This window comes from Bos indicus, chromosome 20 (genome assembly GCF_029378745.1).
Source record: "Bos indicus isolate NIAB-ARS_2022 breed Sahiwal x Tharparkar chromosome 20, NIAB-ARS_B.indTharparkar_mat_pri_1.0, whole genome shotgun sequence".
Taxonomy (NCBI): domain Eukaryota; kingdom Metazoa; phylum Chordata; class Mammalia; order Artiodactyla; family Bovidae; genus Bos; species Bos indicus.
In genome coordinates, this window is record NC_091779.1 from 40,844,027 (window position 1) to 40,988,205 (window position 144,179).

At 42.8% G+C, this 144,179-nt stretch overlaps 1 protein-coding gene and 1 long non-coding RNA gene across 3 annotated transcripts; one reads left to right on the plus strand and one right to left on the minus strand.

Annotated features, from left to right (window-relative positions):
* Window positions 1–1,241: 1,241 nt before the first annotated feature.
* Window positions 1,242–82,210, minus strand: NPR3 (natriuretic peptide receptor 3). 2 transcript variants are annotated; one of them, XM_070774790.1, is made up of 8 exons: window positions 80,900–82,210; window positions 72,519–72,641; window positions 56,570–56,736; window positions 20,146–20,281; window positions 12,287–12,381; window positions 10,401–10,536; window positions 8,116–8,200; window positions 1,242–7,110 (listed from the first exon to the last, which is right to left on the minus strand). In XM_070774790.1, exons 1-8 carry the CDS (start codon window positions 81,654–81,656, stop codon window positions 6,999–7,001), a joined length of 1,611 nt encoding a protein of 536 aa, XP_070630891.1. In that variant the 5' UTR covers window positions 81,657–82,210; the 3' UTR covers window positions 1,242–6,998. The 2 variants fall into 2 exon arrangements, with proteins under 2 accessions (XP_070630891.1, XP_070630889.1); XM_070774788.1 differs by having other exon boundaries at window positions 8,116–8,203; window positions 80,900–82,209.
* Window positions 82,211–82,232: 22 nt separating this feature from the next.
* LOC109574708 (uncharacterized) lies at window positions 82,233–83,482 on the plus strand. The gene is made up of 2 exons (XR_011562451.1): window positions 82,233–83,079; window positions 83,261–83,482. It is a non-coding gene; the product is annotated as an uncharacterized lncRNA (long non-coding RNA).
* Window positions 83,483–144,179: the final 60,697 nt, after the last annotated feature.

Below are 144,179 nucleotides of genomic sequence, written 5' to 3' on the forward strand. Positions count from 1 at the left end.
ATCATAGGAATAGTGTCCTCATTGGAAGAAACACCAAAGAGCCTCCCTCCTCCCCATTCTCTTCCTCCCTCCCTCCCTTTCTCTCTCTCTCCACACACACACACACACACACACACACACACACACACACACACGAGAGGCCATGTAAGGACACAAGAAGAAGGAAGCCATCTATAAAGCAGGAGGACAGCCCTTAGCAGGAACCAAACGGGCCAGAACAATGAGACATACGTTTCTGTCGTGTAAGCCCCAGTGCATAGTATTCTGTTACAGCAGCCTGAATGGACTGAGACAACCTGTGTTTCCTGGAGGTTTCCTGGCCTCACCCTTCATTCCCGCAACACCCACCCACATCCCAGCCTCCCATTCCCACACCCCCACCTGCTGCAGAATCTTCTCAAACTCTGGTACCCAGTGTGAGTGACATTGATGGCACTGCCAGGGGACCTCACTGGCAGTGGCGGCAGCAGCAGAAGCAGGACCTGGGGCATATTGATCCAGCCCTAGAATCACTGTGTATTTCTTGGGCTTAATGTAAATCATGACTAACCTCCCAGAGAGTGAAGCAACTTTTTACAAACCAGAGGTGCCTGCAGATGCTTGAGGCTGTTGACTTGTCCAGGACACTAGAGCCTGAGAAGCATTTTAGAGGGACAGAACTGACTTAGGACCTCATCAAAGTGGGCAAGGGACATAATAATACGAGTCAACGGGGCCAACACGTAGCTATGCATTGTTCTCAAGCTGCAGAGACTTAAAATATCATTCACAAAGATTTCTTCCCTTACCTGACAATTCAGGGTTTACTCCTCATTCTAATAATACATCCTCTTATTTCTGCAAATTTCCCTTTTCTGGAAAGAAATTCTTGAGTTCTTTCATGGGTATCCCTGAGAGAGCCCAATTTATCACATCTGCTGAATATTCTTGTACTTAAACTGTGGCTTCCCTGGTAAATCAGACAGTAAACAATCCACATGCAATGTAGGGGACCAGGGTTTGATCCCTGGGTCAGGAAAATGCCCTGGAGGAGGGCATGGCAACCCACTCCAGTATTCTCACCTGGAGAATCCCATGGACAGAGAAGTCTGGCAGGCTACAGTCCACAGGGTCGCAAAGAGTCGGACACAACTGAGCAACTAACACTTCCACTTTCTCTAAACTGGTCCTAGGAGAACAGGAAGTCCTCAGAGAATATGAATATTTGCAGTGTATATTGGTTAAATTATAAACAGGAAAAGTTTTCAGTGGGATGTATTTTTTAATGAGAACACATTGTTATCCTGTGAGCATGTGGCATTCTTGCTTAACAGAAACATTTATAAGAACACATACACATTTATATCCAAACACCAAATGGAGATATCTTCAATGACCAATTTGCACCAGAAAGAAAATATATTATACAAAACAGGGGTTATATCCACAGTCATTAATTTTCATTTTCTACACAAAACAACAATAAATTAAATCACATTATATGCAGATAGTTCTACTTACATTAGAATAATAAACTGTATGTAGCTGTCAGCTTTTTACTTTCGTTTTTCTACCAGACTCATGGTAAGTGTATAATGTTCGGTAGTCCAATATGTAGATTACTGATGATAATATGGCCCGGAAGACAAGGGCTGCAAAAGTAATTGCCCACATGTCTGTTCTGTGTCCCTTGGATTCGATTATTCACCATGCACAGGGAACAATGCTCAGATTCCCAGGATCCAGCGGAAAGATCTGCACACTCACAGCATCTCCAGGGCGGTAAGGGCACCTCATTGCTGTTTTGTAAGGCACACCACACTACACACTTTAAGATCTTGACATTGAATAATAAATAGGACACCGTGTCTCAAAATCCAAATGTGCCTGTTTCTCAACCTTCTCTGCCTTGGTATTATGTGCTATGACAGCTTTGTTCTCCCAGCAAATAAAAACCACTTCAGTAGCCTATGTTGTGACTTAGGCTGGTGAATGGGCCCTTTATTCCTTGCACATAGAAATTTAGGTCTCTAAACATGTGACTCAAAGCAATGCAGCACTTTTTGCTAACTCTTAATTCTGCTTGTTCAAATATGTCCCCTGGGAATCACCGCCTAGTACATCAAAGAGCTATTATAACATATGGATTTTTACTTCTGAGCCTTGGCTCCCATTGAAACTTTTTTACTGTGTTTGAAGTAGCTTAAAATATGAACATTAACAGCATCAGCTGGTTTAAAATTGCTTTGGTATGAATGAACATTAGTGGTTAATGAGAAATCTGAACAAACTCCAATCCGGCACCTCTTGAAAGTCATTTTAATCCTAGGGTCTAGCTATGGGGGCACACCTGCAAGAGACATTTGCGAGAGCTCCACGCTGAAAACTGAAGCCAGTTTTATTGGAGTACATGCACATCAGAGGCTTGAACTGCCCCAGGAGCACGTGGTCAAGTTAGGTAAGGGTTCTGATCAAAAGTCAGCCACATTCTTACAGCCGGCACATTGTCTTCTTTCTGCCCTTTGAGGAAGTATGGAGGTCCTACTCACAGGCTGCTACCTGCATGGCATGAAGCTGCTATCTTTGGAGCCATGATAGACAGTGGATGGCGGAGGGGAGAGGGGTGGTAAATATGGCGGCAGCTGGCAACACTGGCCTCTTCCATTTCTTTTGGAAGAGCTTGATCCTGACTCTTCTTGTGGGAGAGGAGCTGAATTACAGGTGGTTCTAGAGGTGAATCTATAGGTGATTTGGAATTGTAGGTGGTTCTAAAGATGCACTGAAAAAGAAACAAGTTCCTCTGAACAGCACCATCTTGCTCTGTGCTTTCACACTGCTCCCAAAACATATTCCATGTTATTAGTTTCCTATTTTTTCACTAAGGAGGAAATTCAGCTCACCTTCAGCTTTTTCATGAAGCACTGAACCACAGGGCATAACTAAACAAAACCCATGAAAGGGACTTGATTTTTGTTGGTGTTTGGCCTTATGACTGCATCCACTCAGGATCTGAATGCTTTGTGTCCCAAAAAGTATAGGTAGGTATTCCTTTCCGTTTACAGACACTCCCTGATTACCAGTGGCATAATATTCTATTTGGTCTCCCAAAGAGCTTTCACAAAAAGACACTTCATGCTCACTCACAAGAAGGTGGTAAGGCCACTGGACCTACTCTGAATTCCGGTCTCTATCTGTTTAAGGTCTATACAATGGCCTTAATTCCATGGTCAAGGACAAATATCACATTCCCAAAATCAGCAGCAACCAGAAGGGAAGTGGCCAGTTATGGGCACAAAAGGCACAGGAGCTTTGAATTAATGAGTGATCCCAGGATCCTGTGAGTAGGGAGACGTGACTAACATTCCAAAATAAGTCTTTGAATTTAAGGAAGAGGAGAAAAGAAGGCATCAACTTTCCATATGTTTCTCTCCTCCCTGAAGAGTCAAGAACCATTTTAAAGCCTGCAGAACTATGTCTGTGGTTCAGGAAAGGAAAAGCTGATGGTTCTTCTGAGAAATGAGTGTTTACATGGATTTCCTCGGGGAACCTGTGGGGGCAGATATACACTCTATACAGGAAGTTCTTCCTGGATAGAAGTGATCATTTAGAGAAAGCTTTTATTTCTGAGTCCAGCAAAGAAAAAAATCTAAAATAATGATGATGACCATAAAAACCTAGACTTATTTCCAATACCAAGAGTCAATACACTAAAAGTATATACTTATTTTGACCTGTATCGGTGACAACTTATGTTAGACCTGATGAAAAAATACTGATAAAGTATCCCCTTTTGGAATATGAACACCCTGGATTTCAGGGTAATAATTTATAAAATGATCCAACAACTACAGTCTTGTTTATCTTACTATATGATATGTGGCTACTGGCAAAGTGACTAGTTGTCAAAGATGTTAGTGAGTAGTTGTGAGTGCCTAGATGTGAGTGACTAGTTGTCAAAGATGTTAGCAGTTAGAAAATTAAATCCTGAGTTGTAAATCTCCAGAAGTCTTAAACCAGGGTAACCTTGAGCCAAACACCTACAGCTTTAGCAAAGGTTTTCCAACTTTTCATGACAATTTCAAGGAAGAAAGGATAGACAACAGATGTGTAAATAAGCAATCAACCTCAAGAACTGTAGAACTGCTTTAAGATTGGAAGAGAATGGCATCCACATATCATCTCATGATTGGCTCTACCATTTTTAAAAGACTAAATTATCCTTTAAAACTTTTAAGATTTTATGTGGGAATCATAATATTAAGTTTACTACTATTCTTCTACCTGAAATAGAAATAAAAGAGATCTGCTTTAAAAATACTAGAGTTGTTATATTCAAATATCTTTTGATATTGATCTCTAACGTAATTCCACAGTAACAAGAGAACATATTCTGCATGATTTCAATATCTCTAGACCATCAAATTTTTGCACCTGGTCTTATGTCCCTGGCTGTGTTCCAATGTCTCCTAGTATATAGTCTATGGGAACTTGAATAGAATTTGTATCCTACTGTTGTGTGAAAATTGTATAAATCTTAATTATGTAAAATTGGTTCATAGTGCTTTTCAGGTCTACTATATCCACCTACTTCTCTGTATATTCATTCTATTAATTTTTGAGAATTTGATATTGAAACTCCAACTAAGAATCTTAATTTATCTACATAAAAAATAATTATAATATATAGTGGAACTACATGTAACTTTGTTCTATATTTTCCAAGTCACCTATAAATGTGTTATCATGCTTTCATAATTTAAAAAATTAAAAAAAAAATTAGAGTTAATCACCCCTATAAAAATTCTAGAAAGGTTAGAAATGTTTCCACCCAAAGACTGCAACCAGGTAGAGAGTTTTTTTCCCTGTAATAAGTACACAGGCTCAAATTTAAATGTTTTTTTACAAACACAAGATAATAGAAAATGAGTACTTCTAAAATACATGGAAAATACCACTGAAAAATAAAAATAGAGAGAAATAAACTCTCAATTCACAAAAATAAGACAGATGCAACCCTTCCATTCTGTTTTCATGTTGAGCAGTCCTGAGATGCTACACACTTTGCTTTCCTGGATTTCACTTCCCAAGCTCTTTTCCTATGTTAGAATTTCTGGAGCTGGCCTCTCTTGCCTTCTTTTTCCCTCCTGTTTTGATTCCAGCACTCTTTCCACTGCACTCAGCATGGAGAGCTACAACATAGCTCTTTCAGTTGATCAGAGTTCATCCTTTTATCGTGCTCTCCAGCTTCACGCATTCCATTTTTAAACAGTATAGGGGAAATGTGCCTTACATGGAAATAACCCATTCACTCTGACTGGCTGAAATAGAAGAGACAGATGCCCCCAGGGAAGCAAGCTCAGGCCAACTTCCAGGACGTGCAGCTCGCACATGCCCCACCTCCACCTCCATTACCAGTGTAAACCACAGCTTTCATCACTACCTAGGAATGGCTCCAATTTCTACCCCCCCTGTTTTCTTAAGCTGTCCTATTTTCCTCTTGTAGATGGTCTTTTATAGACATTAAGATAATCTTTAACACTATTTTCCAGATGCTCCAAACATTATTGAGGAAGCACCTTCATGATATCATTATAAGATAGTACACCGATCTGGCAACTTCCCATTCTTCCCTCACTGTCTGTTTTCTCCACAAATTATACATGAAAGTGGCAACCTAAGCTTAAACCTACCTATACACAGAGTACTTGGTGCAAAGTTGAGATTCGGCAAATAATTATTCAACCTTGACCAATTCCTGATATCCGTACCCAACCCCTGTTACACAAGTTATTAGTGGATGACTGCAAAGTTCTGCGGTGTTTACTAAAAGGGAACATAGTAGCTGTTTAGATTCCCTCTTTTAACCAAAATCATAATCGTCAATTTTGGTAAAATGTCATTTATTAAATTATCATTTCTATGCGTACTGCCAAGTTCTAACTCTCTATAAAGTTCTTCTTGAGAAAAAAAGGTTGCCTCCCTTTATAAAACCTGACTTAATTCTAATAAATTTCATCCTTTGGCCAGAACTGGAAGGAGACTATCCCTAAAATAGCTTGCATTTAAAACAAGTAAACTGATGTATTCCTGTAGAGTCTACAATCCGAACACATTTCTAGATCTCTGTAGTTCAAGCAGCAATTCGTATTGGGCTATGGCCACAGGGAAGAGGGAAACAGGGAGAAAAAAAGAGAGGCATCTTTCATCATTATTGGTTTGCTGTACACATTACCCATGTTTTTAAAATATAAGTGAAATTTAATCTTCAAAATGAAAAAATAGACACATTTTCTAATAGGAAAATATAAGATTAAAATACTTAAAAATAAAATGTTAGTGTGAAATAGGGTTTTTTATATTTTAAAAAGTGAAATAGTTTAGATTTGCTTTTTCTGCATAAATCCTCTTATCTCATTCATAATTACAACTTTCCAAAGTAGCTCTTACAAGACACTGAAAGAGGTGGGGGAAATTCTTTTTCAAACATAAAGTCAGGATGTGAATGCATATATCAGATAGAACAGCCCTTGACCTCAGATCCCTCCACCAGCTCTAGAGAGAGGAATGCTGCATTTTCAACCTTGAGGTTTTCCATTACATTCTTCTTCTTGGGGTTAAATCCTTTTCAATAATATCCTACATGTAAAAATGATTTTATTCTAGCTATAAAACATCTCACTTAAGTAAAACACATTTTATAGCCTTGTGTAAAATGCCCCCAAACGCCACCAAGATATGGAGACCTCAGACTTTCAGAACATAAATCTAATCATATGCCCTTGAAACAGAATCAACATTTAGCAGTGATGTTATATTCTTGTGTTTGTTTGTCATGAGATGAGAGGCCAGCGGGCATATGGTGATTAATAATAGTTCCTGAGCTTCTAAAGAAATTTTATAACAAAATTACTAACTGCTTAAAAGAATGAGTTTTTCAAGAGCGCCCCTTCTATTCCATTGATGTCTTTCATCCCATCTATCTCCTTAAAGAATCTCAAGCCAAAAGAACAGACTTCCTTTTAAGCCACCGAAAAGTGGGATCTGATGGAATCTTCCCGTAACTCCCGATGTTTTCCAACGTTGCTTTCTTCCTGCTGGTTTCGCCTCTCAATGGTTATTCTGTATTTCTTCCTGGGTAGAGGGAAAGTGAATGTAGTAATAAAACCTTATTTGGCTACAAAATACTATGGTTTCTCTTACAAAGAATGCCCTCGAGGGACGTCTGGGTTTGGGTTGATAAATGAGAAGTGACAGACTCTGAAGCCCTGGTCAGAGATTAAAGTGGGATGCCCCAAGGCGCACTGCCCTTATTCAAGGAGAAAAATTGGCCTGCTTCCCCAACACCATAGAACAAGCCTTCCCGTTCTTCCCTGAGTGCCTCACGGGTTAAGTCCTGTCTGTTCTGCCACATTTCTCCCCCCAGCTCCCAGGATATGCCCTAGATAAAGATCAGATGAAGTATACAGGAATGCAATTGTTCCCACCAAGAGTCATACACACCCAGAGTTACATTACCATGCAGAAATGAAAAAATCATGGTCCAATGACTTAATAAGCCTCAAACTCAACCCCCAAAGATTACAAAGGAATGGACAGCCCTCAAGAGGTGAAACTATCAGTATCTTGAACACACATAAATATTACAAGTTTATAAGACTCAGGGCTTAACCACAGGGGGCACGAAGCATATGGGCTCTCAAAGACTGAGCACAGACCTCCTGAGAGTGTGGACTGCTCAGAGTCACTTCCTTCTCTACAGAAAGTGAACTCACCACCTATTTCTGAATTGGAGGAAGCCTGAGCCTGGGGAAGTTGATTTCCCCTTTGTCTAGATTCTGTCTCCACTTATGCATGTGGTGGGTGGGAGGAATTCAGGTCAGAATATTTGTGAGCAAAAGATTGCAATGGTTTTGTGGCCCACAGTGGGCTACAGTAGAAACCCTGATCCATTGCCTCGTATGCTAACCCCCTGACCACCAAACCAGAGTCACACCAACGGAAGGTTTAGCTGTTTCCACTACCTTGCTTTCTGAGTGAGCACAAGATATGGACAAGTCACAAGGAGGATCGTGCAAAGGCAAATGACAAAGGCAATTAAAGAGAGTAAATTTTAAAACTTTATAAAGCAGTCCTAACCTGAAGAAGTAGAAGGCCATTAGCAAACCAGCTCCTAGTAAGGCCCCCACAACAATTCCTGTCACCGCTGATTCTTCTAGGCCACCTGCTTGAAAAAGAAACATAGATAATCTGAGTTCATTTTGAAAAACAGCTAGAAATGCCTCACTCTGACTTTTCATTCACTGAAAATTTTCATTCATTAGAAGATATTTCGCGGTTTACCATTTGAGGCAAATTTTCCAATTTTCCTTTCTTTTTAAGAAACTTTTTCTAGGCAATTCTGTTCATTGTTGTTGTGGTGGCGGTTGTCATATTGGTGGTGGTGGTAGTTGCAGTGGTGTAGTCGTGGTCATGGTGGTTGGTGGTGGTCGTGGTCGTGCTGGTGGTGACAGTGATGGCATGGTGGTGGTGGTGGTCATGGTTATGGTCATGGTGATGGTAGCAGTGGTGGTCACGGTCATGGTGATGGTAGCGGTGGTGGTCATGTGGTGGTGGTGCTCGTGGTCGTGGTGGTGGTCGTCGTGGTCATGGTGATGGTGGCAGTGGTGGTCATGTGGTGGTGCTACTCGTGGCCATGGTGGTGGTCGTCGTGGTCATGGTGGTGGTGGCAGTGGTGGTCATGTGGTGGTGCTACTCGTGGCCGTGGTGGTGGTCGTCGTGGTCATGGTGATGGTGGCAGTGGTGGTCATGTGGTGGTGCTACTCGTGGCCGTGGTGGTGGTCGTCGTGGTCATGGTGGTGGTGGTGGTGATGGCAGTGGTAGTGGTGGTCGTGGTGGTGGTGCTGGTGATTTCGTATGGGTTTTGTTTTGTTGTTGTTCACCAAGTGCAAAGCTTAAAAGCACTTAAGAAAATACTAGATGAACAAACTGTTACAAAAACAGTGAGCACAATGGGAACAGAGCAGGTTCGAGAAGGATTTGAGGACAACTGGAAACTGAAGTTTTCAGATCTATGCACATTCTTTTGAGTTTCCAGTCAGAGAGGACAACCACCTGCACCATGGGGCTGAGCCGGCTCCCCTCATTTTCACAGATGGATGATGACACTTCCAAGTGCTGGGAGATTTGGTGAAAAATCTATTGGGTTAATGTTCTGTTTTTAGATGTTCTCTCACCAGAGCCAGAGTTTCACGTCAAAATGTCTTATAAAGCTTTGTGAAAATGTAACAATTTGAAACAATCAAGTTCTGTAGTGTCCCAGATATTACGTAAAAATGATAAATAGCTAGCTTGTGTAGAAGGAGTTTAGGACACAGTTTTTAACACATTCTTGTATTTAATCCTCAAAGCATTCCTGAGAGTTGGGTACATTTCTTTCATTTTACTTCTGAGAAAACTGAGGCTTAAAGAAATGAAGAAATGATCCTGAGGTCACAGTAAGTGACCACGATGGGATTTCAAATCCGGGCCCAGTAACTCCAGAGACTGTGTTCTTAACACATTTATGCCTTTCCACTTATTGCATATACACAGTTTGAAGACTGTTCCCAAAACATAAGGAGCACACATGAGTGAGTGAATGAGTGAGTGAGTGAGTGAGTGAAAGTTGCTCAGTCGTGTCCAACTCTTTGTGACCTCATGGACTGTAGTCTGCCAGGCTCTTCTGTCCATGGGGATTCAACAGGCAAGAATACTGGAGTGGATTACCATGCCCCTCCAAGGGATCTTCCTGACCCAGGGATTGAACCCAGGTCTCCCTCATCGCAGGCAGATTCTTTACTGTCTGAGCCACCAGATATTAAAGTGAACCACTTCCCTGAAAGATCGATACTCACTTAATTCTCCCACTTTGCTTATCAAAGGGTCTTTCTAAAGCAATGATGTCAACCACTTTCTCGTTTGTAAGCTTTTATAAGAACCTCCACTTGCTTCCACATTTATGACAAGGCTACATATTTTACATTTACTTGCTAATTGTAAATTTTTAGGTGTCTAAGGAACATTGTTTGGTTCTGGGTGGGTAAGAGAATAAATAAACTTTGAAACAATAGATGAATAGTGAGTGACATTTGGTATTTGATATTTTAATTTTCCCTAAAAGTATAAAACCTCAAATAATAACAGACTATGGTAAGAGATGTAAAGATAGGAAGACACCTTCTACCATCTTGGAAAAGGATAGAAGGGAAAAAGGACCTAGAAGCCTGTAATGAAGGTGGATGCCAGTTTGTGAACTGTTGCCGTGGATTTTACCACATCAGAGACAGAAATCTGTTTTTTCAGAACAGGAGCTCCTGAATGACCCCTGTGTTATATGGATACTGCAGACGATGAAACAGAGCGAATTAAGTCTCTAAACTTACATGCTTTGCAAGGAGAGCTGTTCGTGTGCTCCACCATTCTGGTTTCATCTATTCTCAGTTTTAAAGGTCCCCAAGGATATTTGACATTCGGCCGCATTTCAAAACGACCTTCTTTTCCAAAGTAATCACCAATAACCTATATAAAAGAAAAAAAATGCACAAACTGAAAGGTCGAAGTTCTCTGCAAAGGAGGCCCAGAGTAGGCCCCCAGACCCTCCAGGCTGACTACAATAGTGAGTTTCTGAAATCTTTGTAAATCAAAGTACCAACAGTGCTTGTAAAGTGAGCGTAATTTAGAAAGCACAGGCTTCCCATGGTGGGGAAGGTGGTTATGCAGAAAGCAGTAACCTCGGAAGGTATGGCTTTCCCCTTGCTCCTGGGAGAGAGTGGTGCCCCTCCTGCCTGCAGGTCAGCCATCTGTCAGGCCCCAGTTTGTTCCAAGAAGAGGGAGTTCACGACCCATCTTATTCCTGGGTCAGTGAAGCCTGACACAGAATTCAAGCATCAGAGAGCCTCTTTAGGAATCTTCCACTGCACCTTCCTCTGGTTCGAAGGCTCTTCTCCATCTTGACTTTGAGGGTTACCTTCTCCTCTCTGTTGAACACATCCTATTTGCACCCCACATCCAAGCTGAACTCTTTTCAGTTAGTTCCTGTGGCCTCTGAAAAATCAGTATTCTTTTATGGCTCAGTTCAAGTGTTACCCTCAGCTTCTGGTTTAAACAACTGTTTCATCAGCTACCGATCCCTGATCTAGCACTACCTTCGCACCCAGGTTCTCAGGATCCACCTCCCTACTGTCTGGACAGCAGCACCCTGCTCCCGGGGGACGGTGACACCCCCTGCCTTCTCTCTCCTGAAAGAGGCCCCACAGGCTCTCATGTTGGAATGAAAAGAATTCTAGATAATCACCAAACTCCAACAGTCACTGGCATGTACTGAGCATGTACCAAGTACTTTACACACATTCACACCTGAGTCCTTACCATGACCCTCTCTATTACTAGCCGCCTTCTATAGAGGAGAGACTGGAATATACATGAGACTCAGATCATCGAGGGTAAAAAAATCTTACAGCGAAGGTAGCCAGTACAGATCCTGGTGGCCTGGCCCCTCCCATTGAGGCCAGGTCCATGTGGACAAAGAGAAGAACAGCAAGTCCTTCATGCCAGGTCACAGGAAGTGTGACAGCAGTCATCAACCCTGGGTGAGAGCCATCAGAGAATTAAAGAAGGAACTGCATCATCTGACCTCAAACACGGTGGATTCACATCCTCTTTATATATTTATCATGCAAAATTTATATAATACTTCTTCAGATTCCATTTCATTTGGTGCTCATGATCACCATGTGAGGTCAGCAAGGGAGATATGACAATCTCCTTGTTACAGCCGAGGAAGCTGAGGCAGAGAGCTCATACCCCAGTAAGTGTCAGAGACTCATCTCTATGTCCAGGGCACCCTTTTCTTTCTAGTGATGCTATCCTGAAACTCCATCATCTTTTGACATACTAATGCATGGTCCAGTTTGTAACTACTCCCTGCCAAAAAAAAATTTTTTTTCAAATTTTAAGGGAGGAAATAAATACACAAATTCACTTTAAGTCTCTCATTCAATGACACTGTCCTGCATCTTAGGGCTGAGGTGTGATTCTCGGCCACCTGAAAGGTAGGATGTCTCCACTTAGGATAAACAAGGAACCACTTCCTAAAGCCTTCCCTGATACCCTCAGCCAGAAGGAAATCCCCTCACTTGGAAACTCCCAGTGTTCAGCTCATTTTTATTTGGAAGCTGCTTTGGGGGCAGCTGTTTGGATACCAGGACAAATACATTCCTTGGAATCTCAACAAGCAGAGGAGGCTGGGGTGGAGGTCCCATCTGCTTACCTCCTGGGTACCCGCTTCTGTGTCAGTCATGGCGATCACAGAGAAATCCCCATACCGGTCTCCGTTGGCATCTATGGAGACCTGCCCAGCAATACCTAGGAGATGAGATGCAAGGAGCTCCAGTTGGTTATTTAAAATACCTCTGTCCGCCAACAAAAACAAGAAAATGAATTGACAGGATTTTTTAAACAAACTCATGCCACAGGGAATCTCATCAGACTCGGAGCATTTTTGTTGGCATTTAGAAAGACATTGTAATTTCATCTGTGTCTGCATTCCTAAATTCTTAACATTTCTCCATTTAAAAATGAAAAGAAAAAGAAACAAATGACCTTTTTTGGGGAATATGTTAAAGGAAAAAAAAAAAAAGGCTAAGGCTAATCCTGAAAGCAGTATGCTTATCCCAGAGTTTTGTATTTTTTTTTTTAAATGCAGAGTAAGAAGCAGAGGTGTAGCACGTTCCGAGACTTGTCATGGGTTCATGTTATCACTGGACAAACATTACAAAGGAAAACCTGTTCCAGGGCCAGGATTCAGTGAATGTGCTTCCGTGTGGGCTCCTTGAATGCACAGGAGAGCAGAGGGCCGCTTCACAGGTCATGGGAGCCGAGAACCAAAGAAGAGCTAGTTTATCCCACTTGTGTTCATGCATCCATCCTTTGAGGGGCTTTATCTTTGTTTTCCAGTTAAATTGAGATGTAATCGACGTATCTCACTGTGTAAGTTTCAGGAGTCCAGCATAAAGGTTTAACAAAAATATTGTGAAATGAGTTTAGTTAACACTCATCATCTCCTATAGATACAATAAATCATTCATTGTTTATCCAGCAATTACTAGGGGCTGGATTCAATACTGCAGCAGAGGCAAAGATGAACCGGACACAATGTCTGCTCAAGAGACTGGACTAGGAATTTATTTTGTTGGCGCGGGAATCTGACCACCTGCATCTGAATCCCAGCTTTCACATTTCCTAGCTCTGTGACCTTGGGCAAGGATTTAGTTAGACCTCTGAGCCCCAGTCTCCAGAACTGGAAAAAAAAGCAGGATAGTACCTTTCTGCCAAGAGGCTGCTGAAAAGATTAAGGGAGCTAACACAGGTAAAGTACTTGTGGGTTTCAGAGAAGTCAGTTGTTTTCTTCTTTTGTTATTACTATCGCTATGCCTGGAATCTGGGAGAGGACCTAGGATGGTGTCCACACCATTCAGGGGATGGGCTGGAACATCTAGCTGGAGACTCGCAGAGGACCCAGTAGAAGAGCAGACCTTTAGTAGACATGTTGGTGAAGCCTCTGATTTGGACAAGCAGCCAGCAGGGTGTGGGAGTGCTCTAGGCAGAAAGGCAGCCTTGCAAGTATTTACAAAGGCACAAATGCTGAAAGGAATCAAGGGGACAGAGGGGTTTGGGGGTTTGGGGGGAGGTGGCTCATGTGTATGGAAGGGAACAGTGAGCTGTAAACCTCCAGCAGGGAGGCCAGAGCGTGGAGGGCCCGGACTGCCACACAAAGGGTTAGGCTTGCTTAGGCTAGCAATGGTGGCTTACAGAAGCTAATCAATAAAAGCGAACATGTATATATCACCAGCTGATATTCACTATGTCTATATTGTCATTTTCCTTAACTAAGTAAGAGAATATATGTGTCAGCCACATCCTAAGTATTTGTTTTCTTTCATTTTAAACTGTGGCAGAGTTCAGTAGAGTTCTTAATTGGGGTCTCTATTGATTTGGTTCTCACCGGAAATAAAATGAATGTCTGGGAAAAGGAGTCCCAAGGGAAAGTTCCATCCTCTAGTGTGGTTTGGAGAGAGCAAGTATTTGGGTTTGCTCTCCTCTGGGTTGTGGTTTGAAGGCCCTCTGATTTTTCCAGACTTTGGTCTACTTTGCCGGAAACAGAATGGAGCTACTATTCATCCTAATTTGGGTTTTTTTTTTTTTGTCTTCTTAATAGAGACTGCTTACAGAGGATACACGTATCTCAAGCTGGCTTATTCTTGACAGTCTATACAACTTTTAAGTAATGAATGTCACTGAAAAATAGATACAGATGTATCTACAAAGATACTGGCTGTCCAAAACCATATGCTGTTCTGTTTGGAGGTGTTTATGATGGTGTGTTCTGCTAAGTGTTTTGCAGAGTATTTTATAAGACAAGGTGGCCCTAGTAATCCAAGACCTCATTACGCTTTAAGCTATTACAGTTCTGCCAAGAAATGGGGTGTGAACCCTCAGGGTGGCCAATTAGCAAGTGAGACTTCACCTGAGAGTATTCTACATAAGGTGAGAGCGTCAGGCTGACAGCAGAATTTTCCTGTACATAAGTAATTAGACTTCCTACCCTCCTTTCTATTGGCCTGCAGTGGAGCTCAGGGTTTGAGCCACAGTCCTATTTACCCTGTCACCCTGACCTCTCCCACAGTGAGGAAATTCAGCTTCTTCCCAGGCCATTTATTGAAAGTCTTGAGAGTTGGTCATAAGTTTCACAGTAATAAAATCCAAATTTGTCAAATAACATCCAGAGTATTTTTCCCTTGACAACTTAGTGGTCACTTACAGTGACTATTAAAATTTTCATTGTTTTTAATTTTAGAACAGTTAGGGATTTTTTATAGTTCTTTGGGGGTTTACCCTCAGGTTGATCATTGTTTAGCAAATAGAACGAGCTCCCCAAACAATTCAAGATCAACACTTAGCTTGGCTTCAGTTATCTTTACATTGGACAGATGAGATTCTAAGTTTGGACTGAACTATACAGCTGATTATTCTGGGACTCATTTAGTATTGTCTGTGTAGACCAGCTCTAGAAAGGAAGCCTCAGATTGGCCCACAGGAAAATTTAGTCCATGCCCTTTATGCAAAACTGAGTTCCAGCCATTATGGGCACCTGCCCTTCCCTTAACAACCTCCCTTGGAAGACCAAGAGCAAATGACCACACCATGCAGAGAGGAACAGCTAGGAACGGGATGTGGCCTACCAAGGTTGTATCCACACATGCCAGCTCTCAGGGCATGGGACACAACTTCTGGGAAATTTGATTCTGTCCTAATATGACCCTTGACTGATCCCATTTGACTTCAGCTCCTCAACTAAAGCTGTCAGAGGTCAAGCAAGACAACCCTGAAGGGTTATTTGATTTGTTCACATCCCACAATCTGTTCAAAGTTAAAGCAGATGCCACTCTGGGTTAGAGTAAGACGTGGCATCTACTAAAACTAGCAAGGAGAAATGAAATCCACCAACTGTCACCATAGCTGCTGCCCAGATAATTCTCGCTGGAACCTGACCCCTCTATACCATCTTACCCTTTCTAATGACCAAGAACAAGGTGAGGCAGTAGAATAGAGGAGAGTCCTAAGTGAGAAACACAGTATGTGCCCCGAATCTAATCTTGGTAAGGCAGACAGGCACAGCCCCAGTACATTCAAGGGCTCAAATTGTTGGCATGATGCAGAACTGAAAGGGCCTTTGTCAGTCATCAGCTGATCCAACCCCTCCTGGTACAGGTGACCAAGGAGAAAATGAAAGGACTGAGGTGACAGTCAGTGGCTAGGATGCTGGTTTTCTGACCTGGTTAGTGACCTGTATGTCAGTGGTCCTCAGATGATATCCATCGGCATTGCTGTTGTTCAGTTGCTAAGTCGTGTCCTACTCTTTGTGACCCCATGAACTGCAGCACACCAGGCTTCCCTGGTGTATCCTTCACTATCTCCCTGAGTTTGCTCAAACTCATGTCCATTGAGTCAGTGATGCTATCCAACCATCTTATTCTCTGTCACCCTCCTCTCCTCTTGCCATCAGTCTTTCCCAGCATCGGGATCTTTTCCAATGAGTTGGCTCTTCACATCAGGTGGCCAAAGTATTGGAGCTTCAGCATCAGTCCTTCCAATGAATATTCAGTGTTGATTTCCTTTAGGATTGACTGGTTTGATCTCCGTGCTGTCCAAGGGACTCTCAAGAGTCTTCTCCAGCACCACAATTTGAAAGCATCAATTATTCAGTGCTCAGCCTTCTTTGTGATCCAACTCTTAGATCTGTACACACCCTACAGTTTATTTTCCACCCAGATCCCAGAGGGCTCCCTTTTAAAGACTCAAGATAGATCCTGTTTCCCTTGACACCCTCTGGTGGCTTCCATCTCATTCAAGGTCCTCAATGTAGCTTCCAGGCCCACAGAGTCTGGTCCTACTTCACACTGTCTCTGGCTCACTTCACACTGCAACTCCCATACTGCTTTAGCCACACAGGCCCACAGGCTCTTCCCAGGGCATTCGCCACTGTTCCCCAGCTACACTCAGGGTCTCTGTGTTTGCTACTACCTCTAGACTATTCTCTCCTAAATAGCTGTGTCATGTATCTCAGTTCCCTGAGGTCTGTACCCAACTGCCACTTATCAGAGAGAACTTCGCTGAACTCTATTTAAATTAGTAGCCCTACTATATCCCTCCCATAACTTTCTATCTCCCTTAACTTGATTCACTTTCCAGCCCCTGAAGTGGTGTATTTATTCCACAGAAGCTCAGCTTACTGCAAGGAACATCTTTAATTTACTGCTGAGTTATCAGCTCCTTAACCCAGTGCTTACTTCTTGGAAGAAAAGTTATGACCAACCTAGACAGCATATTCAAAAGCAGAGACATTACTTGGCCAACAAAGGTCCATCTAGTCAAGGCTATGGTTTCTCCAGTGGTCATGTATGGATGTGAGAGTTGGACTGTGAAGAAAGCTGAGTGCCAGAGAATTGATGCTTTTGAACTGTGGTGTTGGAGAAGACTCTTGAGAGTCCCTTGGACTGCAAGGAGATCCAACCAGTCCATTCTGAAGGAGATCAGCCCTGGGATTTCTTTGGAAGGAATGATACTAAAGCTGAAACTCCAGTACTTTGGCCACCTCATGCCAAGAGTTGACTCATTGGAAAAGAGTCTGATGCTGGGAGAGATTGGGGGCAGGAGGAGAAGGGGACAACAGAGGATGAGATGGCTGGATGGCATCACTGACTCAATGGATGTGAGTCTGAGTGAACTCCGGGAGTTGGTGATGGACAGGGAGGCCTGGCATGCTGCGGTTCATAGGGTCTCAAAGAGTCGGACACGACTGAGCGACTGAACTGAACTGAACTAACCCAGTGCCTGGCACATAGGAAGTGCTCAAGAATACCTGATGAATGAATGAATGAGTGAGTGAATATGAAGTTGATGTCCCCAGGGCTCCAGCAACTGGGTGTTCTAATATTGAGTTTCATCCTCATTTTTGACTGATGGCAGGTCGGGAAGCAACAGTTAGAACTGGACATGAAACAACAGACTGGTTCCAAATAGGAAGAGGGGTACTTCAAGGCTGTATATTGTCACCCTGCTTATTTAACTTATATGCAGAGTACATCGTGAGAAACACTGGGCTGGATGAAGCACAAGCTAGAATCAAGATTGCCGGGAGAAATATGCCTCACATATGCAGATGACACCACCCTTATGGCAGAAAGTTAAGAAGAACTAAAGAGCCTCTTGATAAAAGTGAAAGAGGTGAGTGAAAAAGTTGACTTAAAGCTCAACATTCAGAAAATGAAGATCATGGCATCTGGCCCCATCACTTCATGGGAAATAGATGGGGAAACAGTGGAAATAGTGGCTGACTTTATTTTGGGGGGCTCCCAAATCACTGCAGATGGTGATTGCAAGCCATGAAATTAAAAGACGCTTCCTCCTTGGAAGGAAAGTTATGACCAACCTAGATAGCACATTAAAAAGCAGAGACATTACTTTGTCAACAAAGGTCCTTCTAGTCAAGGCTATGGTTTCTCCAGTAGTCATGTATGGATGTGAGAGTTGGACTATAAAGAAAGCTGAGCACCGAGGAATTGATGCTTTTGAACTGTGGTGTTGGAGAAGACTCTTGAGAGTCCCTTGGACTGCAAGGAGATCCAACCAGTCCATCCTAAAGGAAATCAGTCCTTTGTGTTCATTGGAAGGACTGATGTTGAGGCTGAAACTCCAATATTTTGGCCACCTGATGCAAAGAACTGACTCATTTGAAAAGACCCTGATGCTGGGGAAGATTGAAGGCAGGAGGAGAAGGGGACGACAGAGGATGAGATGGTTGGATGGCATCACTGACTCAATGGATGTGAGTTTGGGTAAACTCTGGGAGTTGGTGATGGACAGGGAGGCCTGGCATGCTGCGGTTCATAGGGTCGCAAAGAGTCGGACACGACTGAGCGACTGAACTGAACTGAACTGATGTGAGAGGAAACTAGTATTTTATACACCATTAGCAAGAATATGGACTAGTAGACCTTTCTGTAAGCTATGTGGCAATATCTAATGTACTTTGCCTTTTTATACAGTTCATGGGATTCTCACAGCAAGTATACTTTAGTGGTTTGCCATTCCCTCCTCCAGGAGAAGGGGACAACAGAGGCTGAGATGGTTGGATGGCATCACCAATTCAATGGACATAAACTTGGGCAAACTCTGGGTGATGGTGAGGGACAGGGAACCCTGGCATGCTGCAGTCCCTGGGGTCACAAAGAGTTGGACACAACTTAGTGACAGAACAACAACACACTTTAAAAGGCACCAATATAATTTTGGACCCAGATAGGCCATGACTAAGACTGTTCCCTGTTGGGTGTACTCACAGAAATTCATCAAGATGTGTAACCTCATGATAGCATTTTGCATAATAGCAAAACCTAGACAACTGAAGTATGCATCAATAGAAGACTGGGTAAAGAAATCCTTGTACAGCCAAACAATGGAAAAATGTGGAACCATCATTTTAAAATGTGCTGAATTTATGAGCGCTCATATGGAAAATTCTTCTGCTTGACATACAAGTGAAAAAGCTAAGATGAGGAATGGCATTCCTAGTATGACCCTTTTGTGTAATTTTTTTAGATAAGATATACAAATGCATATGTGCTGGCAGGAGGCACAGAATATTTTTAGGCTGACTCATAGGAAATTTTTAATAGCCATTACATTGGGGAGAGGGGACTAGGATGGAAAGGAAAACTTTCACTTTTCATTTTGTACATTTTTGTAGTGTTTAACTTTCCAGCCAAGAATAGTCTCACTCTTGTACAATTTTTAAATGTCAATAAAATTGCTTGAGTGAGGAGATGACATGCCATTTCTTTTGTTGTTCTTATAATTCCTCTGTTCCTAAGAAAGCAACAACCAGTATTCACCATTTCAAAAACTGAAAGGAGAGAGCTCAACTGGACCTGCTCATCATCTCAAACCTCCAGATGTTTGGAACAGAGGAAAGTGTACCTGGGATAATTCCTTCTAAAACTGATCACAGAACTCTTCACAAACTGATTGCTGTGAATGAGGCTTATGACACGTTTAAAGAAGCCTAGGGAAAAAAATAAAATAAAGAAGCCTAGGGGCTTCCCAGGTGACACTAGTGGTAAAGAGGTAAAGAACGCACCCACCAACGCAGGAGACACAAGAGACTGGGGTTCGATCCCTGGGTCAGGAAGATCTCCTGGAGAAGGGCATGGCAACCCACTTCAGTAGTCTTGCCTGGAAAATCCCATGGACAGTGGAGCCGGATGGGCTACAGTCCAGGGGTTGCAAAGAGTCAGACATGACTGAAGTGACTTAGCAAAGAATTGTTGCCGTCAGGAAACAAGGTGCTTCCTATTTCAGTGGGACTCTTTCAAAGCACTTTCATAAGCTTTATCTCATTTAATTTTCACAAGCCTGTGAAGTAGGTCGATCATGACTTATTATCCTTCTATAGCTGGGAAAACTAAGATACTAGCAAGGTCCCATAGTTATAAGAGAGAAAAACAGAACCAGGAAGAAAGCAACTTGATTGGCAGCAGAATGCTGTGAGCTTGTAGACTGAATCCTCACCTTCAAATGTTCGGTTCCAAGTCTGCTGGATAATTTTCCCTCCATCCTTCTTACTGTAACCAGCTCTGAGTACTTCACGTAAAGCCAGGACGTAGAGGAGGATGGCATCGTGGAATCCTTCAACAAACATGTTCACCTGGAAAGGAAAGCCCAGGTGGGTGAGCCCAGACACCACATGACTCACATTCAGGAATAATGTGAGAGAATCCAAATGGTTAACAGGTTAGGCTCGAAGCGCATGGCAATGGCAGAAGTGTGCAGAAGAGCAACTAACAAAGAAAAGGCTACAATTTTCCTGGCACTGGCTCATGTCAGGAAAACTCTTTCCCCATTTGAGTATTTGGAGAAAAGACAAGATATTACCGAAGTTAAGGAAAATGTACCTGTGGGCCACGTTAAGTATTCCAGGTTCAATCAGCCTTTGCCCACAGATACCTCTGAACACATGCCCTCTACTCCCATGTCTGCTCTTTACCTGAAGCCATCTCCCCATTGAGGTCTTCTCCACCCTCACCAACCCTTGTGCTTTCCATGCTCTGAATATGGAGCAGAACTGAAGGGACAGTAGGGATCCATTCATTCATATTCAAATACTACCACGTGCCTAGTTGAGGAGCACAGATGCCTAAGTGTGCAAAGAGGAGTGGGTGTGGCTCTCCCCTCTCTGTCCTCTCTTCTATCAGCATCAGCATCTCAGTTTCTCTCTCCCACTTGTGTTCTGAGTAGTTCCAGTGCATCTGAGTCCTCCCTACTTCTGGTCCCTGCCAAGCTCCAAGGACAAGAGCAGAAACAGGCCGTTGATTTATCTCGGTTGACTCCTGGCTCAAGTAAGATAGCCTTTGCACTCAGTAACATACAACTTCGTGTGAAATTGGAGAAGTCACTTAATCTTTCTGAGCCTGTTTCCTTCTATAAGCACCGTTTGGCAAGTTCTGATACCACATTTAAACCCATTAATGTTCACTGAAGATGAAATAAGCAAATACAATCTTGAAACACTTAAGAGTTACAGATTCTGTAGAAGAGTACCCCCAAATTCCAGCCTTCTTATTTCAGAAGAGTGTGTCAAGAACACAGTTCCATGCAGCAGGGTGAATTGGGTATCCCACAGACAACCACAGGGAAGCCCTGTGAGGGACATTCCTGCCCCATCCCTAGGAAAAAAACCCAGAGGAGGAGAGCCACCGGGTTCAAATACACGAACATTCACAGAAGATATAGCTCAATGTCCAGTTCTTCTCAGCCTCATCCCACTCTGAAGGACTAAGTCCTATATGCATCACAGAAGCAAATATTTCAGAACTGCCAAAGCCGAGTGCTGCTGCTGACAGGCAGGCTAGAATAATGCTTACACAGCCTGGGCTCACACCCAGCTCTGCCACTTCCTGGCTATTTCTGCTCCACTCTGGGTCTCAGTTTTCCCCATCTAGAAAATGAGGAAGATAGCCATAGCTATCTCAAGGGGTTGTTGTCATTTTAAATGAATTAGCAGATATAAAATCTGCAAACGTCAGCTCTCACTGTTACCTTTTGTTCTTATCGTTTGGAGACAGAGAATTATAAACCTAAGGATCTTGCTAAGGCTTCTAATTCCTAATAGCAGTGTTCAGAAAATAAGTGATCTACTTACTGTTACAGCATATCTTACTGACCCACTTTCATGGAAACTAAGACTCCCTGTTCATGCTTTCATATCCCAAACAGGGATCTTCCACGATGTCTCATCCTTAATTCCACCCAAGTATGATGAGTGCAGCTGGTCAGTTTTACTGACCCCCTGGGAGAGGCAGAGGTCAGACTAGTAGAGTTTACAGGAGAGCCATCACTTAGCCGCTACACCCAAAGTTTAATCCAAGCCTTGACAGGTTGCCTGATCTCTTTAATCTTCAATTTCCTTATCGATTAAATGAGAGTTTAGTATCAATTTATCTCCTAGAGCTCTTCTGGGGATTAATGAACAAGTGTGTGTAAAACATCTACAACAGTTCTTGGGACTGTGAAAGAAAATGGCAGACACTGGCTTTATTGCTTAGCCATCTAGCTAAAGTCTCAGGGTCATTATTTTTTTAGGCAAAGCAGAATGGTGTAGAAATAACACCTACTAGTCAAAGATAATTTTCTGCTGATTTGGCTAGACTAATTCAATTTTCCAAAGGAATGAAATTTTCACTTAGCCCATGAAGTCATCATGGCTTGAGAAAGTATGTATGCTAATGAGTTCATGAGTGGACTTGAGCTGCGTGATTTAATCCTCAAGCTACAATAAAAAATATTTTTTCAAAAGATCTATCTTCTCTTTGATAATTATATAAAAATCACCCTGCTATAGCAGGAAGAATCACAGATGGTGGGATATGGTGAATATAAGGTGCTTTTAAAAAGCTCCGATCTAATCGACTCCTTACTTTGAGGACCTAAAGAGCATCACTCTCTCTCAACCTTCTAGAATTCTGGAAGCTTTCCATCTATATTCCTTGTTCTGGGAGCCTAAGACAGCCTCCACACAGACTATAAAGTTTCAGCTGCTAGACATCACCTGTCCACTTCTCTCTCTCCATCTTCTCAAAATCCTAATCCAGAGGCCACCATGCTGCCACTGGCCACCCAAAGCACCAGAATGGGAAGAACAATGATTTGACTGAAAAATGTGAACTTGGATTACCTCCGTCCTAACAGGTTTAAGGGCTTCCGTGGTGGCTCAGACAGTAAAGAATCTGCCTGCCATGTGAGAGACCTGGGTTCGATCCCTGTGTTGGGAAGATCCCCTGGAGAAGGGAGTGGCAACCCACTCCAGTATTCTTGCCTGGAGAACTCCATGGACAGAGGAGCCTGGCGAGCTACAGTCCATGGGGTCACAAAGAGTCGGATACAACTGAGCAACTAATACACACAAACACACACACACATACACACACACAGGTTTAATGGTAGAAGAGAATAGACAGGCTCTGAACACATGTCTGAAAACTCACTTTATCTCGATTTGCAAATGAATCACAAAATTTACTTTCTTTCCTCGCCAAGTAGCTGAGTGTCTCCCTCTCCTGCCAAAATTAGCAGGAGAGCTGCTGGCCCCCAGTGAGGTTCGCTCACACCCCCACCCACTGCGGGGGAGGGTTCTTCACACCTACCTCATAGGACCTCAAGCCAGAAGCAAAGCCCCAGAGACCGTCTTTTCTTAAGGAGAAACATTCTCACATCCACACGTGTTTTTTAATGGGAGGAAAGCCCGTTAGCACATTATAGACACTGCAAATTGGAAGTGCAAATTTTTGTAAAAAGCGAGGGAGAAAAATAAATCCAGAGTATTAAGTTGCCTTTGGAACTCTTTCCACTGGACTTCCAGGCTGAAAGGCTTTGTAAGTTTATCTGATCTACCCCCTGCCTCTGGACAGAACAACACCCAAACCTCAAAATCCTGACTGACAAAGCATGGTGTCATTACCAACAGAAGAAAATAGGATTCCCTCTTCTGACTGACCTGTTCTTGTATTAAGCCTCATTTCTAGCCAGGGCTTCCCTGGTTACTCAGACAGTAAAGAATCAGCCTGCAATGTGGGAGACCCAGGTTCGATCCCTGGGTCAGGAAGATCCTCTGGAGAAGGAAACAGCTACCCACTCCAGTATTCTTGCCTGGAGAATCCGATGGACAGAGGAGTCTAGCATGCTACAGTCCGTGGGGTTGCAAAGAGTCAGACACAACTGTGCGATTAACACACTTTCACTTTCCAGCAAGAAAGAAGCCTTCACTAAATTTGTAAATGTAGCCATTCCCCTGCTGGACACCAAATGGAGTTAAGAGAACCATACAGTCCACGATCCCTAGGAGTCTCCAGTCTCCCTACACAGCACCACCATTCCCCATGGGTGCAGAGACGGATTCCACACAAGGCAGCTGTGAAGTTAACCCCCAAGAGGGACCAGCTCCAGGGTAATAATGATTTGCTTTTATCGTTCAAATAAGATGATCATCATTCACCATCTTTCATTCATTCTGGGGAATTTGCCAGAACAAGGAAGCATGCTCTCCCTTCATTTCATCTCAATTCCCTTGATTTTATCCTCTGGAGTTGGGCTATTCCATGTAAAAGAAAGCCATTTTTTGCCTTTGACTTTTCTTTCTGATAGTACCTGTTAGCCATGTCTGTCTGCTAATGTGGTTTCTTTTTAAATCTCCATCACGGGGAAGGCAGAATAGAAATCTAGTTCTTTTTCAAAGTGGACTCACAGGTATAGAGAACAAACTAGTGGTTACCAGTGGGGAGAAAAAAGGGAAGGAGAAGTAATAGAGAGGATTAAGCAGTACAAACTATCAGATATGGAATCAGCTACAAGGATATATTGTACAACATGGGGGATATAGCCAATATTTTATAACTACAAATGAACTAAAGTTTTAAAAATCATGAACCATTATATTGATACCAGTAACTCATATAACATTGTACATCAGCTATACTTCAATTTAAAAAAAAGAGGCAGAGTTCTTTTTTAACTGAGCATAAACAGTTGCCATTTCTACCATGGCTCCTATAACTGTGGACAGAGTCTTTTCTCATTTCTTTTTGGGGAGACAAATTCATAGGTGAATTCCTCAGTGGCTGTGTTCCAAACAAGTCAGCAGAGAACGCTACATGCCTCAGCTGTTGTGTAAAGCGAGAATGAATAGGCTGGCAGTATCTGGCTCCCAGGGCTGTCTAGACATCCAAGAAAGCCTATAAAGCTCTCAAATGGAGGCAACTGGGAGAAACCTACCAAAGCTGAGTACAGGGGGAGGCTGTCCCAGGGCTTGGCTAGTGGAATCCACATGAACTCAAGTATTCATCAGGTGAATCTACCTTCCTCACCACAAATCAATGGTTCCCAGTGCAAATGAGCAAAGTGGAGGGTGCTGGGCAGCATTTTTCAAGTCTTTCGAAAAAAAGGTGACCTTTAACCTCTCCTTCAGTCAAAGAGGTGGTCAGGGACAAAGACTTTTTTTTTAGTACTTTTTTAAACTATTTTTAACTGAAGGGTAATTGCTTTACAATATAGTGTTGGTTTCTGCCATACATCAACATGAATCAGCCATAGGCATACCTATGTCCTGGTGTTGGAGAAAATTCTTGAGAGTCCCTTGGACTGCAAGGAGATCAAACCAGTCAATCCTAAAGGAAATCAGTCCTGAATATTCATTGGAAGGACTGATGCTGAAGCTGAAACTCCAATACTTTGGCCACCTGATGCGATGAACCAACTAATTGGAAAAGACCCTGATGCTGAGAAAGATTGAAGGCAGGAGGAGAAAGGGACGACAGAGGATGAGATGGTTGGATGGCATCACCAACTTGGATATGAGTTTGAGCAAGCTCTGGGAATTGGTGATGGAAAGGGAAGCCTGGCGTGCTGCAGTCCATGGGGTCACAAAGAGTCGGACATGACTGAGCAACTGAACTGAACTGATACCTATGTCCCCTACCACTTGAATCTCCCTCTCACCTCCCACAGCATCCCATACCTCTAGGCTGTCACAGAGCGTCGGTTTGAGTTCCCTGTATCAAACAGCAAATTCCCACTGGCTAACTATTTTACATATATGTTTCCATGCTACTCTCTCCATTCATCCCATCTTCTCCTTCCCTCCCCTGGTCTCATTTCCATAAGTCTGTTCTCTATGTCTGCATCTCCATGACTGCCCTGCAAATAGGTTCATCAGCACCATCTTTCTAGAATCCATATATATGTGTTAAAATATGCTATTTGTTTTCTCTTTCTGGGTTACTTCACTCTGTATAATAGGCTCTAAGTTCATCCACCTCATTAGCACTGACTCAGATGTGTTCCTTTTTATAGCTGAGTAATACTCCATTGTGTATATGTACAACAGCTTCTGTATCCATTCATCAGGGACAGGGACATTGTGATGGCAGGTAAATAAGAGGAGACATGGCCCAGGACCTGCTTCTCCCTATCAGAGCAAGAACAATGGCAGCTTCATCTGGAATGATGAGAAACAAGACCCTGAAGATGAACTTTGTCCTGCCCTCCCAGGCCACTGGATGAGAAAAAATTGGCCTGGGCATGTTGCATGGGGAGGTCAAAGGTTAAAGGATATTAGGCATTTGATGAACACTACGCACGTGACCTCCATACAAGAAACATATAGATACTGTCTATTTTTATGCAATTTTCTTTGAATCATAAAATTAAAAATCTACAATATAGGGTAACAATAAATCAAGTGATATCACAAATTCTTCAACATCAAAAGAGGAGTTCTCACTCTTACTGGAAGACACCCCCAACATCTGCTCTTTTCTATTGGGCCTGCCTTCAGGGAATTCATACTTGGTCACTTGCTGTCTGATTTTAGCCTTGAGGAAACTGAAGCTGAAAACCTTCCTCCCTATCCTAGTGAACTCTGAAGAACACTATCCTCGTGCAAAGGGCAAATGGCTTTCTAACCGTCAGACAGCAGATTCAGGAGGGAGCCGGGGTCCAGCCCTATGCTTGGCCAAAGAACCACCGTATCCCCTGGCAGACTTCTTTGGGATGGAAGTGGGCCCTAAATTGATAAATGACTGTCTCCATCCCAGGCTCGGCTCTAGCCCCCAGAGTAATGCCCAAGACTGGTAAATTAACTCGGATCAGCTAGCCTAAAATGTGGCTGACGCCTGCAAATAAAAGCAGATTTTTTTTCTCTTTCTCATTACCTAAGACAAAATGGATCATTAAACAACAGCAGTCCTGAGGAGATCATTAAGTCTGGTTCTGACCCCTCATGCATCTTCCACACTACCGCAACTGGCTGTCCCTCTAATGAAGAGAAAAGCAGTGCAAACTGCCCGCAGGTATCACAGTGCTTGCAGATCACATCCGTGCACCAACCCCAGCCAGGAGAGCCGCCTGAGAAACGAAGTGGAGGAAAACTGGACTCCTGGAACTGGAACTGGACTCCTGGGATTGGTGGGTGTGGAGCACAAGCACAAGAATGACTTTTTAAAATTCTCCCATGGCTCACGCAGGGAATTCAGTCATCTGATACGTGTGCCCTTTGAACGTGTCACACACACATGTCATATAAGGATGCTTCTCCTCACCCATCGCTCTTAAAGGCTTAGTTGAGAAATGCACATTCCTAATGACATAATCGTCCCTGGCTTTCAGGTGATCAAGTGAGCAATGTCTGTCCTTGGCCTGGATGTCCCACCTGTGCTCGACCATCTGTGCCTCCGGAAAGCTTGGGGACCCGACCTCCACACATTGCTCTGGTCACTCACTGGCCTCACTTTCCAGGGATCTGAGTTCCTCTGTCAGGCACAACATCAAGGTGGGTGAACACACACACCCCACCCAAGGTGGAGGGCAGGGGCAGGGAGCAGCCACCTGATGGGCAGTAAGGCAGCCCCAAGACATGAAGCAGGGTGACCAAGGCAGAGGGAGACACAGACAAGGGAACACGGGAGGACAGTGTCTGGCCTCATTGTTTCTGAAAGGCCAAAATCAGAAGGACCATGTAAATTCTAACTTATCCAACTTGATGACATCCTTGACAGCTGATCCAGAGAACTTCAGATAGCTTTCCTTGAATTTCTTGAGTCACCTGGAGATGTGACTAGAAGGAAGAGATGAGCAAAAATCCAGGCTTCATATAGACAGATCACTCAATCTTGTCTGACTCTTTGCAGCCCCATGGACTGTAGCCTGCCAAGCTCCTCTGTCCATGGGATTCTCCAGGCAAGAATACTGGAGTGGGTTGCCATTTCCTACTCCAGAGGATCTTCTCCAACCAGGGATCGAACCCACATCTCTTATGTCTCCTGCATTGGCAGGCAGGTTCTTTACCACTAGCGCCACCTTTTTGATTCTGTCTTGTATCTTAAAATGAAACCTCTCCTTTTTATTCAAGCAACGTGTGGTGAGGACTGAGCTAAGATCCGGAAGCCCAATTTCTAGTTTAAGCAGCACTGATTTATTCACTCACTGTGAACAGTCAACAGCTTGATTTTGTTCAATTCTTAACGCAGGGTTCCCAACCTGGATTCCATAGAGCAGCAGTATTCCTTAAAATGTTAATAGATGCTTCCAGAAATAGCACTATCATGGTTAAACAAGTTCACAAAATGCCAGATTGAACAAAGTCAAACAGTGCTCTTTACTTCCAGGTTATAGCTATGATATTGAACATCTCCTATATTCTAGGAGCTGAACTTAGTAGAATTTAAATTCTACTGTGTTTAGGATCTTCCCTGATGGCTCAGCGGTGAAGAATCTGCCTGCAATGCAGGAGACGCAAGTTCAATCCCTGAGTTGGTAAGATGCCCTGGAAGAGGAAATGGCAACCCACTCCAGTATTATTGCCTGGAAAATCCCATGGACAAGGAGCCTGGCAGGCTACAGTTCATAGAGTCGCAAGGAGTCAGACATGACTGAAGCTACTGAGCATGACAACAGCACGTGTTTAGTCCTTACAAAACTGTGTGAATGGACACTGTTATTATCCTGTGATAGAGACTCTAACATCCTAAACAGAAAGAAGAGATCTTGGTCAGGGGATGGGGTCTAAAGTCCAGAAAATGTTGAGTGGGCAAGTTCTTAAGTAAGGGTCCAAACCGTGTCTTGCCTAGTTATGACATCTATCCAACTGGCACATATGTTCAGCCAGCTCATACTTGAAAACAGCTTTGTGCTCTAGTTTCTGTTTCTAACTGGTCCATAGTTGCAGAGCTCTCCAAGTTGAGTGTGTAGATTAGAAAGACCAACAAGGGTCTATAGCAGAAAAGATGAACAGTACTACAAGATGAGGGAGGGACAGAACCACATCTAGAGATAGAATGAGAGGGCAGAAGATGGAAGAAGAAAAGAGGAGAGGGGACATGAGGAAACATGCTAATTGTTAAGCAAACATTTAAACCAGCAGCTCAGATCAAGTGAATCAGGATTTCTGACTCTGCTAAAGTTGCTCTTGCCCAGCTGTGAATAAAAAGGCCTATTAATAAGCCTATCAGGGTATACATGGGTGTACATGGGTATACATGTATGGGTATACATCTGAAGGAACTGAAATCAGTATCTGGAAGAGATAATTGCACTCTGCGTTCACTGCAGCATTATTCACAATGGCCAAGATATGGAAACAGCTGTGTTCATTGGCAGATGAATGATTAAAGAAAATGTGTGTGACAGAGAAAGACAGACAGATAAATGATAGACAGAATTCAACCATATGGAAATCCTGCCATTGGGGTCAATATGGATACATTTGGAGAGCATTAGGTAAAGTAAAATAACCATACAGAGAAAGAGGGAATACTAAATGATCTCACGTGTGTGGAATCTAAAAAAGTGAAATTCACAGAAAAAGAGAGTTAAATGGTGGTCGCCAGTGACTGGCAAGTGGGAGAAATGGGGAGATGTTGGTAAAAGGGCACAAACTTTAAGTGATAGGATGAGTAAGTTCTGGGCATTTAATGCACAGCATGGTAACTATAGTTAACAGTACTGTATTGTAGACATGTAATTTACTAAGAGAGTGAATCTTAAAATGTTCTCACCACCAGAAAATAAAAATCGAAAAGGTAACTACTGAATATATGAGGTGACAGTTGTATTAACTAACTTTATTGTCGTAATCACTTCACAATATATACATATACCAAATCCTTATACTTGTATACCTTAAACTCATTTGTCAGTTATACCTCATTAAAGGTAGAGGGAAGGAGACAGGTTGCTTATGGAGGTAGAAACTGATTGGAAAAGGACATGGGGAAACTATGTGGTCATGCAAATCTATATCTTACTAGGAGTGGTGGTTGCACAGACATACACAAGGATCAAAGGTGATCAAGGTGTACAATTAAGAGCTTTGGATTTCTCTGGGTATAAATTTTATTTTAATTAAATAATAAAGAAACTAATCTTTTAGATAAATATTAAAATGCTTAAGACAAAATGAGGATGCCTTGGATTTGCTTCACAATTACCAGGGCCTAAAGTTCCAGAATGGAAAAGGCAATGGCACCCGACTTCAGTACTCTTGCCTGGAAAATCCCATGGATGGAGGAGCCTGGTGGGCTTCAGTCCATGGGGTCGCTAAGAGTCGGACACGACTGAGTGACTTCACTTTCACTTTTCACTTTCATGCATTGGAGAAGGAAATGGCAACCTACTCCAGTGTTCTTGCCTGGAGAATCCCAGGGACGGGGGAGCCTGGTGGACTGCTGTCTATGGGGTCGCACAGAGTTGGACACGACTGAAGCGACTTAGCAGCAGCAGCAGCAGAGTTCCAGAAAAACATCGATTTCTGCTTTATTGACTATGCCAAAGCCTTTGACTGTGTGGATCACAATAAACTGGAAAATTCTGAAAGAAATGGGAATACCAAACCACCTGACCTGCCTCTTGAGAAACCTATATGCAGGTCAGGAAGCAACAGTTAGAACTGGACATGGAACAACAGACTGGTTCCAAATAGGGAAAGGAGTACATCAAGGCTGTATATTATCACCCTGCTTATTTAACTTATATGCAGAGTACATCATGAGAAACGCTGGGCTGGATGAAGCACAAGCTGGAATCAAGATTGCTGGGAGAAATATCAATAACCTCAGATATGCAGATGACACCACCCTTATGGCAGAAAGTGAAGAGGAACTAAAAAGCCTCTTGATGAAAGTGAATGAGGAGAGTGAAAAAGTTGGCTTAAAGCTCAACATTCAGAAAACGAAGATCATGGCATCTGGTCCCATCACTTCATGGAAAATAGATGGGGAAACAGTGGAAACAGTGTCAGACTTTATTTTTCTGGGCTCCAAAATCACTGCAGATGGTGATTGCAGCCATGAAATTAAAAGATGCTTACTCCTTGGAAAGAAAGTTATGACCAACCTAGACAGTATATTGAAAAGCAGAGATATTACTTTGCCAACAAAGGTCCATCTAGTCAAGGCTATGGTTTTTCCAGTGATCATGTATGGATGTGAGAGTTGGACTGTGAAGAAAGCTGAGTGCCGAAGAATTGATGCTTTTGAACTGTGGTGTTGGAGAAGACTCTTGAGAGTCCCTTGGACTGCAAGGAGATTCAACCAGTCCATCCTTAAGGAGATCAGTCCTGGATGTTCATTGGAAGGACTGATGCTGAAGCTGAAACTCTGCAAAGAGTTGACTCATTGGAAAAGACCCTGATTCTGGGAGGGATTGGGGGCAGGAGGAGAAGGGGACGACAGAGGATGAGATGGCTGGATGGCATCACCGACTCGATGGACATGAGTTTGAGTGAACTCCAGGAGTTGGTGATGGACAGGGAGGCTTGGTGTGCTGCAATTCATGAGGTCTCAAAGAGTTGGACATGACTGAGCAATTAAACTGAACTAAACTGAAGGTAAGGGTAGGGAAAAGATTAGAAGTGAAATTAGACTTGGCTAATTACAAAGCTAAGTGATGAGAGCATGGAGTTTCACAGTACTGTGCTCTCCATTTTTGTATATACTGAAGGTTTCCCACAGTAAAAAGTTTTCTTAATTAATCCCCTAAATGAACATTCCAGGACAAGCCTGGAAAATTTGTCCACAGTTGCCGCTATAAGAAAATACATAATCATAAGGTCAACGTTCTTGTTTTGTCCAATCAAGTTCTGTTTTCTATCACTGAACTAAAATTTTTAAGCAATAATTTTTAAAGGCATTTGTATATCTCAGATATCAGCTCTAAAGAATGGGGCCTCACACCAAAAGATCAACACGTTCTGAATCCCATTTGGGATCCATCATAATGAACTCATCTAAATCATTCTGGAACCCATGTGAAGACAGCCTTTGGAAACTAGGCAAGTAATGAGTTTCATATGCTTACTAACTACCAGGAAAAATAGTCATTCCTTGTAATTATCCTGAAAGTATCCCTTCAGGTCTACAGTTTTGAGAATTCAGTTACGTCTTCACATTTCAAGGAATGCCCCACAGTCTTCACACATTTGGATCATGTGACATTTTGAAGAGATTGATCTTTTTCAGTCTATTTCATAAGAAAATTAATTCACCTAATTGGGCAACTAAAAGATACCCTATTTCTTTTTTAAAATATTTAGGGCTAACACATTCTGCTTCTGTGAGGAGACTCATTTCTCCTAAGAAAGCTACCAGAACTATGCAGAGTATGCTAGATGCAGATGTGTCTTCATTTGGAATCACGGATAGAACGACACTGAGCTTAATAAATATATTGGCCACAATACAAGAGAGACTCTTGAGCACATGTCTTGCTGCTGCTATGCTGCTAAGTCACTTTAGTCATGTCCAACTCTGTGCAACCCCATAGGCGGCAGCCCACATGTCTTAGGGAGATGCATAATTTTAACCTTATAGGCATTCCTAACAGCCTAAAAGAATTACAGAATCACAAGTTTACAACTCAGAGGGAACTCAGAGCTCATATAATCCAACCAGCATGTTGTGTAAATGAGAACCTGAAGGCCGTAACAGTTGCCTGATTCACTCAACGTCGCACAGATAGTAAGGATAGAGCTGTGACTGGAACTTAAATCTCCTGACTCCAAATCAGGACCTTCATCATCAGTGTTGATTCGTCTATCAAGCAAAGCATCTCCTTAAAGACCAAACCCACACCCAAGGATACAGCACCAATATGAGTTCTCTAACATGTATAAGATTTTCAAGATGTTTCATGTGTATTAGGAGAGAGAAAAAAAGAAAGAAAAAATTTGCCCCAGCAAACACATTTTTAATTAACTGTCAGGAAAACAGAATCAAAAGTAGGAGGGACGGTGATGTTGGATACCAGATTGTTAAACCTCCAGGGTTGCTTTAAAAAAGAAAAAAAGAAGAAGAAGAAGAAGTAAATTGATCAAAGAGCTTGATTTGTATAAGCCCACTGCTTATAAAGTCAATTTACCATTATGTAAGGACTTGTTATATTTTTTAAGCCCTGAAGCACAGAACTTAGAGGGGCTTCCCTGGTGGCTCAGTGGTAAAGAATCTGCCTGCCAAGCAGGAGACATAGGTTCAATCCCTGGGTCAGGAAGATCCCCTGGAGAAGAAAATGGCAACCCACTCCAGTATTCTTGCCTGGGCCATCCCATGGACAGAGAAGGTTGCCAGGCTACAGTCCAAGGGTTTGCAAGAATCAGAGACAACACAGTGACTAAGCAACAGCAACAGAACTTGAAAGGGGAAAGATCCTAATCAGAGGCTCTGTTTCCAATGAACTCAGATGTCAAAAATCCCACATCAAATATCACTGTCATCCGATGCAAGGACCCTCCCTCACTCCGGGACATAATACATTGAGGAGGCTGGCAGTCAGCTCAAATTCTTCCTCGCCACCCACATTATTGCACTCATACTGAACCATTTCAATGTCCCTGTGCTTTATCCATTCATTCAATATTGTAGCCTCTTGGTTCCCTGACTGCCATTATTTGATGAATTTCTACTCCACTGAACTTCCTCAGTTCACTCTCAGGCACATACCCTGGAACAAAGTTTCTCAGAACTGTGCATGCAGCTCACCTGAGAATTTTGTTCAATTGCAGATTCTGATTCAATAGGTCTGAGGGGCAGAGCACTAGGGCTCCTCATTTCTGCAATCTCCCAGGTGATGCTGATGCACTGGTATACAGACCACCCTTTGAGTAGCAAAACCCTAGGTCTTATCATCACCTAGTACTGTTCCACTTTCCAAATTCTTGAAAATCTCTTTTTGACTACAGTCTCCTACTTTTTTCTGCATACAGAACAGATTCTTTGAACTCAAACTTCCTTCCTGCTTGACTCCCCTTCTACACTTGGTTCAGCAGATCTCAGAATGGAGCAATTCTGAACGAAAGGATGAGACAGGTAGACACAGTATTATTCAGCCAGAGGTGCCAATGGGCAACTGGAACTGGGTGCCTGCCACTCCGAGGGAGTCTGGAGTTGGAGATAGAAATGTAGGCGTTATCCACCTGGAGATGAGCATCTCATTCAAGTGAGTAGATGTGCTGCCCAGAAAGTTTTGAGAGATAAAAGAGCCAAGGGAAGAACCTAGGAAACACGAATATTTGTGGAGCAAGTGGAAAAGAAGAGTCATGAAAGGAGACCAGGAAGGTCTACAACACAGGCAGACCACTTGCACATGGTGGTGCTTTGGCAGCCAAGGGAGGAGCAACTTTCAAAGAAGAAAGACCTTTCCAAACACCCTCCTCGACAAAATCCCCTCATTCAAGCCAGGTGATTTTGCTTACTATTCCCTAGATGTGTCTGCTGCTGCTGCTGCGTCGCTTCAGTCGTGTCCGACTCTGTGCAACCCCATAGATGGCAGCCCCCAGGCTCCCCTGTCCCTGGGATTCTCCAGGCAAGAACACTGGAGTGGGTTGCCATTTCCTTTTCCAGTGCATAAAAGTGAAAAGTGAAAGTGAAGTCACTCAGTCGTGTCTGACTCCTAGAGAACCCATGGACTGCAGCCTACCAGGCTCCTCTGTCCATGGGATTTTCCAGGCAAGAGTACTGGAGTGGGGTGCCATTGCCTTCTACTGCATCCTATTTCTAAGCTGGGATTCCTGTTATTGGTCTCTCTGAGGAAGCTCTTCTGTACCACCTCGTCTTACCCATCCTTCAAGAGCCACCCACATAAGTGCTGAACTGTCTTCACAGGACACAGTGCCTTGCCTGAAGGAAGCGCTCAGTAAGTGTGCAGTGGTGGGCATTCGATCAAAAACCGTCTGCAGGCTGAACTGCATGCCTGGTAATAAGCAGGGTCAAGTGATCAACAAAAATGCGTGTGCATATAGATAGCATATGAGCTATATCTGAAATCTGTCCTACCCAAGGAATTCATAGACATATGGTTACTATAAATATACTGTTGAGTAGATTTCAGTCACTGCTGAGTTACAAAAAAGAAAAAAATGGCCCCAAATTGAAATGACTATGATTTGTAGGGCAACAGTGGGCAAATTAGAGTGGCAATTTGATGTAGGACTATTTACTTAAAAAAAAAATGAAATCTCTTTAAGATCTTAAGGATAAGATAAAAACACAGCTGGCTGACTGCAGTGATTTAGTAATTATCCCAGAGATAACTGGGCAAAGGAAATAAATAACACAGGTCCCAAATTTATGCCAATTGTTAAACTGTTCATTATACAAACACACACAAAATCCTTTGCTCACTTCCTCCCTACCTTGGGAAGATCCCCTGGAGGAGGAAGTAGCAACCCACTCCACTATTCTTTCCTGGAGAATCCCATGGACAGAGGAGCCTGGCAGGTACAGTCCAAGGGTTGCAAAGAGTCAGACATGACTGAGCAGGCACGCAAAATCTCTACCTCTAAATTGCAGCCTGTGGGAGCAAGATTTTTAGAACCTTATAAAATGAAGTAATTTCACTCCAGGGGGAAATCAGATGATAAAGACTAATCCAAAATAATTTCCTACAGCTTAAGCCACTTTCAAATTCATAGCCAGAATGAGGGTTGAGCCCCCAGCAATGTTATTCTAGTTCCCCTCTTTTGGCTGGACCCAAAAAGGATGCCACTCAACACTGCTGCTGAACACTGCTTGCAGGGCCATGGGGATGCTCTGCTCTCTGCGGTTGGGTCTGTTTTCTTTGGACACCATCACTCAAAACGCTTAAGCTTCTAAAACCCTTTTACAATCATTTTTCACAACGTCCAAGAGCAACTTGGTGTGGTTTTCTCCATTTCACAGATTAAAGTCTTGGGCACACAAGGTGGCATGCCCTGGGGTCATCCATTGTTTTATGCCCATCAATGAACATTTATTGAACCACGACCTTGAACTCCTCCGCCACATCCACAAACACGGACAGCAGCATCTGTGGCCAGGCCTTACAAACCGACTCTGCCCAAGGACTTCCAGAACCTGTGGCTGCTGCCAGTATCAAACACCAGAGTCCTCTGTCAGTGCAGCAGCGAGCGAAACTGACAGGGGCCTGTTGGCCTCCCATCTTCCAAGTTGCAAGGCTGAACACATGAGATCCTTCCTGGTTCCTGTCAAGTTATGTGAAATGTGGTGCTTTGCTGCTCTATTAGTAAAATGCTAAGCTTCATGTAAAGGAGTTAATGTTCAGAAAGCACCACACTGCTCCAGCCACAGGTGGCCCGACTAAAGTAATGTTTCCTGAGTAGAGCTCTCTTGTAGAAAAACTAAACCCTGACATCTGAAAGACTCGCTCATCTCCTCCACCCGAAAGCAAAATATCACCTTTAGATTCATTTACGTTGTCTTCCTTTTCCAGCTTCCTCTTTTAAATGAAATATCCTGGTAATAAAGTTAATTTACTGACCCCTCAATATCTGTGTGGAAATGAGTTCCTCACCAAGTAGAGAAAGGGAGATGCCGAGGCCCTGACGCCCCCAGACCACAAAGACATCGAAAGGGAAGAGAAAGGCAGAAAACAGAAATCTGAGCTTTCTTCCTCTACAGTTTTGCCTCCATGCTTCTTTGCTAATGGGTGCAATGGTTCACACTGATATATGTTCTTTCTGGAAACTGAACTGGCAATGTGTCTTTAGTCCATAGTTTGAGTGATTTGACTCTTCTAGAAAGAATGTGCTTCTGCTGATGTAAGGCTGAAACCAATACAACACTGTAAAGCAGTTATCCTTAAATTAAATATAAAGAATTTTTTTAATTAAAAAAAAGAAGAGTTGCTTGTATATTTTTGAGATTAGTTGTTTGTCCATTGCTTCATTTGCTATTATTTTCTCCCATTCTGAAGGCTGCCTTTTCACCTTGCTAATAGTTTCCTTTGTTGTGCAGAAGCTTTTAAGTTTAATTAGGTCCCATTTGTTTATTTTTGCTTTTATTTCCAATATTCTGGGAGGTGGGTCATAGAGGATCCTGCTGTGATGTATGTCGGAGAGTGTTTTGCCTATATTTTCCTCTAGGAGTTTTATAGTTTCTGGTCTTACGTTTAGATCTTTAATCCATTTTGAGTTTATTTTTGTGTAAGGTGTTAGAAAGTGTTCTAGTTTCATTCTTTTACAAGTGGTTGACCAGTTTTCCCAGCACCACTTGTTAAAGAGATTGTCTTTAATCAGACCCAATCAAAAAATGGGCCAAAGAACTAAATAGACATTTCTCCAAAGAAGACATACAGATGGCTAACAAACACATGAAAAGATGCTCAACATCACTCATTATCAGAGAAATGCAAATCAAAACCACTATGAGGTACCATTTCACGCCAGTCAGAATGGCTGCGATCCAAAAGTCTACAAGCAATAAATGCTGGAGAGGGTGTGGAGAAAAGGGAACTCTCTTACACTGTTGGTGGGAATGTAAACTAGTACAGCCACTATGGAGAACAGTGTGGAGATTCCTTAAAAAACTGGAAATAGAACTGCCTTATGATCCAGCAATCCCACTGCTGGGCATACACACTGAGGAAACCAGAAGGGAAAGAGACATGTGTACCCAATGTTCATTGCAGCACTGTTTATAATAGCCAGGACATGGAAGCAACCTAGATGCCCATCAGCAGATGAATGGATAAGAAAGCTGTGGTACATATACACAATGGAGTATTACTCAGCCATTAAAAAGAATACATTTGAATCAGTTCTAATGAGATGGATGAAACTGGAACCTATTATACAGAGTGAAGTAAGCCAGAAAGAAAAACATCAATACAGTATACTAACGCATATATATGGAATTTAGAAAGATGGTAACAATAACCCTGTGTACGAGACAGCAAAAGAGACACCGATGTATAGATCAGTCTTATGGACTCTGTGGGAGAGGGAGAGGGTGGGGAGATTTGGGAGAATAGCATTGAAACATGTATAATATCATGTATGAAACGAGTCGCCAGTCCAGGTTTGATGCACGGTACTGGATGCTTGGGGCTGGTGCACTGGGACGACCCAGAGGGAGGGTAGGGGAGGGAGGAGGGAGGAGGGTTCATGATGAGGAACGCGGGTATACCTGTGGCGGATTCATTTTGATATTTGGCAAAACTAATACAATATTGTAAAGTTTAAAAATAAAATAAAATTAAAAAAAAAAAAAGAAGAATGTGCTTCCACTTTAAAGAGTTTGGCCCTTCTACTCCATTCAGTGACAATTCAGGGAAAAAAAAAAAAAAACAAAGGAAAGCAGCTTGGCCTTCGTTGTGAAACATATTTCCACACGGCATTGCTATTTTAGTTGTGCATATTTGAGTATGTTGTCACCATTATTGCAAAATACCTTTCTAACTAAAATTGCATCGCTGCACATAACAGTAAAAAACAAAAACAAAACGCAGTGATTGTCACTTGACAGGTCCAAATGAGGTCCACTGCGTGGAAAAACCATTTCCCCTGGGTGCTATGGAGCTTCCTTGAACGTTTTCCAATTGCACCAGTTCAACAGCAATGAATAGACCCACATCTGCCAACATGTGGGAATCACAAGCAGATGAATGCCTATTTACAATCAAATAAAGATGCTTTAGCCAGGAGAGTCCCAACTTTTTTAATATTCTAATTCTAATATTTTAGTATTCTAATATTTAGTAGCACAACTAAAGCTATTTAAAATTACAGAAAGACAATTTTAAAGCATTTTCTCTTTTAGGTGAAGGAAAAAAGTGATTTTTTTTTTAGATTTTAGGACATCTTTATTTAAATGTGTTTTCCAAGTCGACTGATAATTTCTTTAGCTAGAAGAAAAAAGAGAATGGCTTTTAATAAGCCATTCCTCTTGGCATCCTCATTCTGCCTGATTACATTTTTCTAATAAAACTAATCTTATTGATATGTTGGCATGTGAACACATTATTTTTCTGTTGTTAAAAGTCAACTTGTGGTTTGCTTTTATTCTTTCAAATACAATTAGCAAAGCCCTCCTCCAGTGCCTGAAAGGGTCTTTTCATTTGGACAAATTATTCTCCGGCTGACTTGAAAGGAAGAGGGTGAGGGCACAGGGCAGGGTAGTGTGGGGCAGGTCCTCTATTCTGAGGCAGCCCTGGTAGACACAAAAGCAGCCTGTGCACACTCTCACCAGAAGTGGGGCAGATCCTGCTTGCCTTGGCTGCATTATTTTTTTTTTTTCCTTCTTTCATTGGTTTTACTGAAGAGCTAACTGGAAATTTCAGTGAGAGTGTGTGCATGCATGCCAGCTAAGTCGCTTCAGTCACGTCTGATTCTGTGAGACCCTATAGACTGTAGCCCAACAGGCTCCTCTGTCCATGGGGATTCTCTAGGCAAGAATACTGGAGTGGGTTGCCAGACCCTTCTCCAGGGGATCTTCCCGACCCAGAGATCAAACCCAAGTCTCTTGTGTCTCTTGTATTGGCAGGTGGGTTCTTTATCATTCACACCACCTGGGAAGCCCTCAGTGAGAGTATACAGTTCCAATTAAATGATATACAAGACAAGAGGAGAGGGGCTTCCCTGGTGGCTCAGATCTTAAAGAATCTTCCTGCAATGCAGGAGACCTGGGTCCAATCCCTAGATCAGGAAGATTCCCTAGAGAAGGGAATGGCTACCTACTCCAGTGTTCTTGCCTGGAGAATTCCATGAACAAAGGAGCCTGGTGGTGGGACACGACTGAGCCACTAACACTTTCACTTTAAGACAAGAGGAAGGGAAAGGCCCAGCCAAGATTTTACTGCTGAACTGATAACTTCTCAACTAATGTCACCTCCCACACTGCCTCTGTGCAAAACCAGGGTCAAAACACAAGCTGGATTAGACAGATTTACTGCTGGGCTTTCCTCTCATTGAAGGAAATAACATGTGTACTATTCAACATCTTGGACTTTCCAAACTGCAATGCTTCGCCTATCTAAACAATGATTTATTAAACCCTATCTCTTTTTGAATACTGTGGCTAGATAAGGTGTAGACTTCAGGCCCCCATTTCTTTTCTGAGTGTCAGAGGGAGACCTGGGAGAGAGGGATTGCCCAGTACACATCCTACCTCCCTAACAATACTGCTGTGCCATCGTACATGGCTGGAATATTTGTTTAATTAGTTACATTTTCAACTTTTAAATAAGGAGAAAAAACAAGCTATGGGTGGCCTGCTAACCTCAAATGAGCAAATATCCAAGGTTATAAAATCACCCCCTTTTCAGAATACCTGGTTAGAAATAAAAACAGCATTTACCAAATTCTACCCCAAGTCAAAAACAGAGCTTGCATTAAGAAGTATGAAACTGAATTTGAAAACCAGAGTACCAAGGATGCGGCATTATTTCATAAAAAAATGGACTTTGCACTTTCTCTATAACTACAACACCTTTCTTTGACAATAGCGTCAAAAAACCATCTCTGAGATTAATTGGAAAAATACTTTTTTTAAAAAAAAGCTTCTAATACACTCTTAAAAACTAGGCTCTAATTTTGTCTTTGCAAAACTACACTTGTAGCTGGATCCTTGCAAATGCAAATTGGATGCAGAACATTACAATTACTTAATTTTTGTATACAAAGATGAGTTTTGCACATACAGATGGTTTCAGGCTGCAGAATGATGACCAGTTTGGAGCTGAAGAAAAGTTGGTCATTTGTATTTTAAAGTTGGAGTAATGAAAATCTCCAAGAGACTTTTATGGTGTAATGTTATAAGCAGCAGAATGCTTTACTGTAATAATTCCATACCCAGATAGTGACAATGAAGTACAACCTCTAAATTAACACTAAAGTTAGAAAAACACTTTGTACATATAATAATAGAAACCTAGGAATGGGATCTCTGGTCTTACAACAGAGGAAGCCCCAAGAACTAAAGACACCAAGCCAAGGGCTTTCTCAGCCCAAGTCCAGGGTCAGCCTTCTCTCCTACAGCTCCTTTCCCAGCTGGATTGCCTCTGGGTCTAAAACAATGCTGCCTGTGACACTGGAGATCACTAGGGTACCATGCTTAGTCATGTCCGACTCTTTGCGACCCCATGGACTGTAGCCTCCAAGGCTCCTCTGTCCATGGGAATTCTTCCAGGTAAGAATATTGGACTAGGTTGCCATGGTCTCCTCCAGGGGATCTTCCCAACCCAGGGATCGAACCCAGGTCTCCCGCATTGCGGGCAGATTCTTTACCGTCTAAGCCACCAGGGAAGCCCAACATATTCTGTTCAGAGGAGATGGTCTCTACTACTCAAGGGTGCATTGGAAGATGACTGAATCCCAAGTTGGAACCCTCTAAACAAGTCTATGTCTTCCAATGTTTTCAACTTTTTTCTGATTCTATGGAAGGTGTAAAACCGCTGCCACTGCATCGTGATAAGTTGCAAATAACCCACCAGGACATAAACAGGTTATTTTATGTAAATATCCCATTTCTCAACCTTAAAAGTCAGCCAACTTAGCTTTTTAAAAATCTACTTTAAAACTTAGACTTCTACTTGTGCTGGCATCAGGATTCCTAGACGACATTCTTATCTATGTTCCTTTTTCAAATGAATCTGGCACAAGAGCTATATTAGAGGAAACACCCCTGGACACAAAGTAAAATGAAGCCTTTCTACATCAGTATGATAAAACTGGAAAAGAACAGCCCTTTTCTTAGTGAGTATGTATTATTGTTAATGGATGTTGCCTCTGTATAGTTCCTTTACAGAATCAGAGAGGACAGGCATAACTGTGAGGGTAAGAAAGTAAGCACTGAGCTAATAAATCAGGATTAAGTAGCCACTAGAAGAGAAACTATAACCAAAAGAGAATTTCTAAAGGAATAAGGACATTCTGGACCAAAAGAAATACACTAACTCCCTCTCTCAAACACACTCTCTCTTTTCCCCTCCCTTCACAACGACTACCACTCCCAAAAATAAATAGGATGGCACCACCATCTCTGCCTACTTGCATGGTGCTGAAATTCAACAATCCACAGAGACTGCTGGTAGTCACAACCACTTAACCATACATTCCCTGCAAAATCCCCACGAAAATGACAATGAAATTTTTAAGATGTAAATTTAAAAGCTCAAAGAATATAGGAAGGAAACAGTGGATGAGGAGAGTTGATAAAATTTGGAAGTTGGAAAGGGGTAAGTAACTCAACAGACCTGAGAAACCTAAATCCAAGTGTGTGGGGGAGCATGACAGGGAACTCCAACAAAAAGTAAGGAACTCCAGTCTAGAGGGTCTAGAGGTTCTAGAGTTGGAGACACTAGTTACCTCTGGAGACAAGGATGCAGTGGGGTGGGAAATAACGGGGCTAGTTGAAAATCTGTACAAAGAACATTTAAATATTAGATCCCCTACTCCCAAATGTTGATGCAAAGAATGTCTGACCAGGAGGGTATAATCACAGCTGAAAATTGAGGTATAAGTGAAAAGCCCTCAGTCCTAAAGGTAAGAGTCCCCCCTTTCTAGGCTGCCAGAATGTAGGGCAGCCTTATGACTCTCAAGAAGATATTTGGAGAACAATTATTTATTGAAACGGACCACCCTAAGAGAAACAACCTCCATATAATCATATTTGAGATGACCTTTTGAAAATGCCAACTTGACATCTTATTGCTGCTGCTGCTAAGTCGCTTCAGTCGTGTCCGACTCTGTGTGACCCCATAGACGGCAGCTCACCAGGCTCTGCCATCCCTGGGATTTTCCAAGCAAGGGTACTGGAGTGGGGTGCCTTTGCCTTCTCCATGACATCTTATTACCCTACATTAAAATCTACCACTAGACAAGTTCCCATACACACAGAACTTAGATAAGGATTACCAACAGTTTAAGAAAAGCTTATAATACAACATAGAAAGAATTCAAAAATAATATTTTTAAAAAAACTTGAAAGACACGGGCAATGCAGGAAATAAAATAAAACTTTTTAAAAATATCAACAAATATGAAATGCCTGCAATTACAAGAAGCACCTTTGTTTTATGTGCCCTTGCTGCTGCTGCTGCTGCTGCTAACTTGCTTCAGTCGTGTCCAAATCTGTGCAACCCCATAGACGGCAGCCCACCAGGCTCCTCTGTCCCTGGGATTCTCCAGGCAAGAACACTGGAGTGTGTTGCCATTTCCTTCTCCTATGTGCCCTTAGACAGAAAAAATTGTGACAGCCCACCAATAACAAAACGAATCCCAACTTTAGATAAGTTAAAATGTGAAAGAAGTATATTCTTGAACTGATGAAAGGGTATACTCAGGAAAAAAAAAGATATTGCATCCAGGAAACAGGGTTAGTGTATTGGCACTCAGAATGAAAAAGAGGTCTTGTAAATTAAAATTTTGATAGCAAAAATTAAAAATTCTATAGACAGATTGGAAGATAAATTTGTGGCAATCTCAGAAAATAAAAGAAATTGGCAGAGTTGAACAATAAAAGAGAAAATTAAAGAATCAACTGAGGAGACATGACATCCAACTTTAAAATTTTTCAGAAAGAGCAAACAAAGTGATTAGTACAGATTTATAAAGACCCACACCAAAACTCACCATCATGAAATTTCAGAACACCACTGAGCCAACAGTCTACCTATTAGAACTCCAATTTATTTCCCTCCCTACATCTGTTTGCTGTGTTATATCATAGAAGGGTGATTCACCCAGGTTGCATTTCCCTGTCAGCTTATTCTTGGTTCATTCAGCCAACAAGTTCAGTTCAGTTCAGTTGCTCAGTCATGTCCGACTCTTTGTGACTCCATGAGTTGCAGCACACCAGGCCTCCCTGTCCATCACCAACTCCTGGAGTTCACCCAAATTCATGTGCATCGAGGCGGTGATGCCATCCAGCCATCACATCCTCTGTCATCCCCTTCTCCTCCTGCCCCCAATCCCTCCCAGCATCAGTCTTTTCCAATGAGTCAACTCTTGGCATGAGGTGGCCAAAGTACTGGAGTTTCAGCCTCAGCATCAGTCCTTCCAATGAACACCCAGGACTGGTCTCCTTTAGGGTGGATTGGTTGGATCTCCTTGCAATCCAAGGGATTCACAAGAGTCTTCTCCAACACCACAGTTCAAAAGCATCAATTCTTTGGCTCTCAGCTCTCACATCCATACATGACCACTGGAAAAACCATAGCTTTGACTAGACAGACTTTTGTTGGCAAAGTAATATCTGAGCTTTTTAATATGCCATCAAGGTTGATCATAAATTTCCTTCCAAGGAGTTAATGTCTTTTAATTTCATGGCTGCAATCACCATCTGCAGTGATTTTGGAGCCCAAAAGATAAAGTCTGACACTGTTTCCATTGTTTCCCCATCTATTTCCCATGAAGTGGTGGGACCTGATGCCATGATCTTCGTTTTCTGAATGTTGAGCTTTAAGCCAACTTTTTCACTCACCTCTTTCGCTTTCATCAAGAGGCTTTTTAGTTCCTCTTCACTTTCTGCCATAAGGGTGGTGTTATCTGCATATCTGAGGTTATTGATATTTCTCCCAGCAATCTTGATTCCAGCTTGTGCTTCTTCCAGCCCAGTGTTTCTCATGATGTTCTGCATATAAGTTAAACAAGGAGGGTGACAATATACAGCCTTGATGTACACCTTTTCCCATTTGGAACCAGTCTGTTGTTCCATGTCCAGTTCTAACTGTTGCTTTCTGACCTGCATATAGGTTTCTCAAGAGGCAAGTCAGATGGTCTGGTATTCCCATCTCTTTCAGAATTTTCCACAGTTTCCTGTGATCCACACAGTCAAAGGCTTTGGCATAGTCAAGAAAGCAGAAATAGATGTTTTTCTGGAACTCTTTTGCTTTTTCGATGATCCAGCAGATGTTGGCAGTTTGATCTCTGGTTCCTCTGCCTTTTCTAAAACCAGCTTGAACATCTGGAAGTTCACAGTTCACGTATTGCTGAAGCCTGGCTTGGAGAATTTTGAGCATTCCTTTACTAGCATGTGAGATGAGTGCAATTGTGCGGTAGTTTGAGCATTCTTTGGCATTGCTTTTCTTTGGGATTGGAATGAAAACTGACCTTTTTCAGTTCTGTGGCCACTGCTGAGTTTTCCAAACTTGCTGGCATATTGAGTGCAGCACTTTCACAGCATCATGTTTAAGGACTTGAAATAGCTCAACTGGAATTCCATCACCTCCACTAGCTTTGTTTATAGTGATGCTTCCTAAGGCCCACTTGACTTCACATTCCAGGATGTCTGGCTCTAGGTGAGTGATCATACCATCGTGATTATCTGGGTCTTGAAGACCTTTTTTGTACAGTTCTTCTGTGTATTCTTGCCACCTCTTCTTAATATCTTCTGCTTCTATTAGGTCCATACCATTTCTGTCCTTTATCGAGCCCATCTTTGCATGAAGATGCCAACAAGAAGCACTGGTTAAAGCGCCAGAAAGGAGGGAAACCCAGGATAGTGCTCCCTCTCTCTTTGCCTTAGATAGCCTCTCTGGCAGGGCGATGCTTCTTCCCTGCTTCTAGCTCTCATGAGCAGCCTTAACTCTGGAGTTCCTGGTAAAACTGTATTTTCTCTGAGCCTTCTAGCTCTAGATGCAGTAATGGCTCTTTGCTGTTGCCAATCGCTGGCTTGCCTTACTCTTCTATTTGGTGTCTTAGCTTTTCTTATACCTTAAAGTTAGCTTCTCCTACTAAATTCCTTCTGTTGAAATACCTTGTGTAGACTCTGTTTTCCTGACTGGATCCTAACTCATTCAACCAATGATACAGAGAAAGTACTAAATGCTTCTAGAAGTAGAGAAAAAGAAAATAGTATGAAAGAGATAAATAATCATAATGGTAATACCAAAAACTGGAAAAAAATAGAGCAATGACCCCAAAATTTTTAGAGAAAATAATCTTCAAACTACAATTTTATATCCAGATAAGTAATCAATTAAATATAACAAAAAAAATATTTTCTGATTGCATGCAAGGTGTGAAAAGTTTTTCCACTCATACTCTCTTTGTCCTTCAAAACTAAGTTGAAATTCAACAAAGAAGGAGATGTGGTATCTAAGAAAAAGAAGGATCTGGTACAGGACAGAACTAAAGTTTGATATGAAAGAAAGCTGTTACTCTAAACTAGAGCAGGAAGACAATAGGAAAAAAAAAAGAAACATCATTTTCTAAAAATTTTGACTGAAGGAATGAGAAAGAAATAGTGAGAATTACATGGAAGCAAATAAAAAACCAAGGAAATTACTAACTCCAGAAAAAACAAAAAGCTACATAGGAAAGGAAATATAATCATAGAATACTACATTATTCTGTTGTAAATACATACATATTTATATACACATATATGTATGTCATAATAATAAAAGTTCTATTTTTTAGTCTTTCTTCAGATTTTATTCTGTGACTATACCTTTAACTGAAAATTATGTCATAAAATATTGGTAAGATGGGTAGTATTGGTAGAGGAAGAGTGTATAAAGGAGTTAAATCTTTTTCCATTTTAGGAAATTGCAACATAATATCAAAAATTATAGTATTAAAAACATCAATATAAATAAGCTAGTTTACTATAAAGGGAAACAGCAGGGACCAATAAAAACATTAAGAATTATGGCCTCCAAAGAATGGGTGTTAGGAGTGGAGTAGAGCAGAATGGGAGACTCGTGTTTAAGAGTACTATGAATGTATTTTTAATTTAGTGTGGGTCGTTTTTCATTGTACGCAATCTAGAAATTCATGTATTATTTTGATTTAAACAACTACAACATCAAGGAAAGAGGGTGAGCTTCACCCAAGAGCAGAGCCAGCTGTTAAAGGGCCAGCCGCTGAATGGGTGTCGGAAGTGCCAAACACAATAGGAGCATGGGGCAAAGCCAAGAGCGGGATTTACAGGACCAGGGAGTCAGGGCGGCTGCCAGACGGGAAAAGATGTCTCCAGCACTGGCTCAGGCTAAACTGAGAAATAGTAGCTGGGACAAATTTAAGTCTCCCTCTTAAAGATGTGAAAACACTGGTAGGTGTAAAGACTAGACTGACTCCCTAGTACAGAATGAAAGTATGATTAAATGAATAGTATCTCTTCCTTCCATCTCAGGAATAAAACAAATGGTTTCAGAATAAGATTAAAAAATAGTAGGGCATTTAGGTGTTTCTTCACTTTCTTCTAAGGGAGTGAGTTTTCAATGTAGCCCTGCTTACACTACACTGTAGACTATCCGTGTGAATAAACAGGGTTTGGGACAATAACAGGTCAAATGATATGCTGACTAACCCTGGTCTAATTCAATGATTCTCACCTTTTTGTGAGATTGATGCCATTAAAAGTCAGATGAAGGCTGCATATTTCTTGAGAGAAATATACACATGTGCACTTACACACAAAATTTTGTACATAATTATAAAGAGTTAATGCACCCTAAGTCATCTACGTAAAGAGGTCATGGAAAGTTGGATGAATTTGGAAGGAGCCTCCTACTAAAGAACTAAGTGAACCCACTCCACTGTGTTTGATTTCATTTCTCTTGAAACATGGATATTTTCACACATGTGCCACATTTGGTCTACTAAAAGATAAATTGTCCAGACTTGTGTGAATGCCGTCAGTGTGTCAGAGTGCTGACACTGAAGTGAATGATGTTTTACGTCCGTGCTGGCACCAGAATTGCAGCCTCTGTAGCTCCCAGAGCTCATGGATATTTATATCCTTGCTCAAGTATTTTTAGGTGACGAAGATCCCACCCAAGATGGGACCATTACATGGTCCAGGATCAAGTTCACAGCCATGCTCCCTGGGGTGCTCAATAAACAGCCTCTGATGACTTAGGACATGATTGTTTACACTTCAGAAGAAAACATGCAAAATAAATCCCAGCAGATGGAGAGAAGACCAAGTCCTGATCAGACTTTGTCTAGTATGTGAAAGAGTAAAGAGACACTGATACCTTAAAAGTGTGTATTTGGGCAAGCGGGGTGCAGGGAAAGGAAGGAAGCGCTCCTGCCTGTGCTGCCTGCCAGGCTCACTTGTAGGGTCTGAGACATTTAATCTCTGGGTCATGGGTTTGCCCTCGTATTGGGCACATTGTTGTTAAAAAGGTCAGACTGATGTAGTGGAAAAAGAAAGTCACTGCACTGGGAGTCAGGGGACGCCACTAATCTTGGCTTGGCCACCACACAGCGCATTCTAAAACCAAATACCAGTGCTCTAGAATTGAAACCATTCGGTGGCAGAAGCCAAACAGCTCCATTAAGACACCCTTGAGTGAGAGCCACTGCACATGTGGGCAACCCAATAAAAACCACCAGAGAAGGCTAGACAGACAGTTGGCGAGCACTTGTCTGAGCCGCTGGAAGCTCTACTGATACTACAGGGCCTCTCCCATGGGACTTTACTGCTAACTTTAGATTTCTGATGCCCTCTCAGATGGCCTTCAGAATCCCCACTATAAAAACCCACTACTAACCCCCCAGTACCATCTCCCACAGTAGGAGTGGATTTGAACTCCTGGCGCTATGCACCTGCTAAGGCCTAAGTACAAGACTCTGTCACCACCCAACAGTGCTATACTGACTGCAATACAGGGGTTACATTTGGGAAAGCCACCTCCTCCCAGGCTTCCCTGGTGGCTCAGATGGTAAAGAATCTGCCTGCAATGTGGGAGACCTGGGTTCAATCCCTGGGTTGGGAAGATCCCCTGGAGGAGGGCATGGCAATCCACTTCAGTATGCCTGGAGAATCCCCATGGACAGAGGAGCCTGGCAGGCTATGGTCTACAGGGTCACAATCTATATGGTATATAGGCTCAGGTGGACACGACTGAGCGACAAAGCACACACACACACCTCACCTCCCAGGGCTTCAGTCCTAACCACTGTGTAGGAGCGGGGCTGGGTCTGATGTCTTCCTGTTCAATAATAACTTATTGGCTGCTTCCTAAGTGTCAAGCATATAGTAAGGGGGAGGCAAGAGTAGACAGCTCTCATGGAACTTCCAGTGTGGTAGAGGAAGTCAGAAGTAATTTAAAAATCTCACACACAGGCATGTGGTTACAACCAGAGAGGTAGGCTATGATGTCGAGGAGCAGAGTGCATGAGTTAGTCTGGAGTATCGGGGAAAATGTCCTGAGAAAGTGTTACTTGAGTTAACATCTGAAGGATGAACAGGGGAGCTAAAGAGGACACTATATGCAGGAACCTCAGACACATGGGTTACACTGCTCTGGAATATAAAAAGCAAAAGGAAGGGAAATAATGGCTACCATCCACTGAATACTTAGTGCCTGGCATTGTGTTCAATATATTTAAATATTTATATACAATGCTGAAATTCTTTTAACCTGTCAGTTAAAAATTATTATCTCCACTCTATAGTCAGAAACCTAAGGCACAGTTTCAGAAACATGCTCAAGATAAAAACACTGAGAGGCAGATCAAGGTCTATGAAAAGGAAACTGGCACATTTAAACACTATACTGTCCCCCGGATATAATGGGCCCTATTAAAACATGATGCATCGACTAGATTAGGTTTTCACCAGATTCACTAGTAAAAGAACAAATATACTTTAAAAATACTACTGGGACTTCCCTGGCAGTCCAGGGGTTAAGAATCCACACTCCCAATGCAGAGGGCCCTGTTCAATCCCTGGTCAGGAAACTAGATCTCACTTGCCACAACTAAGAACCCACATGCCACAACCAGAGATCCCACATTCCACAACAAGGACCCAGTACGGCCAAAAAATAAATAAATAAATACTATTGTATCACCCACAGGGATGGTGGAGACAGTGTCATAAGATACAAGTGCTAACAACTAGACATGACAGTATACACAACACCCAAAGCCCCAACAACAGCCCAACCCTGGGCAATCTTATTTTCCATCATATCACACATATACTTACCCAACCACCCACCAGAGGTGAGCGAGACAGGAGCAGACTTTTGACCCAGAAAGGCTAGTTTACAGGCTGTCAATGGCCTGGAAAGCTCCACCCTGACAAACGTGTATAGGTTCAACTGCAATTATATTCTCCAAGATAAGAACCAGGAAATAAAAGAGTCCAAGACTTGATGTAGAGAGAGAGCAGAAATATTATTCCAAGTTGCTTGGAGATTATTAAAATTTAAAAACTCTAGTAATGAAGGAGGTCCAATGATACAAATTCCGATTATAAGATAAATCCATTCTGGAGATGTGATATACAACAAGATGACCATAGTCAACAATACTGTATTGTACATTAGAAAGTTGCTAAAAGAATAGTTTTTATAGTTTCCATCACAAGAAAAAATTTTGTAACTATCCCAGATGATGAGTGTTAACTAAACTTACTATGGTGATCATTTCTCAATATACATAAATATCAAATCCTTATGTTGTCCTTAGACTTATACTGTTATATGTCAATTATATCTCAGTACAACTGGGGTTCAGGGGGAAAACCCTGGTAACACAACTCACCACATTATAAGAGAATAAAGAAAAAATCTGATTACTTCAACAGATGTAGAAAAGGTATTTGATAAAATTTAATCACCTCAACCTACACAGGTGATTAAATTGCATAGAATTTATACCAACACATGCATATATACACACATAAGTACAAATAAAATTGAGAAAATTTGAGTCAAATCAGTGCCTTGTTATCAGTGTCAATACCCTGGTTGTGATGATGCATGAAATTTTCCAAAATGCTACCAATTGGGAAAACTATGGCACCCCACTCCAGTACTCTTGCCTGGAAAATCACATGGATGGAGGAGCCTGGTAGGCTGCAGTCCATGGGGTCGCGAAGAGTCGGACACGACTGAGCAACTTCACTTTCACATTTCACTTTCATGCATTGGAGAAGGAAATGGCAACCCACTCCAATGTTCTTGCCTGGAGAATCCCAGGGATGGGGGAGCCTGGTGGGCTGCCGTCTGTAGGGTCGCACAGAGTCGGACACGACTGAAGCAACTTAGCAGCAGCAGCAGCAGCAGGCAATATATATAAGGAATATCTCTGTATTGCATCTTAAAACTACATGTAAATTTGCTCTTATCTCAATTAAAAAGTCACTTTAAAAAAAGAGAAAGCAAGAGTTGGAGATGGATGGAGGGAGAGAGAGAGAGAAGGAAAGAGAGAAAAAGAGGGGAGAAACAATCACATTGATAATAAAATTTGGTAAGTTTAAAATATATAATAATAATTTTATTTAAAATTTTTTATTTATTTTTAAAATAAAATTATTTATTTTAAAATTATAATAATAATTGTATTTTATTGCCACTCCATCCTTCCAATATTTAAATATAGCCTTATAAAATTTTTAAAGCTTCAAACTTTTGCATTTTGAGATCACAAGCCTTCCAAAGACGCCAACCACGTGCTAATATGACAACCACAATGCTAATATGCATGACATGGAGTCAAGGATATCCAACAGTTTATAATGCCTACAATGAAAATGTGTGTCTTGCCATAGAGAACAGAGATGTGTTTGCCAAGGGAGGGGTAGGGGAGTGGGACTGGGAGTTTGGGATAAGTAGATACGAACTATTATATATAGGCTGGATAAACAACAAGATCCTACTGTATAGCACAGGAAATTATAGTCAATATCTGTGGAACCTTAATCAAAAAGAATATGAAAATGAATGTATATATACATATATAACATATATATAACAGAATCACTATATATATATAACATATATAACAGAATCACTTTGCTGTACATCAGAAATTAATAATATAACATTGCAAATAGTTATACTTGAAATAAAAAAATCTGTGTCCAGATCCTTCCCTTAATGTACATTACATGAATCTTAATGTTTTCTGTGCTATTTTTATTTCAATTATCCTAATAAAGGGCATCATTTTGCCAAAACAGAACTCACCAACAAATAAAAATAAAAGAGAACTTCCACTCTTTCCCCAAATCACACTTGAATGGTGATATGAGCAGATACGAAATGTGTTATATGCTCATTTTATTTTTTTCTTTTACTATTTATACACTATTTTGTACTTTGCTGTTATCATTTAATATATCATGCTGGTTTTTCCACCTGAGTACACAGAGATTTGTCCTTATTTTTCACAATTCCATCCTATCCCATTGCATGCATATGTTATAATTTATATAAATAGTCTCTTATTGATGGGCAATTAATTAGATTATTTCCAGTTTTCAGCCATAACAAATAATGCTGCAGTGAATACTCTGTACAATTGTAATGCCAGTGCTTATACTTCAGCACCTGCTTTATTGTTCCAAGTGCTTTACATAGCTAAACGATAAATCCCTAGATACAAATTTGCTAAGTATGTGCCTTTGAACTTTGAAAGATCTTGCCAAAATGTTATCCCTGGTACATTCTTCATTTTAAAGTTAAGAAAAAGGCAAGGACACCCACTACCATTACTTATATTCAATATTGCCTTGGGATCCTAGCCAGTATCCTTAAAGGTTTTTATTTAATTAATTTTACTTAATTTTAATTCAGAATACTTACGTAACTAAGTATGCTCTTAAGCATACTTAAAGGAAGAAGAATCAGAAAGAAACAAAACTGTTACCATTCACAGTTCAGGTGATTGCTTAGGAAATGCACAGTAAAAATTCAGAAGTAATCAAGAGAGTCCACCAAAGTTTCTGGGTTTGAGATCAATAGCCAGGACTGTAAAACTCATGACAAATGTCATGAACAGAAGTTCCAAGTAAGCAGATGAGACAACCCATTAGTACAAACAAGAGAAACAGACCCGGAAAGAGCTGAGCCTTAAGATGAAGACCACCATGTCTTGCTAGTCTGCTCCGGCATCTCCTGCTGCAGGAGATCAAGCTCTAACCAGTGTCAGGCCCCATAGCTCCCTCCTTCATGGTACCCACCACAACCACCTGTCTAAACTAACCCAACAAACATCTGCAATGACACTCAAGACAGCACAGCTAAAACACACATAATTAGAAAGACAAAGTCATTAGGAGGAGCTCCGATTTCTACTTTACATGATCATTTTTATCTATTTATAAGATCCAAGGTGGTCCAGTGGTTAAGACTTAGAGCTTCCAATGCATCAGGCATAGGTTGGATCCCTGGTCAGGGAAATAGGATCCCACATGTTGCATGGTGTGGCAAAACTAAATAAACACCAATGCTAAGTATCAAAAAATAAATAAAATGAAATCTGTTTTAATGATCCCACCATCAAATAAAAGTAGTATTATAATCTACAACTACAAATAATCTCTAAAGCAGCAGTCTTTGATTGGAATGTATTCTGGATCTCTGTAGTAGGTACACCTTTCAGGAAGATCTTGCCCAGACTACCATTAAAATAGAGACCTGGGTTCAATCCCTGAGTTAGGAAGATCCGCTGAAGAAGAGAACGGCTACCCATTCCAGTATTCTGGCCTGGCAGAATTCCACGGACTGTATAGTCCATGGGGTCATACAGAGTTGGACATGACTGAGCAACTTTCACTTCACCATTAAAATAAGATTTAATATGTTGAACACAAGATAACTAATGATCAAGAAGATATACCTGGTGGAGCAGTGGAATGCCAACTGTCACCTGCTGAATATCATCAGTGTTGGCCAACCTATACTGAAATATTTGAACTTCAACAACTTCAGGAAGAAGACAAAATTTGTCATTAGACAAGATGACACCATTTTTGAGTTTTTAATATGAAGCAGAAAATTAATATGAATTTAGTAAAGCAAAATAGCCTATAATGGCATATGTAAAAGACTCAGATGCTTTCAATATTGGCACAGACCACCTCTGGCAGAACTACTAAAGGAGTCATGATGGCCTTTGTGCCCTTCCATGCTCCTGGGGCAAAGGATTCCGACGATGACAAACGATCATGCTGCCGCTGCTGCTAAGTCGCTTCAGTCATGTCTGACTCTGTGCGACCCCATAGACAGCAGCCCACCAGGCTCCCCCATCCCTGGGATTCTCCAGGCAAGAACACTGGAGTGGGTTGCCATTTCCTTCTCCAATGCATGAAAGTGAAACATGAAAGTGAAGTCGCTCAGTCGTGTCCCACTCTTATCGACCCCATGGACTACAGCCTATAAGTTTCTATAAAAAACATGGGCTCTATTACAGAGTGCTAAGTCGCTTCAAGGAGATCCAACCAGTCCATTCTAAAGGAGATCAGCCCTGGGATTTCTTTGGAAGGAATGATGCTAAAGCTGAAACTCCAGTACTTTGGCCACCTCATGCCAAGAGTTGACTCATTGGAAAAGACTCTGATGCTGGGAGGGATTAGAGGCAGGAGGAGAAGGGGACGACAGAGGATGAGATAGCTGGATGGCATCACTGACTCGATGGACATGAGTCTGAGTGAACTCCGGGAGTTGGTGATGGACAGGGAGGCCTGGCGTGCTGCGATTCATGGGGTTGCAAAGAGTCGGACACGACTGAGCGACTGAACTGAACTGAACTGAACTGAAGTCGCCTCAGTCATGTCTGACTCTTTCCGACCCTATAGACTATAGCCCACCAGGCTCCTCTGTCCATGAGGATTCTCCAAGCAAGAATACTGAAGTGGGTTGCTATGCCCTTCTCCAGGAGATCTTCCCAAACCAGGGATGGAACCCAGGTCTCCCTCATTGCATGCAGATTCTTTACCATCTGAGCCACAAGGGAAGCCCGGGAGGTGAGGTGGCTTTCCCAAATGTAACTACCGTATTGCAGTCAGTACAGCAAAGGATTTTCCCAACCCAGGGATGGAACCCAAGTCTGCTGCATCTCCTGCATTGCAGGCAGATTCTTTACCCACTGAGCCACCTGGGAAGCCCCCTCTCTATTACAGAAACCCTACTTCTTTCATAATTCAGACCATGATGTCCAATATGGCAGCCACTGGTCAAGCACTTTAGCTGAATTAAGATATTCTGTGCATTGGAGAAGGCAATGGCAACCCACTCCAGTGTTCTTGCCTGGAGAATTCCAGGGATGGTGGAGCCTGGTGGGCTGTGGTCTACGGGGTCGCTCAGAGTCGGACAAGACTGAAGCGACTTAGCAGCAGCAGCAGCAGTAAGGGTAAAATGGGCTTTCCAGGTGGTGCTAGTGGTAAAGAACCTGCCTGCCAGTGCACAAGATAAAGATGCAAGTTCAATCCCTGAGTCTGGAAAATCCCCTGGAGGATGCCATGGCAACCCACTCAAGTACTCTTGCCTGAAGAATCCCATGGACAGAAGAGCCTGGTGGGCTACAGTCCAAAGCGTTGTAAAGAGTCAGACATGACTGAAATAATTTAGCATGCAAGGGCAAAATACATATTGGACTTCATATAAGAAAAAATATATACAATCTCAATCATAATTTACACTGATTAAATGTTGAAATATTTTTATATCTAAGTGAAATAAAATGTATTATTAAAATTAATTTCACCTGATTTTAACTTTTTCACATGTGACTACCAAAAAATTTTTAATTACACTTGTGGTTCACATTACATATCTAGAAGACAGTGCTGATCTAGAAAATCAAAAGATATTTTAAGTGATGTGTTATATACATGTATATATATGGCATTTAAGACATTAATATCTGTTTATAAGACCCTTTGTATGTCACTGGATAGCAAATTCCTACAAAGACAAGTATGATCTTATAACAATAGTACAAAAGAGGCACCATTCATTGGGTTCCAACTTTTTGACCAGATAGTACTAGAGACTCATTGGAAAAGACTCTGATGCTGGGAGGGATTGGGGGCAGGAGGAGAAGGGGACGACAGAGGATGAGATGGCTGGATGGCATCACCGACTCGATGGAAGTAAGTCTCAGTGAACTCCGGGAGTTGGTGATGGACAGGGAGGCCTGGCGTGCTGGGATTCATGGGGTCGCAAAGAGTCGGACACAACTGAGCGACTGATCTGATCTGATCTGACTAAAGATTTCAGCTAGATTATCTATGATCCTCCCACCCTCGTCTAAATGAGGAAGACTGAGGAATTTGCCCTGGATCACACAGTGAGAAGTCCTGCTGCTTAATCCTGAGCCTGGCCTCTGAGCTCCTGACTCCAGTCGGAGTTAGAAGACGCATCTTGGAAGATGCTGAGTAGCAACCACACTCATGAAGTGGGGTGCTCTGGAGTACTTCAGTAGGAAACAGCCCGCAGCGGAAAGAGGCAACAACAGGGCCACAAGCGAGCGAAGCAGATGGGCCACGAAGCTAAGACAGAGGGCCTAAAGAAGGAGCCTTCTAAAATCCAAAATACCTTCCTCCACCAAGCTTTGGAAAAGTTAGGCATGCCAAACTTTGGCAATCCTTCATCTGTCTTCTCTCCCAACATGCTGCTAGCAGAAGAGGTGAGGGAAGTCTCCAGACCTCTGCTTAGCATGACCACAAGCACCCACAGAAAGCAACTTCTCTTCCTGCAGCAGCTGGAAAAGTTTAAGTGAAGGGTGGGGTGATGGGGGCGAAATGGGGAGGAGAGAGGAAGGTTGGCCAGGAAACACACACACACACACACACACACACAGAGCAACAGTGACATTCAGACCTGAACCTAGGAATCTTTGAATGATTCAGAACGGGATGCTTTATCACATCTGATTTAATTCGACGACTGTTTTGAGGATACTGAAGGTCTAGGCTCCTAATCAAACACTTACGTAATCTTCCTCACTGAGCCCTTGCTTCTCAACAGAACTTTTCACCTCCATGGAAAACTTCTCAAACTCAGGTTTCACTGTCCTCAGTAGAGTGATTGTTTGGAGGGATGAGTACGCTTGCTTAGCTTCAAAGTCGTGTTTGTCTCCTCTCTTCCACGAGCCATCTCCTACGGGAGAAGTAAAAATATTTATAATTCCAAGCCAGTCACCACAAAGGGGCCATTCTCCCTTTTCTACCACGATATGCTTCTGTGTTTCTTTTGGCGGCTGGGGCAGGAGGTATTGTCACAGTTTTGCACTTGGGTGTAAAGTGACAAAGTCAAGATCATCAAGGGAGAAGAAGGCCTCTGGACACGTGTTCCTTTGAAATGTGAGACAGAGAAAAGCACTGTTAGATTCATTGCCTTATAATAACCATGTAACTGGAATTTTAGGCCCTCAAGAATTACAGCAGTGCAGGAATAAGAAGTAGGTTTATCCCTTTCCATTCACACTTATTTTTTAAGGAGATCAAACCAGTCAATCCTAAATGAAATCAACCCTGAATATTCATTGGAAGGATTGATGCTGAAGCTGAAGCTCCAATACTTTGGCCACCTGCTGCAAAGAGCTGACTCATTGGAAAAGACCCTGATGCTGGGAAAGATTGAGGGCAGAAGGAAAAGGGGATGAGAGGGGAAAAGATGGTTAGATAGCATTATGGACTCAATGGACATTAATCTGAGGAAACTCCACAAAACAGTGAAGGACAGAGAAGCCTGGAGTGCCGCAATCCATGGGGTCACAAAGCGTTGGACACGACTTAGTGACTGAACAACAAATTCACTTATTATTAAATACATAATAATCATACCTAATTATTGAATACCTAATTATTCAATACCTAAAATCAACTATGAAGGTCAACCAAGTTGTTAACATGCTACAATAAACCCGATGCTATGTAGATGTGGAAGGCAAGGATGGCTACATATGAAAATGAATTTATAAAGTATTATAAAATTGGTACTAAAAGAAAAAGAGATTTGAGATTATTGAACTATTTCTCAAATCTCTTCAGGATGAAAAGTAGCTTAGGTGAACTTGAAAATGTATCTCTTTAGTGCTGGCAACATCATAAAGATTATTTATTAGACAAGTTCATCAGTGCATCAGCAGTAACAAAATAAAAATTGCTAGCATTTATTGAGCATATATATATTATAATAATAATAAAAGCCTCATTATTGAACACTTTAAGGTATAAACTCATTTAACCCTCTCAAGATTGTGTGACTATGGGTACAATTTCAGTTCAGTTCAGTTGCTCAATCATGCCCAACTCTTTGCAACCCCATGGGCTGCAGCACACCAGGCTTCCCTGTCCATCACCAACTCCTGGAGCTTGCTCAAACTCATGTGCATCAAGTCGGTGATGCCATCCAACCATCTCATCCTCTGTCATCCCCTCTCCTCCTGCCTTCAATCTTTCCCAGCATCAGGGTCTTTTACAACGAATAAGTTTTTCACATCAGGTGGCCAAAGTCTTGGAGTTTCAGCTTTAGCATCATTCCTTCCAATGAATATTCAGGATTGATTTCCTTTAGGGTGGACTGGTTTAATTGCCTTGCAATCCAAGGGATTCTCAACAGTCTTCTCCAACACCACAGCTCAAAAGCATCAATTTTTCAGTGCTCAACTTTCTTTATGACCCAACTGTCACATCCATACATGACTACTGGAAAAAAACATAGCTTTGACTAGATGGACCTTTGTTGGCAAAGTAGTGTTTCTGCTTTTTAATAGCTGTCTAGGTTGGTCATATTAATTTTACAGATTTTGGGATACAATTTTACAGAAAATTGGGTATAGTTATCTTCTCTATTTTACAGATAGGGGCTTCTCTGGTGACTCAGACAGTAAAGAATCTGCCTGCAATGCAGGAGACCTGGGTTCAATCCATAGGTTGTGAAGAATCCCTAGAGGAGGGCATGGAAGCCCACCCCAGCATTCTTGGAAACTAAGGCATTCAGAAACCTGCTGTTTCATGGCTCTCCCTTTCACAAAAGCAAAGGCGAATTACATGGATAAGAATCATTCTTCTTCTCTTTATCAGCACAGGGTAGCAAGTGGCACATGGAAACCACACAGAGCATAGAGGAAGAGGTAACCGGCTCCAATGAAGGAAGTTTCATGCCAGAAAGAGGCATCCACCTGGCCTGAAATGTGTGAATAGGATTTTAATAAGATGAGAAGAGGATGGAAAGGCATGCTTGGCAGAACCTACAATGGCACAGGCAAAGGTGCAAATGTGTATAACATTCAGTGGGCAGCTGGGAACCTCAGTCTGGAGCAGGAGAAAAGACAGGGACAAAGAATTTGTTTGTGGAGACCTCTCTTTAGTCATAATCCTAATAATAGCAACCATTTATTAATTGCTTACTATGTGCCAGGGAGCTGTTAAAAGATAAATAAGATAGAGCCAAGGACAGAATTCATTAAGGGCTAGATCCGTTCACAATAAGCACAAGATTAAATTTCAGGCCACCAAACAAAACTCGATGAAGTTGTCCTCCTTCTTCTCCCGGACAAAACCTCCTGAACACTGATGAGGCTACAGCTACGCCAGTGCTCAGAGAGCGGGTGAGCTGTGTGTCACTGTCATTGGCCAGGCCAGGGTCAACCCTGCTGTGTGCTCAAGACACAGACAACATGGCCTTTTGTCAAGGGGCCAAATTTCATTTGCTAGAAAGACCCCAAATTCTAAGAACATCCAGAAGATCTTCAGCCCATGAAGGAATCCATTTCTTCTAGTGCAATCCATGTTTATTGATTTATTTTGAATTGACTCAAGGTATGAAGAGTCAGCAGGAATGATGCTTCTTGGGCAGAGTCAGTGTTTCTCAGCTTTGGGTATGAGTCCTCTCCAAGGGCACAAGAAAGGAAATAACCCTATAACGTATTCTGTTGCATAATTAGAAAATACACATAGAACCGGAAATAGCAACTATCTCAGTTACTATGATAATATGGAGAAAAGCATTTTTTTATTTTGAAAGAAGCGAAATTTGGTACAATACAGCTGTCTACCACAATCTTGTTTTCTAGAAAAAAAAGAATGGAAATAAAAATGACTAATAAATGTAAGCCAAATTAAACAGGTATATAGTCACAAGCAAAACTGATACTATGACTTCCTGCTTTGAGCAAGTCTCTCGTTGCATTACGTCAGTAACCTTTCCCATACGGAGCCATTGAAAGCTAGGAAAGCGGAGGTCAGCTTGGCGTGATGCCCCATCAGTGGGGACAAATTTAATTCAACAGACAACTGGGTGCCTCTGGAGATTTACGAGCGGAACAGAAGAATGACATGATTAGACTCATGCCTAGGGAAATAGCAGTGGATTAGACTGGGGAGACACTGAGGGTTCAGAGCCACAGTAATCCAGGCAAGAGGTTACAAGAGGTTACATGTGCGAAGTCACAGCTCCCCACCCAAAAAAAAAAAATTGTACATGGGTCTCCGGGTGGTTCAAATCACAGGCAAGTTTTCTTTTCCTTTTGTGTTTTTCTGAATTTAGCAAATTTTCAGCAGCATGTGCTTTTAGAATCATTAAAAGAGGGCGAGCCCTTGAGAATGAATGCAGAGGGCTGTGCAAGAGGAATGTGAAGACTCCACAAGAGTGAGGGAGTGAACGACAGCGGTGATGCCAGAGAGGAAAGGCCAACGGCTGTCAGAGGAAACAGCAGAGCCAGAGGGAGGGGAAAGGGTTAGTGGATGTGGAAATGATAGTGATTTCAGTTAGGGTCACGGTCAATTCAAGGTGACTGACTGCAGAACACCCACGTGGCAGCACCAGGCTGCGGCTGGAAAGAGTGGTCTGAAGCCAGCAAGAAGAATGAGGGCTAGAGAAAGTGCTGGAGGTCACGTCCACAGGTCTTACACTCAGAACTCAAGAGGAGAGGGCGGAGGGTGAACATAAACCCTTTGGGGGTGCTGTTTTAATGGGCACAGGAGTGAGAGGAGCTAACAGAAAGCCAGAAGAATGCTGTGCCACCAAGGCTAAAAAACAACAGGGATTCCAGAAAGAAATGGACAGAAGCAATAGGGCAAGAACTAGAGCTGACCTCATATACCAGCCACAGGCCACATGTGTGACTACACTTCAATTAACCAAGATTAAATTAAATTAAAATTTCAGTTCCTCAGTCACACTGGCCACATTTTCAACGTACAATGGTCATATGGGCCATAACTCCTGTACTGGGCGACACAGAATAGCATCCACCAGCATCACAGAGGGTTCCACTGGCCAGCACTGCTTCAGAGCCACGTACGCGTGGTCTGCGGTAAGGCGGATGGCTTTGGCGGTGAGGGTGTCAGTGGTGACCCAGCACTCTCAGAGGAGTGGTGGGTCTATTGTCTTACTCCTACAGTCATCCTGAACAAGGGATTAAGAAGAGAAGAAAGAAGGCAGCTAATGAGAGGGTAGGCAGAGAAGGTGACTCTGGTAGATTTCTCAGGAATAAAGAAAAGTGCATTTGCTTTATTTGGTTTGGTTTTAAACATTGTGGAGGTCCAAGCTTGCATTTGGGCTTCCCAACTGGCGCTAGTGGTAAAGAATCCGCCTGCCAATGAAGGAGGCATGAGACGCAGCTTTGATCCCTGGGTCAAGAAGATCCCTTCAAGGAGGGCATGGCAACCGACTCCAGTACTCTTGTCTGGAGAAGTCTATGGACAGAGGAGCCTGGTGGGTCACAGTCCATGGGGTTGCAAGGAGTCAGACATGACTGAAGCAACTTAGCATGCATGCATGCAAGCTTGCATTTTGTGTGAGAAGGGTACAGAGTATTTGTGAAAGAGGAAATATCTTGCTCAGCACCAAGCCCTAGACTTGGCAATCCTGTGGCCAGGTAGCTGGCTCAGGCTGGTGGTACCCACACTGGGATAACCATGTCATCCTGTAGTTCTCCAAACTTACCAAAGACTCGGCACATAGTAAGCCTTTGGTAAATGTGGGCTGAGTGACAAGCTGAGACATCACAGACCACATTCAAGAAATGACACCTGGAGTACAACCAGGATGGCTGCAGAACACTGTGGCTCCTGACCTCTGGCAGCCATTTAAGTGAGAGAAAAGCATCAGCCTCCTTGCCTAAGCCACTCTCTCCAAATGTTACATGCTTGCCTTGACCTTCGCTGGTCCAGTTCCTCCCACCAGTGATAACAGCACCACTTACTGAGTGAAGCCATTGTGAACGGCTTTGCCTAGAGCATTTCATTCTTTAATCCTCATTTAAAAAAAAAAAAAATATATATATATATACACTCTATAAGAAATATTGAAGTATGATCCCCATGTTACAGATGAGGAAACTGAGGCTTAAACATGCCTGAAGTCACTTGGTAAATACACAGAAAAGAAAGTGAAGTCATTCAGTCATGTCTGACTCTTTGCGACCCCATGGACAGTAGCCTGCCAGGCTCCTCTGTCCATGGAATTTTCCAGGCAAGAGTACTGGAGTGGATTGCCATTTCCTCCTCCCGGGGATCTTCCCAAACCAGGGATCAAACCGTGCACTGCAGGCAGACTCCTTACCATCTGAGCCACCAGGGAAGTCAGGATTCAAACACAAGCCCAGCCTCCAAACACCGGTGCCATGCCTGCTCCTCCTCACTTCATCGAAGTTTAGGATGTTCCAAGACTTAAAGTTGCAAATGGGGGGCTTCCCTGGTGGCTCAGTGTAAAGAATCGGCCTGCCAATGCAGGAGACACAGGGTGGATGTTTTGTCTAGGAAGATCCCACGTGCCACAGATCAGCCAAGCCTGTGTGCCACAACCCTTGAGCCTGTGCTCTAGAGCCTGGGAGCCACAGCCACTGAGCCCACATACCCTAGAGCCTGTGCTCCGCAACAGGAGAAACCACGGCAATGAGAAGCCCAAGCACTGCAACTCGGCACTTGCCTCTGCTTGCCACAATTAGAGAAAAGCCCACACAGCAATGAGACCAGCACAGCCAAAAATAAATTAAATTATTTTAAAAAATAAATAAAACTGCAAATTCAGTGGGAGAGCAAAAGTGCTTTAAAAAAAAAAAGAACAGAGGAAGAAAGATTAGAAAAGGAAGTGTTTAAACGCGGTTTAACAACTGTCACAGTTGAAAGATTCGTGGAGCCCTGTACCAAGGTCACAGACATAAAGTCTTGTGCCAAGGCCCTGTACCAAGGTCATCTCCCAAACAGACCAAGCCCCATAGGAACCGTTGCCCTGAGAATCCTGATCGAAACCATCCAGCTCCCTGACCCCATACTAGGTAAACATACCCACCCTATAGCATCCTAACCAATCACCTAATGCTACCCTTCCAACAGGAATTTTCTTTGCCTTGAGGCTACAAAAATTGGCTAATAACCCACAAAAGGTGTCAGCTTTTCCCGCTGTTCCAATACTCAGCTCTCCCTCAAGACCACACAGACCACAAGACTGTGTGAGAATTCTCTTTTCTCATTACTCCAAACTGACTATACCATGCATGCACTCACAATCAGTTGCTCCATCGTGGCTGACTCTTTGTGATCCCATGGACTAGCCCATCAGGCTCCTCTGTCCATGGAATTTTCCAGGCAAGAATACTGGAGTGGGTTGCCATTTCCTATTCCAGGGGATCTTCCCAACCCAGAGATTGAACCCACATCTCTTGCATCTCCTGCATTGGCAGGTGGATTCTTTACCGCTGCGCCACCTGGGAACATATCACTTTAACAACAAAATATAAATCCAATTCCTCCCCAGTTTCCCTGTCATTATCCTACTGTTAGTGAGTCAAGTAATTTAAGTGCATTACCAGCCCTGGGATACTTCCATCCTCACCTTAACTAGTGCACTCTGAGTTCTCAGGAAGTCAGGAGAAGTGCTACAATACAATAGAGCCCCAGACAGGATCACCCAAATGACTTTCCATCTAAACTTACATCCAGACAAGATAATGCCAGGGAATGGAAATGCCAGCAAGTGCCATCCAAAACTCTACACAGCAATATATATCAATTTCACTCTAGATTTTTTTTAAATCTATGCTTTCAATCTATTCTCCATCATTTGAATTCCTTATAATAAATTCAGAACTCCTGTAACAATATAATTGGGGGCAGACCTGAGAAATTTTTTGAGTGCCCACCAAGACAATCAGATAATCAGTAAATATGGGCACACTATCAATATGTTTCTTTAAAAAAAATCTCAAAGATTATTTAAATAGAGCCTTTTTCTAACAGTGGTGTAGAGTTTCACGTGAAGACGCACAGGGAGAGGAGGGTGTTGGATAACTTTTTGTGAACATGTGTGTTGGTGGTAGTTTAGTCACTTAGTCGTGTCCCACTCTTTGCAACCCTATGGACTGTAGCCCACCAGGCTCTTCCGTCCCTGGGATTCTCCAGGCAAGAATACTGGAGTGGGTTGCCATTTCCTTCTGCAGGGGATCTTCCCGACCCAGGGATCAAACCTGTGTCCCCTGATTGGCAGGCAGATTATTTACCATTGTGCCACGTGGGAAACGCTGATTCTTAGGATGTAAAATCTCAGAGAAGGCCCTTTGTGAGCAGCAGACTCCAGAGCCTTGGGTAGGTCACTGTGCCTTCCGTAAGATCCTGTTTGCTGCTTCTGCTCTGAGGAGGGAAGGTGCTTCAGGGACTGTGACAAACACGGACAGTTGCCTCCCTGCATCTATTCTCCCATGTCCCTCACTAACAGATTCCTGGATTGATCTGGAGTACCAATGAGACCAGCTAAATTTAAGCACACATTTCCTGCCTCCCCCTTTCAACGAGGGGTAGCAAAGGATATGTAACCAAAAAATAATGAGTGGGGCCTCCAGAGAACCCTTCAAACAGAATTGAGTCAACTGAAAGGATCTCTTTTGCCTCTCATGTTCCCCTTCTGCCTTCCCTAGAATTAAGATCTAATCCCTGGAATTCTAGCCACGAATTCATCATCTTGAGGATGGATGCCATTCACTAGGACTGAGGTAGCCAAAAACGCGAAAAGGCTTAGATCCCTGATGACTTTATGGAACCATCATTCTGCCCTGGTTTGCCCACCTCTGGACTTCTTACAAGTGAGAGCATAAATCTCTACATTTGTTTAAATTACTATAATTAGGAGTCTTGGTTATTTGCATACAGATATACTTCCTAATGCACCCAGGTCCTTATGAGGTATTAGACAAAAGCTGATTAATTTGCTAAAAGAACAATGTATGGCCTAAATCAAGCTATAAAACTACACCACAGGAAAATGTACAGACATATTTTTTTCAAAATTATCATTTTTAAGTACTATATGTAACTGTTGATGTAAATTGAAATTAATAGTAAATATAACTAACATTTACTAAACACTCATCATGTTCCAAGAAGTTTTCTATGCATTTCACACACACCACACCATTTACTACTCTGCCTGATGCCATGAGATAAGCACTATTATTATTATTAGAAGAAACTAAAGCTTGAGGATGAGGGCAGGGTGATATCAATTTGCCAAGAGCTGGTTTGTGGCACAGCCTCTCAGGCACATTGACAGCTGAGCTCAAAGCCTAAGCAACCAGGCTTTAAAAGGCAAAAGAAAGGGATATAAGCAAAAACACCAAGGATAGCCTTTGAATGCTGGGGACACAGGTTCGAACCCTGTTTGGTGAACTAAAATCCCACATGCCACAGAGCAACTAAGCCCTCGATCGGTGACTTAACAACTATAGAGAAGCTTCCACGTGCCTTAATACATAGAGAATGCCTGAGCACTGCAACACGGACTCAGCATAGCCAAGTTTATTTATTTAATAAAAAATAACAATAATAAAGACTATTTTTTAAAAAAGAAAGAAACACCAAGGATACTTTGTAGATTGTATCAGAGCACACTGTATAACTCCATGCAGTTAAATTTTCAAGAAGAAAAACTGAACTAGTGAAAAAATAAGCTTTGAAAAGTTGTCCCTCATGTTGATATATGGCAGAAACTGATACAATATTGTAAAGCAATTATTCCCAATTAAAAATAAATTTAAATTTTTAAAAAGTTTTCCCAAAAAGAATGATATAGACGAGATGAGATGGGCCATGTATCAATAATTCTTGAAGCTAATTGATGGATTCATGGGGATTTATTATACTACTCCTTCCATTTTTGTGTACGTTTTAAATTTTCCATATTAAAAAAGCTTTTAAAAGTTAAAAAAAGTTGTCCCCAAATCACCAACAGTAAGTTATATATATATATCTTCTCATTCACTGATATTACACAATGAGAAAGACAAACACTACTTTTGTAGTATTCTGGCCAAAGATGTATAAACTCAACTTATCTTGTGAGACAGTCTACAAAATAACAGACTTATTCAAAGTGTTAGGTCATAAACAACAAAGAAAGATTGAAGAACTATCACAGATTAGAGAAGATTAAGAAGACACAACTCAGTGGACTGAATCCTGGAACAGAAAAGGAACATTAGGAGAAAAAGTGGTAAATTTGAAATAAAGCCTGTAGTTTAGTTCTTAGTATTGTACCAATGTTAGTTTTATTTTGATTAAGTGCACTATGGTTATATAAATTGTTTAAACTAGAGAAATCTGAGTAAAAGGTATACATGAATTCTGTGTTATTTTTGCAAGTTCCCTGTACATCTGAAATTATTTCAAAAGTTTTTTTAATTTGCCAAAAATTACCTGTAAAAAGAGGTTAGGTCCAGAGACAAAGTTGAATTGTTTCCATCTTTCAAGGAATAGTCTTAATGGTACACAAACTGTTCTGGAGCAGAAAAACAATGGAAAGTGTCCCAATTGATTTTATAAAGCTAATATTAACTTGATATTAAAATAGGGCTTCCTTGATAGCTCAGTTTGTAAAGAATCCACCTGCAATGCAGGAAACCCCGGTTCAATTCTTGGGTTGGGAAGATCCGTTGGAGAAGGGATAGGCTACCCACTCCAGTATTCCTGGGCTTCCCTTGTGGCTCAGCTAGTAAAGAATCTGCCTGCAATGAGGGAAACTTGGGTTCGATCCCTGGGTTGGGAAGATCCCCTGGATCTTCCGCCTGCAATATCGCCCTATTAAAATAGGGGAGTACCACCTAAGTTTCCAGTGGTCATGTATGCACATGAGAATTGGACTATAAAGAATGCTGAGTGCTGAAGAATTGATGTTTTTGAACTGTGGTGTTGGAGAAGACTCTTGAGAGTCCCTTGGACTGCAAGGAGCTCCAACCAGTCCATCCTAAAGGAGATCAGTCCTGGGTGTTCATTGGAAGGACTGATGTTGAAGCTGAAACTCCAATACTTTGGCCACCTGAAGCAAAAAGCTGACTCATTGGAAAAGACCCTGATGCTGGGAAAGATTGAAGGTAGGAAGAGAAGGGGGCAACAGAGGATGAGATGGTTGGATGGTATCACCGACTCAATGGACATGGGTTTGGGTGGACTCCGGCAGACGGTGATGGATACGGAGGCCTGATGTGCTGCAGTTCATGGGGTCGCAAAGAGTCAGACACGACTGAGCAACTGAACTGAGCTAAGGGCAAGAAAACTGTCCCATCTCACTCATGAATATAGATTCAAAACTCCTAAATAAAATACTAAAAACTTAAATCGGCAATACATCTAAAAAAAATCATGCAGACTATGTTTAATTTCAAGAATATTATAACGGCTCAATACTAGTAAATTTATTTAAAAGTATAGGTAAAATGTATTTGATAACATTCATCACTCACTTTCAATTTTTTTAAACCACACTTAATAAACCAAGGAGTATTTTAACATCTACTTCTAATAAGATACTAAAAATTAAGTACCACCATTGTTACACAAAATTATTCTGGAGGCTATTGTCAATGGAGTAAAAAATGAAAAATAATATTCAACTATCAAAATGGACAGCTAGCTATTGCTATTATTTGAAAATGATTTTAAAAACTATTAGAATAGAAGGTTTAATATGTAGAATTTCTGTTTCTATGTAACAACTACAAAATGTAATAGGAAGAGGTCAGGATCATAACAACAATCAGAAAACATAAAATGTCTAAGAATGAACTCAGCAAGAATGATGCGAAATTCAAATAAAGAAAACTGCAAAACTTTGCTATATACATAAAAAGAAATTTTAATAAATAAAATAATTTAAAAGTTAGATGATGCAGAATTGACAGAGATGCAGGAAAACACATTCTCATATGTTGTTGCAGAAGTGTAAATTGGCAAACCTTTTAAAGGGACAAGTTGGCAATATCCATCAAAAGGTAAATGCATATAACATTTGACCCAGAAATTCTGCTTCTAGAAGCACGTCTTACAGATTGCACACACATATATATATGAATGTCTGTATGTGTATGGGCTTCCCTGGTAGCTCAGCTGGTAAAGAATCCACATGCAATGCAGGAGACCCCGGTTCAATTCCTGGGTCAGGAAGATCCACTGGAAAAGGGATGGACTACCCACTCCAGTATTCTTGGGCTTCCCTGGTGACTCAGACAATAAAGAATCTGCTTGTGATGCAGGAGACCTGGGTTCGATCTCTTGGTTCGGAAGATCCCCTGGAGGAGGGCATGGCAAACCACTCCAGTTCTCTCGCCTGGAGAATTCCCATGGACAGAGAAGCCTGGCGAGCTATAGTCCATGGGCTTGCAAAGAGTTGAACACGACTGAGCGACTAAGCACAGCACAGCACATGTGTACGCACAAATGCATCCCCACAGCGAGGCAACTCAATATAACATTGCTCTTATAATAAAAATCTGGAAACAACAAAAACACCAAAAACTAAAAGACTGATTAAGATGACATATTAGCATTATAAAATACTATGTAACTATACTTAGATAATGTGATCATTTTATTGAAAAATATTTTCCATAAATTCATATTTTTAATGAAATAGACAAGCTGTACACCTAAATATTATCAGTGTACTTTTATCTGGATAGTAGAGTTGCAGCAACTTATTTTCTTCCCTGTGCTTTTCTACATTTCTCAAAATTTCTGTAATACTCATGTATTGTAATGAGCAGGAAAAAGTAATGCAAGCTTTATCCAGAGATGAAAGAAATTCCAGTACCTAATTTTTTGTGTACTTGCATTCTCATGCACTGTCTCCAAATTCTATGCTTGCAGTAGCCAACTTGCTAAACTCAATAAACTGTTTTCATTTTTCACAAATCTCTACCAGTATCTCAATGAATTCAAAATTGTATTCAATAGTGTAGTTACATTCCGATCTTGGGCTAAGAAGCAAAACTGCCACTCTACTTATGTAAAGAGACGGGAAAGGACAATGATGAGAGCAAGGAGAGAAAAACTGGGTGTTTATCCTGCAAGCCGCAAGTCTTCAGTTTTATCCATTACAGGGGAAAAAATTACTTTTGCTTCAACAACTTTTCTTTATCCCCATGAGAAGTGTGATTTATTACGTTCATTCACAATGATCTATTGCTTCAGATCAGATCAGATCAGTTCAGATCAGTCGCTCAGTCGTGTGCGCAGATCAGATCAGATCAGATCAGTCGCTCAGTCGTGTCCACAGATCAGATCAGATCAGTCGCTCAGTCGTGTCCACAAAGAGTCGGACACGACTGAGCGACTGATCTGATCTGAAGCAATAGATCATTGTGAATGAATGTAATAAATCACACTTCTCATGGGGATAAAGAAAAGTTATTGAAGCAAAAGTAATTTTTTCCCCTGTAATGGATAAAACTGAAGACTTGAGGCTTGCAGGATAAACACCCAGTTTTGATCTATTGCTTAAGTAATTTAAATGCAGAGTTTCAAAGAATAGCAAGGAGACATAAGAAAGCCTTCCTCAGTGATCAATGCAAAGAAATAGAGGAAAATAACAGAATGGGAAAGACTACAGATCTCTTCAAGAAAATTAGAGATACCAAGGAAACATTTCATGCAAAGATAGGAACAATAAAGGACAGAAATGGTAGAGACCTAACAGAAGCAAAAGATATTAAGAAAAGGTGGCAAGAATACACAGAAGAACTGTACAAAAAAGATCTTCACGACCCAGATAATCATGATGGTGTGATCACTCACCTAGAGCCAGACATCCTGAAATTCGAAGTCAAGTGGGCCTTAGGAAGCATCGCTACAAACAAGGCTAGTGGAGCTGATGGAATTCCAGTTGAGCTCTTTTAAATCCTAAAAGATGATGCTGTGAAAGTGCTACACTCAATATGCCAGCAAATTTGGAAAACTCAGCAGTGGCCACAGGACTGGAAAAGGTCAGTTTTCATTCCAATCCCAAAGAAAGGCAATGCCAAAGAATGCTCAAACTACCGCACAATTGCACTCATCTCACATGCTAGCAAAGTAATGCTCAAAATTCTCCAAGCCAGGCTTCAACAGTACGTGAACCGTGAACTTCCAGATGTTCAAGTTGGATTTAGAAATGGCAGAGGAATCAGAGATCAAATTGCCAACATCCACTGGATCACAGGAAAAGCAAAAGAGTTTCAGAAAAACATCTACCTCTGCTTTATTGACTATGCCAAAGCCTTTGAGTGTGTGGATCACCACAAACTGTGGAAAATTCTTCAAGAGATAGGAATACCAGACCACCTGACCTGCATTCTGAGAAATCTGTACTTAAGTCAAGAAGCAACAGCTAGAACTGGAGATGGAACAACAGACTGGTTCCAAATTGGGAAAGGAGTGTGTCAAGGCTGTATATTGTCACCCTGTTTATTTAACTTACATGCAGAGTACATAATGAGAAATGCTGGGCTGGAGGAAGAACAAGCCAGAATCAAGATTTCTGGGAGAAATATCAATAACTTCAGATATGCAGATGACACCACCCTTATGGCAGAAAGAGAAGAAGAACTAAAGAGCCTCTTGATGAAAGTGAAAGAGGAGAGTGAAAAATCTGGCTTAAAACTCAACATTCAGAAAACTATGATTATGGCATCTGGTCCCATCACTTCATAGCAAATAGATGGGGAAACAGTGGAAACAGTGTCAGACTTTACATTTTTGGGGCTCCAAAATCACTGCAGATGGTGACTGCAGCCCTGAAATTAAAAGACGCTTACTCCTTGGAAGAAAAGTTATGACCAATCTAGACAGCATATTAAAAAGCAGAAACATTACTTTGCCAACAAAGGTCCATCTAGTCAAAGGTATGGTTTTTCCAACAGTAATGTATGAATGTGAGAGTTGGACTATAAAGAAAGCTGAGTGCCAAAGAATTGATGCTTTTGAGCTGTGGTGCTGGAAAAGACTCTTGAGAGTACCCTGGACTGCAAGGAGATCAAACCAGTCCATCCTAAAGGAAATCAGTCCTGAATATTCATTGGAAGGACTGATGCTGATGAAGCTGAAACTCTAATACTTTGGCCACCTGATGCGAAGAACTGACTCATTTGAAAAGACCCTGTTGCTGGGAAAGATTGAATGCAGAAGGAGAAGGGGACAACAGAGGATGAGATGGTTGGATGGCATCACCGACTCAATGGACATGGGTTTGGGTAAACTCCAGAAGTTGGTGATGGACCAGGAGGCCTGGCGTGCTGCAGTCCATGGGGTCACAAAGAGTCAGACACGACTGAGTGACTGAACTGACCTGATAGCTTAAGTAAGCCAGTGTACCAAAGCAGGAAACTGAGGCACATGCTCTAAGGTTTAGATCCCATCTGACTACACCTCAACTGCAATAGCAGGGAAGTGGAGCTCCATGCAAACATGCCATTTGTGATATACACACTTACAGTTTCCCTGTAACTGCCAGTGTGTGGTACCTGAGAAAATGCTTCATGGCCTTACACTGTTGACTTCAGAGAGAATCCTAATCACGCTTGGGAGGAAATGCTGTGACCTGTGATCTTGATGACTTAGACAGCCTCCATCGCAGGTACCTTGGGAACTTCTCCAGACCCATTTTAAGGAATTAAATGCTTTGGATCATATCTGTTAGTGGCCCCTGAACATTTTATAAGAGAAATTTAAGAGGGAGTAATCTGGAAGGGAAGCTGGCATGCTGTAGTCCATGGGGGCAAAGAGCCAGACAAGACTTAGTGAATGAACAACAACAACAACGATCTGGAAGGAAGAGGGGTTAGTAGCAGCAACTTCCAAAATATTTTACCTCAGTTTACAGAAATGGTTATTTATTTCTCGTTTCACATTATGGTTCATTACAAATATATGTGTGACATGTATAAATATATCCGCAGAAACATGCAATCACATTACTTAAAAGTTTTGTGAAACCATATGTATGCTATGTGTGACACGCTTTGACATGTTCTGTTATGTTGATGTGTTAGTCTATTCCATGCTTCTAAAATTTCCATCCAAATCTCGATAAAAATATTCCAGCAGTCCACCATGGTAGCAACCCAAAGTTGAAAATGCACTGGGAGGAGTCTTCAGGGCCTGGATTTATGATCATTTAGTCCCATAGACTCATAGGTGGTGCTATTTTTCTGCTCTGAATTCTCAGGGGAGAAAAACTTGAGAATTTAGGAGAAGTGGGAGTATTCAGAATCACAAATTTCCAAAATCCTATCTATGGAAAGGAAATCAACCATGAATACTCATTGGAAGGACTGATGCTGAAGCTGAAGCTCCAGTAATTTGGCCACCTGATGCAAAGACCCAACTCATCAGAAAAGACCCTGATGCTGGAAGAGATTGAAGGCAGGAGAAGAAGGAGGCAACAGAGGATGAGATGGCTGGATGGCTTCACGGACTCAAAGGACATGAGTTTGAGCAAACTCCAGGAGATACTGAAGGACAGGGAAGCCTGGTGTGCTGCAGTCCATGGGGTCGCAGAGTCAGACACAACTGAGCAACTGAACACCACCACCTATGGAAATCATATCGACTGAAACGAGTTATTGGCCCTGTCTCACAACCCCTTTTTGACAGCCTAGCAGCAGCAGGAGGGGAAACCAGAGGCAGAGTTACCATAGAAGGAGCTGTTGAAGAGCTCGATGTTGAAGAAGGCGTAGTCCCCGCTGGTCATTCCGTGCCTGTGCGCCGCCAGCATGATCCCCCGGATGGTGTCGCTACTCGCACACATGATCACCACTGTGGGGAGGAAAAAACGGATGCGTGAAATGGCCCTGCACAGAGGACAGCATCTGATGTGGACCAGGGCTCTGCTAAGGTCCTACAGAATCCTCACAAATTACTCATGAGTTACAAAGGGCAGAAGAGTAACTTGGCAGTGGAGAAAGCTATCTGTCACCACCACAACCAAGTGATGGATGCCAACGGTACCCACCATGTGAGCAGACTCATGAGCCCCCTGCTGTAACACATCAGGAGCCCCAAACCTCAAAACTGGCCACCTCAATCTAATCAGAGGGAAGCAGCTGCAAACCCAATTTGGGAGACAGTGACTAAAACAGTGAACCTACACCCTTTAAAATGGTCACTTTCATGAAAAACAAAAACGGCCTGAGACGTTCTAGACTAGCAGAGACTCAGGGAAACAGAAAGCTGAATGCACTGTGTGATCCTGGATTGGATCCTGGGCCTTAAAAATAATAATAATAAAAGTTTTTCTATAAAGGGCATTGTTGAGACAACTGGAGAAATTTGAATAAGTCTATAAAATGGATAATAGTATTATGTTTGTGTTAATGTTCTTGCTTTTCATAATTCTACTGTGGTTCTATGAGTGAATGTTCTTCTTCTTGGGAAGTGCACACTTCAATTTTTAGGGGTACAAAAGCATGATGACTGTACTTACCCTCAAATAGTTCATAAAAAGATAGCAATATTTGTGCATATATATGTACATGAGTATATATTTGGAAGGGGTAGGGGAGGGAAGGGAGAGATTTGGAATGACAAAGCATAGTGGCAGAACATTTACCACTAGTGAAAATCTGGGTGAAGGCAAGCCAGAGGTGCTTTATACTTTCCTACATCCTTTCCAAAAACACAAGATTATTTCAAAATAAATCTTTTTAAAATACTTCAAGTAAATTCCCAGATTGGCCCAATATAAGATAGTGAGACATGTCAACTGGTTTTTATACCTTACTAGCATAGTGGAGCGGAGAAGGCAATGGCAACCCACTCCAGTACTGTTGCCTGGAAAATCCCATGGACAGAGGAGCCTGGTGGGCTGCAGTCCATGGGGTCACTACTAGTCGGACACGACTGAGCGACTTCACTTTCACTTTTCACTTTCATGCATTGGAGAAGGAAATGGCAACCCACTCAGTGTTCTTGCCTGGAGAATCCCAGGGACGGGGGAGCCTGGTGGGCTTCCGTCTATGGGGTCGCACAGAGTCGGACACGACTGAAGCGACTTAGCAGCAGCAGAAGCAGCAGCATAGTGGTGCTAGTGGTAAAGAACCTGCCTGCCAATGCAGGAGGCATAAGAGAGACGCAGGTTCGATCCCTGGGTCTGGAAGATCCCCTGGAGGAGGGTATGGCAATCCACTCCAATATTCTTGCCTGAGAATCCCATGGACAAAGGAGCCTGGTGGGCTACAGTCCATGGGGTGGCAAAGAGTCGGCCACGACTGAAGAAACTTTAGCACAGCATAGCAAATACATTTTCCTCAGAAAACAACTCGAAGGGTTTTCATTTGGCAAATCAGAGGATGCAGCAGGTGGGACAGGCTTTCTGATGTTTGAGAACACTTTTTTTTAAAGCTGTCTCAACACATAGAGGAAATAGTTACCAAGATTCCAGGTCCCTTCCCACACGCTCTCGGTTCACATCCACACTGTCAGAGCCGAGAGGCCTTAAGCAGCTGCAGAATACTGTTCCCTGTCACGTAACAACTACAAGGGATGAAAGGGAAGAGAGACCTGGCCTTCATCCACTTATTTGGATCACTGTCGACGGCCCCTGACCCCCATGACAGCACCCGCTGTGCTTTTCTGCACAGACAGAGGAGAGGAGAGGCCTGGGTGCCATAACCGCATTATCACCACACGCGCCGGCCCCGTGCCGTGTGTTTGTTCTTTGTAAAAGCACGGGTGAGGAATGATGCAGAACAAACTTCAGGCTGTGCCAAAGCCGCCTTGGCAACCTGCGCCAAGGGCCAGGCGCTTGCTGACATTTCGTTTACTGCATAGGTTAATTCAGAGTGTTTGGTCATGACTCTGACATTTCTTACGACATAACAGCTCAAAGTACAGGCTGAAAGCTCTGCAGAGCAAGTTTTTAAAACCATACCAAACTTCTTAAGATGTCTAACTGCGGGAGTAAGTGCTGTTTGTGCCTGGAAATATAGTTATATATCTAGAATAAATAGTCGAATTCCAAGATGTATCAGTAACAAAGTTTTTGAAGAAATTTCTCATTACTCATTGTGACCTAAATGTTTGTTCTGCTCTCATTCGATTCTAGTCCCTTAAATGATAAGAACCTATGCATGTGCGTGAGCTATGTCACTTCAATCAAGCCTGACTCTTTGTGACCCCCATGGACTGTAGCCCACCAGGCTTCTCTGTCCAGGGGATTCTCCAGGCAAGAATACCGGAGTGGGTTGCTGTGCCCTCCTTCAGGGGATCTTCCCAATCCAGGGATCGAACCCACTTCTCTTAGTCTCCTTCATTGGCATGCAGGTTCTTTACCACTAGCACCACCAGGGAAGACAAAAGAGCCAAGGTGTCCCACAAAACAGCCTGGGCTAAGGCTGGACAAGTGGATCCCAAGAGGCTCCAGGAAGCTCTGGCTGACTGTCCAACTGCAGTCATCATTTTTCTATCAACTGACCATAGTCAAGAGTCTAGTTCTAGATCACTCCCCAACAGGACTCTGTTAGCACATAAAGTGTAGAGTCATTGTTTGGGGAAAAGAATTCTAATAACCTAACTTAGATATTTTTAGCTAATCTGAAATGAAGATTAATTTCAATGAGGACCAAAATAGTCACAAATATGTTTGTGTCAATATAGACCTGGAGGTGCCAATTAAGGAGCCAAATTGTAAACAGCAGGATGTTAGTAAGGATGCAAGAAGGATGAGGAGGGTCAGCTGAAGGGTCCAGGCATCCAAAGGCATCAGGCCTTGATAACCTGAAGCATCCATGGGAGAGCTACACCTGGCTCAGGTCCGAACAGTCTGTGTCCTCAGGCCGGAGCACATGCTTCCCCAAGCCCTAGATGGGCCGTGCCCTACACTGGCCTGTCACTTCTTTTCTATTTTTACAGCCCTGGCCCATCTCCTCTCTTTCCTCATCACCACCAAGATCAACCCCCTCCAATGGGCACATTCTTTCTTTAAATGTCAGTACCTGCTTAAACTGAGCAAGAGTGACCTGGAGCAGCACTGGGCCGATCTAAACAGTCTGGAATTATTTTAGATCTCAGCCATTTCATGACAAATGAAATGGACATGTGGACAAATGTAGTCCAGCTCTCAAAAGGAAATCCTAACTCCCAACTTCGTGGGCTAGGTATTGTTTTCCTTCCAGAAAAGAAAACCCATAGTGCACACTGTCACCCAGTTTAAGCTGGAGCAAACACTTAAAAACATTGGCCAAGCAGTCAGAACACAGAGTCCTTCTAGATTTGTGGGATGCTCCCCAATCTGTCATGGCTTTTTCATTCATGCCTAATTCAACAGCATGTATTTTTAGCAACACGCCTTTATACAATCTTTTGGAAGGTTTAAAATAGCGTTCACTAAAATAGCTTTCTCTTCTTCTCATGTTTCATCAGTTTACATAATGACTAATTAAACTGCATACTTATAATAAGTACAACTGGTATAAACAGATTTGTGAGAAGTGTGCTGGCAAACCTCAGAAAAGCAAGACTAGCTACCAGCTTTCACCAGCAGCCAAAAAAGTTTATAGAGAAAAGGAGAGCATCAGCTAATCCTGAAAGCTGCTTAAGTGGAGGTCAATTCAGATAATTCCTTCTGTACTTAAATAGATTTAAAATGTACGTATTTAAATATATACTTAAGCATATTAAATAAATAAATACTAATTTTGGGGGTCAAATTGTTAAAACTTCTAAAAGAGGAAATGGTGGTGTGAGTCCAAGTTTCCGGATAGGCTTTTGATCATTTTGCTCCATTTTTCCCTCCTTGCTGGAGAACTTGTGGGGTTCCATGTCACCCTCCACTCCCTGATTCCCACAGTGTCTTCTGTAAGTGGCTTCTCCCTATAGCAACACGTTCTTGCAATCACTTGCAAAGACGTGGCTAGAGAAGTCAATTTGGGGACCCCCGAAACAATCCAGGAAGCATATTTGAATGAGGGAGATACCCTTTCACCCATTTCAGCTTTCCATCTGGAGCAATCTCTAAGAGAAGGACACTCCTCATCTCCTTGTGTGCCTTCACTTACCCCCCTCTTCCCACCTCCAGAGGGAAAGGAGGGACCTGTCTGATGGCTGAGTCTAGAAGAGAAAACTGGGCATACTGGACTCAGCCCTTTCTTCCTCTTTGAGGTGCATCTGCTTGCAGAGAGCACACATCATGGGTAACTTTCGCCCTGTAGTGAGGTCTGTCCTGGAGTGGGGTGTGCCATACTAGCTGTGATTTAGAGGATGACCCAGCCGAATTCATGGGGAAAATAATAGCAGGCAGGCCCTTTTTGGTAACTGATCTAAATCCATGTTCTGCAATAGGTTTTTTATCAATAATAAAAATGATATTTTCATCTTCTCCAACTGATGCCTACATCCATCTTCTACTTAATTCTAAACTTAGAAGGGAAAAGAGATGTTTTTCCATGGAAGCAAAGCAAGATATGCCATGTGCTGCAAATTGAAAATATGACAGGAGAAATTTAAAACTAAAACTCAACAGTATTTGGGAGCATCCAAAGAAATAACTAAGTAAGAGGAACTTTTTTTAAATGACAGGTGGTAAATACAAGAAAAGGGATAACAAAAACAGAGTCTTGAATCAGAAAGTCTAACATCTTTGGTTAAAAACTCTGACCAAATGCTCGGTCATTTACCCCAGCCTATTCTAAAAATAAATCACTCTTGTATTGATTAAATGCTTTTATCACCATAGCTGTTATACAGGCCAAGAATAATGACATATTAATAACCAAAAAAGATAGAACTACAGTTCTTCATACAAAAATGTTGTGTGCACAATAATTCTGGTTCTGCATCTTATGATATGTATGACAAAGCAACTGCTCACTTTTATTGCTTGAAAAAATATTTTTAATGCCTCTTTATAAAAATAAATTTATTATTGAGTATTAAATATTGAGGGCATAGTTGACTTTTTAAAAACAATGTATGCTCACGTGCATGTATTTTAGTGATATACATTGGCTACGACTTGTGAGAAAAAAATGCTTATTATTGACTTTGATATTAAATCCCTAAGAAGAATAAATAATACCCCTCAGTGTTTAATTCTATAGCACACACATAGCCAAATTAAAATTTAGTCATATTATTGAAATGGTGGCATTATTAGTTTAACCCTTTAAGAGATTAAAACTTTTGTGATCTGATTTTAAAGGTGAACTTCAAGTCCAAAAAAAAAAAAAGTGCTAAAAATGTATCTCCAAAAGAGGGAGGAAAAAGACTCCCTAGTTCTATGATGTTTAATGTGGAATTTTCAAAGACAAAAACCGTTCCATTTTACACTTGAGTTGAGCAGAAATCAGAACCACCAAACACTGGTCTGAACAGGCCTGATTCTCACCCCACCTCTGTTTCACAGAGGAGGAAACTCTGAGAAAGTCAGGAAATGACTAGGGCAGGCCCTGCAGCAGTTGAGTGCAGCCGCCAGATCCAAAGGGTCTGCTTCTCACCTCTGGGTTCTCTTCCCACGGTGCGGTCTCACTTTGTGGGAAAGGATATTATCTCTGTAGATATGCCCTGACTGGGGATTCTCTGGCAGTTGGGTGGTAAAGAATCTGCCTGCCAAGCAGGAGACTTGGGTTCGATCTCTGGGTCAGGAAGATCCCCTGGAGAAGGAAATGTCAACCCACTCCAGTATTCTTTCCTGGAGAATCCCATTGACAGAGGAGCCTAGTGGGCTGCACACAGTCCATGGGAACGCAGAGTCAGACACAACTTAACAACAGACTACCCTGGCTACCCCCGTTATAACTGGAGTCTGATAGCAGCCCCAGCTCCCTGGCCAGTGAATGCCTGAGGCAGGCTAAGAGCTCTGAAAATTCAAACTCTACTCAGTCATTGTATTGGGCCCCTATTTAACCCATTAACCACTTTTGGTGAAGTACAGGTGATCAGTAAAACTTAAGAGACCCCCAGAGACAGCTGTTACCAAACATCTTTCTGTCTTGAGTGTAGGGAATTTCTGCTGAGGGAGGAGGGCTTAAGGGGAGAAATTATTTTCATTTTTTATTTCTGAACATCTGCCAAGTCACTGTCAGAAATATTTTTTAGAGTAAAAATGGTAACTTTATCACCTGCAAAACATACGGGTCAGCCAAGCAAACTGTGACCACTAAATTCAAACTTTGAAGAAAAAAAGTAAAGAAACTTGGGAACATCTGCTTTTTGGAATTGAAAAAATAGCCGCCGCAGACTGTAGCCCAAGCTCTTCGAAGCCCTCTAGCCCCACCCCTCCCTACCCTCTGGCTCAGCCACACACCATGTGAGGCCGAGGGGTTCCCGGTGGCCTCGATATGCCCTCATCCGGGCTGACCTCGACCACGAATCCCAGGCCACGTGCGCAGGGAGTCACGGCGGGCACTAAGACCTTCAGGGCGGTGGCAGCACAAACACGTTGGCCAACCGCGGTTCTTGCCGGTAGGGGGACACACCCCCATCCCCAGCCCAAGCTGGGAAGTCTAGCTCCAAGCCCTTGAGAGCCGAGAGCTGAAGAACGCTTTTCGGGGTCTGCAGTGACCTGGGGACTGAGAACAGGAAAGAAGTAGATGTGATTTTCTCGGCCCGGCGTGGCGAATCCGCCGCCCTTGAATACAAGTGCCCTTTTTCATAATCAGCAAAGCCGGCGCCCTGCCTGCTTGGCTGGCAGGAACTCGGCGCAGACAGCCTGGAGTACGAACGCTCAAAACTTGGCCATGCCTCCCCTCTGTCAACACCTCGCGCCTCTTCACTCTAAAGAATGCGGTTCACTCCGAGTGCGGGGTGGCCAAATTGGGAAGGGGATGGCCGCAGAGCCCTCTTCCGCGGCGTCTTTACCCTCTCTCACCTGTTCCCGAGACCCCTTGCCTCCGGTTGCGCTGATCCCATGGCCAGCGCCCAGGTGACCAGCCATGCCAAGTCGTAGGCTAACCCTGCGCCTGGCTCTGCCCCTCTCCCCTTCCGTCTCCCCGCGTGGGTAGTGGGGAGCTTTACTGGGATTGCGCCACTGACAATCCAGGCGCGTGAGCGCTGAGCGGGAGCCGGCGGGATCCCGCGAGCGAGCGTTTGCACCCCAAACCTGACACTGGTAAGGAGGGAACTGCGCTATGCTGGGTTCTCCGCCCGCCTTCGCACAGATCTACTGGGCAGTAAAATGAGCCGCATTGGGGGCTTCTGCGATTCTGTATCCGTGACCACCCACTTCTCCTCCCATCCCCTAGAACCACAGCCACTATCCTCAACCTTGAGCTCCAAACCCCCACAGACCCACAGAGAAAACTAGAGAGGGAAAGGAGGTCCAGTGCCCGCTTCTCCAGCGCGCGCGCTCTCCCAAAGCCTAGCTGCTGGCGCACTGGAGACCACGACGCTGAACGCGCAGGGGGCAATGGGTGTCACCAGGGTCCAGACACTGCAAGGCATTTTTTATGGAAACCACAGAAGCCCGTTTATACGGGGCTGGAGGGGCCATGGAAGGAATGAGAAGGCCGATACAATGAGTCTTTAAAAGAAAGCTGAGGTCTGTGGAAGGAGCAGCAAGGGAAATCCGGAGACCGGAGCTGACCATGAGGCGGAGCGCGGGCTGTGGAACTCAGTGTACGCTTCCTCGCTAGGAGCCGGCGCACGTCGGAAAAGGACCCGGTAACAAGTTCTTTGGCCCTTGTCACGCTTTGAGACTGTAGTTGGAGGCGGGTTCCCGCAGTGAGCCCCTAACTCGGGGCCGGACACAGAAGAACGAGAAAGAAAAAACCCAAGAGGTTTGACAGCACCTGTTGGACCAGGGCACGAGCCCGGGAAGTCTGCCTGCTCACATGCCCCACCCACAGGCTTCATCACTTCCCCAGGACCCTCTACGTACACCCCACCATAACCATGGGTATGGTCGAAGGTCGTCGCAGCCAGACTACGCACACTCGGGCGAGTCCCGGTGGGCGCTCCCTACCCTGATCCTCAGTGCAGCAGGGAGTAGTGGGGTCTCCAGGGGAGCCAACAGGCATGTAGGGAGAGCCTCGGAAAGGGGCTGGGTTAGGGCCCGGGACCCGGGGCGCACTGCTGCTCACCTCGCTCACTGGCCTGGATGTGGCGCACGATGTCCTCCAGATCCAAGTCTTTGGTCTCATCGAAATTGTAGGCGGACGTGTGCAAGCCTTCCTCCTGGAAGACCTCATGGACCCCCTCGAGGGTGAAGAAGCAGTTCCGCTCCAGCTTGTCGTCGCTGTAGACCAGCACGGCGCGGCTCCACTGGTGGTGGCGGAACAGGGCGAGCATCATCTCGCCCATCTTGGCGTACGAGGGTGCCACGCGCGTAAGGTGCGAGTACTCCGTGTCCTTATGCTGGAAGCCGGCTGCCAGGGCCCCGGCAGACAGCATGGGGAGGTCCCAGTGCGACGCTAGCCGAGCCACCGGCGCCGCCGCGTACTCGCACACCGGCCCCAGGATGAGATCCGGCTTGGCTCCCCGCGCCGCCGCCACGCGGTCCACCAGGCTGAAGAGTGCGCGGTTGCCGCAGTCCGAGTCTTCGTAGGCCACCTGGAAGCGAGTGCCGGCTGGCAGGAGCCGCCGCCCGGTCGCGTTGCCCTCCACGCTGCGCAGCGCGTACTCTATGGCCGGTCGCACCCGAGCAAGGGAGAACAGGTAAGAGTCGTCCTGGGGCAACAGCACCAGAACCTCGATCTTCTGCGGCGGCAGTGCCTCTCTCTCCCGGCGCCCGCGGCCCGGGCCCGCGCCCCCTCTGCCACCGCCGCCAGTGCAGTCGGCCAGTAACGCCCAACCGAGCAGGACGCACGCGGAGAAAGTGAGCACCAGTAGGGACGGCATCGTGCCGCAGGAAAGCGCCTGCCCTCGCTGCGGACTCGCCCTCTGCCCCCCACCCACCCTACCTCTTAACTCCCCACTCCTCTCCGAGGTTCCTGCGCCCCCTTGGGCGCTCTAAGAAAAAATAAAAGAATACCCCCTTCACTAACTCGCCAAAAGAGAGGAAGAGTCCTCCTTTGCAATGCCACTCGTTTAAAAAAAAAAAAGAAAGAAGACAGAAAGAAAAAGAAAAAGTTAACTGGGTGTAAACCTGTACTCCTATAGTATATTTATATATATATACTTTTTATAAATACATAGATTAGCCCTCCCTTGATATATACTATTTTGCTTAGAGGTGGCTTCTTATATGGGCGTTGCTAAGGTTGCTTTGGAAAGAGCATTTGTAAAAGAAGAAAAAGTTAGACTTGTCCAAGTGCTTGTAATTGACGGTGCATCTCCCTCGCGTTTGATCTCATTGATTCGCGCCGGTTCCCGGATCCATAACCCGCGTTTAAATAGCGTGGCAGCGGCGGAGCGTGTTACCACACAAGGCGCGCAGAGGCCGGGCTGGTATTTCCAGCGGGTGGGGAGGGTGGGGGTGGGGAGCAGTGGGGGCTGGGCTAGGGGAGTCTCTTATTAACATTCTTACATCAGGACTCCTCCTCCCCGCACCCCTACTCTTCCCACCCCTTCCCTGTCCCTCACTCCCACTCCCCGCCAGTCCTTTTGCGTTTTCCTTAAAGCCGCAATCGCTCACTTCTACAGCCGCGGAAGCCCCCACAAAGCTACACCGCCACCAGGGTCCCCGCCTCTCCCTGGCCCGGCACGCGGCAGCTCTTTCTCCAGCTCCGGGCTTTAAAAATGGAAATGTGTTTGAAAGTAAAGAAACACGCGCAGACACACACACACACACACACACACACACACGCCTTGCAAAAAAAAAAAAAAAACAGGATTAAGGGAAAGGGATGGCCCCAGAAATTGGTGGTTTGGTTGACAAACAAACAAACAAACACCCTAGGTCCCGTTTGCTCTCACCTCTCTCTCACTCCAGCCACAATCTCTCCAGACGCGCCTACTTGGGACGGGCTCTCGACCTTCGCGGTCCCCTGGCGCAAGGTCAGGAAACAGGGACCAAGGTCCCGGGGCAGACGGCTGGGTCGAGGGCCTGGAACGCCTAGCTGCCGGGCGTCCTCGCCCCACTTCTTCCCCCGCTCCCCACCCTTGGCGGCCACCTCCCCGCGAGCCCCGCGGGTTCGCGCCGGAGTCGCCGTGCCGCGCGGGATCCAGTGTCCCAGCGCACCCACATCTCCCGCGGCGCGCAGCGAGCAGAAAAGCGAAACTTGTTGCTTCCAAAGGGAAAAACGGTTCTTCTGAAGGTAGCAGAAAGCTTGAAAAGCATCTCCAAGGCGTCCTCTGGGCTTTATGTGCTAAGCTAAGCCAGGTAACTAAATAAAGAGACCTTCTCCCTAAAGCTTCACCCCTGAGGGTCCCCCGGGTGCAGGCGCGTCATCAGCGGCCATCCGTGCGCTCGGAAATCCCAACGCTTCTCCCCGGTGCTCCGGATCCTGCAATGCGGAGGAAGGACCTGCGGCCAACACTCAGTCGCTTGTCACTTGTCACAGGCAGGCACAGCAGCGGGGGAAACGAGGATGGACACGGTCGTGGAGAAGTTGGTGGCCGGAGGAGCTTCCCCAGGGTCCGCCGAGCTGCAGGGCAGGTTCAAAGGGAACTTGACCCTTCGATCGTGGTAACGCGCCGAGGTCATTTGCAGTATGAACGTGCTATATTCGATTGGTGAATTCTGATATTTAAGTCCCACAAATTAAAATAAATTAGAAAATGTTTTCAAAGGTCTTTCATTTGACTGGGCATCCGTGTCCACAAATTTCTATTCGTCTTAGACCAACGCCCTCTTTCGGCAGAAACTTGTAGCCGACTTGTATCCCCGATGCCATCATCCCGAGTTCGCTTTTTTGGTCTTTTTTTTTTTTTTTTTTTTTAGTTTTGTTGAAAGCCGAGGCCTCAAAGAGCAATCGCTCTCTTTTATGAGGATGAAAAAGGTAAATTGGGGCTTCCGGAGATGTTACAACTTGAGGCATCAGCGCTCATCAGCCTTACCAGCACCCTCCTTATCGCTCTTTCTGGCACCATAAATATAATGATGAGTAACGTTTCACCCTGCAGGGCTTTTAGATTTTGCACTGCGATCCCTGAATCTTCAAGTAGGATCTTCTAACTCCTGTGAAAACTTTCATTTATCTTATTAGAGCTGCTAACCGGTAATAAACGAGGCATCCGTATACAATTTAATTCCACAAAAAAACGTAGTTTTCACACACTGGAAATTAAGATTTAGGGCTTTTCACAGTGATTTAAAAAAAAAAAAAATCCCCCCTGAACTCCTAGGAAGGAAAGAGAGAGAAAGAAGAAAGAAGGAACGGAGGGAAGGAAGGGAGAGAGGGAGAGAGAGAGGCTAAATCCCGAATTCCAAGGGTCTTAATAGATTTCGAAACTGGTTGCCAGGAGACGTGGAGGAACCAGGGTTTGCTATTACTGCTCGCTCTGCTCTGTGTCTGGGGAACACTGGGCAATGGCGATTTGATGCTGCGCCTGGTGTAGCATAGCTTAGTCGGAAGGGCTGGGGTGACCCCGGGCAAGAACGCCTCTCCCCCTGCAGGCGCTGCCCATTCGCGCCAAGGGTCACGGGCAGGGCAATGCCTTTACGGTGGAGTGAGTATCACAGCCTCTGAGTGGCCTTTGCATCAGAGTTCTCAGCTTCCAGTTTGTCATTCAAGAGCCCTGACAAACTAAGCCCTGTAAGGGAAGAGCCCCCAAACTAGGCAGCTGAACCAGAGAATCCAGTGCTCAAAACATCCCTTACATTTTTCCATTGAGCAGAAATTAGGATGTATTTATTGAGGTATAATTGACATATGACATTATATTAACCTCAGGGATATAACGCAATGATTTGATATTTGTATATACTATGAAATCATCTCCACAACTCTAGTTGACATCATCACCATGTAGTTAGAAAACAAAAATTTTGTGTGATGAGAACTTTAGTATCTGCTCTTCACAACTTTCAAGTATGTCATATAGCGTTACTAGCTGTAGTCACTATGCTGTACAGTACATTGCCATGACTCAATCATTTTATAGAAATTAGGATTTTTTTTAAGTTTTTCAAATGAAAATAGGCACAAGATTATAGGAAGAACTGCCAAGTAATATAAGTATATGGACTTAACATTATCAGTTTATTCTCTTTCCATCAGACTTACCCTGGCAGCTGAGAGTGTGTGTGAGTATCATGGAGTTCTCCAATCTTATGGCTGGAAAAATTTTCAGTTCAGCTCAGTAGCTCAGTTGTGTCCGACTCTTTGCAACCCCATGAATCGCAGCACGCCAGGCCTCCCTGTCCATCACCAACTCCGGGAGTCCACTCAAACTCATGTCCATCAAGTCCATAATGCCATCCAGCCATCTCATCCTCTGTCGTCCCCTTCTCCTCCTGCCCCCAATCCCTCCCAGCATCAGAGTCTTTTCCAATGAGTCAACTCTTCGCATAAGGTGGCCAATGTATTGGAGTTTCAGCTTTAGCATCAGCCCTTCCAATGAACACCCAGGACTGATATCCTTTAGAATGGACTGGTTGGATCTCCTTAGAAGTCACCTAACCTGAGACATTTTGCTCTCTACGTGAGGAATCTAGGCCAAATAATATAAATGTCATACTTATATGCCTCTTCACCCCCTGGAAGATAATTTTTAATGGCACTGAATTAGAAATGAATATTTATTACAGCATGTAAAAAAGGGTTGGGAACAAAGCTTAATGCCATTTAAGAGTAACACATTTTATATCAAAAATTTATTTTATATGTTGCTATTTTGAAAACTTGCAGCATAGTAAGAAAGATACTAATAGATTGTAGTCTAATTTTTGCAGCATCATGATCATAAAGATGAATCAAACCATGTAGGTAGGAAAAAAGAAAAAAGGAGTAACTCATGCCTTGGACTCGATTTTTAAACATTATTCTCTTCAGTTCTGTAAAACACTGAAATGGGAGGCAGGAGTGGGAGAGAGAAGCACTTTTTTTAACGTTCAAAAGATTACTAACCTTTTCACTCAATGCATTCTTTCTGACTACAATTCCAAATGAAAACAAAAGAAAGTTACAGGGAAATGCTGCAAAATAAAATTAGCCAAATGAAAAGCGATGTTAGCCCTAAATGTGATATTATAGAAACCAACACACTTTTAATAAGATTTAGATCTCTTGTCATCAATATCTATAAATCTTGTTTTTTAACTTTATTATTAAAATCAAGTGGCAAGTTTTCTATGAAGTATTCAGCTGTTTTTTTCCATCTGTGAAATGAAATCATGTCTCTATGGCATTACTCTGCCAACAGGAAAAACAACATTCTATAGGGAACCTCAACCAGCCATTGTTTGAAATATACATGCCATCAGAACGAAGTTTTCTCCACCAGTTGTCACAGTCTGTACCATCTCCCTCAGAAGCCTGGCTGCAATTTCTAAAGTGACTTTCAAAATGACTCTCCTTTTCCTTGTTAAGCCAGCCCTGAAGTCATATTGAAGAATAATGCTATGAAGCCTGTAGCCCACAAAGAAAGTATCTTATGGGAACAGAATTGTTGAAAACACACTTCCCCCTAGAGGCAGAAAACATGAAAGAATATTACATGTAATTCAAGAAGATTTCTGTAATTCAATGAGTGCTGAGATTTTGTTTTTAACATACAGTTGATTCTTTAGAGGGAGATATGGGAAGAAAATCAATAAATGGCCAAAAAATTAAATTGAAAACTTACCTCTAGGTTTTAGCTTTCCTTAGCAGAGACTTTGTTAATTGATCTCTTCCCTTCTTTTATACAAATCTACAGTTTTTTTTCCCAGCACTATAATAATAGCAATTACATATATTTATTTAAATTTAAACTTATGATTTAATTTCATCAGAAAATGCAGTTAAGTGTGGTCTCGAAGGACCCTTTTGAAAATGCAGCTCCAGTAGATTTAGCTCCTTATTGCCAGTTTTGTTTCTGTATTACAATGTATTTGTAACTGTCCTCCTCACTTTCCATCAACCGCAATCTCTCTTCATTTCTTTGTAAATCTTCTGAGATAGAATGACATTAGAAACATTTCTGAAAAATGTAGAACTCAAATGTGATTTAGTCTGAATTTCTGGCATGAGGTTTTCTGGGATTGGCAAGCTACATCAAGAATTCTCACCATTGATTTATAGACCAGTTATTTAATATAAATCATGAGATTCACAAAGATAAGTGTATGTGCCTCAACTCCATCCATGCCAATTCTGACTCCATTTAATTGGTTTACATAGTTGTACATGGCGTTATGTCAAAAAGGACTTAAGAAGGCATGTAAAAATATGAAACGGGATTTTAGAGAATTTTCCTCAGGGCAAAGTGCATAGTCGTTGCATCCTACTCTCTTTTTTTTCTTAAGGTTTTACTGACTATTCCAAACTTCAGCAATCACTTCTTCCATCTGAGTTCCCACAGCATCCTTTGGGGTCGTGATCACATGTGATTTTATTTCCAGAAATTTTATTTTCATTTACAAGGAGCCAGTCTGGGTGGGGATCCAGTTCTCAGGGCAATATCCTGTGGGAATAAAAGGCATTTAGAAGTCTCACAATGTGTCCCAAGGTTATCTCCTCACCTATCTGCACTTTCGGAGAAGGCAATGGCACCCCACTCCAGTACTCTTGCCTGGAAAATCCCAAGGACAGAGGAGCCTGGTAGGCTGCAGTCCATGGGGTCGCTAAGAGTCAGACATGACTGAGCGACTTCACTTTCACTTTTCACTTTCATGCACTGGAGAAGGCAATGGCAACCCACTCCAGTGTTCTTGCCTGGAGAATCCCAGGGACGGGGCAGCCTAGTGGGCTTCCGTCTATGGGGTCGCACAGAGTTGGATACGACTGCAGCGACTTAGCAGTAGCAGCAGCATCTGCCCTTTAGTTTTCCCTTTCCCTCAGTTTTCCCCTCCTAAAATGGAGATAATAATCTTGTCCTGGTGTTGTAGAAAAGCCAGAAAAATAAAAAAAAGATGTGCAGTGCTTTGTGTAAGTAGGAAATTAATAAATAGCAGCTGTTATTACATTCCCTTCAATGCCTGGTGAAGAGCACTATACCAAGTAAGTGTTTGAACGATGTTCCATAAATTCATCATGGAATGAATGAATGAATGAATTCAAAACCCAAAACCAAGATGACTTATGCATACCTTGTTTGGAATTATCTATTGCCTGATCACAACAGACTTTACTTAACGCTCTGTAATAGTGGCCTCTTTGGAGGAACTCTTTTGGCAGATCACTTTGATGTTAGGTTTCCCTGGTGGCTCAAATGGTAAAGAATCTGCCTGCAATGCAGGACACTCAGGTTCAATTCCTGGATGGGAAAGATCCCTTGGAGAAGGGAGTGGCCACCCACTGCAGTATTCTTTCCTGGAGAATTCCATGGACAGAGGAGGCTGGTAGGCTACAGTCGATGGGGTTGCAAAAAGTCAAATATGACTGAATGACTAACACTTGATGTTGGCCCTAGATTCCCAAACTGAGACATTTCCTGGTAAGCTTGAGACAGCAGCTTGTTCAGTGTTCTGTCCTCTACATAGTAGGGCAAAGAGAACAAGAGCTCATATTTGCTACCCCACGGCTGCCCTTCACACGTTTGTTTTTTTTTTAATAGAATATTATTTATGTATTTATTGTTGTTTAGTTGCTAAATTATTTATTTTTGGCTGTGCTGGATCTTTTTTAAATTTATTTTTTAACTGAAGGTAAATTGCCTTACAATGTTGTGTTGGTTTCTGCCATACAACAACGTGAATCAGCCACAATTATGTATTATTAAATATAATTATGTTCGCTCCCTCTTGAGCCTGCCTCCCCTCCCCCTACCCTACCCTTCTTGGTCATCACAGAGTGTCAGGCTGGGCTCCCACGCTATACAGCAACTTCCCACCAGCTATCTATTTTACACATGATAGTGTCTGCTGGTCAATGCTACTTTCTCCAGGAAACCCTCCTACATTGTTGGTGGGAATGTAAACTGATACAGCCATCATGGAGAACAGTATGGAGATTCCTTAAAAACTAGGAATCAATCTACAACATTACCCAGCAATCCCACTACTGGCATACACCCTGAGAAAAACATAATTGAAAAAGGCATATGTACCCCAATGTTCATAGCAGCACTATTTATAATAGCCAGGACATGAAAGCAACCTAGATATCCATCGACAGATGAATGGATAAAGAAGATGTGGTACATATACACAATGGAATATTGCCTGCGTGCATGCAAGCTCAATCATTCAGTCGTGTCTGACTCTTTGCGACCCCATGGATTGTAGCCCACCAAGTTCCTCTATCTCAAATGGTAAAGAATTTGCCTGCAATGCAGGAGATCATCTGCAAGGTAGGAGACTCAGATTCGATCCCTGGGTTGGGAAGATCCCCTGGAGAAGAGAGCAGCTACCCACTCCAGTATTCTGGCCTGGAGAATTCCATGGACTGTATAATCCATAGGGTCGGACACGACTGAGCGACTTTCAGTGTGTCAAGGATGGTGGTGTTCTATAGCGTAAACCTATTGCATCAGACATTCACTTGTTTTTGTTCAAAGATATCTGACCCAAGTTATATTTAAATCTGTGTGATAGTCAATCATAATAGTCAAATGTGCAATGTTTAAGAGAAACATTATCAGGACAAAAATAGATCAAATTTCACCTTGTGGACATCTTATTACATTTTGTGAAAATCAAAAAGTTGTATAAAACTAATTTTCCTGTTATTATTATGCCATGATATTGAACAGTTAATACTCCAAATTAATCAGCACTGAAATGCTGGGCTGGAAGAAGCACAAGCTAGAATCAAGACTGCCGGGAGAAATATCAATAACCTCAGATATGCAGATGATACCACCCTTATGGCAGAAAGTGAAGAGGAACTGAAAAGCTTCTTGATGAAAGTGAAAGAGGAGAATGAAAAAGTTGGCTTAAAGCTCAACATTCAGAAAACAAAGATCATGGCATCTGGTCCCATCACTTCATGGCAAATAGATGGGGAAATAGTGGAAATAGTGTCAGACTTTATTTTGGGGGGCTCCAAAATCACTGCAGATGGTGATTGCAGCCATGAAATTAAAAGACGTTTACTCCTTGGAGGGAAAGTTATGACCAACCTAGATAGCATATTCAAAAGCAGAGACATTACTTTACCAACAGAAGTCCGTTTAGTCAAGGCTATGGTTTTTCCAGTAGTCATGTATGGATGTGAGAGCTGGACTGTGAAGAAAGCTGAGCGCCAAAGAATTGATGCTTTTGAACTGTGGTGTTGGAGAAGACTCTTGAGAGTCCCTTGGACTGCAAGGAGCTCCAACCAGTCCATTCTAAAGGAGATCAGTCCTGGGTGTTCTTTGGAAGGAATGATGCTAAAGCTGAAACTCCAGTACTTTGGCCACCTCATGTGAAGAGTTGACTCATTGGAAAAGACTGATGCTGGGAGGGATTGGGGGCAGGAGGAGAAGGGGATGACAGAGGATGAGATGGCTGGATGGCATCACCGACTCGATGGACGTGAGTTTGAGTGAACTCCAGGAGTTGGTGATGGACAGGGAGGCCTGGCGTGCTGCAATTCATGGGGTCGCAAAGAGTCAGACACGACTGAGCAACTGAACTGAACTGAACTGAACTGAATCCACTAGAATGTAAACTCCATGAGAGCTGGGATTATTTTTTTCCTTAATCCTCCATGATGAAGTAAGCACTCGAAATTTCACTTTACCAGTAATAAACCCAAAGAATGCAAGTTTCCTATAAAACAGAATTTAAAAGAGAAATAATAAAGCAGTGAAAGGAAAAATATAATTCAAAGAGAAATTAGCTCATATTTATATATTCATAGATATAACTTTTAACATAATTTTTTAAACATTCAGATATCATCATGTTGTACTTATGATTGCACAAGCAATATAAGAAGCCAAAGATCCTAAATACTAACTTCAAGAGATCTTCATACATTGATACACCAGCACCTCATCACTCATACCTAATTTTTATTTCCTTGCTAAGAGAAAAATCAGTATCCTAAAAAATTTTTTTAAATCATTATCTTTTATAATGCTATGAACAGTAATTAAAGATGATGAGGAAAATTTGTGTTACCATCATGTGCAATGTTGTGAGATATAGTTTTTTGTTTCTTTCCAGCAAGTACATTCCATGAGGTATTAAATCTTGGATAGCTGATGCATAAGACTAAAATAGAATAGTATGCCATGAGGAAAACATCAGGAAAATTCCTGACATTTGCCCTCTCGTATTTTTGGTGATCAGGTTGTGACATCAGATTTCACCCTGACATTAGTGGAGAAAACTGTTTAATCAAGCTAACATTGTTACTTCAATTTTTGGTAACTCCTCTAACATTAAATGTTCTTCTTTTCTCTTCATCCTTCCTACAAAATTATTCCCTTTTCAGTCTTTCTGTTCTTTTTCCCTTTACTAACTGCCTGGGGAAAATAGTAAGAGTTATTTTAATTTGAACCCTGTTGCTTTTGGAAGTCTGGAGGTAGAATGTGGAAATGACTCTCCTCTTGGGTAATCTCTCATATTTGAGTGTATATAAATGTACAAATTGTCTCAAATTGTGAGTCATTCATGTTCTAGTGAATCACCTTGGGGTTTTTGTTTAACTTCATGTACACATTTTTTAATTAACCATATCCTCCATTCTTGGCACATTCATGATCAATCTGCAAGGTTCTTGTCTTATTTCAAGTTCTCCCTTCATTTCTTCCTTCACATTCCATATATGCCATAGATATAAGTCTGTATTCTTGAAAAAGAGTGTTTCTTGTGCATGCATGTGTTATTCCAGTACAGAAGTTGTATTACGCTATTTCTTATGTTCGCATAGAGTATCAAGGATAGATCTTAACAAAACTATTAGAAGAAAATTCTACATCATTACCTTTGTTTTACTTAATTTTTAGAACTGCTCATCTCTTTTTTCTAACTTTAGCATGGGATAATAGTCACATATAATCAGACATATTTAAAGTGTGCAATGTGATGAGATGATATACTGTTGTTTTTACCGGGGAGGTGAGCACTGGGGCCTCCCAGTGGCCATGTTGCTGGCCACCTCAGGTTGTCTCTAAAGGGAGGGCGTATACTGAGGCCCTCAGCGTTTTAAAACTTAGTTTTATTACTTTTGAATACTGATGTGTTCTACCACATTTTACTTGTTCATTCTCCTAGGTTTTTTAAAATTAACTTTTATTGGAGTACAGTTGACTTACAATGTTGTGTTAGTTTCAGATGTACAACAGAGTGAATCAGTTATCAGTTCAGTTCGGTCCCTCAGTCGTGTCCAACTCTTTGTAACCCCATGAGCTGCAGGCCTCCCTGTCCAACACCAACTCCTGAAGTCCATCCAAACCCATGTCCATCGAGTGGGTGATGCCATCCAACCATCTCATCCTCTGTCGTCCCCTTCTCTTCCTGCCCCCAATCCCTCCCAGCATCAGAGTCTTTTCAAATGAGTCAGCTCTTTGCATCAGGTGGCCAAAGTATTGGAGGTTCAGCTTCAACATCAGTCCTTCCAATGAACACTCAGGATTGATTTCCTTTAGGATGGACTGGTTGGATCTCCTTGCAGTCCGAGGGACCCTCAAGAGTCTTCTCCAACACCACAGTTCAAAAGCATCAATTCTTCGGCGCTCAGCTTTCTTTATAGTCCAACTCTCACATCCATACATGACCACTAGAAAAACCATAGCCTTGACTAGACGGACCTATGTTAGATGGAATCAGTTATACATATACATATAACCACTCTTTTTTAGATTCTTTTCCCGTATAGATCATTACAGAGTATTGAGTAGCGTTCCCTGTGCTGTAGAGTAGGTTCTTATTAGTATCTGTTTTGTGTACAGTAATATTTGTTGTTGTTGTTGTGCAGTCACTCAGTTGTGTCCAACTTTTTGCAACCACATGGACTGCAGCACACCAGGCTTCTCTGTCCTTATCAGTCTCAGTCTCCCAGTTGATCCCTCCCCCTCTTCTCCCTTGGTAACCGTAATTTTGTTTTCTGCATCTGTGACTCTATTTTTGTTTTGTAAATAAGTTCACCTGTACCATTTCTTCTAGGTTCCACATATAGACAATATCATATGCTATTCGTCTTTCTGTCTGACTTACTTCACTCCATGTGACAATCTCTAGGTCCATCCATGTTGCTGCAAATGGCTTATTTCACTCTTTTTGCAGCTGAGTAGTATTCTATTGTGGAGAAGGCAATGGCACCCCGCTTCAGTACTCTTGCCTGGAAAATCCCATGGATGGAGGAGCCTGGTGGGCTGCAGTCCATGGGGTCGCTAAGAGCCGGACACGACTGAGCGACTTCACTTTCACTTTTCACTTTCATGCATTGGAGAAGGAAATGGCAACCCACTCCAGTGTTCTTGCCTGGAGAATCCCAGGGATGGGGGAGCCTGGTGGGCTGCCGTCTATGGGGTCGCACAGAGTCGGACACGACTGAAGCGGCTTAGCAGCAGCAGCAGCAGTATTGTATTGTAAAAATGCACCACATCTTCCTTACCTATTCCTGTCAATGGACATTCTTGTTGCTTCTATTTCTTGGCTATTGTAAATAATGATGCAATAAACATTGGGGTGTGTGTATCTTTTTGAATTATGGTTTTCTCTAAGTATATGCCTAGGGGTGGGATTGCTGGGTCATATGCTCTATTTTTAGCTTTTTAAGGACCCTCTATACTTTTAGCATCATGTTTTTAACAATTTACACTCCTATAAACAGTGTAGAGGGGTTCCCTTTTCTCCACACCCTCTCCAGAATTTATTGTTTGTAGATTTTTTTGATGATGGCCATCCTTACCCATGTCAGGTGGAATCTTACTGTAATTTCTATTTGCATTTCTCTAATAATTAACAATACTGAGCATCTTTTCATGAGCTTTTTGTCTAGCTGTATGTATTCTTTAGAGAAATGTCTATTTAGATTTTCTGCCCATTTTTTAAGATTTATTTTTGATTGAAGGATAATGGCTTTACAATATTGTATTGGTTTCTGCCATACATCATCATGAATCAGTTACAGACATACATATGTCCTCTCCCTCTTGAACCTCTTTCCCACCTCTCACCCCATCCCACCCCTCTAGGTAGTCACAGAGCACCAGATTTGAGCTCCCTGTGTCATACAGCAAATTCCCACCAGCTATTTACATATGGTAATGTATATGTTGGACTGTGAAGAAGGCTGAGCGCTGAAGAATTGATGCTTTTGAAGTGTGGTGTTGGAGAAGACTCTTGAGAGTCCCTTGGACTGCAAGGAGATCCAACCAGTCCATTCTGAAGGAGATCAGCCCTGGGATTTCTTCGGAAGGAATGATGCTAAAGCTAAAACTCCAGTACTTTGGCCACCTCATGCGAAGAGTTGACTCATTGGAAAAGACTCTGATGCTGGGAGGGATTGGGGGCAGGAGGAGAAGGGGACGACAGAGGATGAGATGGCTGGATGGCATCACTGACTCAATGGACGTGAGTCTGAGTGAACTCCGGGAGTTGGTGATGGACAGGGAGGCCTGGTGTGCTGCGATTCATGGGGTCGCAAAGAGTCGGACACGACTGAGCAACTGATCTGATCTGATCTGAATGTATATGTTTCCACGTTACGCTCTCTACTTGTCCCACCCTCTCCTTCCCGTAATTCGTCCGCAAGTCTGTTCTCTATGTCTGTGTCTCCGTTGCAGCCCTACATATAGTTTCATCACTACCATCTTTCTAGATTTCATATTCTGCCCATTTTTTGATTGGTTTGTTTGTTTTTTGATATTGGCCAAGCTGCATGGCTTGCTGGATCTCAGTTCCCCTACCAGGAATTGAATCTGCCACAGGAGTCACAGACCAGAATCCTAACCACTAGGCGATCAGGGAACTTCCATTCTCCTAGTTTTTGGTACCTGTGTTAGTTCCCTGCCACAAGAAACTGCTCTTTAAAAATCTTTATCTGTGTTCCCTTATGGACTTACATGAGTGTTTCCTTGGAGTATATGCTGTTTCATCAAAGGTATATGTGTTTTTACTCTGGTTACTATGGCCTATTACAGCAGAAGGGCAGCATCGATTTACACTCCCACCAGCTAGCTCTACATGAAGGCTTCCTTCAGGAACTTCTTTACAAAATTTAGTATGCTTCCAGTGGCTGTTTGGTATGCCTTAATTTCCGAAATGGAGGGCCACAATATCCTCAGATCCTTCATAACTTCATAGTCTGTCTTCTAGAGGAAAAGAGAATTTGACCAAAAGTCCTAGACCTGACCTTTAATTGTCTGAATTAAGTCATCTACCTCAAGCCGTCCAAACACTGTGGCCAAAAGAATCACATGTGAGAATTAAATAATTGATTGCCCTGAGTAAAATCTTAGTGTTCTTACCTAGGGTGAAATGGATGCTGAGTGGCCAAAAACAACAAGTGCTCATTGAAGAATATATTCTTAAAACTACAGCCTTGTGGTTAGGGGATATGATCAACCCATAACCCTAATCCCAGCCATAACTTCTCTGAGCAATATCCAATAAGTCTCAGTTTTCTGTTTCTACATAAAAGACCACCTCAAAATGTAATGGCGTAGAACAGCAACCATTTATTTACTCATAATTCTACAAGTGAACTCGGCTGGGTGGTCCTTCTGGGGTTTTTGCATCTACAGTTTCTCACGTGGTTACCATCATCTGGTAGTTTATCTGGGGCTGGAAAATCCAAGAGGGCCTCACTCACGTTAGCTGGGGCTAACCTCTCCAACAAGATTGCCTGGGTTCCTTACACAGAGGTGATCCAAGAACACAAGCTTCAGTACAAGAGCACATAGCAAGTCTCTGACCCAACATTTGCTGATGCCTCATTGGTCAGAGCACGTCCCATGGCCAAGCCCAGAGTCACTCGGGGAAGGAGGTACATAAGGGAAGGAGTACCAGATATGTGATTCATTGCTGTTGCTGTTGTTAGTCACAAAGTTGTGTCTGAGTCTTTGAAACCCAATGGACTATAGCCTGCCAGGCTCCTCTATCCATGGGATTTTCCAGGCAAGAATACTGGAGTGGGTTTTCACTTCCTTCTCCAAGGGATCTTCCCAACCCAAGGATCAAACTTGTGTCCCCTGCATTGCAGGCAGATTCTTTACTGATGAGCCACTAGGGAAGCCATCTATGATTCATTGGTGGCTGTTAAAATAAGAATCTACCAGGGACTTCCTTGGTGGTCCAGAGGTTAAGACTGCATGCTTCCAAAGTAAGGGGCCCATGTTCCATTCCTGGTCAGGGTACTAAGATCCTACATGCGGTTCTACCAAACAAACAAATTTTTAAAAATTTTGAAATTTGCATATGCACATTTTTGCATATGACTTTTGCATAGTCACAATTCAAATACTATTGAATTGTGCAAGTAAAGAAAGTGAACTGTATGGTATGTAAATTATAACTCAATTAAAAAAAATTTTTTAATCTACCATGCTAGAAGACAGATGTTTCCATGGCATACTACCTTACAATGGTGAGTTTTATTGAGAGTCACCTAGGGAAGAGATACAACTTCCTGGCCAAAACCTGAAACCAAGTAGGACAAGCCCAGAGAAAAAAGTTGGCTCTTCTGGCTTGAGACACCCTGGGAGGCTGAAGGAGCACTGAGGTGATGGGTTCTAAGATGACAGCTCCCCATGCTGGATGACATGACATGACAGCTCCCCATCATGGATATTCCAGAAAGGAGCTCAAGGTACAGACAGAATACAGGCAATGTGGCTTTGGGCTTTTGCCAGCTCTTTAAAGCTGAAAGACATCTATTGAACAGGTTTTCTGAGCCATGGAAGCAATCTATGGCAAACACAGCTGCTGTCCATCCAATGTTCATTCTTCCCTTTGTCCTTAGCACCCCATTTTATTCAAGGAAGCAATCTTCTCTGCTTAAAAACTGTATTGATGAGCCTCCCTTGACACTTAGCATGGCCATGTGAAACAAAGTTTGACTAATCAAATGTAAGTAGAAGTTGTTGGGTTAAAGTTTCAGGAAGGTTGTTTCTAAAGGTAGGGCATAGACTGAAGCCTGTGGTCCTTTCTCTTCTTCTTACCTGGAAAATGTACATGATCGCTGGAGCTCAGCAGTCATATTAGACCATGAAATGAACTTGAGAATGGAACCCTTATGCTCAGGATGGTGGAAAAGAAAAAAATCAGCGTCTGAGTCCCCAGTGATAGACCTGCAGGCTTCTTTTACAGGAGTGAATCAACTCACATTTTTTAGTTTTTGGTCAATACATATGAACCTAATGCTAACTTGTATATCAAAGTAGGTTGAGTAACTTGTATTATGTAAACTGGGATATTTGTATGGCTTTTTAAAACTTGCTTTTATTTTCCTTATGTTCTTTCCTGTTATACCAAAAAGTCTTTTGAAGATATTCCTCACTGGTGGGTCTATAGACACCCCCTCCCCCTCCAGATTCACTCTTAGTTATTCAGATGGGAAAGATGACCTGGTCTAGAAGCTCCCTCCCAGTCACTCCATTGCTGTTCAGAAGACTCATAAAGTGCCTGTGCTGTCAGGAGCAGAGTTCATGCATAGCCTCCACAAAATAGACTTCACCTTGTGACTCAGACAGTAAAGAATCTGCCTGCAATGCGGGAAACCCAGGTTCAATCCCTAGGTCTGGAAGATCCCCTGGAGAAGGGAATAGCAACCCACTCCACTATTTTTGCTTGGAAAATCCCAGGGACAGAGGAGCCTGGCAGTCTACAGTCTATGGGGTTGCAAATAATCAGACATGACTGAGCAACTAACACTTTCATTACTTTCACTTTGGCAAAACCGACTTAACTAGTGCTATTGTGAGTACCCAGTTTGACCGCAGCAGAGACCATTCTCTGGGTGAGCCATTCACCTCTCTGAAGGGAGGCTAACTACACTGAACCCCTTCCTCTGGGTAGCAGTGTATTTTCACTGAAATGTACATTTATTCTGTATTTAGATTCGTCTCCTCACAATGCTTTTGCCAGCTCCACTATCTGTGGAATTACTGTCCTGGTATCCCATACACCATCCCTTATGACCAAGGAATTAACTTAACAATGAAAAAAGGTAGGTAATATTCTCATTCCCGTGAGATCTGCAGATTTTATCATATACTCACCACTGATCAGAAGCAGAAGGTTTTCAAGTATGTAGGAATGACCTATTTGAGTTTCAGTCAATACACACTGCTATTGCTCCCAGAGCCAAAGTACATGGATCTAGGAATGAAGAAACAGAAATGGGATTCACCTTTCGTTATTACTCGTCAGTCAGTTCAGTCATGTCATGTCTGGCTCTTTGTGACCCCATGGACTGCAGCACACCAGGCTTCCCCGTCCATTACCAATTCCCGGAGCTTGCTCAAACTCACGTGCATCGAGTCAGTGATGTCATCCAACCATCTCACCCTCTGTCATCCCCTTCTCCTCCTGCCTTCAATCTTTCCCAGCATCAAGGTCTTTTTAAATGAGTCAATTCTTCGCATCAGGTGGCCAAAGTATTAGAGTTTCAGCTTCAGCATCAGTCCTTCCAATGAATACTCAGGACTGATTTCCTTTAGGACTGACCAGTTAGATCTCCTTGCAGTTATTCCTAATGACCCACTTTCAAATTTTACGCTCCCATCTCTGTGCCTCTGGGTTCTGCTGGTTTTGAACCTATGAAGGAATGATTTCACAATTGACAGTGGCTACTTGGGATCTTCATACCAATGGGTAAACAAGCAAAAAATGGGATAAGTCCTAAACTGGTCCTAAATTGGCCAGAAAGATTGATCCTGACTGTCAAGGGGAACTCAGTATGCTGAAACACAGTGTGAGCAGGAGAAATATGAATGGAATCCAAGAGCTCCCAGGAGGGGCCTCCTCCCACATCAATACAAGTGATAAACAGATACAGGAGCATATCTGAGCCAGGAATCAGACTCTGTGAATTAAAGGTTGGGGCCAACTCAGTGAGTGAAGAGCACTAACAAGCTGAGATACCGACTGAAGTCAAGGAGTCCATGGCATGGTGAAGTCCCTAAACCCAATTACAATCTCCTGACTTGGTACAGATACAAGGGACTTAATCTCTACTCATGTTTCCATCCTCTTTCTATCCCATGTATGTTTCTGTATTCTACCTATTTTCTGCTTTTCTTTCTCTCTGTTTGCTCCACTGTCATACTGATGACTTTACAATGTGGTCCATCAGCTGTGGAATATTGAGATGGGAACACCACAGAATTAGAGAAATAATGGACCCTATCAAGAAATCCTGGGACTTCCCTGGGAGGCGGGGGGGGGGGGGGGGGGGGGGGGGGGGGTCCAGTGGCTAAGCCTCTAAGCTCCCAGTGCATGGAACCAGGTTCCATCCCTGGTTGGAGAACTAGATCCCACATGCCATAACTGAGGGTTCTCACGCCACAACAAAGACCCGGTCCAGCCAAATAAATTTTTTTTTAAAAAGAAATTCTGATTCAGAATCCTGTTACTATGACCAGTGATGTGATTTGAGTTGTTCTGTGCATTTTTAGGTACATAAGGACTAACTCCCGGTGTTTGGTGATTTTCTTGTTTGGCTGTGAGATATGGGGATATTATTGAGGGTGAAAATTGAGAGGCCAAGGTGCTGGCTGCAATGAATATTCATCAGGCTTTTTCACCCCCTAACAGCCTCCCCAGCCTCCACTCCTCTCAATTTTAAGGTGATATAGGTGGAATTCAGTGCTCTGCCTTCTGCTGTGGAAGTCAGGTCACTTTTCATTTATTACAAAATGTCAGTACATGCATTTATTTTTCAACATATACTAAAAGTATCATCATTGTTTAGTTTCTAAGTCATGTCTGACCCTTTTGCAACAACATGAACTGCTCTTCTGTCTGTGGGATTTCCCAGGCAAGAATACTGGTGTGGGTTGCCATTTCCTCCCCCAGGGGGTCTTCCCAACCCAGGGATCAAACCCATGTCTCCTACATTGTCGGGCAGATTCTTTACCACTGAGCCACCAGGGAAGCCCATCAAAAGAGGTACTGCTAATCACTGCAGATGGTGACTGCAGCCATGAAATTAAAAGACGTTTACCCCTTGGAAGGAAAGTTATGACCAACCTAGATAGCATATTGAAAAGCAGAGACATTACTTTGCCAACAAAGGTCCATCTAGTCAAGGCTATGGTTTTTCCAGTGGTCATGTATGGATGTGAGAGTTAGACTGTGAAGAAAGCTAAGTGCCAGAGAATTGATGCTTTTGAACTGTGGTGTTGGAGAAGACTCTTGAGAGTTCCATGGGTTCCAAGGAGATCCAACCAGTCCATTCTAAAGATCAGTCCTGGGTGTTCTTTGGAAGGAATGATGCTAAAGCTGAAACTCCAGTACTTTGGCCACCTCATGCGAAGAGTTGACTCATTGGAAAAGACCCTGATGCTGGGAGGGATTGGGGGCAGGAGGAGACGGGGATGATAGAGGATGAGATGGCTGGATGGCATTATGGACTTGATGGACATGAGTTTGAGTGAACTCTGGGAGTTGGTGATGGACAGGGAGGCCTGCCGTGCTGCGATTCATGGGGTCTCAAAGAGTCGGACACGACTGAGTGACTGAACTGAACTGAACTGAATAAGTAAGAGGAAAGGGCTCTACTCCTGAGGGTTTCTGTTGTAAGACCTAAAAAATGAGCATGGAATAGTCATAGAGTGAATTCCAAGTAAATTACTAACATGTCAGGTTTTTAGAATTCAGCCAGTCCCATCCTTTTATTTCACAGACACGAGAGCCTCACAAGTTCAATGCATGCCCAGTGCCACCCAAGGAAGCAAAACCAAGAACTAAGGCATCATGACTCTGTCATTCCTAAGGAGGATACATCTTCTTGTCTCATCATATATTATGTTATTGAGAACCTTGAGCATTTTTCTTCTGAGCCTGAAGTGTGTGGGGGTGTTACTCAGTGATTGTTGAGTATTTGACCTGATTTTCTAAATGTTCTAAATTCTGAATTTTATCAAGTCATTTTTTTTTTACAAAATCTCAAAGCTCATTTTTTTTAGGAAAAGATGGTTTTAATTCGGTTTTGATTCTATTTGATTTATCCTCTCCGAGTGAATCACTTGTTCTTCAAAGTCCTTGTGTTCCCCACTGTCATCGTGAGTAGCCACCCTTCTATTTCTCAATGGGAGTTATTTTTAAGCTGCTAGAGCTACAGAGATCAAATGGAGCCTTTGGTTGACACATCTTTTACACGGCCAGTTACTGGTCTTTGGAGAAAGATTCACGTTGTGTAAAATTTGCATTGAGGGAGTCGTATTTTCGTCACAGCTATTAAAGATGAGGAAGCAAAATAACAGATTGTTTTCTTCTTTGAACAAGGAAAAACCATGAAGATCTAGCTCAAGGAAACTAAAAAACAAATTTCAATACCCAAAAGGTATTCTGTATTATGGAAGAAACTTTGCCCACACAGGGCTTGGGCAATCCTAAAACCTCAGAAGCACAACGGACCCTGTCTGGATGTTGCTATAAACTGGGAAAGTGTATTGAGAATAGGCATAGAATTCGAACCCCAGGCAGCTTTTGGATGCTTACAGTTAAGGAGAGAAAGAAGGTGTTCTAAAATGTACCCGGAATTTGTTTCAGTCAGGTGTGGTGAGGTGATAAGGGGCTTCCGAGGTGGCTCCGTGGTAAATAATCTGCCTGCCAATGCAGGAGATGAGATGAGACACGGGTTCAATCCCTGAGTCAGGAAGATCCCCTGGAGAAGGAGATGACAATACCCACTCCAGTATTCTTGCCTGGAGAATCCCATGTACAGAGGAGCCTGGTGGTCTACAGTACATAGGGCTGCAAAGAGTTGCACACTACTGAACATAACTGCCTTTGAAAGTACAGTTCACCGCTTACATTTCCCAAGTAACGGGGTTTGACACAGCCCCCAGCACCACGTGGGGAAGCACCAAGTCAGTCAGTGGGTCAAGAGAGAGGAGAAAAGGAGAAAGTATGAAAGAGCTTTTATTGTCGTTTCTGTGGGAAGGAATGGGTGAGGCAGGGTTGGCAAGTTTGAACAAGCATAGAATCGAATCATTTGAATAATTAATTTTGTAACAGGATTCCAGGCTGTAGGAGTGGTCTCCTGTTGTCCAGATCTCAATTTTTAAGGCAGGGAAATTGGTTTGGTGTCTAGTGGCTGGGGACAGGGCCCTTGGATGGATTACTGTACACAGGAAAGTTCCGCTTACAGGTGAGTTGCTTACCATCTCTAAGAAGCAGTTCATCCTGGGGGGGCAAGTCTCTCTCTAGACAGTAAGACCGCTCCAAGATGTCAAAGTATCACAAAATAAAGATATGATTAATACAGAAGGCATCTATTGAGCAAGTCATTCTTAGGCAAAGTTAACCAAAAATAAAATATCATAGTAGAGCCCTTTGATATTCATTGTCATATGGAAAAAAAAAAAAAACAAGCAAGACAAAAATCTACAAAGTTTGTGGATTTTACATGGGGTTTTTTCCTGGACATTGATCAGTGCTGCTAGGATATATTACTGAAATAATCCCCTAAATGACCAAAGTATAATTAAGTTCAGGAAGTTTAACATTAGTGTAAGGAAAGACTAGAGATCTCTTAAGAAAATTTGAGATACCAAAGGAATATTTCATGCAAAGATGGACACAATAAAGGGCAAAAATTATATGGACCTAACAGAAGCAGAAGATATTAATTAAGAAGACGTGGCAAGAACACACAGAAGAACTATACAAAAAAAAATCTTCACGACCCAGATAATCACAACGGTGTGATCACTCACCTAGAGCCAGACATCCTGGATTGCAAAGTCAAGTGGGCCTTAGGAAGCATCAATACGAACAAAGCTAGTGGAGGTGATGGAATTCCAGTTGAGCTATTTCAGATCCTAAAAGATGATGCTGTGAAAGTGCTACACTCAATATGCCAGCAAATTTGGAAAACTCAGCAGTGGCCACAGGACTGGAAAAGGTCAGTTTTCATTCCAATCCCAAAGTATGCTCAAACTACCACACAATTGCACTCATCTCACATGCTAGCAAAGTAATGCTCAAAATTCTCCAAGCCAGGCTTCAACAGTACATGAACCGTGAACTCTCAGATGTTCAAGTTGGATTTAGAAAAGGCAGAGGAACCAGAGATCAAATTGCCAACATCTGTTGGATCATCGAAAAAGCAAGAGAGTTCCAGAAAAACATCTACTTCTGCTTTACTGACTATGCCACACCCTTTGAGTGTGTGGATCACAACAAACTGTGGAAAATTCTTCAAGAGATGCAAAAACCAGACCAGCTGACCTGCCTCCTGAGAAATCTGTATGCAGGTCAAGAAGCAACAGTAAGAACTGGACATGGAACAACAGACTGGTTCCAAATAGGGAAAGGAGTACATCAAGGATGTATATTGTCACCCTGCTTATTTAACTTACATACAGAGTACATCATGAGAAATGCTGGGCTGGATGAAGCAGAAGCTGGAATCAAGATTTCTGGGAGAAATATCAATAACCTCAGATATGCAGATGACACCACCCTTATTGCAGAAAGTTAAGAAGAACTAAAGAGGCTCTTGATGAAAGTGAAAGAGAGTGAAAAAGTTGGCTTAAAACTCAACATTCAGAAAACGAAGATCATGGCATCTAGTCCCATCACTTCATGGCAAATAGATGGGGAAATAGTGGAAACAGTGGCTGACTTTACTATTTGGGGCTCCAAAATCACTGCAGATGGTGACTGCAGCCATGAAATTAAAAGATGCATACTCCTTGGAAGGAAAGTTATGACCAACCCAGACAGTATATTAAAAAGCAGAGACATTACTTTGCCAACAAAGGTCCGTCTCGTCAAGGCTATGGTTTTTCCAGTAGTCATTTATGGATGTGAGAGTTGGACTATAAAGAAAGCTAAGCACCAAAGAATTAATGGTTTTGAACTGTGGTGTTGGAGAAGATTCTTGAGAGTCCCTTGGAGAGCAAGGAGATCCAACCAATCCATCCTAAAGGAAATCAGTCCTGAATATTCATTGGAAGGACTGATGTTGAAGTTGAAACTCCAATACTTTGGCTGCCAGATGGGAAGAGTCAACTCATTAGAAAAGACCCTGATCCTGGGAAAGATTGAAGGCAGGAGGAGAAGGGGACGGCAGAGGATGAGATGGTTGGATGGCATCACCGACTCAATGGATATGAGTTTGAGTAAACTCTGGGAGTTGGTGAGGGACAGGGAGGTCTGGCTTGCTGCAGTCCATGGGGTTTCAAAGAGTCAGACACAACTGAGTGACTGAACTGAACTGAACTAAAGGATAGATGGATGCTTTACCTTTCTCTATATCAGTTCAAAATGTATGTCTCTATTTCCTTCCACATCAGTATTTTTTCATTTAAAGGTATATTACTTTTCTGATATCAATTTTCTTTCTTTCCTAAGTTTGGGTTTAATTTAATAGAATAAAAATTGAAATGTGTTTATCAGTAAAACCTATCAGAGTAGCTAGGAATTGAAAACAATCTAAACATATGTAACTAAAAGATTAAGTTAATCATGAGACATCCATACAATGAAAAATGAAACAGACATTTAAAATAATGTTGCTGAAGAACAATGAGTATTTTCAATCTACTTAATGAAAAATGTAAATTGCAAAGTTTTGTGTTCTCTGTGATCTAGTTTTCCGAAGAAAAAGAAAAGTATTTACATGCATTAAAAAAAGTTGGGGAGGGGCTGGGAGGATACTGAGGGTATGCACCATGATAGACTCCAAGTTGTGAAGTTATAGTTGATTGATTTTCTTCTTTCTCCCATATTTGTATTCTTAAAGTTTCTATATGAAGTATGTATTATTTGTATAAAAATGAGGAAATCTTTTCCCAAAGTCATTTTCTCTTACTGCTGGTTCTGTCGGGTCACAAGGCTCCAATGGCTGGGCAGCTGGGGTCACAGCATAGACCCACTGCAGAGACATTTTTTATTCCAGGCCCCATTTAAAGTAGGGGGGGAAAAAAAACAGCAAAAGTCTGTCCCTCAGTCATAGCCAACTCTTTGCGACCCCATGGACTATAGCCTACCAGGCTTCTCTGTCCATGGGGATTCTCCAGGAAAAAAATACTGGAGTGGGTTGCCATTTCCTTCTCCAGGGAACCTTCCCGACCCAGTGATCAAACCCGTGTCTCCTTTGCTGCATTGGCAGGTGGATTCTTTACTGCTGAGCCACCAGGAAGAAAGTGAAAGTCACTCAGTCATGTCTGACTCTTTGCAACCCCATGGACTAGACAGTCCTTGGGAATCTCCAGGCCAGAATACTGGAGTGGGTAGCCTTTCCCTTTGCCAGGGGATCTTCCCAACCCAGGGATCGAACCCAGGTCTTCCACATTGCAGGCAGATTGTTTACCAGCTGAGCCAAAAGGGAAGCCCAAGAATACTAGAGTGGGTAGCCTATCCCTTCCCCAGCAGATCTTCCCGACCCAGGAATCAAACCAGGGTCTCCTGCATTGCAGGCAGATTCTTTACCAACTGAGCTATGAGGGAACCCCTAGAGTCACCAGAGAAGCCCTATTCAAAACTGGTGCCCAAATGGGATGTGCCTCCAAAACACACAGAGCCTCACCAAGCTTTATACTTCATTCTTAGTGGTGAGAGAGGCAGGGTGCAGCAACAAATCCCTCACTGTAAAAGAAGTATCCCCAAATACCTGGATCACTGGACTCTAGAAAGGTACTAAGATAGCAAAGTCCTAATCTTTCTTGGGGCTTACTTTTCATGCTTGGGCATGCATGTGTCTTGCCAAGGCATTCAAGGAATTTTTCTACTTCCTGAACATCAAGTCCCATTAGCATAATTCCATCTACCATGGAATATCAAAATAACCATTCTTTCTCCAAACTATACTGTGATACCAGAAGAACTGATAAATATGGAATGTGATATATATTCCAAACAACTTGGATAATATACCATGCTGCCAAACCAGGGCCAAGTCTAGTCAACATGTGAAATCTGGAATCCTGTTGGAATTTTGTTGTTGTCGTTTAGTCTTTCAGTTGTGTCCAACTCTTTGCGACCCCATGGACTGCAGCACACCAAGCTTTTCTGTCCTTCACCATCGCCTGGAGCTTGCTCAAACTCATGTCCATTGAATCTGTCCAACCATCTCCTCCTCTGTCATCCCCTTCTCCTCCTGCCTTCAATCTTCCCCAGCATCAGGGTCTTTTCCAATGAGTTGACTCTTCCCATCAGGTGGCCAAAGTATTAGAGCTTCAGCTTCAGTACTTCCAATGAATATTCAGGACTGATTTCCTTTAGGATGGACTAGTTTGATCTCCTTGCAGTCCAAGGGACTCTCAAGAGTCTTATCCAACACCACAGTTCCAAAGTATCATTTCTTCGGCACTCAGCCGTATTTATAGTCCAACTCTCACATCCATACATGACTACTGGAAAAACCATAGCTTTGACTAGATGGACCTTTGTTGGCAAAATAATGTCTCTGGTTTTTAATATGCTATCTAGGTTTGTCATAGCTTTTTTTCCAAAGAGCAAGTGTCTTTTAATTTCATGGCTGAAGTCACCATCTGTGGTGATTTTGGAGCCCAATAAAATAAAGTTTGTCACTGTTTCCATTGTCTCCCCATCTATTTTCCATGAAGTGATGGGACCGGATGCCATGCTGTTTGTTTTTTTGAAAGTTGAGTTTTAAGCCAGCTTTTTCACTCTCTTCTTTCACTTTCATCAAGAGGCTCTTTAGTTCTTCACTTTCTGCCATAAGGGTAGTGTCATCAGCATATGCCCCAGTGTTAATAAATTCAGGCCAAAAGAGATTTAATTGTTGTCCTGTTTGGTGTAATACCTTCAGAATTCACTCTCACCAGGCTCTCGGGCAGCTCCCCAGACTCTTGTCAAGTCCAATCAATGACATCTTACATCTGTGTATAAACTCTCTCTTCAAAGACTGGCCTTCATGCCTCTCCATCAGAACTAAAAAAAAAAAAGGCCTCTTTTAGATTTTAGCTCTTGTTTCAGGTCTAGAGGCAGAGTAGTGACCTCCTTTGGGAGACAGCACCAGGTATTTCCATATCAAAGACTTTAAGCAGCAGAAGGTTTGTTCCCTTGGGGGAGAGGGGTAGGGTTTCCTCTGCCAGAAAGGGAGTCAGGGGAATTTATAGGTTCAAAGTCCTCAACCATGCTGATCACTGTAGGATCCTAATGTCTTCGAGCCATGGCTCCTGTCTCACTCCAGTCCCACCAATGCCTTTCAATTCAGTTGTTCAGTCGTGTCGTGCCAGGCTTTCCTGTCCATCACCAACTCCCAGAACTTACTCAAACTCATGTCCATTGAGTAGATGATGCTACCCAACCATCTCATCTTCTGTTGTCCCCTTCTCCTCCCACCTTCAATCTTTCCCAGCATCAGGGTCTTTTCAAATGAGTCAGTTCTTCGTATCAGGTAGCCCAAGTATTGGAGTTTCAGCTTTAACATCAGTCCTTCCAATGAATATTCAGGACTGGTCTCCTTTAGGATGGATTGGTTGGATCTCCTTGCAGTCCAAGGGACTCTCAAGAGTCTTCTCCAACACCACAGTTCAAAAGCATCAATTCTTTGGTGCTCAGCTTTCTTTATAGTCCAATTCTCACATCCATACATGACTACTGGAAAAATCATAGCTTTAACTAGATGGACTTTTGTTGACAATGTCTTGTCTCTGGTTTTTTTTTTTTTTTTTTAATTTTATTTTATTTTTAAACTTTACATAATTGTATTAGTTTTGCCAAGTATCAAAATGAATATGCCACAGGTATACATGTGTTCCCCATCCTGAACCCTCCTCCCTCCTCCCTCCCCATACCATCCCTCTGGGTCGTCCCAGTGCACTAGCCCCAAGCATCCAGTATCGTGTATCGAACCTGGACTGGCAACTCGTTTCTTACATGATATTTTACATGTTTCAATGTCATTCTCCCAAATCTTCCCACCCTTTCCCTCTCCCACAGAGTCCATAAGACTGTTCTATACATCAGTGTCTCTTTTGCTGTCTCGTACACTGGGTTATTGTTACCATCTTTCTAAATTCCATATATATGCGTTAGTATACTGTATTTATGTTTTTCCTTCTGGCTTACTTCACTCTGTATAATAGGTTCCAGTTTCATCCACCTCATTAGAACTGATTCAAATGTATTCTTTTTAATGGCTGAGTAATACTCCATTGTGTATATGTACCATAGCTTTCTTATCCATTCATCTGCTGATGGACATCTAGGTTGCTTCCATGTCCTGGCTATTATAAACAGTGCTGTGATGAACATTGAGGTACACGTGTCTCTTTCCCTTCTGGTTTCCTCAGTGTGTATGCCCAGCAGTGGGATTGCTGGATCATAAGGCAGTTCTATTTCCAGTTTTTTAAGGAATCTCCACACTGTTCTCCATAGTGGCTGTACTAGTTTGCATTCCCACCAACAGTGTAAGAGAGTTCCCTTTTCTCCACACCCTCTCCAGCATTTATTATTTGTAGACTTTTGGATCGCAGCCATTCTGACTGGTTGTCTCTGGTTTTTAATATGCTATCTAGGATGGTCATAACTTTTCTTTCAAGGAGCAAGCGTCTTTTAATTTCACGGCTGCAGTCACCATCTGCAGTATTTTGGAGACCCAAAAAATAAAATGTGTCACTGTTTCCACTGTTTCCCCATCTATTTGCCATGACGTGATGGGACCAGATGCCATGATCCTGGTTTTCCAAATGTTGAGCTTTAAGCCAACTTTTTCACTCTCCTCTTTCACTTTCATCAAGAGGCTCTTTAGTTCTTCTTCACTTTCTGCCATAAGTGTGGTGTCATTGGCATATCTGAAGTTATCAATATTTCTCCCAGCAATCTTGATTCCAGCTTGTGCTTCTTCCAGCCCAGCATTTCTCATGATGTACTCTGCATATAAGTTAAATAAACAGGGTGACAATATACAGCTTTGACGTACTCCTTTTCCTATTTGGAACCAGTCTGTTGTTCCATGTCTAGTTCTTACTGTTGCTTCTTGACCTGCATACAGATTTCTAAGGTGGTCTGGTATTCCCATCACTTGAAGAATTTTCCACAGTTTGTTGTGATCCACACACTCAAAGGCTTTGGCATAGTCAAAGAAGCAGAAGTAGATGTTTTTCTGGAACCTCTTGCTTTTTTGATGATCCAGTGGATGTTGGCAATTTGAACTCTGGTTCCTCTGCCTTTTCTAAATCCAGCTTGAACATCTGGAAGTTCACGGTTCATGTACTGTTGAAGCCTGGCTTGGAGAATTTTGAGAATTACTTTGCTAGCATGTGAGATGAGTGCAATTGTGTGGTAGTTTGAGCATACTTTGGGATTGGAATGAAAACTGACCTTTTCCAGTCCTGTGGCCACTGCTGAGTTTTCCAAATTTGCTGGCATATTGAGTGCAGCACTTTCACAGCATCATCTTTTAGGATCTGAAATAGCTCAACTGGAATTCCATCACCTCCACTAGCTTTGTTCATAGTGATGCTTCTTAAGGCCCACTTGACTTCACATTCCAGGATGTCTGGTTCTAGGTGAGTGATGACACCATCATGGTTATCTGGATAAGGCCTATACCCTAGGCTAAGAGGCCTAGCAAGTGTGAGTATTGCACTGACTCTTTAACACTTCATCCTTCACCCCGCAGTTGGACCAACACTGAGGTTACATTGCCATCTGGTTCCTGATGAGTACCCTTTCTTTTTAAATTAATTTTCTTTGGAGTATAGTTGCTTTACAATGTGGTGTTAGTTTCTCCTGTGCAGCAAAATGAACCAGCCATACATACACAATTTCCCCCTCCCTTTTGGACTTCCTTCTCATTCAGGACACCACAGTGCATTAAGCAGAGGTCCCTGTGCTATACAGCAGGGGTCCCCAGCCTCCAGGATCTAATGCCTAATGATCTGAGTTGGAGCTGATGTAATAACAATAGAAACAAAGTGCATAATAAGTGTAATGCAATTCAATCATCCCAAAACCACCCCCTCCTGCTCCAGTCTGTGGAAAAATTGTCTTCCATGAAACTCATCCCTACTGCCAAAAAGGTTGGAGACTGCTGCTATATAATATGTTCTCTATTAGTTATCTATTTTATGCATAGTATCAAGACATAAACATGGAAATCAAATATATGGATACCAAGGGGCAAAAGGGTGGGGAGGAATCCGGAGATTGGGATTGATGGGTAAACCCTGTGAGTATTCTTAAATCTATGTTCAGAGGTTTCCATTTGTCTCGTATCATCTACGGTTGTCAGAAAAAGCCGGTGACTCCACAGTCTTTACAAACATTACTGTCGCCATAACAAGTAAGTCCTATGGCCATTTGATCTCCCCATGCCTTCTCTCCTCCACCTGCACTTTACTTGTGGATACCACTCCGTGATGATTCAAGTGGTCATGATCCACTCCAGGCTACGAGCTACCCATGGCCCATATCCCCTTGCCTTGTTAAGGAAGCAGTCTCTGTGCTTCTTGAACACATACACAACCCAGTCCCAAAATCTGTTTCAAGGATCTGTTTTCTATGCATAAAGTGAGCAACTATGAATTATCACCAGGTGTTGTCTCTTAGTTCAATAATCCCACATAGAACACCAGAAATAAAACACAGATGGCAAGAGTCCCCTCATTTTAGAGAGGCCAGATCATATTACATCACTTTTCAGTCTGAAATGTCTAATCTGTCATTCCCTGGCTAACATATCTTCTCTCTCCATCCTCACTTGGCTATCACTTAAACATTTCCTTGAGGGTACTTAATTCCTTGCTTTCTCCCTAAATTGAATACCAGTGTGCCACTTCAAACAAAGTCAGTGCTTTTTCCAAGAAGAATATGAGTGGATTTAATTTCTTTGATTATTTTAGCAGCCCCAGCATGTAGCTCAATGATGACTTCATAAAACATATTAAAATTATCATAATCATCGGAATTCCCTGGCTATCTAGCAGTTAAGACTCCGAACTTCTACTGCAGAGGGTGCAGGTTCAATTCCTGGTCAGGGAACTGAGATCGCACATGCTGTACAGCACAGCCAAAACAGATAAATAATAAAATTCCCCTCCAAATTTATCATAATCTTTAGACACTGAATGTTTACTACATGGTTTATATACTTTGTATCATTTAATCCTCACAATACCACAAACTGGGGTCTCCTGCATTACAGGCAGATTCTTTACCAACTGAGCTACCAGGGAAGCCCATATACTATTATTAAGCCCCATTTATCTACAAGGAAACTGAGGCTTAGAGAGTTTAAGTAACATGCTTAAGGTCACACAGCTAGGAAATGAAAAAAGCAAGCTCTATTTGATCCTAAGGCCACGAGGCGCCACAGCTTCTTTCAATAGTGTTTATAGAATGAGTAGCCAGATGAGGGGCTTCCCAGGTGGCTCAGTGGTAAAGAATCTGCCTGAAAAGCAAGAGACTCAGGAGATGCAGGTTCAATTCCTGGGTCAGGAAGATCCCCTGGTGAAGGAAACAGCAACCCACTCCAGTAATCTTGCTTGGGAAATCCCATGGACAGAGAAGCCTGACCGCTACAGTTCATGGGGTCACAAGTCAGACACAACTTGGCAACTAAACCACCAACCAACCATGGTTTTTCCAGTAGTGTGAGAAATGTGAGATGTGAGAGCTGGATCATAAAGAAGACTGAGCACTGAAGAAATTATGCTTTCAAATTGTGGTGCTGGAGAAGACTCTTGAGAGTCCCTTGGAGTGCAAGGAGATCCAACCAGTCAATCCTAAAGGAAATCAGTCCTGAATATTCATTGGAAGGACTGTTGCTGAAGCTGAAGCTCCAATACTTTGGCCACCTGATGGGAAGAGTCGACTCATTGGAAAAGACCCTGATGCTGGGAAAGATTGAAGCAAAATGAGAAAGGGGCAGCAGAGGATGAGATGGTCAGATAGCATCACCAACTCAATGGAGATGTATTTGAGCAAACTTCAGGAGATAGTGGAGGACAGAGGAGCCTGGCATGCTACAGTCCATGAGGCTACAAACAGCCGGACAAGACTCAGCAACTAAACAACAGTAGGAAAACCACAGGGATAGTTAATACATTAGGCTCAAAAGGCACATGTAAGGGAGAGACCACTGGAAATCAGAAGAGAACTGGGTAGAGACCCCCTGAAGAGACCACCTTTAGTTGAGAGACACAGCTAGCCCAAGGTGACCTTGAAGGGAGAGAGCCAGAGGAATAAATATCTGAATAAGTATCAGACACAATTCAGAGACTAAACCACCACCAGCCAGATAAGGAGCCCCAGTAAATGCTACCTACAGTGTTTCCACATTATTTTATTGACCCCAAATAAAATTTCCTGGCATTGTCACTAACCCTTTATATCAGACTTCACTCTTATATCTCCATCAATGGTTACTTGTTAACAGACACCAACTCTGGCTAAATTTATCAAAGATAAAGGGATTTGTTGAAAGGTTAGGTTAGTCCACAGAATTTAAGTGGCAGCTGACCAGCAAATCTTGGAAAGGATCAGAATCCAGGCAAAACCAGGGAATAAAGGAGCAGGAAATAACAGACAGCCTCTTAAGACTTCCATTGTTGGGATGAATCAGCTTCAACTATTTTCAGTCCTCATGTCACTCTGCTTCAAGCTTCAAATTCCACGGAGAGTCTGACTGATGTCATTTGGATCCCCTGTCCTGCCCCAGGCCAGGGGGTGGGGGGTGGAGGAAGGATGGGGCACCGTGATTGGCAGCTCCACCAAGACTGCATTCCAGAAAGGAAAACAGAGGGACAATGACCAAAAGAGGCTTCTCAGGTGCTAGTCTGGCAAATGCAAAGTATCTGCTGCGATGACTTTAACATGTCTGTGATCAGACAGAACGATTTATACACTTGAAAATATTCAAAGAATTGCACAATAGAGGCATTTCCTAAAGAAAGGGTCTAAAGTATTAAGAGCACTGCTTCTTCAAAGGACCACTTTTAATAAACAAAATAAATGAAAGGTTATAAACGAAATACTCTCATGGATCATCTAGTGTTGTCTTAAATTACTTTTACTGCAATGTTACTTTGATGTGTGCCAACATAAAACTAGGGGTTAAAAATCCTTGGATTTATGGCACTTATAAAATTATAAAGCCACATCAAAGTTTAACATTCAATTCAAAGAAAATGACAAACCAATACAATTCAAATTACTCACATAAGATTTGACAGGTGCTGTTTTTCTGAAGCTAAGCTGTGACTCGTAACGTGAACGTAGCACTGACCGCTATACTATGGATATTCTGGAGTTCAGCACGGCTGTACCACTGCATGCCTTGTGATGATGCAATTCCCTCTTATTTATCCCTTCAGTCTCCTGGGAAAGCTTGGGACAGCAGGACCAGGTCATTGCTTGGCCTTCGTTTGGTGTGATAATAGCTGTGCTCTTTTCTTATTAGCCCATGATAATTACAGTGGTGTTGCTGGATGTTAATGAATGAAGAACACAAACGAAAACAGAAGCATAGAAATTTTTGGCAGTACTCAGTTATGATCTGGTCATTCAGATGATCCATAATATGCTGATATTAAATTTTTGAGATACCTTAGAAATATAAATGCAACTTTTAAACTATCTAGTGGAGGGACTTCCCTGGTGGTCTGGGGCTAAGACTTGATGCTCCCAATGCTGGGTACCAGGGTTTGATCCCAGCTCAGGGAGCTAAATTCCATAAGCTGCAATAAGCATTTGCACGCTCAGCTAAGATCCTGCATGCCATAATGAAGATTTTAGATCCAAAGTCCCACAACTAAGACCCAGCATAACCAAAAAATATATACATATATATTAAAAAAAAAGAAACTAATGGAGAATCTGAGACTATGTCCTTGGAACCCCAGAAATCATGACCCCCCCCCCCCGAGTATGAGAAACAGTGGTTTAGGTCAATGGCATCATCCTTGGTATAAATGTGTACCCTCCTAAGATAAACCCTTTGAAGGGTATAACAATGATTTGCTGCTATAAATTGCTAGATATGTGTTTGGTGTAAAATTTCCACATGCATTCTGATAGTTCTTAAGCCCTTGATATCCTGCAAATGTATTTTAAAAAGAAAAATACCTTACAGCCTTCTGATAACCTCTATTAAGTAGGGGAAAGCTCTAATTTCCAAGCTTTTATGCACATAAATATATTCATATTTATTTGTTAAATTGTATGAAAAAGCATGCAAATTGAGTTCACAAGCAGAGGTTAGTATTCAGATCACCCTTCTAGTTATTAATTGCTAATAATTAGCTATTCTCCTGAGTAAATACACATATGGGAAATTTTACTATCTAGTGACTATGAAACACAGTGTTTAATGTTGAAATATTTCTCATCCAGTGAGACTAAATGACATTCTGTTCTATTTTAAAAGATCAACCCAACATAACCAAATTTTACATGCACTGACATTCTAAAAGTTACTTCAAATTATATGGCTGAGTTACGCTAAGAACTACAGCATCTTTTCAAAAAGGACAGAGTACAGATAGTTATGAAGAAATGCTTTTATATGTGAGATAAGAGTACCCCAAGAATATTGACATTTTGCATTATATTTCTAAAATAAACCCAAAAAACTACATATTAGCATGTTGTGGATTATTTGGTTGACCACCTATGTTATAACAATGAGAAAGCTTTTGATTTTCACCAGTAAAATCAGACTATTTAATTTATGATTTGGAGAAGACAATGGCAACCCACTCCAGTACTCTTACCTGGGAAATCCCATGGACGGAGGAGCCTGGTGGGCTACAGTCCATGGGGTCGTGAAGAGTCCACACGATTGAGCAACTTCACTTTCACTTTTCACTTTGATTCACTGGAGAAGGAAATGGCAACCCACTCCAGTGTTCTTGCCTGGAGAATCCCAGGGGTGGGGGAGCCCTATGGGCTTGCCATCTATGGGGTCGCACAGAGTCAGACACAACTGAAGGAACTTAGCAGCAGCAGCGGAAATTTATGATTATGCCTTATTTACAAGTGGATTGGAAACATGAACAGATACTACTGAGAATATTTCAGTGAAGAGTAACTCTCAGATCATCCATATAGGAAAAGGCAATCTTGTGTGCACTGGTTCTAAAGGACAGCATGATTCTGATGACAGATTAACAGAATTCAGTTCAGTTCAGTCGCTCAGTCATGTCTGACTCTTTGCAACCCCATGAATCACAGCACGCCAGGCCTCCCTGTCCATCACCAACTCCCGGAGTTCACCCAGACTCACGTCCATCAAGTCAGTGATGCCATCCAGCCATCTCATCCTCTGTCGTCCCCTTCTCCTCCTGCCCCCAATCCCTCCCAGCATCAGAGTCTTTTCCAATGAGTCAACTCTTCGCATGAGGTGGCCTAAGTACTGGAGTTTCAGCTTTAGCATCATTCCTTCCAAAGAAATCCCAGGGCTGATCTCCTTCAGAATGGACTGGTTGGATCTCCTTGCAGTCCAAGGGACTCTCAAGAGTCTTCTCCAACACCATAGTTCAAAAGCATCAATTCTTCTGTGCTCAGCCTTCTTCACAGTCCAACTCTCACATCCATACATGACCACAGGAAAAACCATAGCCTTGACTAGATGAACCTTTGTTGGCAAAGTAATGTCTCTGCTTTTCAATATGCTATCTAGGTTGGTCATAACTTTCCTTCCAAGGAGTAAGCGTCTTTTAATTTCATGGCTGCAGTCACCATCTGCAGTGATTTTGGAGCCCCAAAAAATAAAGTCTGACACTGTTTCCCCATCTATTTCCCATGAAGTGATGGGACCAGATGCCATATCTTAGTTTTCTGAATGTTTAGCTTTAAGCCAACTTTTTCACTCTCCACTTTCACTTTCATCAAGAGGCTTTTTAGTTCTTCTTCACTTTCTGCCATAAGGGTGGTGTCATCGACATATCTGAGGTTATTGATATTTCTCCCTGCAATCTTGATTCCAGCTTGTGTTTCTTCCAGTCCAGCGTTTCTCATGATGTACTCTGCATATAAGTTAAATAAGCAGGGTGACAATATACAGCCTTGACGTACTCCTTTTCCTATTTGGAACCAGCCTGTTGTTCAATGTCCAGTTCTAACTGTTGCTTCCTGACCTGCATACAAATTTCTCAACAGGCAGATCAGGTGGTCTGGTATTCCCATCTCTTGAAGAATTTTCCACAGTTTATTGTGATCCACACAGTCAAAGGCTTTGGCATAGTCAATAAAGCAGAAATAGATGTTTTTCTGGAACTCTCTTGCTTTTTCCATGATCCAGCAGATGTTGGCAGTTTGATCTCTGGTTCCTCTGCCTTTTCTAAAACCAGCTTGAACATCTGGAAGTTCACAGTTCACGTATTGCTGAAGCCTGGCTTGGAGAATTTTAAGCATTACTTTACTAGCGTGTGAAATGAGTGCAATTGTGCGGTAGTTTGAGCATTCTTTGGCATTGCCTTTCTTTGGGATTGGAATGAAAACTGACCTTTTCCAGTCCTGTGGCCACTGCTGAGTTTTCCAAATTTGCTGGCAAATTGAGTGCAGCACTTTCACAGCATCATCTTTCAGGATTTGAAATAGCTCAATTGGAATTCCATCACCTCCACTAGATTTGTTCGTAGTGATGCTTAACAGAATTAGCAGTAGTCAAAATGCTAAGTTTGTGAAAAACATCTACACAGAAACCTCCTCTTAATATTTAGCTTCATTTCACAAAATACAGTTATCATTAATTTCCACAATCAGGTATTTAAAGGATTTACCTTTAATAGGAGTACGTTCAGGGTAATTTTACCCTGACATTGACATTTTATATCTCTGTATGAAAACTCCCTTGATGAATTTGGTCATACTGAAAAAATGTAGGATTGGGCAAGTTTATTTGTACAATTCAAAATGAGTTAAGAAGTAGGTAATAACAAAAAAAATTTTCTAGAGGTTTATATATTATCTCTCACTTTTACAGTAGCTTATGAGTAAAAATTACAGTAACTTATAAAAGAAAATTAGATAATTTTTGAAATATCAGAAAATCTCTGGATGATCCCCGGATTAGTTGTGAGCAACAAATGGAGGAAACATCTTGCTGAAAGTGTCAAGCATTTCCTATTTGGATACGATGTCTTCATTTCCTATCTGGATACGAATCTGCTTATAAGCATCATGTGATGAAGTACAATGGGTGGGCTTTAAGTACAATGGCTGGGCTTTGAAACCAGCTCGGTCTGGGACTGAACACAGGCACTGACATTTATGAACTGTGTGGTGTAAGGCATGTTCTTAACCACTGAACTTGTTTCTTTATCCAGGTAAAAAGGGTGATAAGATTTACCTGTAGGAGTTAGATGACTTGGTTTCCTTTTTGGCTTTCTTATTGGTCTGCAATCTGACACATTATGTGAACTCATCAACCCTACTTATCTTCAAGTGAAAATGAAGGCTTTAGTGGTGCTCAACAGAACATTATTTCCTTCCATCCCAGGGTCATCTAGAAAAGTATGGGGTGATTTTTTTGTTGTTTAGTCGCTCAGTCATGTCTGACTCTTTTGTGACCTCATGGACTGTAGCCTGCCAAGGCTACAAGGCTCTGTCCATGGGATTTTCCAGGCAACATTACTGAAGTGGGTTGCCATGCCCTCCTCCAGGGAATCTTCCCAACCCGGGGATCTTCCCAACCCAGGGACCAAATCTGTGTCTCTTATATAAGTCTCCTGTATTGGCAGTCGGATTCACCTCTAGCACTACCTGGAATGTGCCAAACCTATGTGATGTATCCTGTTTTTCTTAATATATAGATGATGAAATCTACCCATAGCTCCAAGGATATTTTCCTTCCAATCTAGGTGTTGTGAATTATGTTTGTGTCTGTCTGCTTGTTTATGTGTGTTTCCAAAATCACAGAAAAGGAGTACAACATAAAGATGAGAATCAGACACCACCTGTTCTGAATCCCTCCCCATCTGCCTTCAGGGCACAGAGCCCCGCACACCCCACCACCACACAAGGTTTTTGAAGCTTCCACTTTTTAGCATCCAGGCGAGACTTACCCAAGGCCTGGGGAAAGAAGGACATTCTTCCCGCTCCTCTTAAGGCTCCCACCTCCTTCCCCAGGACTAACCTCTACTCAGGACAACTGGTGGTCAGACTGCCCATTCCTTTCAGGGGAGACTCCCTCCTCTCCCCCTGGGACTGGATGTTGTTCCTTAGCCCCCAAAGACATCAGAACACATTCTAGATCAGTACATTTGCCAAGAGGGTTATTCTCTCTTCAACAACACCATGTGGAGTCCCTTTGCTCCCAGCAAAGTTCCTTGACCCTGACACAGTCTCTCGTGTCTCTTGCCGCACAAGGGAAGGGAATGTGTGGCCCATGTGTGCAGCCAGGCTCTTCAGGGTCTCCACTCAGATATGGTAGCAAGAACACGCATCACTCCAATATCTGGAATATCATGTCCTGGGTCCAGATCTAGAAAGCCCTCCCCTTCCTGGAGGGAAGAAAGTGGGGAGGCAGCCTGGCCCAGTAACAGCCCTTGTGTGTGTGATTCCAAGATGATTTACCCCACAGCCCTCCATCCCAGAGGAGGGTCACTGCTCCACTTTTCATCACTAACAGCTATTCTGACTGGTTCTCCCCAGAGCACGGGGACAACTTAATACATTCAGAAGACTGAAAATGACAGTTTTTCTAGTTTCAGCTCAAGTGTTGGAACATGTAGGCTAGTATATCAAGCAGGATCAGTTGTTCTAATCTAACAAATACACGCTGACTGCCCATCATGTACCAGGTACAATGCCAAGGCTTAAAAGACAGAAATAGTTACCTAAGGAAAGCTCCAGACTCAGGAATAAACACGTATGGAAATTCAGTCAGGAGTTCCTGGTACACAAATTCTGGCAATAAACCTTGATTGCTATCCAGCTCTTTGGCGAGCCTGAGAATTTTGATTCCAGTAAACCCAAGTCAATCCACGGGCATATTTAGATAAGGAAGAGCAGGGGTGGAAATGGGACTGTTGAGAATAATAAACAAAGGTAAATCACAGGGCATTTTTGCAGGGAGGACGGCAGGAAGATACAGGAAGCTGAGAGAAGCCTATTTCCTTGGGTTTGTGCTCTGGCATCATACAGAAGGAAGGGACTAAAACATACATAAGAGGGCTTGACAGCCAGGGCTGAGCAGAGGCAGGAGTTGCCAGGAAGGCCAACAATGTAGCACGTCTTCAAATCAATGCTACTTTTTAAAATGGCTCAGTGATTATTGGGTGAGGTGAGAGTTAGGGGCTTTTCATTATTCAAAAGTACATATAACTCCTCTTCTTCCTACCCCCCTCCTCCTCTGCTTCCCTTCTCTTTCCTCCCAAGACTTTCAGGTGAGGCAGAACAAGGTGGCTTGTGCACCAGAAGAGGAAAGAGCCTCAATGGCCCAGAGCAGGTGTCAGAGTTCAGCAAGGAGAACGCAGCACACACACAGTCTGAGAGGATACAGAGCTCTTGCACAGGGAGCAGAGGGAGGAGGTGCCAGGTGGGGCACTGAGGCAAGGCTGAGAAGGATGTCTGTGTGGAAAGGCAGCCCAGCAAAGGATGTCCGCATGCGGTAAGGAGAGCCTCTGGCAGAGAAGGGATGGTAGCGTGTACAAATACAGTAAGGTTGATCAAAGGAGCAAATAAAGTAAAGATAATGGAGCCTGGTTGTTTGTGCAGAAGAAAGATGCAAATATGGAAAGGAATAAATGAGCTCAGTGGATGGATTGGAATTGGTGATATGGATGTGAAGTCACAGTTTTCAATAAATAGGTAGATATATCAATAGATGGGGCTTCCATGGTAGTTCAGCTGGTAAAGAAGACCAGGTTTGATTCCTGGGCCAGAAATATCCACTGTCGAAGGGATAGGCTACCCACTCCAGTATTCTTGGGTTTCTCCAGTAGCTCAGATGGTTAAGAATCTGCCTGTATTGTGGGAGACCTGGATTCGATCCCTGGGTTGGGAAGATCCCCTGGAGGAGGGCATGGCAACCCACTCCTGTGTTCTTGCCTGGAGAATCTCCATGGACAGAGGAGCCTGGTGGGCTACAAACCATTAGGTCCCAAAGAGTAGAACATGACTGAGTGACTAAGCACAGCACTGCATAGCAATAAATACAGATAGAGGTGTGTGTGTGTGTGTATATATATATATATATATATATATATATGAATAGTATATAAGAAGTGTGTGTGTGTGTAGAGACAGACAGACAGACAGACAGACAGAAAAGCTATCCATTAAAAGGGCCTGGAGCAAAAACACCCCAAGAGAAATGAGCACACCTAGGGTTCTTGGATTCCAAACACCAGCCTCCACTGAAAGAAAACAAGGCTCTTTGAGGAAACAGCAGCTCCAGGCTGGAGCGGGGAAAGTGGACGATAAGCCTGGATCATCTTATGCTAGAAAAAGCAAGAAGTGTTCAAAGAATGAGGGGATGCCCAAAGGACACAAAATCCAGCTTGAATGGGGGCAAAACAAGGATAATATATCAAGATAAATTACGGTAGTAATAGTTTATTACCCAAACATATATGCCCCTGTTCACACTGATAAAACAATCACTGAATTATAAATTAATAGGTACAGGTATTTACATAGTGTCAGACTCTCTCCCCACAAAATACTTATTAATTACAAAGGGGAAAAGAGAAGTCTCAGTCGTAAAGATTAACCCTGTGCTGCACTTGCAAATTTTCTGAGTGATTGTCCAAAATCATGTGGACGTGTGTATATGTGTGCAGGCTTCCCAGGCGGCGCTGGTGGTAAAGAACCAGCTTGCCAATTCAGGAGACACAAGAGATGCTGGTTTGACCCCTGGGTCAAGAAGATTCCCTGGAGGAGGGGATGGTAACCCATTCCAATATTCTTGCCTGGAGATCCCCATGGACAGAGGAGCCTGGTGGGCTACCGTCCATAGGTTTTTCACACAGAGTTGGACACAACTGAAGTGACTTAGCATGCATACATATATATATGTGTGTGTATGTTATATTTATATATTATGTATGTGTGTATTATATTTCTAAAGTACATGTAGAAACACTAAATCAACTCTAATCGAAACAGAGACAATGATCCGAACAAATTCAACAAAGACTTGTCCAGGTTTTATTTCCTTTTGGAATTTTCTAATCCTAGATGATTATTGGGAGGTGTATTAAATAATAAAAGAAATTCATCATGCATTCCATCCATAGGAAGTTCTAGGTGCCATGCTTTACTGAGTTTCAGAATTCCTGTTGCCTGGGACTGCTGATGTTCCACTGACTGGATGAGCTTGCACGGGGCATTGCAAAATTATTTAGGAGACATAACTTGGCGCTACTGTACTTCTACTCAAGGGTGCCATCTGTGTGCAGAACCAATTTACCATTGCATCACTGTGTTGTCATGCTGCTTGAACCCTGTATGGATCACTGGCCCAAGTACATGCCTGCCCCACCAGCCCTCCCCAGTCTCTGCTGGGGACATCATGGTTGGAACCTCTCTGGGTGAGTGGGAGAAATGACTCAACAGTCCTGACTCTAAGACTATTTGAGTAGACATGCAGAAACAGATGCCAAAAAAATGCCTCTTATTGTACATGCTATCTCAGCAGACCCAAGCCAATTGCATACTTACTGTTGCAAGTGCAAAGAGGCACTTACAAAATTCTATCAAGCAAGGGGTTGCACGTTTAAATTGTTTGTAGCATATTTACTCTTTTAAGATGTATATAAAACACTAGAGATAATCCCTCTTAGAGCTGCTATGTATGGTTGGGAAAGTTGTGTACTGCAAAAGGGCATGTGGCCAATTGCATTCATGTCCACCCAGAGAAAAAGATGCATCTCAAATTTTGCACAGAGGAGCATTATCTTTACTTCTCTAGAGAGCAACTACAAAATGTATAAGAACGGTTGTATGTTCACTTCTGACTGCACTTTTGGAACTCTCAAAATCTTGCTTTTCAACTCTAAATTCTCCTTCCCCACAAACTGTCAAGAATCTCATCCTTGTAATTTGGGAGAATTGGAGAAATAGTACAGGATACTTGCAGAGTAAAGACTGTACATAGTACCAGGTGACTAGAGAATAGGCAGGAAGACTGGATTAAACTTCTAAGTGACAGTTGCTTTCATATTTACTAGTAGCATTTTGTATAAGATAGAAATGTAGAACTGGTAAGGTTGGATTCTCATCTTAGTATCTGGATAAAGTCATATTCAAAATTGAATATTATCAGGGTGAAGAAATTCTGAATTCAATGTAAAAATTTTATCTAGCATATGTCTACATCCAATTCCATGGAGAAAATTAATATCTGTTACATAAGTCCCTGGAGGAAAAATTCTGGAACATTGATCCTGCTAAAGCAAGTCCTTGCAGTAATTACCATACTAGCAAGGGCTTCAGTAAGAATTACTCTAGATAGAGAAACTCCCTTTACCCCCCTTTCCATGTAGAATTTTGTACAAAAGGAAAACAAGAGAATACATTCTCATTAACCATGCTGTTTAGAAAGACAAATAGGAAAATTACTAATTATATAATAATTGAAGAGTTGACATTTGATTACTCAGATCAATGTTTAAACAGGGTAAAGTGTTGAAAAACTGAATCATTCATTGGCTCAGTATGTAGTCTGACTCCGTGATGAAACTAGTTCAAATTTCTTTTTAACATTTTATTATAGAAAAAAAAAAAAAAAAAACTGATTCCTTAGAAAAGACCCTGATGCTGGGAAAGAAAGGAGAAGGGGAAGACAGAGGACGTGATGTTTGGATGGTATCACCAACTCGATGGACATGAATTTGAGCAAGCTCCCAGAGTTGGTGATGGACAGGGAAGCCTGGTGTGCTGCAGGCCATGGGGTCGAAAAGAGTCAGACACAACTGAGCAGCTGAATTGAACTGATAGAAAAAAAAAGTTGCTTTCAAAAATAACCCAAATAACTATGTCTTATGCTTAAATTTTTAATTATTGCTCTATTATTAAATATTTTAAAATATACAGAGGAGTATGCTGCTGCTGCTGCTGCTCAGTCACTTCAGTTGTGTCTGACTCTGTGCAACCCCATAGACGGCAGCCCATCAGGCTCCCCCAGTCCCTGGGATTCTCCAGGCAAGAACACTGGAGTGGGTTGCCATTTCCTTCTCCAATGCATGAAAGTGAAAAGTGAAAGTGAAGTTGCTCAGTCGTGTCCAACTCTTAGCAACCCCGTGGACTGCAGCCCACCTGGCTCCTCCATCCACAGGATTTTCCAGGCAAGAGTACTGGAGTGGGGTGCCATTGCCTTCTCCAACAGAGGAGTATAGAGAATAATAAACCCATGGTCCCAACCACTTAGCTATAATAAATATTTCCATTTTTCCATTTTCACTTGGAACCCAGTTCCATTTAGAAGCTGGGGTGCTTCCATACCAAACATAATTTTACACTTGTACCTCCTATGACTTTAAACAATATAATTCTATAACTTGGGTTTTTTTCACTTTACACTATATTTTAAATATTTTTCCATATCAATATGCTTACTTCTAAGCCATTCATGCTGATCACTGTAGGGTATAGCAATAATTTATGTGTCCATTCTGCTATTGAAAGAAATTTTAGTTACTTTCAGTTTTTTTTGTTTTTTTTTTACTTTCAGTTTTTCACTGTTACAAACAAGACTTTGGTAAATATTCTCATGCATTTTTCCTGGAGCACAGCCATGAGAGTTTTTCCAGAGAGATTTATCCATCCCAGTTGCTTTTCCATAAAGGTTGCTTAAGTATAGCAATTTATATGGCTGTAACTAGAGACTAGAGGTTGCTGAGAAAGTCTCCCCTTCATGGAGGAAAACACAATGGTCAGGGAAGGTTGGGGTGCTTAGGGCCTCTCCCACATGCAATGGCTCTCACAGAAGCCCCCCAACTCGGGAAATAGCATGGCCCTTCTACCCACATCCTCCCAAAGAAGGAGACCTCATACGTCCAGGGTGTGCAGCTCTCATCCTGCAAGCACCCAGAAAGGTGCTTCTAAAATCTGGAACGGACCAATGGAAGCACCGTGACAATGACAGGGGTACATGACAAAGGCCAAAGCTGTCTGGAGGTTCACAGGCGAATATGGCAGCTGTGGACTCTCACCAATGCTCCTCCCCACAGAGGTCCACTTCTAATCCTCAAACACTGTCAATGTGTTTGCTCACACAGCAGAACAGATTTTGCAGGTATGATTAAGCGAGAAACGTTGAGAAGAGGTGATTATCATGGATTATAAAGGGCTGGGGTCCAAGGTAATCACAAAGGTCCTTATAAGATGGAGGCAGGAGGTTCAGAGTTAGAGACACTGGAAGACGCTGGGCTGCTGGCTTTGAAGATGGAGGAAGGGGCCAAGAATCAAAGAATGCAGGCAGCCTCTAGATGCTGAAAAGGACAAAGAAAGGGAGCCTCCCTGAGAACCCGCAGGAGGAACACAGTTCAAGTTCAGTTCAGTTCAGTCGCTCAGTCGTGTCCGACAGTTTGCTACCCCATGAATCTCAGCACACCAGGCCTCCCTGTCCATCACCAACTCAAACTCATGTCCATCAAGTCCATAATGCCATCCAGCCATCTCATCCTCTGTCATCCCCTTCTCCTCCTGCCCCCAATCCCTCCCAGCATCAGAGTCTTTTCCAATGAGTCAACTCTTCGCATGAGGTGGCCAAAATATTGGAGTTTCAGCTTTAGCATCAGTCCTTCCAAAGAAATCCCAGGGCTGATCTCCTTTAGAATGGACTGGTTGGATCTCTGTGCAGTCCAAGGGACTTGCAAGAGTCTTCTCCAACAACACAGTTCAAAAGCATCAATTCTTTGGCACTCAGCTTTCTTCACAGTCCAACTCTCACATCCATATGTGACCACTGGAAAAACCATAGCCTTGACTAGATGGACCTTTGTTGGCAAAGTAGTATCTCTGCTTTTGAATATGCTATCTAGGTTGGTCATAACTTTCCTACCAAGGAGTAAACGTCTTTTAATTTCATGGCAACACAGCCCTGCCCAAACCTTGATTTCAGTCCAATGACTTTAACCTGTTCTCATCTCTGACCTCCAGAACCATGAGATAATAAATTCATGTTTGTTTTTTTTCCCCAGGTCTTCTGAGTTTGTGGTAACTGATCACAGCAGCAGTACGAAACGATCAATTGACAAATGTGGACCAAGTCTCACAAACAAGAGGACCCCACTCCCTACTGATCCTGACAACAAAGTGGCTGACACGAAGACTGCCCTGAAGACTGCCAGTCAGAACCGAAGCCACTGGCACCAAGGGCCCCGTGTGTATCACTCTCTGGTATTTGACAGCCCATTCCTGCAAGGGGTCCATGGTGACCTTCAGATGAGTGGGCATAGATGGTCAAAGCAAATCAGAGTGTGGTTTGTGCTGACTCTCCCTTATAGGAACTGGAGGAAAGTCTCTTTGGTATCACTTGGCTCCCTAGTCAGTCCCAGATTTTGAAATCTGAGGCATTGTTCTCTGTCTCCTTTCTACATTTGAGGACTAACCTCAGCCTCCTGGGCTCCAGCCCAAGTGGGCATGTCCAAACCTGGCTTTGGGCAGCCTGTACCTGCTCACCAAGATTAGACCTCTGCATGCTGACTCCTGGCCTGTTTCCTCTGAACATATCTTGTGTTTCATGACAAAGCTGGATCTTGCTGCCCCATTCCCTGGGCTTCTGACCTGGTTTTGTCTGTCCTCCAGCTTGGCCTGTCCCCTGAGACGTGGACCTTGGCCTGAAAGTCACACCTTATTCTAACTCTGTGGCTTTCATACAAAGCACTCTTCCCAGCTAGTTTCTTCCACCTGCTTAGTTTAGCAGCCCCAATCAAAGGAGGATATTTCTCTTCTGAAACCTGAAGAGTAGCTGCAATGAGCTAACAACCTACTCTGGTGCCTGGAAATATGTGGGCCACTATTCGTACATCTCCCCTGTGATCTTATAAGACCATGGGTTGTGTCAGAGCTCAGAATGTCAGTGCCTCAGGCCTCTTCTGGAAAACACACCTTCTTTTAGAGAACTGCTCCCATCACCCTATAAGGACCCTGTTGACATAGCGGGTGTGGCTAATTGTAGTTCTCCACTCTCCTGGCCACAGTATTGGCACGTGAGCTGAGCTCATTAGAACACCCCACACTCCTGTCCCCACATTGGCCACCTGACCTCAAGTCAGGGACTAGTCAGAATTCTTCTGCAGAAGGTTTTTTAATAGAACATTAAGGGGGAGGAGCATTTTGTAGGAAGGAGGTGAGAGGGCGATCTCAGAGGTAGGAGCTGGGTCTCTAATCTCATGGGGAGAGCTGAAGAGAATGAAAGAGACTCAAGGGTACAAGAGTCACAGAGAAATTAAACTTTAACAGCATTTAAGTCCTTGGAGACACACAATGAACAATGGTTCCAAGTGTGGGCTTGGAGTCAGACTGCCTGGGATGCAACCTCTCTGAACCTGATCTTCCACTTTTGTAAAAAGAAGATAATACTTGTCCTTAACTCATGGGGCTGTGGTGAGGTTGAACAAATTATGAATCTGTTGAATGGTGCCTGGCACATGGTCACTTCACGATAAATACTACTATAAGCTGCTCAAGCCAGCCATGAGGCTACCTACCTCCACCTGTGCCCTGCCTTTGATTTGGTTCCCCAAGCTATTGGTTTCTAAGCTGATGTCTGGTCTCTATCATTTGCAACCTGAAGAGCACTGAGGAATGTAGTCATTATTTCCCTGAATTCTATGAGATGCTCTAGGAGAAAAATTTTCCATAGTTGCCCCAAATTTGGACAACTCTAGGATATTCATTCGGAGAAGGCAATGGCACCCCACTCCAGTACTCTTGCCTGGAAAATCCCATGGATGGAGGAGCCTGGTAGGCTGCAGTTCATGGGGTCGCTAAGAGTCGGACACGACTGAGCGACTTCACTCTCACTTTTAAATTTTATGCATTGGAGAAGGAAATGGCAACCCACTCCAGTGTTCTTGCCTGGAGAATCCCAGGGACGGGGGAGCCTGGTGAGCTGCCGTCTTGGGGTCGCACAGAGTCGGATACGACTGAAGCGACTTAGCAGCAGCAGCAGCAGGATATTCATTGTGCTTTGTCTATTGCTCTCCCTCTGTGATAGTCTCATTCTATTTTAATATATTAAAGGCTCTGAGTGATACTATAATTAAAGCATCAGTTGAACTTTTTTCAACCCAGCACCTCCCAAACTTATTTAACTTTTGTACCCTTTTTCTATCCTGTGACCTTTTTTCCCTTATTCTACAAAATTAGTGGAATACACTTCTGTGTAAGGAACAGTACATAAAGATGAGAAAACTGAAGAATCTGCTGAGTAGCAGGTTGAACACAAAACTACTTAAGTCTAAAATGTATGTTCTTTCTGCAGTTCTGTGCACATACACACACACAAGTACCGTTAAATCACGTGGAAGTTATATGTTAGACGTTCTAGTTGTAAGTTGACTTTTCCATTTTAAGTGTTACTTCCCTGAAGAACAGAGTTTTAAGTACTTGCTCTTGCAGATCTGTATATACCATGCAAAATTAAGTAGGATTAAACCCTGTTAAGACAATTTTGAATAAAGATTATATGAGACACGGAATGACCTCTCTTTTGAAAAATGGCAAGAAAGATGGTTTTCGTTTTCTCGTTGGCAGAGCCAATTGTGGAAGAAACAGTCACTCGGGAGATGTTTTCACTGCAGCTCACACTCTCAGTACCTTTGTCTTCATTTGTAGAATGGCCAAATTATTACACAAGTACTCATATTTCCCTCTGGGCTGAATCAAGCTTCTGATTATTCAAAGCTGTGTGTCTTGAACTGTAGGTCAAATCTGAGCAATGGTTATTATTATCATTACCATTTTTATTGTTATGGATTCATAGTGTTGAACCCTAAGAATTGCCAGCAGGAACTTTGGGACCAAGGGAGAGACTTGGTTCCCTCTGGAAGCCTTACACTCTAAATTAGACTGAGTTGTATAACGGTTTTAGGCATCTGATATGGGACTTGCCAAATTTCATGGCTTCAGGCACACGGAATGCACATCCCTGTTCCAGGGAGGCTAAATATTTTTCCAAATCAGTAGATAAAACAAACTCCCTGACCTCAACTTGCTGCCTGGCGCCTGGAGTCCTGAGTAGCTGATGAAGAGTCCTGTCTGCTATCAAGTGACGGGACATACTCAGACTGGCTCCTGCCCTCGGGACCTCGTGGTACCTGATCCCGTCTCCATCTTCGGAGCTAACATTTTGGCCACAACTTCAAGATCCAAGTCCAGAGGGCAATGGGCCAGGGTTAGATACCATTAAATGCCATTGAACCAGCCTTGAAGGGCAACTGTGACTTCTTGGGGCATGAGGCAATGTGCTGCCGCTGGGGGCCGGTGAAAGCTGGGGATCGCAGACCCCGGGGAGATCGCTTCTTGAACGTCATATCTGAAGTGGAGAGGTGGCCACACCACTGTCTCGAGTAAATATGATGCACAGGTTTTAGACCTTACAGAAGCCAACCAAGCAGGGAGTAAATCCATCCAAGGGAACCTGAAGCTTCTGACCTGAGACTTGGTGGGGGCGGATTCCGTAACTACTCGACAGTGACATCTGCTGGCTGAGTTAGGCACTGCCACCTCGCAGACAAAACTGAATGAGCTAAGCTCTGAAGACTCAAAAGAATGCTAAATGAAGGGAGTGGGGGAAGTTCCCATGGGTGGTTAGAGAGAGGGAAAGAGGTGTGGGGGGGTGGGGGGAAGGGAGAAAGACAAAGCAGAAGGAAGATGGCGGAGATTTTAAAACATGGCAACCCACTCCAGGATTCTTGCCCGGAGAATCCCCATGGACAGAGGAGCCTGACGGGCTACAGTCTGTGGGGTCGCAAAGAGTAGGACACGACTGAGTGACTAAGCACAGAAAGTGTTACAGACAATAAAAATTCATCTCATAATATCACCAAAGCCTTGGAGTCTTTTCCAGGAGAGATACTGGCCCTGCTAGGCTCTGTACCAGAACCTTTCTGTGTTTATCAGCTCATTCGGGTAGTAAAGAATCTGCCTGCCAATGCAGAAGACACGGGTTCCATCCCTGGGCTGGGAAAATCCCTTAGAGAAGGAAATGGACTCCTATTCCAGTATTCTTGCCTAAGAAATCCCAGGGACAGAGGATCCTGACAGGTTACAGTCCATAGGGTCGCAAAGAGTCAGACACGACTTAGCAGCTAAACAACAACCGCTCATTACTTTGAGGTTTTTCCTCCCAGTCATTTCCATTTGCCCTTCAGATTCCTCTGCCTTTGCATCAGTGTACAAATGCCTGCTTTTCTCCCCACCTTCTCCTCTCCTTACCCCCAGTTCAGTTCAGTTCAGTTGCTCAATCATGTCTGACTCTTTGCGACCCCATGGACCCCAGGGAGGCTTAAGTTTTTCTATAGTCAAGAGGCAGGCAAAGGACATAGGGGGAGGGGGATTCTGTTCCTAGAAGGCTCCATACAGTTCTGCTCAACTACAACCTCACATCCTACTTCATATCACTGTGGATCAGTTAGTGACTCAGGTCCCAAAGAACACATAACCCCACATCTTTCCAAACTGCTCTAAACCACGTAGCCACTCTTCTCATCACCAAGACCACTAAACTGGCCTCACTTCTAATGTGGGCTCCTTCAGGGCACTGTTCACCCCACTGCAGGTCCTGACAGTTCACCTCTGATGGCTAGGAGGACACCCATTCCCACTCTGCATCCTTTAAGACCTACCTGGTACACTGCTACCCATACAGGTGATTTAGTCGCTAGTTCAGTTCAGTTTAGTCACTCAATCGTGTCTTTGCAACCCCAAGAACCACAGCATGCCAGGCCTCCCTGTCCATCACCAACTCCTGGAGTTCACCCAAACTCATATCCATTGAGTCAGTGATGCCTTCCAACCATCTCATCATCTGTCATCCCCTTTTCCTCCTGCCCTCAGTCTTTCCCAGCATCCGGGTCTTTTCCAATGTGTCAGCTCTTTGCATCAGGTGGCCAAAGTATTGGAGTTTCAGCTTCAGCATCAGTCCTTCCAACGAACACCCAGGACTGATCTCCTTTAGGATGGACTGGTTGGATCTCCTTGCTGTCCAAGGGACTCTCAAGAATCTTCTCCAACACCACTGTTCAAAAGCATCAATTCTTCGGCACTCAGCTTTCTTTATAGTCCAACTCTCACATCCATACATGACTACTGGAAAAACCATAGCCTTGACTAGATGGACCTTTGTTGACAAAGTAATGTCTCTCCCTTTTAATATGCTGTCTAGGTTGGTCATAGCTTTCCTTCCAAGGAGTAAGCGTCTTTTTAGTCCCTAAGTCATATCCAACTCTTGCGATCCCATGGACTGTAGCCCACCAGGCTCCTCTGTCCGTGGGATTCTCCAGGCAAGAATCCTGTAGTGGGTTGCCATTTCCTTCTCCAGGAGATCTTCCTGACCCAGGATCAAACCCAGGTCTCCTGCACTGCAAGCAGATTCCTTACCAACTGAGCTACCAGGAAAGCCCATTCAAGTAGCCCTTGATAAATGTTTACTGTAGGAATGAATGATTGAGAGGCTTGTTTTAATTCTAGGACATCAGGGCATTGAAAAGGTTTTGCTCATAGCTATTGCAAGGCCCAAATACTCAAAACTGAAAACATGGAAATTAAAATTTCTGAAGAAAAACTGAATCTCTCTTCCTGGCCTTTTGTATCATTGTTTGTTTGAAAACAAACAACAACAACCATAAAAACTCCTTTTGGAAATTCATCTCAACTGAGATCACAACACAATGCTCTAAGTTTCTGTAATTTTCTGTTTAAGGAATTCAGTGAGTTTAAGTCCTTCAAAATGCTCAAAGATGACTCCTGTGCACAAGGGTCAGAAGTTGAATCATAAATTGGCATCATCTCCCAGAACTCAGACCAGGGACCTGCTTTGAAGAATCACAGCAGAAGGCTAAAAATTATAGCGTCAATTGACTCAGGAAAATACGTGAAATCCTGGTGGTTTGCTGCTAAAATTCTCCTTTTTCTATCAGTTTTCATTTGGTAGATAAAATGCATGTATGAAAGATAGCCTGTTTTGAACATAGTCACAAAGATTAGATGCACATGATGTCTAGGTATAAATACGCCTTTTCAGCCCCTTCATGTTTGCTGTGGAACTCTGGGGGAGCCTACAGGGATTTTAGGATTTTCGTGTTGTCTGAGACTGTTGAGTAATTATGAAAAATAAACTCTCCAAGCAAGATCTGATTGAATTATTTGGTCTCCTCCTTCTTGGCTCCTGTATTGTGCTCATAGGATGTCTGTCATTTGGAAGGAAGGGTGATGCAAGATGGAGTAAAGTCACGACCATCCAGGACCTCGAGAGGAAGATGGCACATGAGCCATGTAGTCCACCAAGAGCGCCCAGCACACTTGGGTACTTGTTCTGGAGCACTGGGCAGGTAGCCGTGATTCACCGTGGTGCCACACACATGGAGACCAACGGGTGACGATTCCCAGCAAGGGGTCATCCTCTTCCGAAATCTTGAGGAGCCTCCTACATGGGGATCTATGCCGAGGGGTGGTCACTGCTGGTGGGTAAGTGGGGAATAGGGAAAAATAAATAAAAGGAGTTTAGAATTCTCTCTTGGGATAGAAGTTAGAAGCTTTAGGTATCTTTCCTACCCAGGAACCAGGCAGCAAGGCAAGTCACTCCAGTGAAACCATTAACACGGACAATGTGGCCAAAGGATGACGTGCTTCCTGCTGTACTCAGTAACTCTCAGCTCTTTGTCATGTCCTAAGTCTTAGGAAAGCTTCTCTGCAGTGACACGAACTCGGCCGTGCTGTTGGTCTGAGTGGAAGGGTCTTGCTTCCCTGTTAAGGCCAGTTTTGTTAAAGGGGGAACAAGACTCCCCACCAGTACCACTACCCACCCCCACAGGTGGAGTTGGGGGTGCATATGAGAGAGCCCTCATGTGACAGTGGGACTTGGGGGACAAATATCAGGGCTATTGGATCTGACTGTTCCTCCTCTCCAGGGAATTCTGTCCTCACCTTGAATAATAGCTTTTTGTTTATTTTATAAAATCAGGGGCAGGGAGCAATTACTCAAAGACACCACATTTTCCCAGATGAAATGATCTGATATATAAAATGAAAAAGGTTGTTACAGACTGAACTGTGTCCCCCTAAAACTCAAATGGTAGAACCCTAACCCTGCCCCCATGACGGGAAATGCCTAGTCACTCAGTCGTGTCCAACTCTTTGTGACCCCATGGACTGCAGCCTGCCAGACTCCTCTGTCCATGCAATTTTTCCGGTTAAGAATACTGGAGTGGGTTGCCATTTCCTCATCCAGGGGATCGTCTCGACCCAGGGATCAAAACCGAGTCTCCTGTGTCTCCTGCACATGGGCAGATTCTTTACCGCTGAGTCATCAGGAAAACCCTTGAGGGGAGATAGGACTTTTACGTGAAAGTGAAAGTCATGTCCAACTCTTTGTGACCCCATGGACTGTAGCCTGCCAGGGTCCTCTGTCCATGGAATTCTCCAGGCCAGAATACTAGAGTAGGTAACCATTCCCTTTTCCAGGGGATCTTCCCAACCCAGGGATTGAACCCAGGTCTCTCTCATTGCAGGAGGATTCTTTACCATCTGAGCCACCAGGGAAGCCCTTTAAACAGGTGATTAAAGTCAAATGAGGTCATAAGTCTCATAGGACTGTGTCCATGTTTCCATTTATTCACCTGGTCTGTGGTGTTTTGCCATGGCAGTCCACGCGGACTAATCCAGAAGGCAGGACTGATCCAGAAGGTTCTAGAACATGTCTTGCCCTTTGCTGAGGTGCCTGTTAAAACTTGGGCTTTCCTCATAGCTCAGTTGGTAAAGAATCTGCCTGCAATGCAGGAGACCTGAGTTCAATTTGTGGGTCAGGAAATCCCCTGGAAAAGGACATGGCAACCCACTCCAGTATTCTTGCTTGGAGAATCCCATGGACAGAGCCTGGCAGGCTGCAGTCCAAGGGGTCACAACAGTAGAACACGACTTAGCGACTAAACCACCACCACCTGTTAAAACTTGACCTCTTTACAGGCTAGTGTAAATTCTCCAAGGACTGACCCCCTGGAGAAAGAAGCATCTAACAAACTTGCTATTGGCTTGAACAAAGACTCCTGGAGGAAAGGCACTCCCTGATTGAAAGACAAGAGCAGTTGTGTGGTTTAGCAGCATTTCCTTTTCCAGAAAACATCCACATTTTGAGGGAGAATCAATTCTTGTATCTGTAAACACCTCGATGGCTTTTTGCAGATTTCTCAGTAAGCTCTATATTCTTGCCTGCATCCTGGAGGGACTTTCAAATGCTTAGCTTGTTGCCCAGAAAACACTAGCCCTTCGGCTATTATTTGTCAACTTCAGCTGAACTTCAGAAGAAAATATCAATGACTGCATTTCTGAATTCTGAACTTGCTGAGGGCAGGAATGAGAGTGTTGGATTTATTCCCTTGTCCCCGCCCCCCCCCCGCCCCCGCCCCGCCCCGGGGCACTTAATAGAGGGCATGCATTTGTCTTTCAGTAAGTGTTTGTTTAGACTTGACCTTTAACAAAACAAACACCCAGCCATTTGAAATATCTAGTGAAGACTGCTAGTTAGTTCTTTTCACGTTTGAATGAGCTTTTCTCATGTGTGCCTCAGTTTGACTCAAGTTTCTCAATCTGTTTTTCTTTTTTTCTTTTTAACATTCCTGGCGTTATGTCAATAGAACACTATAAAACAGCAGTCTTAAGACAATCAGCAGAACATCTGAGTCACAACTAAGACCCAACCCAGGAATTTGAAATGCAAATAAACCATTTTTTTCCTGAATTTTCTAAATCAGAAGTACATAGTAAATACAATCCAGTAATACAAATGGTTAAAGAGACTGGAACTTTAACTTAAGCTTTGTTGTTTTTTTTTTTACAGTGTTGAATTCATAAAACACTTTCTGCATGATGCTGTTTACTTTCAATAATTTGAAAGCTATCTCTAACCCTTGTGAGTCAGAAGAACAGACTGAATCAGAAATGCAATAACTTTGATCACATAACAGCACAATGATCATATGTTAAGGTAAGTGATGTCTCTAAACTGTTTTCCCTTCATCCATTGGTGGAGGTTGGTGGTTTAGTCACTAAGTTGTATCCAACTCTTGAGACCCCATAGACGTAGCCCTCCAGGCTTCTCTGTCAAGAATACTGGAGTGGGTTGCCATTTCCTTCTCCAGGGGACCCTCCCAACCCAGAGATGGAACGTGCATCTCCTGCATTCAGGTGGATTCTTTACCACTGAGCCGTCGGGAAGCCCCTTCATCCATTGCTTTTGCTGAAATGCTTGTGTTGTTACTTTGAGACATCTCCCCGTACCATGATTTTGAAGTCATACGATAAGGATTTGTGGGGTCCACACTGGGGCATGGAAACACTTCTGCTCTTCCTTATCTGTGAATGAAATATTGACACATACAACTCAATGATCCCTGGGGAAAATCATTGCTTCTAATTTAAACTCCTTCACGTTTGGAGGCTGATTCCTATTGTTCTCTGTCAGCCTGTGCACACACTGAAAACCCCTCTTGACTTTTGACCCTTAAAAAAAAAAAGAGCAGCTTGTGTTTTTGTTTTGGGGGTTTGTTTTTCTCTCCTGCCACCATCTCCTTTGTTTAGTCTGCCCATTTCTAGACACTCATGCCGAGTTCTGGCCTCTTCCAGTCCACATTCCTACAATCTCCTCTCTCCACTCAGAAGCTGACCACATGGAAGTTGTTTCAAGTGCAGTGGTTTGGTTCATCTGCAGAATTTGAAAACTAAGGGCTTGTGGGCTCATCTAACATTAAATTTTTAAAATTCAGGGACTTCCCTGGTGGTGCAATGGTTAAAACTCTGTGTTCCCAATTCAAGGGGCTTGGGGTTCAATCCCTGGTCGGGGAACTAGACCCCACATGCTGTAACTAAGACTCAATACAGACAAATAAATAAATATTAAAATAATAATAATACAAGTAAAAAATAAAATAAAAATTCTTTATCCGTGTCAAAAAAAAAGAAAAGATCTGGCACCCCTGGGCCAACCTCTGGCCAAAGCGGAGTAGCAGCTGCTCTTTAGACCAGGCGTCCACTGCTCAGTCTAACCCAGACCCCACCGATCCCCTAGCGTAGCCGGCCCCCAGCTCATTTTGCTTCCCTCTCTGGTTTCTGAAGGCCTTTGAGTCCGAGGCCTCTTATCTGCATCCAGGGTTGCTCTGAGGACCAGGGGAGGACAGTAACACCCACCCACATTCCAGGTCACTAATCCAAACCTGCAGAGTCCAGCACGCCAGCCACTGGCCTCACTGAGTGTTTAAAACATGGCTAAGGTGGCACAGACAGATTTTAGTTTAATTTTTTTATAATGGTTTAAAATAATAGCATATTGGTCAGTGCAGGTCTAGACCAAGAGAGATCATAAGATTGAAAGACTTTGTTACTCACACAGGACTGTTGCTCTATTATTAAGCTACTTAACTTCTCCGAGTCTCAATTTTCTCTTCTATGGAAAGGGAAGATATCAGTAACAGCACTGTGGAAGTGAAATGAGCGTCTCCTATAAGCGCACGTACGGTAAACAATGTATAAGAGATCTTTCTTGCTTTTCTCCTTTTGGGAGCCTAGGCAAGCAGTCAGGCAAGCAGCTGATCAAACTAGCTGGTTCTGTGCTGCAACCAGCCATATTCCCTCACATGTTTCCTTTCCACACATGAGAAAATTGAGGCTCTGAGAAGTTAAGCAGCTTGATAAACGCCCCCATGCTCATGAGTGGCAGACATAAGACTGAAATCCAGGTCTCCTGACATCAAATTCGATGGTGATGTCACAGGTGAGGACATTATAAAAAGAGAACACTGCTGCTGCTGCTGCTAAGTCGCTTCAGTCGTGTCCGACTCTGTGCAACTCCATAGACGGCAGTCCACCAGGCTCCCCAGTCCCTGGGATTCTCTAGGCAAGAGTACTGGAGCAGGTTGCCATTTCCTTCTCCTGGGGAATCTTCCCAGCCCAGGGATAGAACCGGCATCTCCTGTGACTCTGGCATTGGCAGGTGGATTCATTACCACTGAGCCACCTTGGAAATCCCTCACCCAGGGCACAGCTGAATTTAAACCCCCACTGACAGCCCCAACATGCTGCCCTTTCTGGATCTTTCACTCCCCAGACAGACACGTGTAGGGAGAAAATACATGTTTTCTTTACTCAGTTCTCTCCTTCAGCCTTTCAATTTGTTATTTCTTTTCTGTTTGGAATCAACAACTGAGCAGTGATAGCCTAAGTAGACTTCACCTTGTCCTTGACAAATCAAGAGAAGGTGTAAAGGACAAAGCAAGTGGGATGTGACTGAGAAGGGTGGGCAGTGGGAAGGCTGGTGAGGTCTTGGCCGAGGACCTGCTGTTGGCTCCACGCCTCCCACTGCGTCTCCTGAAACCCAGGTACTTAGAGTGCCTGAGGCCTGAGGGGACCTGTGGTCTGGCTTGACCTCACTGCCCTTACCTTTGGACGGATGGCTCACCCTGGGCCTTGACCAGAAGCTGCAAGAGTGGGTGGGAGCAAGACGGAATTTGGAAGAAATCTGGGTTTGGAATACAATCTTTGAGCACACCCTCTCTCCTCGGCTTCCTGGGAGCAAACGCAAGACTTTGTTACAAATCATAAACGTATGAACAGTGAGAGGGAATTGCTCGTGGTCTTGGCTGTGCTGAGGTGAGTTAAGGGCCGTGGGCAGGAGCACTGAAGTGTTGGGGCAGACACAGCCCCATAAATGGAGGACGTAACTCCCTATACAGCCAATAAGGTAGTGATGCTGTAATTAGTAAGGGGGTCTCTAGGGAGAATGCCCAGGAAATTGAGCCAGCCTCCTAGGGAGACTTCCCCCACACAACCCCTGGGGACCCCCAGGTGGATTTTACCTGGAAACTGATGGGTTTCCTCATGTCAAAAGAAGTGTAGATTCCTATTTAGCTCTCAAAAAATAAAACTAGATGACCTCCCTGAACAAGAAACTCCAGCTTGATGTATGGAGAGTTACTTCAACTTCCCCACTTCCAAAAATAGAATTGTTTGTCTCATGAAGTCACAGTGGCCTTCCATTGCTTCAAATGTTTCAGCACAAAGCAGATCTAATGGGTGGGTCAGACAAGGGGTCCCTGGGTTGGGTGTGAGCTTTGGCTGGTTGACCTGTAAGGGTCTTATATAAATTAGAGAATATTGGAGCTAGAAAAGCACATCTTCAAAAGTAATCCTGGGACTTCTCTGGCGGCCCTGTGGTTGAGACGCTGCACCTCCACCGCAGGGGGCACGTGTTCGATCCCTGGTCAGGGAACTAAGATCCCTCATGCAGAGCAACAGAAGGAAAAAAAAAGTAATCCTTTGAGACAGATTGTTCTAAAGCTTCAGTCCACTTTTTTTCTTGACAACTAGACTTCTTTGTCTGTCTTTACTGAGCTAAAAGGCATTTCTCATCCCAATGCCTGCTCCACAGACACCTCTGGCAACAGAGCTTCAGTTTTCAATGTCTCACAAATCTTAGAGTCAGCAAGTTTCATGGAAATCCTCAGAAAGTAAGTTAGAGTCCACGGCACACCTCTGAGCACGTGAACGGGGTGAGGTTTCTTGAGTGTGTGGGGATGTGAGGAGAACCAAGAATAAAAGGATGCTTCTCTTCATGGCACCAATCACTGACTGATCAGCTCTGAAGAAAAATCATGAAGAGAAAAGGAAAGAAAGGTGTGTAACTGGTTCTTGCATTCATGTCTAGAGCACAGAGGAATCCAGTCAGGCCTTCAGTAGGACCTAGTTTGTTGCCTGACAGCAAAAAGAGACTAGGTTTCACAAAAGTCTAAAGGTCTAGTTATACAAGGTCTTAGGTAATAGGCTTATCCTCTGAAAATATTAGGTTTACATTTTTGTTTTCAGTTTTGGATAACTATAACCAAAAAATATAGATGATAAATGTTGGTGAGAACGTAGGAAGGTTGGAATCCACATACATTGTTAACGTGCTGCGTGCTGTGCTTAGTCACTCATTCGTGTCGGACTCTTTGCAACCCCATGGTCTGTAGCCCACCAGGCTCCTCCATCCATGGGTTAGGCAAGAGTACTGGAGTGGGTTGCCATTTTCTCCTGCAGGGGATCTTCCTGACCCAGGGATCGAATCTGCATCTCTTACAGCTCCTGCATCGGCAGGTGGGTTCTTTACAACTAGTGTCACCCGGGAAGCCCTACGCTGCTACCAAGAACATACAATGTTTCAGCCACTTTGGAAAGCAGTTTGGCATTTCCTCAAAATGTTAAACACACATTGTGTTAACATGCATTTGTGCATGCTAAGTCACTTCAGTCATGTTTAACTCTTCATGACCCTATGGACTGTAGCGCACCAGGCTCCTCAGTCCAAGGGATTTTCCAGGCAAGAAGGGTGGAGTGGGTTGCCATGCCCTCCTCCAGGGGCTCTTCCCGACCCAGGGACTGAATCAGTGCCTCTTTACGTCTCCTGCATCGGCAGGTGGGTTCATTACCCCTAGCACCACCTGGGAAGCCCTGAGTTAACATATGACCCCACAATTCCACTCCTAGGAGATACCCAAGAGAACTGAAAACATATGTATGCAAAAACCTACAGACAAATGTCCATAACAACATTATTCACAACAGCCAAACAAACCAAATGCCCATCAACTCATAAATGAATAAACCAAAGTGGCATATATCCACACAGTGGAATATTATTTGCAATAAAAAGGAATAAAGTACCGATAAATGGTATAACATGAATGAACCTTGAAAACTTTAGAAAAAGCCAGACCCAGAAGTTTGTACTTTGGGGAATTCCATTTATATGATATGTCCAAGATAGGCAAACCCAAAGAGACAACCAACAAACAGGGAAGTGGCAAATGGCTGTGGGGAAAGAAGAGGCATGACTCCTCTTGGGTACAAGATTATCCCTCCATCCAGCACGTCATACCAACTAGAACACTTTTTCTCTCCATTTATCCTGTGACTGGCTTCTCCATGAGGTCTCACCTCACTTGTCATGCATACAAAGTCCTTCTCTGACCAGTGGAACTAACATTGCTTTCTTCTCCAGGTTTCCATCCCTTTATGCAGTTGAATTTTTGCACCTCTTCTCATTTTCCAAAATTCTCCAGTGTATTTGTTCATTAGCTTGCTGTCTGTCTCACCCACTAAAACTTCTCTGTCTGATACAGAGGCCACATTTCAAGAGTTCAGTGGCCACATGTGACCAGCAGCTGTTGCCTGTTGTGCAGAAAGCATCGCCCGCACCTCGGGAAGCTCTCTTGGGTAGTGCCGCACTAGTGTAAGCACCCTCAGAGCAGGGTCCTAATTTTCTTGGTCACTGCAAGATGTCTAGCATCTAGAACAGTACCTGGCACACGGTAGACTCAGTAAGGAATAAGCAATGACAATGAACTGAATGAATGAATGAACTGGAAGTGGAAAGGAGATAAGGGAATGCTGAAAACAGCCTGAACAGGACAGAAAATAGGAGTAAGAAAATGAGATATTTGTTCAGATTCTTCTCACCATTCTCTACTTCAATATTTCATGCGGAGACTGTCAACGATGATGGTCTCCATAGAGGACATTTTTTCTTAATTTCTTTCCTACATTTTCCTGTTGCAGAATGTGTCCAGTCTTATAATTTGACACAAAATAGCATACCACTGTGAAATACATAGAATGCAGTGAAGTTTATGGATTTACTATTAATTTCATTATCTCCAATCTATTCAGTGAAGAGTACTACTAACAAGGTAAAAATTTAGTTTAAAAAGAAACTTTGATGGGACTTTCCTGGTGGTCCAGCAGTTAAAACTGCATTCTCAGTGTAGGGGTTCTGGGTTTGATTCCTGGTCAGAGAACTTGATTCCACCTGCTACAGCTAAGACCCACTGCCACCAAATAAATTTAAAAAAATAATAATAATAAATTTTAAAAGAGCCTTTGACTCTTGAAGAATTTTTAAATAATCCTTTGTTTCATCAAACTTACAATCTAAGAATTGCATTTATTTTATAGCTTTTTTTCTTTTACTAATATTGAATGCAAACTCCAAGAGATGGTGAAGGACAAGGAAGCCGGGCACGCTACAGTCCATGGGGTCTCAAAGAGTCAGACACGACTTAGTGACTGAACAACAATAACAAGACTATAAGATAAAAATAAAATACTAAACAAGGTAGGTGACATTCCCTTGTTTTCCCAGTTTGCTGTTGTTTTTTGTTTTCTTTTGGTTTGGTTTGTGTTTTGTTGAGTTTGGGGGTTTTTTTGCAAATTTTTACCCAAGATCTGATTGTAACTTTGCTACCACCTTCTGGCAAAATAATGAATATCTTATTATCCTTAATTAGAATTAATTTCCACAATTTTGTTTATTTGGTATTTTATGTTTATTTTATCCACATCTATCATAGCTAAAACCAAAAGCTGTTAAAAGGGAGGCTTCCCTGGTGGCTCAGTGGTAACTAGGCAATACCACCTTAACCAAGCTGTCAAATTTGGCACCATTTAATGGGACAAATAAACATCATGTACCTCCTGATAAAATGTACCAAGATAGTTACTTCCCTACTTTGGTATCCTTGCCAAAAATGCAGAATTAAATGTATCAGCATACATCAGATAACTCATATTGAGAGATATTCTACAAAATAACCAGCCAGTATATCTCAAAATGTCAAGGTCCAGAATGATTGAGTAGGTGTTTCAAATTAGAGGAGACCCAGGAGGCAAAAGGAAAAAATGCAAAAATGTGTGATCCTGGATTGACTCCTGGACCAAAAATAAGAACATGATGGAATGATAACACAATTTGATTAATGTCTGTAAGATTACATAACTGTACTATATCGGTATTAGTTTTCTGATGTTTATAATTATATGGTCATTATATTAGATACTGACGTTTTAAGGGCTTCCCTGGGTCTAGTGGTTGAGAATCAGCCTTCCAAGGCAGGAGACACGGGTTGGATCCCTGGTCCAAGAAGATCCCACATGCCCAGAGCAACTAAGACTTGTGCCATAACTATTGAGCCAGCGCTCTAGAGCCCGGGAGCTGCAACCCACTGAGTTCACGAGCCACAACTACTGAAGCCCAAGTGCTAGAGCCCTTGCTCCCAACAATGAGAAGTCCTTGCGATGAGAAGCCAGAGCACTGAAAGGAAGAGTAACCCCATTTGCCACAACTAGAGAAAGCCTGTAGCAATGAAGACCCATAAATCTTTAAAAACAAAATTAAGGATCTGAGTGGAGTGCTTATAGAAATCTATAGTGTTGCTTCTGTATCTTTTTAAAGTCTGAAATTATTTCAAAAAGAATTTAAAGGTTTTTAAACTACAGATTGAGGTCTGTAGGGCCCTCATTAAGCCTCTGAGTTACTGTCACTTATAGAATTCCTGGTCACTTTCTCCTTATGTCTCAAAGATGACTTCACCCACTCAATATCCTAGTCTTTCTTTTCCCTGACCTATTCATCTAAAGCAAATTTTCTGCCTCTTCTCGGCCATCTCTGAAATCTTGAATTCAAGTACCCAAATTATAGCTTTTTACCCAAAGTCCCAGTCCAAAAATTCTTTGAGTTCACTGAGACATCCAGTCCACTAATAATACCATTTTTCCAGTATCCATCACCTACCCCTCCCCCCCACATCATATACTACCCTCCTCCTTTACCCAACTTCCAGATCCAACACTTAGATATTCTCTTGCAAACACTCAACTCCCTTGGCCATCTCAGCTTCTGTTCCACTCACCTGCAAGACTCAATACTCCTTAAACTATCTACAGAAACAGCTAACGTTGCTGGTGGGGAGTTGGGGTTGGGGGGTGTGGAATCTTACAAACATGCCTACTGGCCCATTTAAAACCACAAATACAAACGGACACTAATTCTCAAGTGGAAACTAACACAACCAGACACCCTCTTTTCAAAGTCTCAGTCCCAGTATTGGAATCAAGATCTTTGGTTATATTTCATTGCTGGCATTCCAATAATCATTGGGAAAGGAAGACAGTCAAAGTGTGACACAGAATGTCTTTGTGATTTATTTCTTTTTCATCCAGATAATTGTATTGTATTGTCATGATGCAAACAGAAAAAAAAATTTTTCATCTAGACTTTGTAAAATGAATTCCAATCCTTTCACATCTTTTTTTTTTTTTTTAATTATTATTATTTGCAGGCATCACCCAGATCACCCAGTCTTCTTAGAGATTCTTTCTGACATTGCTCCAAGATCATGTCCCAAATTCAGAAAGAACACTTGGAAATGATTTGTGTCTGTCACGTAAGAGATACCTATTTGGTCTCCAGCCTGTTTGGTACCTGGATTTCTGAAGTGGTAAGTGTCTTGCTGTTTGCTAATGAGATGACTGGGAGCTCCTGGACAGCCTCAGGGTGGGGGCTGATTGCCAAGGGAACCAAGCTAGTGATTAGAGAGTTGGAACTTTCAGCTCCACACCTTAATCTCTGGGGAGGAGAGATGATCAAGTTAATCACTATAGGCCAACGATTTAATCAGTTGTGTCTACAGTAATGGGGTCTTCATAAAAAATAAATGAAAATAAACCCTAAGCGAAGAGGTGTGGCGAGCTTCTGGGTTGTTGAACACATGGAGGTGCCAGGAGGCCCTGTTCTCCACCCTGGGCATCTCCTCCATCTGGCTGTTCCTGAGTTGTATCCTTGTACAATGCACTGTAATCTAGTGAGTCAACTGTTATTCTGATTTCTGGAGCTGTTCTAGCAAATTATCAAGCCTCTAGTTTATAGCTGGTCCATCAGAATCACAGGTGACAATCTGGACGTGTCAGCATCTGAAGTGGAGGAGGGAAGTCTTGAGGGCCTGAGCTCTTAAACCTCTAAGATCTGACTCTAATTCCAGGCAGTGTCAAAACTGATTTAAAGGACCCATAGTTGGTGTCTATAAATAACTGGAGAATTGCTTGCTGTAAGGGAGGGATAAAAATTCGTATTACGAGACCAGACAAATTTTTCCACACCAGTTTTTCCCTAACACCAGTGCCTAACACAAAGCGTGGTACTGGTCCAAAATGAATTAAGTACAGAAACTGAGAGTAGGTGCCCAGAAACACTTTACAGGAACTTGACATTGGTGCAACATCCAAGCTTGGGGTCAGCAGCAAAGGGCGGAGACCACTCAGGTATTTGTCTCCCTCTCAGGGGGAGCTGCCGGAGAAGGCAATGGCACCCCACTCCAGTACTCTTGCCTGGAAAATCCCATGGATGGAGGAGCCTGCTAGGCTGCAGTCCAGGGGGTCGCTAAGAGTCAGACACGACTAAGGGACTTCACTTTCACTTTTTACTTTCATGCATTGGAGAAGGAGATGGCAACCCACTCCAGTGTTCTTGCCTGGAGAATCCCAGGGACGGGGGAGCCTGGTGGGCTTCCGTCTATGGGGTCGCACAGAGTCAGAAACGACTGAAGCGAATTAGCAGCAGCAGCAGCAGCAGCAGGGGGAGCTGCAGGCCTGAGCCAAGCAGGAGTCACAAACAGCAGGACCTGGAGCATATGCAAAAATCTAAAAAATGTAAGCATTTCCTTTTATAACCTGTAGTTTTGACAATGATGTTGATTTTTAATCAGGTTTTTTTTTTCAGTTTATGGTTTTATACTGCCACCTAAATTGGGAAAATAATTTATATTGTTTATTAGCTTGTTTATTTTAAAAGATCTAATAGGAATGTTTACAATCATGATAGTAGATAAATTTTGGCAGTTTGGTTATTTACCAGTCATTTTTTTTTTTAGTTTGAAATACTTTGCAACTTTCAGAAGAGTTGCAAGAATAGTACAAAGAATCCCCATAAAACCTTTAACCAATTTTTAATATTTCACTAATCTGCTTCATAATTTTGTGTGTACTTATTAATATAAAATCAGATGTTCTAGTATGCTTATTGATGGAACAAAAAATGTGAATGACATAAAAGCTAATGGTTTAACATCAAGAATATTATCTTTATTATATGATTCTTTATTATATGATAATACAAAAGCTGATCATAAACAACTATTATCATTTGCTGAAGTACAGTGGTTACTGAAATGGGAAGTTTTGCTAAGAATGTTTGAACTCAGGAACAAACTCTTAATTTTAAAAGTTGGTTTCTTAAGTGGAAAAAGAACTTGAAAAGGAATAAATACATGTATATGTATAACTGAATCACCTTGCTGTACACCTGAAACAAATACAACACTGTTAATCAACTGTGCTCCAAT

What these genes read in the sequence shown, in the direction of transcription:
- NPR3 (XM_070774788.1), bottom strand. Translation starts at nt 81,656, where the DNA reads ATGCCGTCCCTACTGGTGCTCACTTTCTCCGCGTGCGTCCTGCTCGGT. An exon ending in CAGAAGCGGGTACCCAGGAG is followed by an intron (nt 10,537 to 12,286) that starts GTAAGCAGATGG and finishes TCTTTTATATAG; the next exon opens with GTTATTGGTGATTACTTTGG. An exon ending in CAGCTCTCCTTGCAAAGCAT is followed by an intron (nt 8,204 to 10,400) that starts GTAAGTTTAGAG and finishes TTCTTTTTCAAG; the next exon opens with CAGGTGGCCTAGAAGAATCA.